General features: G+C 35.9%; 3 protein-coding genes across 7 annotated transcripts; 2 read left to right on the plus strand and 1 right to left on the minus strand.

The window, feature by feature from the left end:
* Positions 1-30,245: 30,245 nt before the first annotated feature.
* Positions 30,246-88,047, minus strand: AP3S1 (adaptor related protein complex 3 subunit sigma 1). 4 transcript variants are annotated; one of them, XM_016120891.2, is made up of 7 exons: positions 87,862-88,045; positions 70,675-70,766; positions 67,520-67,631; positions 50,894-50,965; positions 39,816-39,923; positions 36,742-36,782; positions 30,246-30,959 (listed from the first exon to the last, which is right to left on the minus strand). In XM_016120891.2, the coding sequence occupies exons 1-6, from the start codon at positions 87,928-87,930 to the stop codon at positions 36,747-36,749; spliced, it is 489 nt and encodes a 162-aa protein (XP_015976377.1). In that variant the 5' UTR covers positions 87,931-88,045; the 3' UTR covers positions 30,246-30,959; positions 36,742-36,746. The 4 variants fall into 4 exon arrangements, with proteins under 4 accessions (XP_015976377.1, XP_036081544.1, XP_015976375.1 ...); XM_036225651.1 differs by lacking the exon at positions 50,894-50,965 and having other exon boundaries at positions 87,862-88,047; XM_016120889.2 differs by lacking the exon at positions 36,742-36,782 and having other exon boundaries at positions 87,862-88,044.
* An 83-nt stretch (positions 88,048-88,130) lies between these two features.
* ATG12 (autophagy related 12) lies at positions 88,131-98,192 on the plus strand. 2 transcript variants are annotated; one of them, XM_016120892.2, is made up of 4 exons: positions 88,146-88,540; positions 91,893-92,029; positions 95,529-95,591; positions 96,305-98,192. In XM_016120892.2, exons 1-4 carry the CDS (start codon positions 88,378-88,380, stop codon positions 96,362-96,364), a joined length of 423 nt encoding a protein of 140 aa, XP_015976378.1. In that variant the 5' UTR covers positions 88,146-88,377; the 3' UTR covers positions 96,365-98,192. The 2 variants fall into 2 exon arrangements, with proteins under 2 accessions (XP_015976379.1, XP_015976378.1); XM_016120893.2 differs by lacking the exons at positions 91,893-92,029; positions 96,305-98,192 and having other exon boundaries at positions 88,131-88,540; positions 95,529-95,590.
* A 3,617-nt stretch (positions 98,193-101,809) lies between these two features.
* CDO1 (cysteine dioxygenase type 1) lies at positions 101,810-113,598 on the plus strand. Its single transcript, XM_036225829.1, is given in 8 exon segments — positions 101,810-102,243; positions 102,578-102,627; positions 102,629-102,733; positions 102,735-102,802; positions 105,231-105,308; positions 106,738-106,892; positions 111,816-111,985; positions 112,873-113,598. Coding segments are annotated over 8 exon segments (825 nt in total). The 5' UTR covers positions 101,810-102,074; the 3' UTR covers positions 112,903-113,598.
* Positions 113,599-144,179: the final 30,581 nt, after the last annotated feature.

A 144,179-nucleotide genomic window follows, 5' to 3' on the forward strand; every position in this document is an offset into this window, starting at 1 on the left:
GAAAGATTTTTATTTTCTTCACAGGGCTAAATGGCAGGTTATTGATAATATAATGTTGCTTTATTACAGAATTCTTGAATTCTGTCTATGATCGTAGGTCCTGGCTGGCTCATCTAAACGTCTATATTCCCCAACCCAGTTAGCCTGCCATCCTGCACTTAAGAGCTGCTCAACAATTTTTATAATAATTACAATTTGAGGTTTTCACCTTCACCACTCTACCAAATGTTCGAAATACAAAGACAGTTCGTACCATCAGCCTATACTCCCCACCCCCTAGCTCCAGGTATGTGCCCCTACAACTCTGTGCAGATATTTGGTTAACTTTTTGTGATTTTACATCCTCTATAAGATTGTTCTTGTTGAGTCTAAGATATTTATATTTGCGGAATGTTTCGAATGACTTCATCTTCTGTGTATGTGACGTTTTTGGCCCCCTTATTTCTTTTTTGCCTTTATTTAGGATAAAAATCAAAGGAAAACTAAAATCGATAATCAGTGAAGATAAAGGTGGTAAGCCCAGCCTAATGATCTGAAGATGCTCTTTAAATCAGATCACTGACCAGTCTCTACACGTCGTGTAAAACTTGGAAACATACACCTGTGTTAGATTGGGTCTGATATGAAAAACCCTATAATCATCCTGCTGCTTCAGTGACAAAAACTCACTTTTCTGTCTATTGAGGAATCAAATAAATCTGCATAGCAAGGAATGTTTCAGGATCTGAACCTGGCACTTTAAGTACATCGTCTTACTTAATACTCATAGTGATAAAGACACAGGCCCGGAAAAGCAAAAGTCACTTACCTAAAATTTGAAACCAGACCTTTCTGTTTACAAAGAGGAGGTTGAAAACTGATAAATTATAATGGCTTCAAATGTTTAATATCTCTATAAGTAGTATGTCCTGCATTTATCTATCTATCTATCATCTATCTATCTATCTATCTATCTATCTATCTATTTTCCTGCACTTAAGAACTACTTATTTATGAGGGTTAAACGCATTTGAATGATGAGTCATCACTCAATAATGCCTCTGGACAGTGGTGATCTCCTAACCCACGCCAGTAGTTTCATTGCATGACAGGTCTCACAGCTGAGAGTGGCCTCAACATAACCAGGTATAGCAGCTCCCTGCCACTCAAGGATGGAGAATCCTGAAAGTTGCCCTGGTTCTCTGCCTTGCCTTTCAAATATTTTAATATTGATCATCTCCCTTCACTTTAAAGACCATGCTCATTTAAAAGGAAATGTAGTCCATATGTTTCTGGTTCCTTTACACTTAAATCAGTAACAATACATTCTTTTGCAATAGCTACTATTTCTACAGATGTCCAAATGTCTTAGGAGACTTTTATTTTTTCATGAGAGCAGGAAGCTACATTCGGACAAGAATAATCGCCAAAAGGTTCACAACTTGAAAATTTAATCCCATAAGGTTTAAATTGTAAACTTGCCCACTCCTTCTTCTGAAAAGGCCCCAAAAAACAATAATAACAAGGATCTGGCAAGTATTAATACACAAACAGCTGGAAAAGGGGGTGGGGTGGAATGAGATGAGAAGACAATGACCAATGTGGATACCATTAGGAAGCCAGGCCAGGGCAGGGTCCCTTGACAAATCCAGAGGACACAGTGTCTTTGGAATCCTGATGTTCCTGTTGTGAAGTTAGAAATGACAGTAGCAGCCAGAGAACACATCAGGAACCATGACGGAATTCGTAGCTGGAAACAGAGACAGGACTTAGATCCATATTTTATATAAAACTGAAAATATGTGGCTAGGCCCAGAGGCTCCTAGTTGTTCAAATACCATATGAAAGGTTTCTACTTCTGGCGGGCTATGGCAGAATCTTGGTCTGGGATACAGGCAAAAGAGTATAGAAATCTAAGTTTTCCTCAGTGGATTAAACAATAACTTACTTGATGAGACCTATATTATGTAGTACTTACTATATGTTTATTTTGATCTTGATTTAGAAAAGACTAAGAATTTTCTTAGTTGTAATAAATATCAAAAAATGAAAATAAAATTTGATTAGCTTGAAAAAAACAAGAGTAAATAAATTGTTCTTCAAATTATTGAAATGTAAATATTTTCTATCATTAATTGTAGAGAATGGAGAACAAAGACTTAGTACAGTATGAAATTTAACCAGATGCACAGTCTCCTGAAGAAAAGTTAAAATTACACGATTCCTAGTTAAATGACTAGCTATGGAAGTAACAATTAAAGTGGCATTCTGGGGTTCCTTCATGATGTCGTGGGCCTCACAAAGACACGAGCAACATAGGATAACATGAAATTGTGTCTCATAGATATATTCCACATTGATTGGTATATCTCTGAGTCCCAGATTATTCACACATATATCTATGACAAGCGCTACTGCTAGCCTTTTTCTCAAGGAAAGATGTAATGTGAGGAATGGGAGCAAGGGCGTAGGGAGATGAGACCCAAGGAGACTCTAGGAACCAAAGAATACAGGAGGAGAAAAGATGTCTATTGTGGCCGGAGTGGGGCTTATCAATTTAATTGCTTAGGCACTTCGAAGCTATAGTCTTCAAATTCACCAGAGTAGAAGAAAGAGATTATGGCGGAGGCCCATCGGCTCTTAACTGCCTCAACCCAGAAGTGCCATATATACCCCCTACTCATAGTCTATTGGACAGAACTAGTCACATGACCTAACTTGACTGCAAAGGAGACTAGGAAGTGTAGGGAATTACATGACAGATGGTGAGCTGTAACTGTTTCTGCCACAAGCACCTAACTTGCTTGTGCTTATACTTTGACTTCCATCAGGTTTCTTTGGTCTAGTTTCTTGTTAATTCATAGTTAAGCTGGCAATCTCCCAACAATTCGTACAAAATGAATCAACAGTTAGTGCAGGACATGGAAGTAATTTCTGATACCGGAAATACACATACCACATCAGGCCTGAGCTACAATACGGGGCAAACAGGAAGCTTCTGTCAGTGTCCCTGCATCCTTTATGCTATGTCTGGATCAAGAAACATGGAAATTGAGAGGAGATGATTCCAACAGATACTCAATTCTCAATTACCTTTTCCATCTCTTTAAAGAAGGATAAATTATTTTTACTGGGAAAGAAGACTGACAATGAGGTTTCGAGTGCAACTTGATGAAGGAAGGAAGGAAGGAAGGAAGGAAGGAAGGAAGGAAGGAAGGAAGGAAGGAAGGAAGGAAGGAAGGAGAGAAGGAAGGAAGGATCGAAGGATCTATTAAGGAGGATGTGTGGGCAGGTGTGGATGTGAGAACGCTTAAGTGTGCCTGCATGTTCTGTGTGAGTTTTATTCATGGAAGGAGGTAGGCTGTGATGCTGCGCAGGGTATGCCCCCTGTGATGGCACCCCTCAGTGTCCAATGTGAGTAAATAGAGTTAGGGGTCATCAGGAAAAATGTTCTATTACTGCCTGTCACCTCATCCTCTACCACAGAAGCTTCCCACTACTCCCTAAGTCACTGTAATGCTAAATAGGGCCACCCTGAAAGAACAGAGATAGGGCAGAAAAGAAGGATATAGGGCTCTGTGCCTCTCACCTGGTCTAATAAATATGGGAGCCAGGGCAGTGGTAAGCAACATAGAGAGGCTCAATATAAAGGCTCAGAAGGCACCAACTATTGAACATAAATGCACCTATATCTAATTCTTGGATATAAGTGCTTTGTGCACTTAGTGGCAGAAATTTTTGTCCAGAGGTTCTATGACCCCAGATATGTTCATATGGTATTACCAACATGAATCAGAAATTTACTGCTGTCACTGACACCTCTGCCCCTGGAAGGGTTTCAGGTCTAGTTGCCTTGAGGCTAGTGATGGGATGGGTCAGGGATGGGATGTAGAAGACAAGTCGTAGATCCTTGAATGACTTAACTTTTTCAATTCATTATACATATTTGACACATGCTGGGCATGCAATATTATAAGCTGATTGTGGCAGGGGGGGTTCTCCAGAATCAGGTGCTAAGATGGAGTCTGTTTTGCAAGATGTTTATTAGGAATCAATGCCCGTGACAGGAAGGGGGTAAAGCAGGACCGGCAGAGGGAGAGTCAAACTGCAACATAGGCCAACCCAGTGGGGAGCTCTGGAATGAATACTGCCCTTCTGAGTTGCCCCAAAACAACTGTCTGGGACTTTACATTCCTGAAATAAATGACCAGCTCATGTTCAGTCACCAGATGCAGACCGCCCCAGGGTGGTCATGGCCTTGGGCAAAGGGATTCCTGCAAATGAGGCAGATCCTGAAGGAGCTGGCTGCTGGAGGCTGTCCCCTCGTTGCCCTTCCCACTGCCGGTCAGTAAATATTTCCTTGAAGAGGGATCTCCATGGTGCCTACTGGTGTCTATCTACCACAATGATGGCTTAGTCCAAACCAGGGAATAGGGAAAAGAGAAGAGAAGATAAAAAGATGTGAATAAGCAAGGAGTGAAGAAGCCAAAGCCACCTAGAGTGTGAAGTCAAATCCCACTCTCAGTCGGCGATTCCTTCCAGGCTTCACTCCAGTGACCAGCCCCATGGAGGCCCCAATGGCCTGCCAGGCCGTGCCTCTTTCAACTCAATTCTTCTTGGCCTGGGCCTCAACTTCCTCAAGGATGATGGGGCATGGGGTCACTCAGTGTCCACACTTGCACGATCCAGAGTGTGGGGGGTTACAGAGATGGGTAGTTAATGCCCTATTTGATGACCTGTTGACCAAAAGGAGGCAGAATATCAATTCTTCTTCCCTCTTCTCAGAAAACAGTCTTGTGAAACTGAGCGATCAGTTGTGCGGGTACGACACTGTCATGTGGATTCCTCCACTTCCCTATCTCAGACGTTTCTCCCACTCCTTCCCCGGGATTGCACTCTCTACTAAAGCTGCAGCACACAAGTTTCTGCCTTAGGCTCTGCTCTCTGAAGAACACAGGCTAAGCTTCTTAGGTTAGGGCAAAAATATCTCAGGATCAAAATCTTCCATGCGTCAAAACAGCCAGTCTTGTGCAAACGGGCGGGTGGTCCAGGACCTCGAGGCTGTTGCAGTGTAGAAAGAAACTCCCAACCAATCCCCCAACCATCATGGGGAAAATCTAGATTCTGATCTTGCCCCTTCCCCACATCCCTTTGTAATCAGAGCTTTAATGCATGCAAATTTGCCCTAATCCCTCGCCTTTCACTATGACCGAATAATTAAAAATTCAGGGAAGTACTTTTATCATTTTTTCCCCCAACTCAGAATGCTGAAACTATTGAGTATGCTTGTGTTTCTTAAGGTGGGGAACTTAAGGACTTAGAGAGCAAGAAATGCTTTTACGTCCTGAACATTCAATCTGGTATCTGGAGTTCAGAATAGAGACATTGTTCCCATAGTTGGAACATCTGGCCTCCAACACACCTACAAGAGCACTTTCAGATGTGCCTTTATGATGGATTCCTTGAGGCCATGGTGGAACTGGGCCAAATGAAAACTGAAGTGTATTATATCAAGCAATACGGTCTACAATTCCAAATAGATTATTCCCAGACCTATGGGATACACCAAATGGAGCCCTTGGTGATGGGGTTTATTTTCAAGTGTCACTCATAACTCAGCAGCTGATTTGCACATAAATATACAATAATAGAACTGAATCATCCGCTAGAGATTAAGTGTGTACTTTTCTCCCTCTTTAAGACACTGAAAACCATTACACCTGAGCGGGGACGTGTTGGGGTGGCTATCCTGGCAATATGGCTAGAGTCCCCTTCTGGGAAAAGAGAGCAGGATCAGCCTTTCAGTGTCCAAGGCCATTGCACTCCCAGAACCCACCAGAACACCTCCAGCTGCCATGAGCCCTTGAGTTACCTGGACACCTTGGGGTTGGTTAGAACATGATTCTACCTTGAGAGAGAACATGAGGAGCCCATACCCTAGAGATGAGCTGGGGCCCAAGAGACAGGTGGACAGGACTCATCAGGACAGCCTGAAGCTGTGATAATCTCTGTTAGCTCCTTGTCTCCTTTCCCCCAATCTCCACTATTAGAGAAACATATACTTCACCAAATAATTCAGCCTGTGGCTCAGAGGAAATAATAAGAGATCAAGAGACTTGTCAAAGCTTCAGGCTGTCGTTGCACTGAGGCAGAGGCTTGAGACAGCTGTCCGGATGTTTGCACTTAGATGTCGCCTTACTTTGGGCTCCACGTGCTCTCTCCTGTAGCCACAGCTTCTTTCAGTATTCTGTGAAGAGAGACCTTATTTTGAAAGCCTTGTTCCAAATGAATAGGAGAAATAAAACAAGAGAAGGATCAGCTTCATTCGAATTAAATGTCAGGGGCCGGGGCAGGGACAGAGTGTGAGAAAGAAAGATCACTGGGCTGAGAAAGAGGCCTCTTGAATCCTGTCCATCACATCTCAAGGAAAGACATCTGTGAGCCTAAATCTCTCAGAACCGTTAGCCTACATCAGAGATTTCTGAAAGTGTTTGTTGTAAAGCATAACACTATCAAAATAGAATTTTAAAAGAGAACTCCTGTTAAACTTAGAAAGGAAACAGTTGAAAACTATTGGTCTAAAAGATGGCTAAAGTCCCTGACTGAAAATGCCAAAGAGTATTTCCCCTCCTGTGCCCTGCACCTTCCCCACCTAAGGATGGATATCTTGTTTCCTAGACACCTGCAGCATAGCTCCAACCTCAGTGACTTTTAAAGTTGCAAAGTGACATTCAAATATTAAACTGTGGTTCTATTCTGATAGAAAAGAAGAAAGATAAAAATGCTGTGTGCGATACTTTGTGATAGTTAGTTGTAAATTGTAGCCACAATGGAAATAAACAGTGCTGATAAACAGGAGAAAATGTACTGAGATATCTTATCCTAATTGGCATATCCCGAATTTGCATAGCAGGAAATGGGAACCCTGCATGTAGCTCCATAGTTGAGATCTTTAGTTTGCTGAAAGTTTAGAGGTTTGCCAAGGTCTCCTGTGCTCTGTGAGATAGTTCCTCAGTCCCTTGCAGATCTTCTTTCTACCATGAGACACCTTCACTCCATCTTAGTTTATCCCAGCAAATCAAGGATTCAGAGACCCCCAAGGGTGGATGTCAAAGGTCTCTGGCCTCTAAGAACCCCCTTTAACATGCTGCCATTAGCTTTTGGAATTTGGTTTTCTTTAAGACACTGTGAGGGGTGGGGGAAGCGGTTGGGTAGATCCATTTGGTACACCCTCTTCCCCCGATTCACTAGCTGGTAAAATAAAAAGGTTTCTGGAATTGTAAGCATGTCGTGGGCTCAGAACCTCTAATATACTAATCTGTAACATTCCTAGTATTATCCCAATTGTGAAACAAAAAAGTTTTATATATAATTCTTGGGAAATTAGTCACTCTGTCAGCACTGAATGAACAACTTGAGAGCAAGGCAATATTCAAAATATTTACCGAGTACTACATCACGTGAATGGATAAATCACAATGCATAAGGAATTGGAGTGAATCCTAGAGACCTCCTATTGGACCAAGTGTAGACTTTTAGTTGGTAGGTAACATTATGGATGGAATTCCCTCCCCCTGCCCCACCCTGCACCCTATCCCCCCAAAAGTTAAAGTCCTAACTCCTGTTACCTCAGAATGTCATCTTATTTGGAAATCAGGTCACTGTAGATATAATTCGTTGAGATCACACTGGAGTAGGGTGGACCCCTAATCCAATTTGACTGGTACGCTTATAAAAAGGAGAAATTTGGACACAGCCACTCACACAGGGAGAACACCATGTGAACATGAAGGCAGGATCAGGGAGACATTGTGGACAAGCCAAAGACTGACCAAAGATTGTCGGCAAATGACCAGAAGCTGGGGAAGAGGCTCAAAATACATCCTTCCCTTAGTGCCTGCAGGAGATCATGACCCTGTTAACACCTCAACCTCAGGCTTCTAGCTTCCACGATTGTAAGACAATAAAGTTCTATCATATTAGTCACCCCATTTGTGGTACTTAAAAACAACAGTCCTAGCAAACTAATACGGACGGGGAGGAAGTCTGGAGTCCTGGGGTGCAGCCTAGGTGGCAGAGGCAGAACAACATTTGGAGGCTTGGGCAATGTCTATTTTCAAAGCATTTCAGTATTTTACCAACTAGTTTGGCCATACCGTTGTATACGAGCCGATTATCAGGCCTGACTAGAAGATGTTGGGCTTCTCACAACCTCTCATTTTCAGATATGTTTTAGAAGAGAGGAGAGAAATATATTTTCTGAAGAGTGAAAGAATGTAACTGCTTCAGTAGGGGTTCGGAGAGAATATTTTTACTTAGGGCTATTTTAGCTTCATGACTAACTCAAGCTCCATTTTATATTGTGCACCTACTACGAGCTGCTTAAGAGGCCTCAGCACTGACAGAGGAAACAGCAGCCTAAGACTCAATCTTTTATCTCCTAAGGTTTATAGTCTAGTTAGAAAGACAAGATTATGTCACTTGAAACAGAAGCTTATATAAAGCAACCAAAACTTAATTAAGTATAATACGATTTGTATAAGTTATTGTTATTATTAAGAATCAACTTGGATAACTAAACTTGAGTTAAAGATTCTATCAGTCCAGGAGCTCTTCTGTGAGGTAAATGGCCATGAAATGCTAAGGCTGACAGTTCACATCTGCCCTTCTGCTCCCCCTCCCCCATTCCAGTGTGCAAATCGCTCAGAACATCTGGATGTGAGCATCTCTCTCAGATTGTGGGCTCTTTCTAAAAGAATTGGAACAGATCCTTATACTTTCCACATATGATGTCAATGTTCTTCTCATGAGTTTTTTAAAAGTCTTGATCTTGACATTTTAATTCATTTTACATTTGGTTTCTATGAACCCCTTCCTGGCTGTAAAATGTTAGGGTGGTCAGTTTGTGTTTCATTAATTTCCCCTCAAGTCTGTTGAGATTTCTAGGTCCTTAGGGTATGTGGGTGTGGGCCAGACCCAGCTTTTCCAGCAGAAGCCAAGGTGTGGTTCCTCCTTTCTGAGGAAAGCAGGACTGACTGACAGGAAGAAGGAGGGAATGGGTGAGGCAGAAATAAACAACAACAGGACTTCCCAGAAGTGGCAAAATTTGCCAAGGAATATATTGGGACACAAGGACTACCAGGAACATGGTACATTTTTAGCCCCATTTATACCAGGAGAGAGCACAGCCTTAGCATTATCACCTCTGTACAAGAATGTGCATAAAATTGATAGGACGTGGACAAGTTCGAAGCTCCAACATCTGTGCCAGCTGTCTCTGGGCCCAGTCTGGGATCCCATGAAGCCAACTGGCAAATGTGTTATTTCCTCTAGTCAAAAACATAGCATCTTTAAAAATCGAAATTCACCTTGACTTTTCTCCCCTTTTCATTAATTGTTTTTGTTATTGGGCTTTGTTTTAATTCTAGTCAGGTTGTCTCTATAATTACTCCAAAACTTAAACTTGGACGCACACTCAGAAAGAAGAATGCTGCCACTGCAGATTCTGTGAGCCTGGAAGACAGGGGCTTTGGAAAGAGAACTGGGAACTAATTTTGAACATCTATTATTGAGAAATGAATCTAGATATTTTAAATACATTTGAATTTAATCTCCAGGAACCTCCTGTTGAGTCTGTCTGGACCCTTCCATTACCACAATTGCCCCCAGGAGGACCACTGGTGTGGTATAAGTAACACTCTACTTTTATCGTCCTACCCCAATCATCAACCCTTTACAAATAATCACCTTGACTTGCACATAGCTGCTTTGCTGTTATAAATAAAGAAATAAATTATTTTTCTCTTTCATTTTATTCCTAGTCTTAGAGTTGGTCTATTGGTTTTATAAATTCTCCAAGAACTTTGACAGCCTGTGGTTGTCTACAGCCCAATCCCTTCTCTATGGTGGAGCCTTCACAAGAGTGTGCTGACCATACCTAGGCTTTAACATTCTGCTTGCTAGTAAAATCTTAACATACTCCTCCTAAGATGACAAACAGTAGAGTTATGTTTAAACCCAGAATATATGATTTCCTGAAAACTACAAACCAGTAATCTAAATGAATTAAAGCATTAAGACACATACCCACCATATAATAGAAATCCAAAATGAAAGTCAATTGAAGAGTAAAGGATTTAGAAGAATTTTAATATTTTCTCCTTTTTAGTTCATTTGTTTTTGTTGGCTTGTTTGCTCGAAAATCTACATATGTGAACACTTGACTTGTTTTAGTAAGATGTTTTTTGGCTCTGGGCCTGATAGAGAAAAAAGTAGTGATGAGAAGAGAAATGGGGAGGAACATGAAGGTACCAGAAAATGGGAATGAGACTCAGACAATAATTTTTGTTGCTTGTCACTGGAATCTGATGATTTCTGAAAACTGTTACAACCTGTTTTATATGTTTACAGAGGAGCATCAGTTTCCAGGATAAATGAAGTTTCTTTCACAGCAGAGCTGGGGTCCATTTATTTGATGCTGGCGGTGCCTAGCACAGAGCACTGTACACAGAATACATTCCAGGAATGGGTATTTGCTAAATTTAGTTGAATTCCTAAAAGTTGAATGTGACGTCCATTTTTATAAGTTGAATTATACTTTAAAAATGTATGGGAAACACATTTAAACACATATGTAGTTGATCATTTTGTAAAATTAATATCCACCTCCTGATTTATCTGTTTGGTAAGCAGAATTTGGTTTACCAGATTTTCTTAAAACTGAGCACATCGATCCTCTGTTCTTTATTTGCAACATGAAGGGGTTGGACTCAGGAATTTTGGATATTTCTTCCAAAGTTAAACTTATAAGATTTTAGAACTGACCTCCAATTAACATTAAATTTTAGAAATTGAGGAGTTTGTCTACCTTTTCTGCTTTGAGGGATAGAGGGGAGAAATAGAGTGCTTCTTCTCAAGTTTTAATTTTAATTTATTCATAACCAACCATTATTGCAATGATACTTACTTGAAATAACAATTATTTGTGTTAAGCCAGATACTCCTCTCACATCAGGCAGGGCTCTACTATGGATTAAATGCATTGTTTGCTTTTAGATATGCTTTACTTCTTGACCACAAATGAATCGAGCTTCACTGGATTAAGATGGAACATTTGAGCATTCCTCCTCTCTGCAGTGGCTAACTGTAAAAGATGTTATGCATCTTAACAGCAAAATCACACAATCAAGGCCCTTCTCTCTTTTTTGTGGTTGTTCCCACAGGAAAATAATTAAGAACATCTTTTTATTAGTTTTTGGTTGTATAACTAACTGTATTTATGCAAATCCTTTCAGAATGAAACAGTATATTGGTTCCTACCATAACTAAAACATTATGGAGATAAAAAGGTCTTGATGGTTAGTACTTTTGTCTCCATTTCGTTTAAAAAACATAGTGACTTTAATACTTTGATAAAAATAACACAATTATTAAAAATAATTCAAGTAGTTTAGAAAGTCACCACAAATTCCACTAATCAGATACAGTAGTCCTTTAAATGTGCTGGACAGCATTATAGGCAACTCTCTATGTATGTAAACAGAGAGGCTTGATGGAAGAACAGGTTGGTATATGAATAGACAGAAAGAAGAAGGAAGGAAGGAAGGAAGGAAGGAAGGAAGGAAGGAAGGAAGGAAGGAAGGAAGGAAGGAAGGAGAAGGGAAGGAAGGGAAGGGAAAGAAAACTGTACTATAGGTCCTTTTGGATTTTTAACATGTGCTTTTAAATATTTTTAAATTTTAGAATAGTTTAAGATTCACAGAAAAGTTGTGAGGGTAGTGCAGAGAGTTCACTTATACCCTACATCCAGTTATTGCCACTGTTAATATCTTACATTAGTATGATAAATTTGTCAAAACTAATAAGCCAATACATTATTATTAACTAAAGTCCATATTTTATTTACATTTCCTTAGTTTTTTCCTGATGATCTTTCTCTGTCCCAGGATACCATCCAGGATACCACATTACATTAAGTCATCATTTCTCCTTAGGCTCATCTGTACTGTGACAGTGTCTCAGGTTTTTCTTGTTTTTTTGATGACTTTGGCAGTTTTGAGGAGTACGGGTCAGGAAACTTTAAGTTTGTCTGTTTTTCTCATGATTGGGGGTAGGGTCTTGAGAGGAAGACTGCAGAATTAAAGTGCCATTCTCACCACAACATATCCAGAGCATGTGCTAGCAACACGACTTATCCCTGATAGTGTTCAGCTTGGTGGCATAGCTGAAGCAGTGTTTGTCTCATTTCCCCATTCTTGTCCCCATTTCTGTACTGTACTCTTTGGATGGAAGTCGCTGTGCATAGCCCATTCGTAAGGAATAGGGTGTTATTCTCTATCAACTGAAGAATATAGTACCTACATAACTTATTTGAAATTATTTTGTACGGGAGATGTGTCTTTTATGTGTTTGTTTACTTAAGGGATAGGCAGTCATATTTTATCAATTTGAGAATATAGCACTTACATAAATTATTTGCAATTCTTTTTACAGGTAATTTTAATTTTATTTATTTATTTACTTATTCACTCATTGATTTGTGTCAGTATAGACTCAAAGATATTTATTTTATATTTTGGGTTATAATCCAATAGTATGTGATTTATTTTTGCTCAAATTGTTTCAACTTTGGCTTTGGAGCCCCTTTGACATATACCCATTGTCTTGTTTTTGGAGCACTTCCTTACTTTCTGGCACCACAAGATGCTCTGGGATCATCTCATATGTTCCCTGCCCTAGTCCAAGAATCAGACATTTCTCCAATGAGCTCTGTTTCCCTTTATTGAAAAATGGGATTTAGAATCCAAGACCTGGGTGCTGCATGTGCTCATTGCCTCTAGGGTATGGCGCGTCATTTTTTTTTTTTTTTTTTTTTTTCTTCTTCTAGACCCTCTCAGCTGACAGAATAAAGAAATATATGTATGTATACTAACCAGTATATGCACACATAACTATAAATATTTCTATATGCATCCATCTGTGTCTATATTAAGCTAATGTCTCCAGTTCTAATCTATTACCACATCTTTTGTAGATACTATGGAGAAGTATAAGCCAATTTAATTTTCCCTTCTACAAACTCACTTTTCCTAACAAGTTTGCTGATCTTTGAAATTCAGACTTCAAAAGGCCATATATTGAAGCTGATCATTTTGGTTGGACCCTGACTTCATGAGAGGAATAGAAGTATTCAGATAACAAAACTAGGAAGCCACCTTCTTCATAATTCCCAGGCTAAGCCCTATGGTGGTGGCCCCAATTCTGGGACAAGGAGTTCTCTTCAGCCTCTTCTATTGTACAGCTGGGGGAAAATCTTTCCCCAGGGCAGAGAACTCCAAGTAGGAATTTATAATTTTTTAAAAAATTACTTAATTTTTGTTTATGTCAAAATTCGTACATAGTAAAATGCACTGTCTGTGATGTATAGTTCCATGTTTTTTGACAAATGTGTTGATACGTATCTGCCATCGCAGTCATGACACAGAATAGTCCACTTACTGCCCCACCTCAAAGCCCTCCTGTTGCCCTTTGTCATTAACCCCTCCCCCATCTTTAATCTTTGTTAACCATTGACCTACTCCTCATCCATATAGTTTTATCTTCTCCAAAATGTCATAGAAGTGGAATCATGTAGCATGCAGCCTTTTGGGTCTGGCTTATTTCACTTAGCAAAAATACATTTGAGATTCTCCATGTTATTGCATAAAATCACTTAATTTTAACATTAATATCCATGTACTAAATCAGAATAATTTAGATTTTTGCTCCAGTCATTCCATTGAATGCCTGTATTAGTTTTCTATCACAGTATAACAAATTACCACAATATTCGGGACTTAAAATAACACTTATTACTTAACAATTTCCTTGGATCTAGAGTCTTGGCACGGCTTAGCTGAGTCCTCTGTTCAGGGTCTCACAAGACTACAATCAATGCGTCAGCCTGGGCTGCTATATCTTCTGAGGCTCATGAGTCTCTTCTAAGCCCACTGGTTATTCGCAGAACTCAGTTCCTTGTAGCTATAGGAGGTCCTTGTCCTGTCCACATTTGACTTTTGTGCAGTGAAACTGATATCAGATTTCTCACCTCTAGAACTGTAAGAGAATAAATTTGCATGTCTTAAGCCACTGAGTTTATGGTAATTTGTTACAGCAGCAATGAGAAACAAATACATTGCACATTAGGAGAGAAGTGTACGTGCAGGGGATATGTTAAAATAGAACAAGGATTCTCAAACTTCTTATATTTTTGGCCCTTTATAAGTAATACATTTTACATCAATATCTAATATGAGCGAGTATACACAGCTGTAAACAATCAAAAGTTTCGCAAGTCCATATTCCACAAACTGTACTCTGATATATTCTGTACTATTCATTCTATTCATTATTTCATTCTTTAGAAAATGCTGGTTAGGATCCACTAAATTGATTTCATAATCTTCTGAGTATCTTGAAAAATACTAGAGTTCAGGGAAGAAACTAGGCCCTAGGAAGGGTCGGTTGGGATCAATTGAGATGAACTTTAAACACCAGAATCTTAACAGCATGCGACAAATGCTTCTTAGTATCTCATAGGTGGTGCCAGTGCCACCACTGGCCTAAACACAATATAGCCAGTGCAAAGATTTTCCCCAGCACTCTGAATTCTGTATTTCAACAATTCTCAACTGAGCATGGTTTTGCAGCCCAGGGGACATTGGGCAATATCTGGAGACATTTTTGCTGTTACAGCTTGGAGGGAGGCTGCTACGGGCATCAAGTGGGTAGAGACCAGGGATCGTTCTACAATGCACAGGACAGCCCCAACAACAATGAGTTACCTAGCCCCAAATGTCAGTAGTGCCAACGTTGACAAACCAAGCTCTAGCTGCCTCTTCTGTTAGTCGGTTCTGTCCAGATTGACTGTCTTCATCTCTTTTTAAGCCCTTCTCCCAGCTTATCCTCCTTTACATGTCATATGGTCCAAAATTATTCTTTTCCTAAAAGAATACAGTCACAAGCTCTTGTGAATTAGGTTTGTGTTTTAATCCACTTAGGCTGCTGTAACAAATATCACAGACTGGGTAGCTTATAAACAACAGAAATTTATTTCTCACAGTTCTGGAGGCCGGAAGTCCAAGTCAGGGTGTCAGCGTGGTTGGTTGAGTGAGGGCCCTCTTCCAAGTCACAGACTTCTTGTATCCTCATATGGCAAAGAGGCAAGCAAGCTCCAGGAGCCTCTTTTATAAAAGCACTGATTCCACTCATGAGGGTTCCACGCTCAGGACCTAATCACTCTCAATAGCCCCATTTCCTAAGAACTTTACATTGGGGGTTAGAGTTCAACATATGAATTTTGGAGAGACACAAACATTCAGACCACAGCAGCTTGTGATAAGTGACAGCTGCATTTTTAAAAAAGTTTATTGGTAAATCTGAAAGCAGTAATTGGTGAAATGTGCAAGAGATCTTGGCACACAGTGGCTTATTCCAGACTGCTGCTCCCAATGAACTAAACCACCACACCTGCAAATTGTTTCAAACTTCTAAAACTGCAAAGCAGCTCAGCTAGTCATCTAAAATCTACTGCTTTAGGTTGTTAGGTTTTACTACAGTCATATTTAAAGTGCATTTGAAAATTTTTTGAGTGGGACACAGGTAGCACTGGCTCATTTAAAACTGAAAAGATAATGAATTCCACATTATAAAGCTGTTTAGGAGATTTTTTCACTCTAAAAATAATTTTACCAGTCCCTAATTCGACATGTTCCATTGTAGGGCACTAGAAAACAGCTTAAGGGTAGAAGGCATAGTCAGTAATCAGCTTTTGTTGTTTCTACAAACAACTGGTATAAAATAGACCATATGTTTAGGAAATGACATCTAATTAAAGCCAACATGGGACAACTTTCTAAGAGAGGCCCAGGCCACATTTCTAGGGTGAGCTCATTGGGGAAGGGGTGGATGGTGGTGCCCATGGAGGGAGTGGTGGTACTTAGTGTCAAAGAGTGGATTGTGAAAATAACCTATTTTAGCTTTCATATTTGAGGGGTCTTTGGGAAAAATATCCCATATATTGTTAATTCCAGAGTGGACAGTTTTATGGTTTGAGTATTATTGTCTCTTCTAGTTTAAAAGGAACATGAAAGCACCTATAAAAATAAACTCCAGGAAGTGGAATATACATTACAAAGAGGGTTTTAAACATAATAATTAGAATTCCTGCCTTCTGAAACTATGATAGCTTTACTGCAGAAAATACCCTGACCTTAATTTCTGTGTTGCAATGTGCAGCCCCTCCCAACCTCGGGTATGGGGGGAGGTTGGAGTAGTGGTGAGCAAAGGTCTTAGCAAACCAAAAATTTAGGAGTCTGAATAGTTAAGGAAGGTGTCTGAAACAGAATTTTCCAGAAGGGCAATGTTCCAAGCATGAACAAAACATTGACAGTTAAAAATATTCTTTACTAACTAGTCAAACTCTTTCTGTATTTGTATATATTTCCCTCTGGAACAAAGGCACATATATTTTTTTTTTTAACAGTGACCATTTCATTAAATGCTGACCTTGTGTTTGGCACTGTGCTCGGCACATTATATGGATTCGTTCATGCAGTCATCACAGTAGTTTTATGAAGTACCATTAGTATTCTTATACATGAGAAAACTGAGGCTTAGAGATATTGAGTATTTGGATTAACGAGGGACCAAACTAGGAATAGAAATCAGGCAATTTGATGCTAGAAGCCTTGCAAATAATCATCCTGGATCATACAGTGTATGGGGTTCTCTCAAGCACTGCCATGCATTTATTTTATAATAGACTCAAAGTGAAGGGAGCTGTAAAGGTATGGATAACTGAAATGGGAGAGGTCAGTGAGTTTCTTATTCCTTTCCCCAGTCCTATCAATTCTTTTTCTTAATTGAAATATATTTGATATATTACATTGTATACGTTTAAGGTGTACAGCATGTTGATAATGGTGTATAATCCTTTTGATATGTTCTTAAATTCAGTTTGCTAATATTTTATTGATATTTTTTTATCTCTATTTATCAGGGATATTGATCTATAGTTCTCTTTTCTTATAGTATCCCGATCTAGCTTTGGTATCTGGATAATTCTGGCCTCAGAGAATGTTTTTGGTGTTCCCAAAGTGAGAAGGATTATTATTAAATCTTTAAATTTTTTAGTAGAATTCATCAGTGAAGCCATCTGTTCATGGGGTTTTCTATGTTGAGAGGTTTTAGATAACTGATTCCATCTCTTTACTTGTTATTGATCTGTTCAAATTTTCTATTTCTTCCTGATTCCATTTTGGTAAGTTGTGTATTTCTAGGCATTACCTAGGCTGTCTAATTTCTTGGAATATAATTGTTCATAGTAGTCTCTTATGAACCTATGTATTTCTGTAGTATCAGTTGTAATGTCTCCTTTTTCATTTCAGGTTTTATTTATTTGAGTCTTTTTTTTATTATTATTATTGGTTCTAGCTAAAGGTTTGTCAATTTTGTTTATCTTTTAGAAAAACCAGCTAGCTCTTAATTTTGTTGATCTTTTCTGTTGTTTTTCATTTATTTCCATTCTGGTCTATATTATTTCCTTCCTTTTGCCAACTTTGGGCTTGCTCATTTTTTCCAGTTCCTTGAGTCGTAAAATTAGGTTGTTCATTTAGATCTTTCTAATTTCTTAATGTATACAATTATTGCTATAAACTTCTGTCTCACGACTGCTTTTGCAGCATCTCATAGGTTTTGCTATGTTGTGTTTCCATTTTGCTTGGTTCAAGGTATTTTGTTATTTCCCTTTTGATTTCCTCTTTGACCCATTGGTTGTTCGGAGTGTATTGTTTAGTTTCCTCATATTTTAGATTTTCTAGCTTTCCTCGTTATTGATTTCTAGTTTTATACCATTGTGGTAGGAAAAGTTAGTCAGTATGATTTCAATCTTCTAAAATTTGCTAAGACTTGTTTTTAGTCCTATCATATGATTTATTCTGGAGAATGTTCTGTGTGTGCTTTAGAAGAATGTGCTGTTGGAAGAAATGTTCTACGTATGTCTGTTAGGTCCATTTGATCGAAAGTATAATTTATTTCCAACGTTTTTGTTGATTTTCTGTCTAGATGCTCCATTGCTGAAAGTGGAGTATTGAAGTCCCTTACTATTATTGTACTGCCTATTTCTCCCTTTAGATCTGTTAATATTTGCTTAATATATTTAGATAATGAGTGTGTATATTTATGATTATTATATCTTCTTAGTGTATTGACCTCTTATCATTATATAATGACCCTCTTTGTCGCTTATCATTTTTGACTTAAGGTGTATTTTGTTTGATAGAAGTATGGCTACTACAGCTTACTTTTAGTTTCTATTTGCATGGAATATCTTTACCATCCCTTCATACTGAGGCTATGTATGTCCCTAAAGCTGAAGGGGGTCTCTTGTAGGTAACATATAGTTGGGTTTGTTTTATCCACCGAGCCACTCTGTGACTATCGATTGATGAACTCAATCTATTTACATTTAGAGTAATTATTGATATGAAAGGACTTATTACTACCATCTTATTGGTAGCTCTCTGGTTGTCTTATATTTCCATTGTTTTGTTTTCCCTTTGTTCATAAGATTGATTACCTTTCGAAATTGGTGATCCATTAGCTTTATAAACTTGGATATCTAAGTCTTTCCCCAGGTTTGGGAAGTTTTCAGCTATTATGTCTTTAAATAAACTCTTTGTCCCTTCTCCCTCTCTTCTCTTTCTGGAACCCCAATTATTCTAATATTTGCTTTTTCGACTGAGTCCCTAGATCACTCAGGCTTTCTTTGCTCTTTTTATTCTGTGTGTGTATTTGTGTTCGCTTCTGTTATTTCTAAACTCCTCTCCTCTAAGTCACTTATTCTATCTTCCATCTGCTCTATTCTACTTTAGATGTTCTCTATTGTATTCTTCATCTTATTCACTGAATTCTTTAGCTTCAGGATTTCTCTTTGGTTCCTTTATGATTTCTGTCTCTTTGGTAAAGAGTTCATTTTGTTCATGTGTTTTTTCCCCCTCCCCCTAATATCAGAATTATCTTTCTTCATTTTCTTGCAGTTCATTGAATTTATTCAACACAGCTATTCTAGATTCTTTACCAGCTAGATCACAGCATTCTATAGCTTTGACTTCGATTGTTGGAGAATTATTTATATCTTTTAGGAGTGACATATTTTCTTGATTTAACATGTTCTTTGTATTTTTGCGTTTCCATTTTCCATTTGAAGTGGCAGACACCTCTTTAAATCTTTATTGGGTGTCTTCAGATGGGGTAGTGATCCCTGGTGTTGCTGTATTTAGGGTTTCCTCAGCTTTTGAATGGATAGATCTGCTCCACTCTCTTGCTCCCTCTTGCGGCAGAATCCTTAAGCTTTTACATTTCTCTTGTTTTCATTACTCACTAGGCTGACCATGGGAATTTTTTTTTTTTTTTTTTTTTTTTTTTTTTGTCCAGGAGGTAACGCCATAGCTCCAGTGTGATTTCTTCCTTGCCTGCAGATCCTGATTCATTTTTCTGAGAGCACTGCCAGACCTGTTCTCGCCGAGGCTCTCATGAGCACTCGCGAGGATCTGCTGCAGAGTCAGAGAAGGTGTGGGTTTAGCACTCAGAGGTGAGGGGGGAGCCCACGGACCCAGTGGGGGAGATTCTCAAGTGAGATACTCCCGAAGGCTTGGAAGCGGTATTCCTGCTGAAGTCCTGATGTAGTTGGCAGGAACCATGTTCCTTTAATGTCCTTCGATATTCTTATCTGCTTCCTTTCCTCTCCACTCCCTCCTCCCCGGAATGGAAGTTCCACCTCAGTACTCTGGGTGCTGCTGGAGAGAAACAGGTTTCTCCAGCCATGACCCATACGCGCGACACATACAGCTTTCCACAACACCTGACGGCCCCACGCACTGTTGCAGGGAGGTGGGGGGTTTGTAGGGCTCTGGCAGTCCCCCGCTCCAGTATGTGCAAACTCTTATCCTTCCCACTCCAGTGGCACACTGAAATCTCCCTTCAGGCTGGCTGGACTTCTACATATTCTCTCCTGCCTATATCTGAACGTGGGGCAAGTTTACTACTGACTTCTTTGGATCCTCCGCCCTTACCAGGCCTGTCTGTCTATTTTTGAAAGCGCAGGTACGCAAGAATCCTCTTAGGTCCCTTAGCTTCGGTTGTTGGGTCCCACATCTCCCACCGAGGCACTATTGCCTGTGGATGTATATCTAATTAGTTGTTTTAAAAAGGGGGCAAAGAGAAACGTCTTACATCACCATGATGCTAACACCACTTCCTATCAATTCTTAGAGAGCAATCTATTAACAAAGGTAATTCTAACATAGAAATTATATTCTTCACGTTCTGTGATCTTACCTAGGTAGTAGCCGGGTAGTTACCTTCACCTCTTCTTCACCTGCAATAATTGGTTATTCTTCACTTTGATTCCCCTCTACACACATGATATATTTTAACATCTGGTTTTGGAGCCTGAGTGAGCTGTGTTGTCAGCACCTGGAACCCCAACAGCAGGGTCCTAATGGAATGTCTCCAAAACAGCACGATAGCTATTATTTTTGGTGCTCTAGAGACATTTTGTGTGTGTGTGTGTGTGTGTGTGTGTGTGTGTGCGTGCGCGCGCGCGCTAGACTTCAAGGAACTGTGGAGGAATGGAAGATGGAGACTTTCTTTTGCCAGTTGATTTTTTGATATGAAGAGCTTAAAATGACTGGAGAGCGGTCATTTTAATATGACTCTTGCTGAGACCCTGGAGGAAGCATTTCCTTTCTGGGAACCAAGAACTCTATACCCATACATCCTAGAGTCGTAAGGACAGGAGGCACAAACTCTCCTAGTAAGTCACTGGAGTGGTGTAAGTAGGGTCACAGCACCATATAATGGTTGCCGATTTAGGGTAAATGTTACATCCTGAGAATGTTGCTCCATCTTCTCAGGGTATCATCTTAAAACTGGTGTCTCAGGTGTAACTTTTTAAAAAAGCAGTCCATTGCTCCATCAGTCCGCCAGCTTCTGAGTTTGGCAGCAAATGACAGTATCAATTGATCTCATGGCTCTAATTCACTGTTGCACTTCGTTTGCTGTAAAGTGGATTCCTTGGGCCTTTGTGAGGCTATGTAGGATCCCAGGTAGGTCGATCAAATCTTTTGTAAGTGTTTGGATAGCAATGTCGGCTGTGGCAATGCAGCCAGAAAGAAAAGCTCATACCTAAACTATGTGTCAATTCTAGTCAGGAATAATTAACTCCCCTAAGATGGAAGGGGTCCAAATTTACTTGCCATCATGTGGCTGCTTGGTTTTCTCAAGGGAAGGTGCTTAACACTGGTCTGTTACTGGTAGATAGGACATTTAACACATGCAGTAGCTAAATCCACCTCAGCGAGTAGGAGCCCATGCTGTTGGGCTCACAGGTAGCCTCCATCCCTGGCTACTTCATTCAAGATTTCACTGCAGTGGTCAATAACAGAGGCACACTGACAATCTGTTAAGACTTTCTGTCTATTCAGTAGTGTCTTTTCTGTGATAGGCGATCTCTGATGAGTAACATATGATTGATTCAAAGCTCTTCACATTTTCATACTCATTCCTAAAAGTCTGTCCACATGCCTCTTCTCCAAACTTCCATGTCTCCAATCTTTCAATTTTTCTCCTTCCAGGTCTTTGCCTAACCAGCCAAGCCATTAACTATTGCCTATGAGTCCTCTATACCTATTGCTTATGAGTCCCTGGGCTACTTTTAACTTCACACAAAGTGGATGCCCATGTAGAGAAACCAAAGTTTTCCTCACCATTCTTTCCCTGGAGCTGAAGGAGATGTACTGGTCAACAGTAGATAATGACATTGGGGCCAAAACTTGTGCAGCTTATTTGTACCCTCTGGCTCCATTCTCTCCCATGTACCACTTGCATCTTACTAGATTGTTGCTGGGTCTGCCTAACCTTATGATTTTGTGAGTGACATATCCCAGTTCAGTTCTGGATATATGATCACTTCCACGATTAGATGCTTGTCTCAACCAGGGCCCAGAAGCACCCAAGGAACTATTTTTCAAATGGTATATAATTTTCCAATACAGGTAGCATGGTCTAGTTGCAGACTCATAAGGGGTCTATGCTGTAACTCTCCAACTGGGGCATGCCATAAACGCCACGCGGCACCTTCTTCCAGAACTGACAGCTCTATCTTAGGTCTGTCAGATAGTATGGCCCAAAAGAAAGGATCACTTGCACTGCAGCCTGGACCTATTGTAGATCCATTCTGTTCTGAACCTTACTCAAAGCTAGAAGCTAGCTATTTGTGTAAATGGGTAAACTTATACACAGGGAAATGAAAAATACCTAAGATTTTGAGGATTATTGGACACAGCCTCCAAGCTGACACCGATACCTAGGGGCTGAACACTGTCATGCCTTTTTGGCCCATCACAGTAGAAGCATACAGGGCTAGGTAATAAATTTAGTTTTGGCCCATGCATAGTTCATGATGAGTCCACTGGGTCCACAGATCCACCTAGTGGTCGTTTTCCTCTTCCCGGAATATGACTGTCACGGACACACTTATTGTTTGGGAAAAATTCCAAAGTGGTTTCTTAGTCTCTGAAATAAGTCCTACTGACTTTGCAAATGATAGCACATTCCATATTGCTTTGATAAATGGAGGAACCTCTGGGCTTTCTTGCCTTACACACTATGTTCACTCCAGCATGCACACTTCTCTGAGTTTGTTTTATGTTTTTTATTATTATTATTATTATTCTTTCTTCCTCTAGTCTGCCTTAGAAGTTCTGTTCTATTTCATTTAGATAGGCCAAGCTAAGTGGCTCGGGCTTTCTCCAGCTGTGTATCAGCACTGTCTCTCCAAGTCCCTGCCAGAATGTTAAACTTTTTATCATTGAAGAGTGCTTATATAAAAATTCTCTCTCACCCAACTTAATGTTCCATTCCCACTGACCCAGAACTCTCTCAACTCCTCCAGGTTTATTTTGACAAGGTTCTACAGCAACTTCCTTGGCCCATTTGTATTGTGTCTGGACCCTAGTTATTGGCTTGGTGGTCAGGTGAGGTGCATCCTGAGGAGGGTGCTTGTTATCCTGCAACGAAGAAGCTTCTGCATCCTCTTCAATCAACAAGGAGGAAGCGAGTTGAGTGGGAGCTTAACAGGAAGAAGTGGCTACTTCTGCAAGTCCATATCCAAGATTTTTGTCTGCATTAACCCAGACATCTTTATCCCAAGTCCCAAGGGTCCTATTTCTTTTGCAAACATGTCCCTGACCTTGGCTTAGCAGACATAATGGGGCTGGAATCCAACATTCTCTTGAGCTCTGCCAATCTTACATTTAAGTCCTGGCCCTGATCGTCAGCTTTTTCTGTCTTCCAGCTATAGAAGATGAGTCTTTTTATATGTTGTCAAGGAGGCCCTCTGGATTTATCTAGAACCTTTGATTGGTGATTAATCATCCTCAGCATTTCTCTGATGCATTGATTACCCACAACAACAGCCATCCAATTCCACATTTCGTAATTAATTGCCATTTCTCTTGAACTTCTCAAGTGTCTGAGACATTGTCCCTACCAGGGCACTCCTGGTATCCCATTCCAGTTCACTAACAGTGAAAGTTTCAACAGTTACATTGCTATGGCAAGCTACTGGGGATCCATGCTCCATCTGTCACCAGTAATAAGTCCTCCACTGCCAGCCTGGCAGTGGATAGTTAGTTCCAAAATCTCATTTTAGAATCTGCTTCCCCAGATCATTCTTGACTATAACTGTCTTAGATGGGCTTCCCGGAAAAACGGACTGAGATAAAGATTTGCATGCAAGACATTCACTGTGGTATGTCACTGGGACCAAAGCCTGTGACGTCCGAAGGAAGCAGGGTTGAAGCATAGGGAAGACTTATATTTTAATGCAGTCACAACAAATGCCTTGGATGAACCCATGGGTAGCACTGGAGCATGGATGGCCTTTCAGAGTTGCCTTGCCTTAGCCAAGGAGGCTGGGCTTTTATAAGTTGGAATGTAGGATGTCATTGGAGAAGTCATGACCTCAGATAAAACAGCTCTCTCCAGCTGATGGCAATTCTCAGAAGTAATTCGGCTGCGCGCTCTCAGCTACCAACACTGCCAGCAGCTGAGGGAATGAGTGCCCTGGTCCCTGAGAATGTACCCCAGAGGATCTACTACAGACTCCGAGGCAGTTTCTCCTTTACCCCACAATCCATACACACAGGCTCAGAATTGAAAAGTATCACCAATGCCAGGTTCGTAGAAAATATTTTTTTGGTGGGGGACAGGTCCTTTTATCTTTAGTGGTGTAAAGCAGTGGTCCCCGACATTTTTGAAACCAGGGACAAGTGCTCCTATGAGAATCTAATGTCTGATGACCTGAGGTGGAGCCGAGGAAGTGATACTAGAGCTGAGGAGTGGCTGCAAATACAGATGAAGCTTCGCTCGCCAGCTGTTCACCTCCTGCTGTGCAGCCCAGTTCCTAACAAGCCATGGACAGGTACCAGTCTGCGGCCTAGGGGCTGGGGATCCCTGGTGTAAAGTGTTTTAAAGTCATGTGAAATATTTCCTTTCTGAGTGATTATGCTACCAACTCACTGTTTAATTCATTTGCTTCGTTTTCAATTTTTAGGGGCTTTTAAATTTTTATTACTAATTATATAAAATCTTTACATGGTTCCAAAACAAGGTAGATCCCAAGTTTAGCTTTTATCCCTCTCATTACAGATGTATTTTAAAAAGTATATTTGGTTTATACTTCTATTTAAAAATATAAATACACACACATACTCATTCTCCCTTTTTCTTAATTGGTAGCATACTGTGATGGTTGCTTTTATGTGTTGACTTGACTGGGCCATGTGGGTGCCCAGACATTTGGTCAAGAATTCTGCGTGTTTCTGTGAGGGTATTTTTTGTAAATGAGATTAACATTTAAATCAGCAGACTTAGTAAAGCAGATTGCTCTCCCTAATGTGGGTGGGCTTCATGTCATCAGTTGAAGGGCCGCTAGACTAAAAAGCTGATTTCATTCCAGTCAGAGAATTCCTATTGCCTGACTGCCTTTGAACTGGAACATCAGCTTTTTCCTGCCTTCAAACTCAAACTGTTTTATAATAAATCTCTTATTTTATTTAAAAAATATCAGCATCACAATTTTAAGGTATTTATTACTAAGAATTGATCCATGTGATTATGGAGGTTAACAAGTACCAACATCTCCAGAGTGAATGGCAAAATGGAGACCGAAGAGAACTTAAGATGAAGTTCCAGTCTGAGTCCAAAGGCCTGAGAACCAGGAGAATTGATGGTATAGTTTCAGTCTGAAAGCTGGTAGGTTTGAGACCGAGGATGATCCAATGTTTCGGAAAGACAGTGGCCCACTTCAAAGACAGTTGGGCAGGAGGAATCCCCTCTTACTTGAATGACGGTCACTACTTTTAGTCTATCCAGGCCTTCAACTGATTGGATGAGGCCCAACCACATTAGGGAGAACAATCTGCTTTACCAAGTCTACTGATTTAAACATTAATCCATCTCTCTCTCTCTCACACGGTTCTGTTTCTCTAGAGAACTCTGGCAAACACACCATACATAGTATTTTCTATATTGCTTTTTTTTTTTTTTTTACTTAACAGTATATTATAGGGATCGATTTGTAGCAATATACAGAGACGCTTCTTATTCTGATAGCTCCACAGAATTCCATAGTGTGGATGTAACCTAGCTTTTCAACTAATTTCCTTCTGATGGACATTAGGGCCATTCCAGCCTTGCTATTACAACTAGTGTTGTAGTTACTACAATTTATTCGATCATTTCCTTACATTTAAGACATCTCCAGTTTTTTTGCTTTACAAAAAGTTGATACAATAAATACCTTTGTATATAAAGATGCCAAGGAATGCTATATGAATAGAGTCTCCAAAGTGGACCTCAGGGTATGTGATACACACGCACACACATAAAATTTTAATTTTTAAAAATTTTCACAGAACTTGGCATATTCATTTACAAAAATGTTTCAGTAAATGACATTCCCACCAGCAATATGTGACAATTCTCATTTCCCCACAACCTCTCCAGCATTGGATGTTCTCACTCTTCCAATTTCTGCTGATAGCTGAAAATAAAATCTGATTGTTCTTTTATCTTCCATTCCCTGACTACTAGTGAGGTAAATAAGCATCTTTACCTTTTTACTGGTCACTGAAATTTAGTTTTCTATGACTTCCTTATATCTATCTGTCTTTTGCACATTATTTGGTTATCTTTTCCTTACTAATTTGTGAGTTCTCAGTAAGTCGGAAACATCGACCCTCCTTTTCAAATTATACCACTTAGTTTGCAGATCCACTAAAAAAATCTTTTAAACTTTGTTATATACTTTTTAGTACAATAAAGCTCTTTCTTCTTGGGCATTCTACATTTGCCTTGTAATATCTTATAAGACAGTGCAGTAACCTTCTAAAAGCTACAATATCTAGTTCATTTACCCTAACATTCCATAGAAACGGCTATCTTTAAATATGATTATTTGAAAGAAGAGTCTCCTCCTCACCCCATTTTTTTTGTATTATACACTAAAGTTATATTCAGGTAAAAACTATTTCTATTAATATAAAGGTTAGAATTATATTAATAATCTTACTAATCAAGCTAAATTTGTAATTATTTAACCTTACATATATTTCCCAAATCTACTAATACGTGTTCTCTTAGAGACATCCTTCCCTGAACCCTCTATTTTCCTGTTTCAATCTAAATGCATTGTCCTACAGGCCTGTTGCAAAGCTATGGTTCTGAGATTCACCAACATCTTGTGAATTTCCTTCCTTTTTCTGCTGCGCTGCATCTATTGGTTCCTAGATCCCATGTTTTTTAATTACGTATTCCCTTATTTTGAAGTTGCACATCTTTCAGCAGCTTTCTAAATGGGAATGAGAAATACTTTTTTTTTTAGGCTTTGCATCTATGAAAACATTTTCATTATAACCTCACACATAACTGAAAATTTGACCAGACACAGAATTCTGGGTTTAAAATTATTTCTCTTCAGATCTTTGAAATCAGTTCTGTCTTTTGATTTTCGATCCTCTGTGACCTGTTTTTATCCCTCCCTCACCATAGATTTTAAGATGTAGGCCTTATCTCTGATGTTTTTTAATTATGCAACCAGGTACGTTGGTATAGGCCCTTTTATCATTCATTGCCAAATGCCCTATGGGTGCTTCAATCTGGGCACTCATATTCTTATGATCCATGTAATCTTTTTAAAAAGATGTTTTTAAAATAATTGTCTTCCTTACATTTATTTTGCTTTATTATTCCTGTTCTGAAATTCCTACTGGTCACATAGTTGATTACCTGGAGTGATCCTCCAACTCTTTTCTTTTCCATTTATTTTCTTTTCTACTTTCTGGGAATCCTCTCAACTTTCTCATCCATTCCTTTGTTGAATATTCAATTTTATAATATTTTAAAATATATCCAAGAGCTTCATCTTGTTCCCCAAATGTTCTCTTCTTGCTCCTATTCTTGATCTTTTCTTATTTTCCAAGGTGTCTTAGTATGGGTTCCCTGAAAGCAGAGTCTGTGAAAAAGGCTTATGCACAGGCAATTTTGAGGGGAATGTCATCCCAGGAAGGTAGGGACTAAAGGGAGGCAAAACAAACAAACAAACAAAAGGATGGAGGCAACTGGCTCTCAATCCCCTAGAGTTTCTGAGAAATCTTTTAAAAATATTCTCAGATCTCCTGTCTAAGATACAAAATGAAGAAGTACCTATTCCACTCACACGTGTGTTAATTTTCCACTACCAACAAATTGTGCATACAAGAATGTCAAAGGGTTCCTGCAACATTCCAACTGGGTTGGCAGAGAAGTCCAGGGCAGGGAACAGGAGTTTATAGCTAGGACCAAAAACACCGCAAGGTCTAACTGTAGTTGGGTGGAGCTGGTCCAAGACCATGAAGAATTGGTTACTGCAGCAGTGGCTAGAGTAAGTGCTGGGACCAAGAAGATTCTGAAGTGATACACAAGGGGTATTTGATATCCTGGGGCCAGTAATGACAACTTTACATTTTTAAAAGGTCTTTCCTATTAGTTTGATTATGCTGTTTGCATAGGTCTCTACCTTTCATATTAGCAACACTTAAGTGTTTGATGATCTGTGCCTGTCTGCTCATGTGTGAGGTCCTAAAAACCTGTCTGGGAAGGTCTATGTGCATGGGAGAGGCTTTTCAATAGGTGGAGGATGATACGGATATTCCATATCAATGGGGAAATTTAAAACATCATTTATTGTAGGACTTTTCTCTTGGGCTAATTTCCCTGTGGAATAGGCTAGACTCTCCTGCCGAGAATAGAGTGGAGTGGGGTATAAATCTGGATGCCAACAATCTGGCTGCTGTGGGGAAAAAGTGAGTTGAGGCCCCACCAATAAGAATGTGGTCTTTAGGGTAATTTCCTGGCTCCTAGTTCAATACCCCTGCCCTTAGCTGTGCTTGCACCTGTAATCCCCTGCAGGGGTGAATGAGAGGCAAGAGCAATTACTAAGGTTTGTGACGTAGTGAAAAGAATAGACTTCTAGGTATTTCTATTTTCAGTCCTACTAGTATCTTCACTCCTAAAATCTGTCAGGGTTTTCAGTGTAAATCCACATACTTCCACAGTTATTCTACTGCCAACTTAAATCTCAGCTTTCTCAGGTTTTCTCAGTTATATACCATTCATTCATAAGTTTTCCAGCTTCCAAAATTTTACAGCTGTTATCATCTGATTTTGTCCCTTTGGGTCTATATTATTTTTAAAAAGTTCCTTACTGTCACTTTAGTATGGTTTGAGAGAGCGCTAACATAAATGTGTTTAATAGCCTATATTTAACTGAAAATTTCTGCCCTGCTACTTCCCTAAATATTACAAAGTTTACAAAGTTATTTAATATCCTTTATTGTACCATCCATGAATAAACACTGAATGATTTTATAGCAAGGACCATTAAATAACTCACTCTCTCTTTTGCCCATTCTATTAGTTCCTTGATGTTTTTCAAACATCTCAAGCATGTCTTTTCATCTCTGGGCCTTGCCATTTGCTATTTCCTCTGTCTGGATTACTCTTGCTCCATGAATCGCCATGACTTCCTCCTTACTTCTTTCAGGTTTTCACTCAAATGTTACTTCATCAGAGATGTGCTCCCCTACTCACTCTATAAATCATAGAGGAGGGGGAAAAGAAAGAAAGAAGGGTGATTGGTTGTCTGGGCATTACATTTCATAAAATATAATGGGAAATGAAACCCTTTTGACTGTTTATTGAAGTTAAAGTATGATCTGGCCCAGAGGTTTCCTTAATTCTGGCACATCTAAACCAAACCAAAACAATCTTCCCATATTTTTTCCAAAAAAGCAAAGGAAAAAGAGAAAGGAGGAAAAATATTGCCAGGCACTCTGTGTGGAATGGTATATATGACTCCATGAGAGCAGGATTTATTAACTTAGCACAGTAATCATTTAAACATTTGTCAAATGACTGAAGACCAGGAATCACCCTGAATGTTCTGCTTTGCATAACCTTCCTCTAAGACTTGACCCATCGATGAACTGATGGACCTCCCAATAATCACAGACTGAATTTCCCGTTGCCTCAACAGAATGAGGCTTACAGCCAGATTAATTTTATTTAGAATAAAATGGCTTTTCTTATATCCCAGAGTCCTTGGAGTAAAATTTGTACATGCCACAAACTTAAGGGAATGTTTCAAAGAGATCATTTGGAAAGAAAGGACTAGATCCAAAAGAAAAATCTCAGTCGAATTAAAAGAGGAACCCTACTCATGGTTTACAAGATTTACAAAACCAAATAAAAAATGTGGGCCAATTATGAGAAATCAGAATATGAGAATGTTAGGACTTAAGAAAATAGTTTAGCTTTGACTTTTTGATGGAATAGTCGAGGGTAGCCCTTGTGGGCTTTGTGTTCAAAAGCAACTATTTGCTGAAATTATTTTTTATTATCTGAGCAAGAAGGGATCAGATGCAAGGTTTAAACCTATATATAAAAAACAGATTTTGAAATTTTTAGAAAAATATTTGTTATCTCCCACTCTAGATCTCAGTCTATACAATGTGCTATGAGATACACTACTCGATTGTGAAATAACTGAGCTTTAGAATAATTCAGTGAGTTTCTGATTATTAAAAATATATATATAAATTTAAAAAATCAACATTAACACCTGCTTAACAATGATAAAATATACTTTTATTTACTTTGTTGAATCAGAGGGTCATAAAAAAATTATTGCTAAAGTAGATATCAGGCAAACAGAAAGGTGCTTTAGAAGTCCAGTTACCTTGGAGTTTATTTAAACTAAGAGAAAAAAGTCATAATGTCTTCATGCAATACATACTTGATTCTTTAAATAACAACTGTGACATATAACAAAGAATTAAGGAATGCTGCACTGTGATCCATACAAAACACCGACATTTTGGGTTGTACATAATTTAAAGAAATGTCTCAAACACTTTTCAAAATACTGATGTAGCCAATATATAGACGCATGCCTTAGGTGGGCATAGGAATGCAGTTTAGAAAAAAAAGAATAAACCCACACTGGAAATAGTCAATTCCTTGAAAATCACTGAGCAAGAAAGCAACATTAAACCGCGATACTGATTTTACACAACTTCTATACAGTACCTTGACTTAAATCCAAGAGCAAAAGTTAAGACTCTCCTCCTCTATTTTTGGTAAACAACTGCATGGTAAACTTAGATGACTTTTCCCCCTGGATTTTACCTGGGAGTGGCCTTTTAAATTTTTTATTTAAAAGAGGGCAGGTTTGGCACTTTTATACTGATGTCACCAATGTTAATATTTCTTGGGATCTCAGGAAGATTCATATTCTTTACAGCTGATACAGCACGGGCTGGAGCTCCTGCTAAGCCAGCCTGTATACAGAAGCAAATAAAAGAAAAAGAAAATGTACAACTCAGATGTAGCTCATTAAAAAACACTAAAAATGGAAGACAATGATAAAAGATTTTCAAATAACAAGCTTAGACAAGATGGCAGTTTGAATTGGTATGGGATGGTTACTTTGAAATACTAATCTATAAAGAGAAAACAGTTGACACATTAAAAATATAGTGAATACATGCAATGATAACAATGTAAAGATTTAATACCAATTAAACTGTACTTAGATATTATATACAATATTCAAATGACAAAAGCTAGATCTTCACCTATATCTTGATTTAACTAACTATAAGCATAAAGTATAGTTTACATTAGTTTCCTTATTAAACATCTTTTGTAACAATCATGATATATTTTGGGGTTTTTGCTTTTAAAAATGGCATTTATTATTGATACATGCTGTGAAATAAAAACTAAAAGTAGTAGATCATGCTTGGTTTATTTTCTTTACTTAGGGCTAACTCCTTAAAATATTTCAAAACAAAAATTTTTTTAAATCATTTTTAAAACTGCAGAGGCTAAACTTCCAGGAAAGTTCTAAAACATTTTTTAAAATCAGGCTTTAAAGTAAAGCCTTAATCCAAAGAGAACCGTTTTGTCTAAAAATGAAACTGCAACAAGAGGATCAATCTAACTTTTGGTCATAAGTAAAAATATTAATGACTAAAAATATTTTGTCCTATCAGGTTGATTCAACAAATGCTTAGTTTATAAAATACAAATGTAAAGAATGGCATAAATGTGAAAGATAGTGTGTGTGTGTGTATATATATATATGTACAATTTCAAGTACCATTAGTGTACAATATTTGGCTTTCATATGAGTAGGAAAATTTATAATTTTGTGAAGTAATTTTGAAAGAAAATATACTTAAAAATAATGAATATATATAATTTTTTCTTAAACAGGTACATCAACAGTCTTTATAATTTAAGGTTTAATTTACACACCAATTAAATTTCATCAAATTTTATTCAGGCTATATAATAAAGGAAAGCCAACAAACACATCTCAGTTCAGTGGCATACATCATCTTGCACAAAAGCAGACAACAAAAAACAAATCTTCCATTTTGCTTAGATTACAAATATGAGACAATGTTTGTGTAATTAGAGACACTAGTTTTAAAGTCTGTTTTTGTAATTTTAGGGTCTTTTCTCTTCTGTAATCCTACCTCTTTTTTTAATTAAAAAAATAGTAATAATAAAGCTGTTACCTGAGAAAAATCTTGACTGATACAAAATAGGCCAGTGTAAACTATTTGCTGAATAAAGGATACAAACATTGTTAAGCAATGAAATAAAAGCCATGGATTATCAAGTCAGAATTGGAAATAAAAGAAAAATCAGTAAAATAGTATTCATAATACAGTCTGCATAGACAATGATAAGGGGTGATATGGATGAAATACTCCATACCCAATTATAGACTGAATAGGGCTGGGAATTCAATTTACGTAATTTAATAGGGGTTAGTTGTTTTTGATGTATAACTAAGAATTTGACCTCTATATTTATACCTACCTGAAGTAATGCAGTTTTTGTTATACCTCACTTCCTTCCCACTGCCCCAAAGATGGAGATACAAACAAATATTACTTAGGGTACCATGAATCATATTCAAAGGGGTCTTTAACTTGATCATTTCAAGTTCAATGTTTAGCTACCAAAATTCAGAATGGTTTAGGATCAAAAAAGAATTCAGGTCAAATACATCTTGTAGGCTCTCTTCCTTTAATCAGGAAGTATGTTGTCTGCCAAGGGAACAAAAATTATTTTACAAACTTAGACATCCTGGAGCTATTATTATCATTTTCCAGGAAGAAGAATTCTGTAATTTTTATAAATAACAAACCAATTTGCCACTATTTTTACTTTGAAATTTCTATACAGGGTACAAATGATGAGCAGACTATAAAAAGCATTGTTAAGATATTTGAATATAAATATTTTTAAAAAGCATGATTAGAGGATTTTATAATTAAGAGAAAAGGCAGGAATATATGTATGTGTATATTTTATTGGATGCTAGATTTATATTTACAGTTAAAAGTCTTTTTCAGTATTAAATTAAACGTAATTGTCAAGAAGTCTTCTTTTCCATGATATACTGTACCATGAACAGCTAGCTAAATCAAACTTAAGCAAAGAAAATGAGAATAAAAATTCATCCTGTTATATTCCATTAGATTAAGTTGTTTCTTTGAGCAAAGATGGTGTTGATTGTTGGCTGCTAATGAGAATACATAAAGTCAATATAACAACTGATTTAAATAGCATATATGTGCCAAGTTCTTATTATGTAAAACCAAAAGAAGTTTCTAAGTACAACAAACTACAATTCTTCTAAAACATAAGCAGCAAGCTATAGACATGCAAAAGATGGTAACTATTCAGAACACGCAAATGAATTAAGAGAATCAAATTATTTCTCAAGCATGTTCAATACTTTTGTGTAGAATGTCATGAATTTAAATGTTATGAATGTTAAAAATTGTAATTGTATGTCAATTAAGTTTTAATTAGCATTTTAAGAAATCAGATTCTACAGAATACAAAATGTAAAAAAAATATACTAGATGGACTGATATCGGTAACTAGATTTCTAAATGAGCTATCAATGTTTATATGTAAAAATTTACGGTTTAAAAAAAAAAACTTCACGTTACCAGGTAGTCAACACCTAAATTGCTTTAAAATCAATTTCATTTTCAGGCTTCCAAGACAGTGAAGTCTGAAACATTTTTATCAAAAGACAAAATGTAAAAAATAATTTACCATTAGGGAATTAGTTCGCTAACACAAAGTATAAAGTAATTTTCCTCTTAGTAAAGATTTTTTTTTCCAGTAAGATATACTAAAAGCGACAAGATAACACTCAAATTTTTGAACATTCAAATTTACAAAAATTAAGTTGACATGACTTGTTAGTAACAAATACAATTCAAAATGTAAAAATAAGATATTTCTGACAGTATGAAAGTTCTTAAAGATTTAAGATTACACAGTTGACACAAGCAGAAATAAAAAGAATGAACCCCTACTGGAGAAATAACTTGCTTCCATCTATGTTATCTCACTCGAGCACCACCATGGCAGGTAAACTGCAGCGACTCCACTAACGAAAACAAATATGTGAATCCAAAGCAGTTAAAGGTATGAGTTGGATGAAAGTATGATGTACAGTATATAAAAGAATGATCATGTTTTCTCTCCCATGAGATTAAATAAATTAACATAATTAAGAGAAAGAAAACAAAATGAAGTCTGCAAGTATACCAAAATGAGGCCAAACAGATAGAAGACTTATACAGACATACTCTCGAAAATTTCAAGCACTGGAATCACAAAGATAGTAATGGATGGATATGATTTGTTTTTTATTTTGTTTTTAAATTGCCAGACCCAAAAATAAACAAAATATGTGCAAGCAAAACTGAAAAAGCAGTATTACTAAAATATACTTCAAAAAAATCTGAAAGCTCCCTTTTCCTCATGCATAAACGATTTACTTTCTCGAAGGGAAAAGTAAAAAATCTAAATATTTCATCTTAGACATAAAATACCATCCTACCATCTTAAAATATTTTTTTCAAGCTTGAAATATAGCATAAGAAGATGGTAGGTTGGGAAAATTGGTACATACTAAAACCTTCACCCACCCTTCCTGCTGGAAGTTGCTATATGCACATTCATAATTTCGACCTAATAACAAAGTGAAAGAACATCAACATTAATAAACACAGTATTAAATGGTTTCAGACTCAAAATCATTAACAAAATAATGGCAGATTTTAAAAGCAGGTTTTGAACAAAATAGAAAATGTCAGTATTTTAATTTCTGAATGTAAGATGGAATAACTTTTAATCTGGGGAATTATGATAGGCTTGCTCTTTGCTTTTTTAAAGGCAGTGCTTTAATACTGCAATTATACACAGATTAGAAATGCTGATGATGATCCTCTGATGAGCAAGAAAATGGCATTTAAAAAAATTTTTAATCAAAATTAGTATATTTAAAAATTTTAAAACCTTCCACATTCTAGTCAATTTATATACTCTTCATTTATAGATTTCATTTCAAGCACAGAATTTGCCTGTGTGAAATAAATATAGCCAACTAATGCCATTCATGAATTTACTACAACTCATTTTGACCATTATGAGTGACCTCAAGGTCCTCACCATAATTTTGTAAACGAAATAACCATATGCATGTCAATATAGAGGGGCAGAACTAACTCACAAGATGACTATCCAACATCTATGTCATAGGCCCACTTTTCTTATTCTACACTGTTTGAAAATACATACTTGATTAAAAGAAAGCAAGCTAATTACTAGTTCTAGGTATGGAAGTTAAGAGACCCAAGTGGTTAATGGTTCTTTGCTAGAAAACAGCAATTTAACATAAATTAAAGAAAAACATAGAAATTGGCAGTAATTTGGATCAATGAAGTGAATGACATCATTACATATTTTGTATTCTAGGGATTAATATGGTTCCAGGGACCAAAAGTGGTACCCCCAGCTTCAAGATACAGGCCATAATCTTGGGATAAGAAAATTTAAAGCTACCTGTCTGTTGCTGCTTCTCAAAAACATCCAGAAAGTAATAATTTAGTGGTTTAAAATTAATACCAAATTCTCAGTGACATTTTCCTAATTAGTAAGATAGGTAATCCAGCTTGTTAAATTTATATTTTCTTTTTCCTCCATGGGACTCAATAAAGTATTTTTATTTTAAAATTTTTTAAACAGGGGCCTATAAACATTTTCATTTTTCCTGAAATGGCTTGTACAAAAAAGTGTTCATCACCATCTAAATGAAAATTTTTCAAAAGTAATTCAGTTAACTTATGGTATGAAAAATGCACAGGAAATACCAGAGAAAATTTAGTTTTGTAAAGCTAGAAGTCTATAAAAACATTTCTTATATTTGCCAATATGCTTTGCAAAAATATTCAAGGTTTACAATATTTTATTGAGACTTATTATGACATGTTTGGATGTCAGAAGGTTGCCATGGTGGAAATTCATTTTATTTTGGTCAATATATTTAATTCCATTTTTTAGAGTATTTAATTAAATTTCAGAAGATTTCTGATCTTGCTTTTTTGGGAGCATTTTGAATATGCACCTGTTAAACAAAACTTGTAAAAACAATTCTGTTAAGACTTTAGACCTGAAAACCATTCTGGGTGGAAAAAAGGTACTATTTAACATTCACTGTTCTAAGCTTTCACTGCTTCTCACTTTGTATGCAAAACTCTGAAGGTTTAGCTTTTGGTTTTTAAATTTACAGCTTCTAAAACCTAGCAGGCAATTTTATGTTAGAATTCTTAACTTATGAAGATGGAGGGAAAAAAATCTGTGAGAGTTAAATTAAGATTGGTTCTGCCATATAATGCTCAAAATAAACTCTAAATTTTAATATATAGATTGTCATTTCTACAAAATGTAATTTGTCTGTTAAATGACAATGTTTAAAAAAAAATTTAACTTTCCTTTTACAATGCAGGCAGACAAAACAGAACAAACATGACATCAATGATATACTAGTAAAATACACTAAGTCCAATAAAAGATGAAGAAACTACAAGGAGAAACTAGAATGGAAAATAGGCTACAGGGACTATATGGGTTCAGTAACACAAAGAATTTTTGAGTCTGGCCTAAATAATTAATTGCCTTTGACATCATTTTGCTTTCCCCTTTGTTAAAGTACAGTTTTCTCAAAGTCAGCAATACCTTGTCTACCTGTCCTGTCTGGGAGATTGAAAGATAAAGGTCTGTAAGAGAGAAGAACGGAAAGAGCTAGAAAGATCAGGATGTTCGGAAAAAAGAAGACTAACTTTTAAAAAGTAGTGACTAAATTCAGACCCATTTATGCATCTTAAAAATAACATAAAATACATAAAAACTATCAAGTCTCCCCAACCCCCACCCCTCTTACCTCCACCCCCCAGGGAGTCCTTTCATTCCTGGGTAGATTCTGGGTGCCTCTTACACTTCCCCCAAATCCCACCAACCCCCCCCAGCTTGAACCCTCCTTTTCCAAGATCCCAATGTTACAATAAACTGTTTCTCTAACAAAGCAGGATAGATGTAAAATACATTCAGAGCACATCTTTGCTGCCTCTCTCTTTAAAGATCTGGGTGATCTTTGCTTCGTCCTGTCTAGGTATTGAGAATTAAACTGATTTACTTTTGACTGTCACTGAAAATATACTACCTTTAACCCAAAATAATAAAACCTTTAATTTCTGACAAACTAAAGGCACCAAGATATTCACATTATTCTAAATATTACTTAAATTAATTTAAAAAATATGATAACCAGGTTTTGCCATCAATCATGATACTCTGAATTTTAATTCTTTTTTGTTAAGTTTTTGCTTACATAATAAATTTTAACTAAAGTTTAGTAAGAGTCAGCTTAATAAAGACTTATAATTTTCTTTTGAGAAATTCTGGATTATTCTGCAGTCATTTGTTTGGTAGATATAACCAATTTAAGAAACATGGAAGTGGAACCCATATGAAAACTTTTGATAATTCAGTGTCTGGAATAAAGCTGGTAGCATTCCAAATATACTTAAAATATATAAAAATTATTGAAAAGTTACAAAGTCAATGTTATTTTTCAACACGATTTCTTAAAATATGATCAGGACTTAATGCCTCACCTTGACTCAGTATCCTATTTTATAACTAAAGTATTAGGAGACATCACATATAGAGAAACACTTGATAAACATATAATGTTGTGGTTTATCCCCAATTGGATTTAAAACACACTTTCCTGTAAAGGAGAAACAGGAAAACTAATCTGGTAGCAAATAATAGCTGAAAATATGTTAAAAGATGATCAGTGAATGAAAAATAGAAGTATTTGCTAATATTCAAAACCATTATGAATAATATTGTTTCTGTAAATGGATTTTTAACTTATAGTTTCTTATAACTATTTCCATCAAAAATCTAAATTCTGCATTTTACTGCTCTTAACGGATTTAAAAGACTAGTCATTAACAAAGTCATACTGGACAATCAAAAAGCAAATATTCATTATGTAATTACTATAGGTCCGTCATGACTTCTGTCAATATTATATATAGCAAACTAAGGAGAAAATTTTTAAAAAGACACAAGAAGAAGAAATTACATACCTGCAAAAGTGAAATTTCCAGACAAGAAGTCGATATATTTTTACAAATGATTACAAAGAATTTATAAATTACTACATATCCATTCATTTTAGACTATTAATGGATTGTGTCACGGTCTCCTGACATTTAAAATCTATATCTACAGTTTTGTAACACAAAGTTTAACAGATTACAAAATTTTCAAATGATCATTTTACGACTTTAAAAAATATAGCTTAGAGTTTATAGTATATCTTGTACTATACTTTAAAATACATTGCAAACAAACCACACTAAATATTCTAAGTCCTTCTTCTTGTCCTAAAACAAAATTTTTTCTATTAATCTAGTTTATGTTTTCCCTTTTCAAAAACAAATATTTTAAAAATTGGTTATACAACAAGCAAAAGATATAGTTACCTAAAAGAGTCAATTTTAAGCTCTTTACTGTTATAAGCTTCTCCTTTGGGAAACCAGTAGGGATGGTAAATTGAGATAAGAAGAAATATAAGACTATTTAACTTTAAATAAAACATTGGTAAATGTTTTTATACAAAGTTTCAACTGTTTCTAATCCTCAGATTTCAGACTATTCATCATCCTGTTTTATTCATGTCAAATGAGCATAGCATTGTGTTAAACTGATCCTTTAAAGTGCCAACGAGATAATTCTTTAGAACTCACCTGTTGTAAATTGATGCTAGCATATTTTTAATATCTTGTTGGCTTTTATAGTAATACTGACATTATTACAACCAAACACCTGAACCTGTACTTATAATTATATTTTCCTAATCTGAGCTATGACTATAAATACCAAAGATAAGAGAATCCTCAAACGAGTATAATTTTGAATGAGATATCAAGACCAATCATCTTTCTAAACCTCTGCTATAGTAATAAACAACGAAAATATTGTGAACTTGAGTGGCTTACCTACAATACCCATTACTAACATTCAGCCTAGTATATGAGGGAAAAGTCATTAAAATTCTAGAGTAAGATTTTATGCTGGTTGGTTCTCATTCATCCAATCTAACAGCACAAAGTTAGCTATGTATTAACTAACCAAATCTTTCTCTTATAGAATACAATAAAAGTCATAAACACATGTATCACTGAATAAAATGTGACTTAGCAAACTTGTGAGTGACCTTTGGGAAAGATCTAGAATCAAAAGATTAAGGTACTGAATTTCCTTTTTCAATAAGTAATTGGGCTTGCTAAGCACCTATTATAACTTCCTCTTGAGAATTCCATTGCCTTGCATTTCCTTTTCCAGAAATAATTTTGTAATGCTAAATTTATATATCTTCAAAATATTAGTTCTAAGATTTCTTTGATAATTACTGACTAATGTTTTATCAAGCAAATATTGATTGCGTTTTTCAAATAATTAATTTCTTTTTTAAGCAATAGAATTTGTAATTGTGTTAATTATCCAAGGCAGTTACGACCATGGCTAAAAGAAGAAAGCACAAAACTATTTGGTGGATAGTAGCCACAGAACATTTAACATACTAAAATTTGTATATTCCATTTAAAAAAACCGAATAAGCATACCAGCTGTACCTAAAGGGTGATACTGAAGGACAAACAGTGAAAGCTACAAATCATGCATAATTTATGATCATGCTTACTATCTTCATTAACTAGAGCACCTTCCATTCTTACCTCAGATTTCTCCAGTTTATTTTGCGCATCAATTTGTGTAACAATCTCATTCATGTTGGTCTCCAATACCATTCCCCCCATCACCATTTCTGCAAGAATATTGTGAACCTAAAGGAAAAAATAATACACACCCATAATGCAAACTCACTACAAAAACACTCCATAATTCCAGTAATTTTTGTTTCAAATACTGCTGTGTCTATTTTATACGTATGAGCTGTAAAATAAAATAATTTGGAGTAAAGGCTCATAATCCACTTTCGTCACTACTGTGAAGCCGAAGGCAGTTGGTTATATAGCCTCTTTAAGTCTTAGTTTAATGGGCTGTAAAACAGAGATAATGATATGCTCAAGGTACTTAATGAAACTATGGCATTACTATAAGCTCTAGATTGAAAAAAAGTAAAAATTTCTTTTTATTGTAGATACTTTAATAATGCTTTTTCCTCACAGCCCTCTCTATATGAAATACTGAGATTTCTTTATATCATTGAATACATCTTAAAACTGAAAATAGCAACTTGCATCGGGGAGAAAAAATATATAACCCAGGTGTTTTCTCATATGGTATTTACTGAATCAAAAATCACCATTTCAAAGCTGAATTAAGTTTCACAGAATAGTATACTCTGCAATAATTTTTTTAAAATAATGTGGTGACATTAAGAATGGAAATTTTGAAATTAGATATAAATACTGACTCTGTTATTAGTTATTAGCTATATGACCTTCAGCAGTTACAAGACCTAAGTCTGTTACCTTATCTGTAAAATAGAGCTAGAAATAGTATAGGCATCTCATAGGATTATCATAAGAATAATTTATGTAAAGTACTTAGCATAGCACCTATAGGTATCATAATAATTGTTTTTAAACAAAAACTTATTTTAGTTAAATATGTAATTGTCTTTCATTCTTTTATAAAATTTTGTGCAAATGTATTCAAGATTTTAAAAATATCCTATCATTATTTACTAATTTTTCATTATGGCTAGATGAACAAACACCTCATGAACAAATTTTGAATAAAGACCTACAGAAATTTCCTAGCAAACACAATAAAACCAGAAGCCACAATTGTTTTTTAAAACTAGTGTTAAATATCATCACTTCTACTATCCTTTCTGTTACTACATACCATTTATTAAAAATATATTTTGATTCTGTACTTATAGTATCTGATTTAATTCTCACATTAATCTTTGTTAAAGCTGAGAGAATAAACCAGCTTACTCAAGACATATAAACTAATATGTGACAAACTAACAATTCAAACCTAAATCTGAGTGATCCAATCCAATTTCTTGTTTTCTTTTGTTAACGATAATAAATGAAATTTGTACAGCTAATTAATTTTAGTCATAATCTATGAAAATTCAATTAAACATCAAGAAGATAATTAGGTGATAAAATAAAATACCTTATAAAAGTTAATAAGTACTGCATGCAGGAAAAGTTCAGAAAGAAAGACCATGGATAGCTGACAGATTCATTAAAGCTTCTCTTTTAGCAGGAGAACTTCTCTTCTCTTCAAAACAAATTCTCATGAGAAAGCACAATTTGTAATGTTGATAAAAATGTCACAACTCCACACCCTTCCCCCATATTTTGCTGGGGCTTACTAGTGAGTTCATCCTTATATAAACTGTACCACTGCCTTTCCAAAAACTTCCCAGAACACAAGCACTAGAATAGTGGAAACCATAAACTTCAGTATCATAGAAGCATCTACCAAGTTTAGAGGTATCAAAACATGAGCAGCCTACAAATGCAGGTCATATCCATGAAATTCTAAGACTATATGTCAATTTAAGAGATGAGAACTACGGTGTACATTTGTCCTCAAAGTAAAAATAACTCCTATGAAAGCAAATTCAGAAATTCAGAAGAGACAGAAAATACAAATGAAGAGCCAATAAACTAAATCCTTAAAGAAGCATAATCTTGTTTATTATAAAGATAATAAATGACTAAAGACTGTATTCTTGGTGAGGAGGTACTATACCTTATGCAGAAATTCAAAGAGATAAACTATGGGAATGAAAAATATTAATTGAAAGGTTAATCCAATATTATCAAGGTTATGGTGTTCGAAGTAAGGTATGACACATGAGGAGGGGAAATTTAGCTTCTTCTGGACATAAACCATAACTTCTACTATCATTTTAATTTTTTTTAAACTTAATATAGGCAAATGATTAAAAGTTCAAGCCATAAAGAAACTATGTATGAACAATAATAGTGTCCACCACGCTTTGAGCCTGTTATTAGGTCCCTCTATGCAAAAATAATTAGTTAATTGCATCTTATATATCTTCCCAGAAATTTTTTATGCATGCTTATATGTGTGTGTGTGTGTATATAATTTACACAACTGAGATCACACTATATACATTATATTTCACAATTCTGCAAGAAAATAAAAAATGTGTTAAAAGTTAGAGGCAGGAGAGAATGAGGATGTGAATTAAGAAAATAATAAAAGATACTGGTGCCAGATATATGTATAAGAATAATCAATGATACTTTGTTGGTTAAAAATAAAGGCACAAAAATACAAAACTATAAAATTCACCAATCTATACTATTCATTATCACACTTCTAAAAAGGTGAGATGTACAGAACACTCAGAAATATAGATAATTAAATGAAACAATGAGTGAGGCAGAATATCTATAATATGGTCGCACTGAAGTTTACAAAAGAAAATTATACACATACACATACAAAAAGCTGCCATAAACTTGTATGTACGAGTTTTTGTGTGGATGTTTTTAGCTCTTTGGGTAAATAACAAGGAGCATGACTGCTGAATAGTGTGATAAGACTGTTTTGTTTTGTAATAAACCACCAAAGTATCTTCCAAAGTGGCTGTATCATTTTGCATTTCCACCAGCAATGAATGAGAGCTCCTGCTGCTTCACATCCTCACCAGCATTTGGTGTTGTCAGTGTTCTGGATTTTGGCCATTCTAATAGGTATGTAATGGTAACTAACTCATTATTGTTTTAATTTGCTGCAAATACTTTCTAATAGTATTTAACTAATAGGACTGGCAGAATAGTATGGAGAAAGAATGAAGACTTATCTTTCATTTTATAGGTTTTTCTTGTTTTGAAAATTTTTAACATATATTACTTTCTCTAAAAACTTGCTAAAAATAAGAGAGACTGTGCAGTAATTCAGAAGAACAATATTAAAGGCAGTAGCCATGCACAGATTAACTTATTTAAAAGGTAGCAAAAAGTTGTTGAATATTTGTTAATAGTGATAAGAAAACACAAGCAGCCACTTTTTAAGTATGTTTAAACAATACACATTCTATCTTATATATGTGCCAATGCAGAACCTAGAGACTTTTGCTTAAAACTACTCTAACATGTTTAAGATTAGGTGGTTTCTATTATTTTGTTATATTATATATAGTATACAATATATAATGTATATGTTATATTATATATATTATGTTATATAATATATAATATATATGTTATATAATATAAAATATATACCTTATACATTATATGCTACATATAATATATATCATAATGTACATTATGGGTACCTAATAAATATTAAATATACTTTTTTCTTCAAAACTGTTTATCTCAGTTATCTTAAAATTCAAAAGTTAAAGAACAAAGTGTTTAGTCATATTTAAGTTTTCACTGCCCCATCAATAAACTGTTTTTATTAAATATTTATATAGTGCTCACAGACAGCAGCATCCTGGTTTGAGTAAAGTCTGCATCAACACTGGAGAGTAGAATGAAGACTAAGTCAACACATTTCACTCTTTAACAATTACAAGTCCTCTACCAAGCTGAACCAAGCATCTAAAAAAGGGTAAATAAAAGAAAGGCAGTCAAATTATGTAGATTGCTTGCTATGGAATGGCACTTGTTTTTGAGCATAAGAGCTACTTTGCTATAATTTATGCTAGAAATGAGGTCATTTTCACCATTTTAAAATTTTACTATATTTATATCTGACTATAGGGGTGGGTCAAGTAAAATATGGCATATCCATTCTATTCAATAGTTAACTTAAGAATAAAACTGATATGGAAGGATCTAAAGATAGATGAAGTCAGTAAAGCAAAACATAGAACATAATGTGAAACAAAAACAAACTTCATCACTCACTGAACCAATGGAACCATCTTATCTTTGAAAATATGTAGATAAATGTCTGGAAGCCTATCTAGCCAAACTATTAGGAAAAATTACTTCAAGGAAGTAGTGTGGAATGGGGATGAGTGGTGTAAGGAGTGGTGAGTGGTATAAGGAGAATCTTCATATTTCTTAAGTTTTCTACTACTTAAAACTTTCACTTGACAATGTTATTAACCTTAAAAGTGTTTACTAAGGAAATAATCAGTTCAACAGTAATCTGGTTAATATTATCTTGAGAATGATACAGTTGAATCAGCTCTGATGCTAAAGAGTACTATCTCCCCACGAACTACTGTTTAATATATTATATAAAAAATTTGAAAGTATGATAATTTTGAAAATAATATTTAAATATTAATTAAATATAAATATAAGGAATTAGGAGTATATTTTGTTAGCCTATTAAAATTTTTAAGATAAAAATAGGAAGGGAAACTATGTAAGTAATATATTAATAAAGAAGACATATGTTAATTGCTAAAGAGAAGCAACAGGTACAGTAATTCAGGTAATAGATAAGAGTAAATCTATTTTGGTCCACAATGCGATTTTATATTTACATTGAATATGAATGTCTCAAAATCTGAAAATTCAAAGCATTCAAGTCTGACTGAAAGGCTAGAAAGCTGTTCTACTTTCTATTCTGTATTCTGGGCTGATTAAACAGAAATCTTTTTTAAAAGCTCCTTATAAATAAGTCAGAGCTGCTCAGTAATAGACCTTAGAATACTCCAACTCTATTTTCATCCTTCCTGGCTTGTATTTTAACACCATAATATTTTAGTTTTTTTGTTTTAACCTCACAAGTACTTTAACAGTTAATGTTCTTTTACCTTTACCCTTGAGTTTACTACTTTCTTTGCTCTTCTTCACCGTGTTCCTTCTTATATCTCAGGTTTAAGTACCCTCATAAGAATTTCCTTTAGTGAAGGCTTGCTGGTGGCAAATTCTCTCATTGTTTCTCTGATAATTCATTTATTTCACTCATATTCTTGAACGATATTATTGGTGATTTTAGAATTACAGTTTGGCAATTATTTTATTTCAACACAATGTCTTCTAACTTCTACAGTTACAGTTGAGAAATCAGTTTCCAAACTAACCATTGCTCCTGTGAAGGTAATGTGTCTTTTATTTCTGGATGATTTTAAGAACTCCTTTTCTACTATTAAATATTACCATCATTAGTCTAGATGTAGATTTCTTTTTATTTATTCTGCTTGTGCTTCTTTTATCTGTAGATTTGTATCTTATATCAATTATGAAAAATTCTCAGCCAGTTAGATACTTAGATATTGAATATGCCTCATTCCTTCTTTTCTTCTGGAAACTAAGAATAAATGTTCATTAGACCTTCTCACTCTCTCCTCCCTGATCTGTATTGAACTCTTTCATATTTTCAATCTTTCTTGTTTTTTATTCTTCTTTATGGACAATGTGTCCTATCTTTCCATTCAGCTATATCTAATCTACTTTTAAAACCATCCACTGAAAAATTTAATTTTGACATTTTTTCCTCTTCTATAAATTTCATTAAATTCTTTTCAAATTATATACTTATAAGAAAATACTTTACTCATTGCAATTTTTATCAGGATCATTTGACAACTTGCTGAGTTCAGATGGGCTAGAGGCTGATGTATCTGGGGCCAAGCTTTTGACCAGTCCTGGCAGGAAAGGGTGGCAAATAGCATGTCTGGGGATTAGCTTTTGAATGGCCCAGCCGGGAATTTGGTATAAAAAGGAAGGATTAAGCAACTGAGTAAATGCATCAAGAACAAAGGGAATAATAGGAATAAGAATAATCAAAATCATCTCTCAAGGGTTAGAGAAGCAAATTGCAAATATGAAAAAGCAGAAAGCTAGAATAATTTCTATAGTGTTACACTAGACTCTGAGGTATTTAAAACTAAATCCCAGCTTGGTTCACAAAGAACCAGGAGTAACTCACTCCTTTGGTAATGAGCATATATGGTGCGGAGATTGTCATTTCTAAACAGCATTGTTCATTAAAAGAAACAAGGGTTGCTTGGAGAAATAGCTGACTCAAGGGTGGAACAGAAAATATGTGATACTCTGTCCATAGAAAAGGCCTAAAAACAACAACCAGCCTCATAATTATAAGTACTCCCAGACTGTGGTTTCTATATACCATTTCTCACTAAAAAAGAATCCAGGCTCCAAAAAGGAACAGCTGATAACGTATCTTGAGCAAGAAATGGACAAAATAAGTCTGAAACAGCTATTGTGCAAGAACGCAAAGCAACTATCAAAGTCCATGAGCAAGAGGTAATGTCAAAAGGTCTCAAAAGACAATCTGAAGGGGTTCCCACTGGCCAAAGATGGGGCAATTTGAGGATCAAATTTAATAATATGAGCAGTGGCTTAAAACAAATTGATTATTTTAAAATTCGAGTCACAAGAATAGCAAAAATATTCAATGATCATTTTTGGTAGGTATTAGGAAATCAAATTGTTATGAAAACTGGTGAAGGAAAATAGAATTTATTGGGCCTTTCCTATATAAACTGTCTTTTAAACCCATCGTCTCTGTCTTTTAATGGATTATTTCAGTCAATTCACATTTAGTGTTTTAAATAATATGTCTACTTTAAATTGTTACTTTCTTCCTCCCACCCCATGCTGGTTGATATGATCAAATTTTATTTACATTTCCTCTTCTTTTAAATCAGAGATTCTGTTTATAATTTTTATTCATGATTACTATTCTCTTTGCTCTTTCAAACACATGACTTTATCACTATTAGTAAAACAAATATGAGGTCTTCCTACCATTGAGATGCCTTGTTTTCCCACTAAAATGCTCTAATTATCCCCTATTCTCCTTTACCCTCCATCAAATACGATAACCAATATACTTTTATAATACATGTTATAAGTACCCTTCAAAGTCTCTTGTCTTTTCCTTCATGTTTTCTCTCTTAATTTTTCAGTCCTGGGCTTTGAGATTATTTCCTGAACTATATTCTACCATCCTCTTCTTTTAAACCCCATATTTTGAAAAACATGTTTTGAAGGCCCAAGACTTTTCCAAATTGTATTTCCTTACCTGCTTTTTAATGATTTTTAAATTTCAGGTGTTCATCTATCTCCTCTAATAGTTCTCTTTCATGGAACATATATTCTAATTGTTCAAACTGTTCCTCATGTCTCTTGTTGATATGGCATTCTCTTTATTAGGTCACTGGTACTTAGGTCTGCTGAAATGCTCTTAATGGCTAGACTTTTTCAGTTGGTGAAAGGAAAAGGAGCCTCCCAATTCTATAGACTGTGGTTTAGGGACAGGCTGCCAAACTCCCCAAGAGGGACAGGGCTGGAGGAAACTACTCTGCTCTTAAGAATAGAAAAGACACTTAGGCCTCCAATCAGATCTCCCTTATCTTGATAATTTGGGGAAGGCAAGGGAGGAATGTAGGGAGGGGTGGACAGAACACATTCACACCTGTCAATGTCAAAGACATACATCCTTCAAACTAAGCTCTTCATAGAATCTTCGGCTATCTTATCTTTGCCCTGGGATTTGACACTGTGTTGCATGCAGGATTAGTAACAACCTGGGGCTGCCCAAGTAATGCCACAGTGTTCAGGAAATGGGCAGGTAACCCAGTTGAGCAAATAAAAAGACCTTTCCAGCAAACCCACAATGGACATGTAGTGTAAGAAAGAAATAAACCAAGTTACTAGTGTTTTATGGGTTATTATTAAAGCAGAACTTAGCTATAATAAAGAGTCTGACTCCATTTTTGATGTTTGACTGTAGACGTATTTCAAGGCCCACCTCTTCCCCTTCCACTTCTGTCCCACATCTGGACAAGCTGATATAGTCCAGGTGCTCCGTCCTTTGCACTGCGGAAAGTTCAAACAATGTAAGACCTGGCTCACATGTGGAAACCCTCATTCCAGGCCTACTCTCTAACCGCATAAAACCCCAAGCCAGCTGTTGTTCCTTGCCTTCCCCAGAAAACCTTATTATGTGAGTGACACATGTTTTCAGATCTTCAGTCTCTACTTTCAAACCAATTTTGAGTAGAGTGGGCTCTCCCACTGCTTCAGGATAACTACAATATTAGCCTATGTGACTGATGCAGAAATTAGTAAAGATCTGTAACAAGAAATTGTAACAATCACAGTTAAGAAAAAGACACTTTAGAGGTTGGGCAGCAGGCCACATGGAAATATATACTGAAGGCTAGCAAGTTAGTGATTCATGTTTGTAGTGGAAAAACACTTGGTAAAACTATCACCTGTGAAAACCTGGAAAGCAGATAATTTACCCATGAAAACTTTTCTCTCTAACATAAGAACTGATGATGTTCTAGATGGTGGCAGCTTTATTACCATGGATCCCAGAGTAACAACATGTGAAACATAATAAACATACTGCATGAATGAGAAATATTTTCATATTTGTTGCTACAGCATAAACTAGGTCATCCTCACTGATAACAAAAGGGATATTTTTCACAACTTCCTCCTTTCATCTACCCAGTTGTGATCCAAAAGCAGGCTGAGAGTTGTGTGCAAAACTCTGTATATCTGCCCCTAAAAAAATATGAGCTGAGCCATAGAAGATCCCTGAGTACTGGAAGGTCGAGGGCTGCTTGAAAGGTTGAAAAGAATTCTACTCTCACTGATGGGCTGAAAACAAGGTTAACATTGTTTTAGACAGAGAATGCAGGGACAAGAAATGTCTATTTGACTGGTCTCAGAGTCTTGGAATACTAAAGCTGTTAGTCTTATTGCACTGAAAAAAATTAAAACAAGAGCTTAGTCCAGAAAGAAAATACAAAGCTGATTTTGGCAGGTTTTAAAATAGCGACACACTGTCATGTGAAACGAACAGGCTATACTCACTACATACTGTATGATCCCATTTTTGTTTTTTTAAAAGACATTTTTGTACTTATATCTAGAAATATACATACTGCGAAGTGTTAGTGCTACTGTTAGGTTAATTAAACAAGGAGGCCATTAAACTTCGGCAGCCTATATAAGCAAACCAAAACCTAAGCCTATAAATGCCTAAGGTTAAGAAATCAAAACCTAAGGACAACCAATCATAAACAGCCAACTCCACTTTCCCAAATAATACAACTGCTTAAGCTACAGCCAATCAGATCATTTCCTTGCTTTGCTTCTTGCCTCTTCTCTGTAAAAGTCTTTTCCCTGGCTCCTGTCAATAGAGTGCTCCTAACCACTTCTGGTTTGGTGCTGCCCGATATTGATCAATTTGTGCTCAAATGAACTCTTAAAAGTTTTAACATACTTCAGTTTATCATTTACCAGCAGGCAATTTCTGAAATCGAGATGGCGTCTATTTATTTTCCTCTTTTCTGTATTTTCTAACTTTCTATTGTATGTTAATATAAAATAGAAGTTTTAAAAATACTGGATATCATGTATGGAAGTTGTATATGAGTAGAGCTTAATTTTCCTATTAAGGAAAAGTTTTATCCTCTAGAACTTTACTCTTACAGCAACATTTTATAATAGAATCCTCATGTATTTTTTAAATTGCTACATTTTTATATAAGGTAATGATTTTGGAGCAGTCATTTAAAAAATAGAGCTTTTAAAAATATTTTAATCATGTACCAAAACATAATTTTGAATACTGTGAATGCTAATTCCTAAAAGTAATGTATTTGTAAGTGTGAAAAGGGGTAAGATAAAGAAAAACAGCAGAAAACTAAAAATAGACTTAAAAATACCTAGTTTAAGTACTCTATCCAAGATGAGTTAATACATAAAATCAAATCACTTAGTAAATGAGAAGTATAATCAAAAGAATTGCCTAATGATAAATTTATCCTTTTGATGTTCACAATAAAATGCATTCCTGTGCTAAACTTGACTCTGGTAATGGTTACAGAACTATATATAGCTGCCCAAACTAAGTTTAATGTATGCTTAAAAGTGCTCAGCTTTAAATGCATGTAAATACTTCAATAAAGTTGATTTCTAAAAATCATATTTTTTGCAACAATTTTTGGCAACTTATTTTCAGACTATGTTATTCAATGGCTTAATCATTCAAAACAATCTGTTACACGACATAATACTGAAAAAAAATCTGTATACAGTAAAAGTAGAATCTTTTCCTTCTAAATTCCGTATCACCAATACTCAGTAACATCGGATAGAAAAACTCAGTCATCCTTCCTGTCTCTCACCTCCTCCTTTCAACAGGCTATCGGGGCCTGTCAATTCTATTTTCTTTCATCCCTAATACACTGCCTTAGTTCATTTCTTTCTGGTCTACTGCCAACAGACTCCTAATTGATTTCCCTGTCTTTAATCTCCCACCTACCAACTCAAACTCCAAAAAGCAGAAAAAAAGTCTTGCCCCAAAAATGCACAAGCAAAGCAATAACAACACCAATAAAAGCTTCTTTAAAAAAATTGCTTCAGACAAAGTCTAAAATCCAGGGCATCTAAGGCACTTCAAAATTAGGTCTCTTAATAAAACTACTCCCTCACAAGGAGCCTGTATTTTATATCTCTGACTATAGGGCCATCGTCTCCTTTTCTGTCTGTGAAATAGCTACTAATCCTTAAAGTTCCAGTTTAAATGTAACTTTTTCCATTTACACACTCCTTGGCAGAGGTGAGTGATTCAGCTGTGTTCCCATTAACACTCTGAACATACTGTTACTTGTCAATGCCACTGTTTCTTCCTCTAGATGTGAATACCTTTAGGACAGGGTCCGAAGCGTCGCTAAACACAGTATCTGGCTCATAGTAAACATAATTTATAAGCTGAATAATAAATTAATAAATAAAAATAGTATTATTCACCAAATCTGTTTTTACTTTGACAAATACATTAACATTTTTCTTAGATAAAATGTTTAAAAGATTTGATAATACAGAAAGAGTACCTTGTCTACATGGAAAATTAAATCCAGTTCACAGACATTTTCAAAACACTTGTCTAATGTTTCCACAAACACCTAAAGAAAAAAGACAAAAAGATTAAAAGCTTTTGAGAACTGTATAAGTTCATTCAAATCTATTATCTATAAGGCAAACAATTCTTAATTATGAACTAAACTTTTCTATTATCACATTTCTTTTTTAAATTAAAAAATTGTATTAAGTGCAAAAGGAGTAATTATAGACAATTATTCATGTAAAGTACTTTTCAATACAAAACAAAATAAACTTTGCTAAAAATAAGAACTAGAAATTTTGAGTATCATTACTTACAAAAGCACTGAAAAATACTCAAATCAAGCTCCCTATCCTCATGTGAGAAAAAAAAAGAAGAAAGCTTATTAGAAGTATTTATCAAGATAGATGGGCAAAGTCCAAGTCTCTACCATATCTAATATACCCAGTAATTTCTAATTAGCAAGTCAGTATAAAAGATCACTAAAAATTACTTATGGAAAGAATACAGACTTTGGAATCAGACTTACCTATGCTCAAACTCTAGCTTGAATATCCTGTATGACCTTGTTTGAGTGAGCAGGACTGGGTTGCTCAAACCCTACAATTCCCTAAAATGGCTTGTTTTCAGACTAGCCCCTGCCTAGCTCCTAGACTGAGTGAGCCCTTGGAAAGTTCTATCTGATAAGAGTCTTTTATACGCCTGTGGCCTTGGGCTACACTGTACCAGTCTGAGGAGACAGTTTATGCTACCAATGTGATTTATCGTGACCAACTCTTCTTCTCTGAGGTTCTGGAACTTAAGTAACCAAGTCAGTCATGCAGGGTCTACATGCCTATGTGACCGACCCTCAATAAAAATCCTGGACACTCAGGCTATGCTGGACTTTCTTGGTTGTGAACACTTTGCACATGTCATCATATATCATTTTGGGGGTCTTGTGTGATTCCAGTGGGAAGGAACATCTAGGAGCTGACACTTGGTTTCCTCCAGACTTCCCCCATGTGCCTTTCTTTGATGAATTTACTCTATATCCTTTCACTGTAATAAACCCTCACCATGAGCATCTGAGTCCTGTGAATCCTAGCAAATCATTCAGATGGTCTGGGGGACCTCAAAAATTAATCTCTTAAGTTCCACCTTGCATAGTTATCAATATCTATTCTATTCCTATTTCTATTACTACTATCCTTTCTCAATGGTAGCATTCACAGACAGAATGACCATATAATTTATTATCCAAACTGGGGGTATTAAGAACAAAAGAGAGCAACTACTAATTATTATAATAATACGATGTAATATTATCATAATATAATAACAGCCTGGAACGACAGATGTAAACCAAGATTCTTCCAAGCAAGATGAAATGTATGGTTACCCTATTCATAAGTGATCCTATATGACAAAGAGTAAAACCTAAACAGCAGGCTTCTTGTTATACTGCTCTGACTTTAGGCCAGTTTAAACAGATCCACAACCCGTTGCCAACCTAGCATCAATGAAGATGGGTAAGACAGGTGAAACAATGTAGATATGTAACTAGATGACTAAAATCAACATTGTCTTAGTCCAGGGGTAGGCAAACTTCTCTGCAAAGTGCCCGAAAGTAAGTAATCTTTTGTGACTGACTTCTTTATCATTATTTTTGTGAGATTCATTTATGTTATAACACAATATGATAGCTCATTCATTCTTGTTATACAGTATACCTTGCATTAATATGCCACAATGTATTTATCCATTCTACTGTTGACAGAAATTGGGTTGTTTCCAGAATGGGACTACTATAATAAGTACTGCTAAGAACATTCTTATACATGTATACCCATAATAAAATTCTGGGTCACTAGAAATTTTAATACATTGTAGCATATCAATGCAAGGAATACTGAGCAGCATATATTCAGCTTTGTAGACAGTGCCAAATAGATTACAAAGCAATTACAAAAATTTACACTCCAAATAACAACACATGAGAGTGCCCAGTTTCACATCCTTATTAGCATTTTATGTTGTCGATCTTTTAATTGTAACCATTCTTATGGGTTTGTGGTAATATGTCATTATAATATTAATTTGTATTTTCCTAATGGCTAATAAGACTGAGCACCATTTCATATTTATCAGCCTTTCTGATATCCTTTTTTATGATGTCTGTTTAAGAATTCTGCTCATTTATCTACTGGCTTGTCTTTTACTTATTTGACATATTCTAGATACAGCCCTGTATAGGTAAATAATATATTACAGATATCTTCTACTTTGTGGCTTACCTTTTCACTCTAGTAGTATTCTATTCTATAGAAGTTTTAAATTTCAATGTAGCCCAATTTATCAGCTTTTTTCCTTTATGGTTAACCTTTTTAATGTCTAACTTAAGACATCTTTGCTACAACAAGGTCAAGAAGATATTCTCCCCAAAAAACAAAAGCTTTATTGTTTTCTTTTTCATGTTTGGACTGAATCTATTTGGAATTTATTTGTGTGTATGGTGTTAGGTGGTCCTCCTAAATTTAAAATAATTATTAGAGTCTATTTTTTCATGCTTACTCTTTTCGGTTTCAGTGATTTGAATAATTATATACTGAAGCAATCCTATTTCAACCATGAGAACATGACTATCTTGGTGAGAATGCTGTTTAAATAGTTTCCCTTCATTTACTTATAAAAGACCAGTGGGAACTGCTGAATGTGCAGATTATGTTGGGCAAAGAAAAAATAAATTCTAGGTAGCATTATGTGTGGCACTGGTGAACTATGGAGTGGTAAAAAAAAAAAAAAAAAAAAAAGCTGCCTACAGAGGCAGTATGGTACAGTGGGTAAGGAAACCAGAAAGACCTGGCTTCAAACTCCTGCTATGCTTCTACCTACCTATGTGAGCCTGAACATCACTTAACTCCTCCAAATACCAGAACTATAAAATAGTGATAAAACTACCTACCTCTCTGGTTTATCTTAAAGAGTCAGGTAAATGACTGAGATAAAGGTTTCAGCAAAGTGCCCAAAACACATCTAATGGAAACTGTTATTGTTCCTCTGGCTGTTCAAAACATGTGATTATAAAATTAAAATAAAGAATTATAATTCTGCTGATAAGTGCTGATATAAAAGCAAGGTAACTACATGCTGAGGCTATCAAAACTTTGTGATTTGGTTGTTAACTTAGAAAAAAAATGTCAATATTTAAACCAGAACAGCACCACTTATGAAAAATGTGAATACTTTTTAAAAAGTACCCTGCAGCAAAATGTCATTATAATTACATGTTCTTAATTTAGGAAAAGAATTCCTAAAATATCATGCATTCAAATGCTAAGTTTGGTTTTAAAAAAAAACTTTCCATTATTTTTCTTTTGATTTATGCAAAAATGATTTAATATAATTAGATATCTAAAGCCCAAAGGTAGATACACTGTTTATCTATTACATGGACAAGGCCAATACAAAACTATCTACAAACTAAAGAAATTAAGAAAAACAAATTAATGGACCTTCGGGATTCTAGCCAGACCATCACTACCACCAATGACAAAAAATTAATAAAACTGCTGTTGCACTATATTTCAAGAGAAACTGGTAGCGAATGGTAAATAGCACCCTCTTGTGTTTCATTTTAAAAATTAGAGAGTTTCAAGTCATTTCAATATAATCATGCACTAAACATCTACTCATTAATCTCAAGGAATTCAAAAGCTAGTGGGAAAAAAATTACTTTTAATTTACTAAGATAACTGTATTTTAAATTTTCTTTCATTTTAATAATTACCTAGTTTTCTAAAAATAAATATAAAATAAATATAAAAAAAAGATATTCAGAAAAATGCCATTCACATGTAAACAGAATCTCCTTTCCCCATACTCTTCTATCAACAGAACTTTCTTGTATTTCATTTATCTTTAATTACAAATCTATAAATCCAGGCCATGAAGGATAAGAGGAATTTATTATGAAGCAACTTAGCAAGTAAGAGTATTTAAGGAGCACAACCTTTAGCATGTCTCTATTAATATTCCAATTTAGCCTCTAACTATGAAATCTGGGGCAAGTTAACTTTAAGCCTCAGTTTCTTCACTTGGGCATAAACATGGCACCTATACCAAAGAGTTGTTTCAGTGATTAAATGAATAAATATAAAGGGCTTAGAACAGTGTCTCACTGGAAATAGTATTCAACGTAATTAGCTAGTACTATAACACTATATACATATAGAGAAATAAAAATGGGTACTGGGTACAATAAAAATAGATGCCACAAAATATCCTTAAGCAATATCACTTATTTGGCAGACACCCCATCCTTCCCTAGCTTTAGAATTTCTAGGTTTGGGGACTTCTGTTAAATTTCAAGAGGAACTGACCCTACTGTTTCCAATCTATTTATAATATTAAACTGATATACTATAAGACAAGAAAAGTCTTAAACCCAAGAATAGGAGGAATAAACTTAAGAATACTGATAAAATGCCAAGAGATCTGTGAAAAAATTATTTTCTTAGTCAGCAGCAAGATGTTCTAGAGTTACTACTTTAGCTCAAACCAAGAAAACACCACTGAAAATGTACCAATAAAGCTAGAGAAGACAGACTGAACTTAAAATCAGATCAATTACCTTTGAAGATGAACTATGAGTGTAGCCTAGGTACATATTCCAATATGTACCATAGTATGTAATATTCAGAATCTTTAAAGTATGGTGTTTAAGGTACGTACACAGCACCTAATTTGGCATACAACTGGATCTGGGACTGGATTTCCACTAAACCTGACCTGGACACACTGATGTACCAATGATGACAATCTTAGTAAAAACAGACATTTATTATGCATTTGCTACAGGTATGTTACAGATACTAAACTCTCAATTTCAATATGAAGAAATTAAGAGTTGATGAAAAGACTGCCTTCTATTATTCATGTCATAATGATTCAGAAAGAGATCATCACATCAATAATTCTTTTTGTGTGATTTACTTCTCTTTTAAAAAGCTAGCATTTTTTGAGTATATACTATTATGGCATTGCTACTGTTCCAAGTGATTTAAATACATTATTTTATTTAATCCTTCACAATAATCCCATGGGTAGGTACTTTTATTATCAACTTTTGCAGAGAAGTAACCCAAAGCAAAATGTTAACTACCAACGTAGATAGGTAGTAGAGTCCTGACTTAAAATCCAGAAAGTCTTATTGCAGAACCTACATTCTTATTCACTGGGAAATAATCCGTTCAATAACAATAAAAAATAGCACTTCGTTTTTAATGTAGTAAGAAGTGGTTATTGTAAAAACTTGGAAAATACATAAAAGTATAAAGCGCAATTTTACTTTCCATACTACCACCCACATTAACACAGTACTATGAAAACAAAGACTACTTATACTACAGGAAATTTAATTACATTGTAGCCCCTCAATTAAAGTGACTTAATATGATTTGTATGTTAAATGTAGAAGTTTAAGGAAGAACTTAGGTTTTGAATTTGTAAGGCTAATATATAAAATATTAATTTAAAAATGAAAGTAGCCTCTGATTATCTCTTTCTTTGATCAAAACTTACTCATGAGAACATTTTAAAAAAATTTATATTGACATAAATTGTTAGAATTATCTTTAAACTTCCAAGCAAAAGTTATTTTTAAAAATAGTATTTGGCCTTGAAAGCTATTCTACCTATAATTGAACACGATACAACTGATATTTTGAGCAATGATTTAGACCAAAATAAGAATTTCAACTAATAAATAGAGAAGGCAGGATGGAAAAATCACCGTTTGGCAAATACCACAATAATAATTCTTTCAGGCAAGAATCAATAGATGTTAAAATTAATGACCAAAAATATATTTAGAAAAAGGATATTTATATAGTTTCAAAAATATTCCCCATACAAAACTTTTAAGCAAAAAGGGAAAATGGACGTTTATAGTAAACTGGACAGGCGTCACCCTAACCAAGGAATCAGAATAAATATCACAAGTAATGGGACAAAAATGACATCATGTACCTCCTGATACACTGAAAAGGACATAACATCGCTTCTGTAGTATTTTTGCCCAAAATATATATACACCAAATTTAATCATTAAGAAACATTAAACAAATCCAAACTGAGGAATATTCGACAAAATAACTGGCCAATACTCTTCAAAAGATCAAGATATGAAAGACGTGAATAAAAGACAAAAATGAAGAACTATTATAGAGTAAAGGAGACTTGGGACACATGAAAACTTAATGAAGTATGAGACACGAACTGAACTCTGAATGAAAAAAAATGATATTAATGGGACAACTGGCAAATTCTGTATAAGGTCTAAAGCTCAGAAAAAATTAACAGTATCGATGTTAATTTCCTGATTTTAATCACTGTCCTGTGGTTATACAGAAGATGTTAAATTTGGAGAATCAAGAAGACAGGGTAGGAAAAAAAATTGAAAAACACAGTTCAAAGTGCACTTTCCTCATCTAGATCTAATTCCTCCCTGAGAAAAGCAACTATTAACAGAACTAAAAGGAGAAACTGACAAAAACACAATTATAGTAGAGGACCTAAACACTCCATAGACAGCTATGGCTAGATAGTCCAAACAGAAAATCAATAAGGAAATATCAGCTTAAAAGACACATTACACCAAATGGACATAATTGACATTTACAGAGCCTTTCACCCCAAAACGGCGGTTTATACTTTCTTCTCTAGTGTATATGAAACATTCTCAAGGATAAACCACATGTTGGGACACAAAATTAGCCTCAACAAATTTAAGAAGACTGAAATTAAAGCAAGCATATCCTCTGATCATAGTGTTCTAAAACTGGAGATTAGCTCCAAACAGAAAGTGTGAAAACATACAGATATGTGGAGATTAAACAATATGCTACTAAAGAATGACTGGGTCAAAGAAGAAATAAAAGGAAAGACAAGAAAATTGGGGATGGATAAGGCTATGTGATTTGCTCAAAGGTATATAAGTATGAGATGGCAGAGCCAATATTCAAATCCATACTGTCTGACTCCAAATACCAATTTGACACTATGATGCCTTCCAAGAGGACTGCTGAGATGCCAACAGAACATGCAAATTAGAATAGAAGTATCACTAAATTTGACACCAGGATTTACCATCAAGAAGTAGCAACAAAATAACTGAAAAGTAAACTTTACATTTCCAATTATTGGAACTTAGACTTTTCAACAAGAAAGTAATATAGGAAAAGAATCTTAGGAATGCTGAATTGCTCTAGCAGTGTGTATTTTAAATTGTTCATAGAAAACCTTTTTTGATTCCCACATATATATAAGAAAAAAATATTATTAAAAACGAGAAGTTTACTACTCTGATAATATAGTATAGTATAGCAAGAACAATTTTCCTAAAACGATCCTGGGCATTCGCTCTGGACTGCCTGGAAGATAAGCCAATAGCGCCAGGATTCCCTCTTTCTCCAGCAGGAGGCACTGCACTAGAACTCATTTTTCCAGGAGATCGGGGGTTTATTCACCAACCTCCCTCTCAATAAAGAAAATGCAACCTCTCACAGTCCTCATGTGCTAGTCAACTGAGTTTCCCAGACAATTTTCAAAAACAGGTGGCACCTAAATCTACATAGCCTAAAGCTTAAGTAGTGTATATGTCATACTGCTGACAAGAGTGCTTTCAAGCCTACCCTTATAATAAGGTAGAACAATGATGTGGAATGGGATGGAGTGAAGCCTCCACTGGCACACCATTCTATGTTAAGGTAGTACCTATCTCAGCATAATTTCCTATGTGACAATGGGAATAGGAGATTTTTCCTCAAAGTATTCTTGGCTTACAAGTTTCCTCAATTAAGCCTATTTCTTATTACATTAACTCTATTACCATGTAGAGTTCATCCTAGACCATCATACACACAGAATTAAAAGATTCACAAATTCCTGTAAAAATGAAAAACATATAAAAGGACTAGTTTATCCAATTCAGTTTGTATACTAATAAAATCCTTTATATGCCTTCCTTATAAATATATGCTTTAATGACGATGTTAGCTAAAAACAATGACTCCTACATATCAGTAATTTAGCCACGAGCTTCACAGAAAACATTTTTTTCAAAACCTGCACCTACTCTATGAGTTGGTATTATTAGTATTACCCCATATTGCAGATGAGGAAAATAAGAGTCAAAGAGGTTAAATAACTTGCCCAAAGTTATATAGCTATGACAAAGCAGAGCCAGAATGATTTTAACTACTACTTGCTTGCTTTAATCCACTGATCTTTCTAACAACTTCACAGGTCTGTATACTGAAACAGTCAAATTTGACAGGTGAAAAAGCTCAAAATCTATAAAGATTAAATGATATGCTCAATCTCACACTAAATTAAATTAGCATCAGCAGCCATAACCAAATTCAAAAAGCTAGCCTAATACACGGTGCCATAGTAATTACAAATGCTATACATGGTACTCCAATTTATACATGTATTCTAATACGATGGTCAAAATTTATCTTTCTACACCTAAAAAAAAGTTTAGCTGTTGTCAATTTTTCCTAACTACAACTGAACAAGACTGATACTACTGTAATTGTTATATGTGGTGCAGAAAACAACAGAAAATAGAATTATCTAGTGAACTTTCATGCCCCATTATCAGCTTGGTGTAATAAATTAATTGAGGACAATATGACTGCTTATAAATAACTCAAACGACCAACATTAATATTTAATAAACTTCTATTCTCACTCTGTAAATATTTTAACATTCCCAATGAAGATAAGCTACAGCAGAAAGGACTCTAAGAAAAGCTATCAACTCTGAAATTTGTTTATATGGCAGTCAATATCACACTAAAATAGTACACACCAAAAACAAAAAAGGATCGCCTTTTTCCCTCAACTTACAAAGAATTAAACAAAGACACATAGAAAACAGAAGCTGATTCTTCAATTTAGTGACATAAGAAATTTACTAATAATGCCTTCTCTCAGATTTTACATAAGTCAAATTTGGGACAATGTATGAATTTACAAAAAATCTTTACATAAAAATAGATGCTTCTATGATCATTTAAATGGTATTGTTTCTAATGTTCAAAATACCAAAATTAAGCATATGTTTAGTAATTACATGTTGATGTTTATTAAAATTTCTTGATCCATTCTCTAAAGAACGTGCACAACCACGAGGTTTTGATCTGAACTCTTAGTTTATACTTTTCCGTGTTTGCTTTTTATATTACAATTGCCTTTCTCAAAACTAGAGGATGGACAAAACAAGAAATCAGTTCTAAATAAGCTCTAAAAAGCTGTTACATGAAACAAAAATAGAAACAATAAGTTACTCCTTTCCATCTTTGTTCACTCAACCAATGCTTTTACAAGTGACTGACTCATGCATGCTCAGCACTCCCTCTTAAGTATTAAATGATCTATGGTAATCACAGGGGAAAGACAGAAACCACAGAACTTCGAACATGTGGCAGAATTAGTCCCTGTAAGATAAATTATAGAACTTATCTTTTTTTTTTGACATGAATAGTTCGACATGTGTAACTCAATATAATCTTGCAAAAACAGTTCTAGCCTACATTAGCAATGGGAAGATAACACAATTCTCCTGAAATTCTCTTTTCTTTATTTTATATAGTATAGAGACAAATTTGAAATATCAAGAATCAACATTTGAATAGTCATAGCTAAAAAAATTTGCAAAACACAACAGTTTCTACTTTCCACAAACACATAACAGAGTTTACTTCAAATATGATAAAAGGATATTTGTCCTTTGGCAACTCTCTGTATGACTCCCTTCTGAGATATAACAACTATGCTCTCGTAACCATTAAGATGGGCCACAGCATCAAAATAATAATCAATGATGACAACTTAAAGCTCAGTACACAAATGTAAAATACTTCTGATTTGCCTCTTCTTAAACAAATTCACGTTTTCATTTTTAACTTATTTAATTAATTTCAAGTATACAATACATTGGTTAGACATCTATATAGTTCATACAATGTCTCAATTGCTCCTTCCCTCCCAATCCTCCACCTAGCCAACATATTAATGCTAACTGCATTCCCCATGCCATGCTCCCATCCCCATGAACATCCATCAGCTACTAATTTATACTTCTTTAACCCTTCACCCCTTTCTCCCAACCCTTCCCTCTTCCCATCACCAGACTGTTCTCTATATTGGTGAGTCTGCTTTAGATTACTTTGTTCTTTTTATTCCTTAGATTCCCCATATAAGTGAAATCACATAGTGTTTATCTTTGCCTTTCTAACTTAAATACCTTCTAGGTCCATCAAAGCAGTATCTTTTCCATCCCCTTCCTTTTATTGTGTGTGTGTCTTTTAATCTGAAGTGAGTCTCTTATAGGCAACATGTAGGGGTCTTGTTTTCCTTTCCATTCATCCGCTCTATCTTTTCGTTGGAGCACTTAATTCTTTTCCATTTAAGGTACTTATTGATAGGAATGTAGTTGCTAATATTCTTTATTCCTGTTTTTGAAACATGTTTTTTCTTCTTAAAGAAGTCCCTCCAACATTTCCTGTAATACCGACTTGGTGGTGATAAATTTCTTTAGCTTATTTTTGTCTGGAAAGCTTTTTATCTGTCCTTCAACTCAAAATGACAGTTTTGCTGGATAAAGTATTCTTGGTTGTAGATCCTGGGTCTTCATCATGTTGATTATTCTGTGCCAAGCCCTTCTGTCCTGCATAGCTTCTTTTGAGAAATCAGTTGCCAGTGTTCCCTTGTAGTTAACTATCTGCTTTTCTCTTGCTGCTTTTAAGATTCTTTCTTCATATTTAACCTTTGGCATTTTACTTATGATGTGTCTTGGTGTAGCCTCTTTGGATCCCTGCTTTTTGGGGTTTTCTGAGCTTCCTGGGATTGTATGTCTATTTCCTTCACCAGGTTAGGGAAGTTTTCCATTATTATTTCTTTAAATAGCTGTTCAACACCTTGTTTTCCTTCAGGAAGGCCGATGAGATGGATATTTTGACCTTTAATAGTGTCCCATATGCTCCTTAAATTATTTTTAAAGTCTTGGCATCTTTTTTCTTGCCATTCTAATTGTCTTTGGCTTTCCCGTCCTCTAGATAGGTAATTTGATCCTCTTCCTTCTTCACTTTATTTCTTTGTTTATTCCATTTAATATATTTCTCATCTCAGATAACATGTTCTTCATCTCAGACTGGTTCCCTTTTATAATTTCCATTTTCGTTTTTATGTTTTTTCTCTCTTTGTTGACGTTCTCATTGAATTTATCTACATTTCCCAAAAGTTCTTTGAGCATTTTTATAACCAGTGTTTTGAACTCTGCATCTGTTAGATTACTTGACTCCATTATTTCTGGATCTCTGTTCTGTTCTCTTAAATGGTTTCTGCTTCTCTGTCTTCCCATTTTGGCTGCCCTTCCATGTCCGTTTCTATGAACTAAGCAAAGCTCCTAAGTCTCCTGGTCGTATTGGTGTGGATTTGTGAAGTAGGTGTCTAGTGGTACAGTCCTGAGAGGGGTTCAAGCCTCTGCCCCTCCAGGGCCACCTGTTAAGATTCAGCAAGCAATCCATGGATGCTGTGCTTAGAGTTGCCTGAAAAGGCCACACTAGAAACCGAGGCCAGCTGCCTCCAGTGTGAGTCTAGGCACTTGGTGATCCACCTGGATGTGGTTTGGGTTGGCTTGGGTGGGGCTGCAAGTTGGGGGAGGCAGAGTTTCATGGAATCCTCTGGGAGGAGCGATGTCTGTTATCCAGTTCGTTCTCTCTCTCTCTGTCTCTGTCTGTCTCTCATTCTCTCTCTTTTTAATTAAGTTTATTGGGATAACATTGGTTAATACAATTATATAATTTTCAACTGTCCATTATAATTTGACATCTGTACATTCTATTGTGTGTTTACCACTCAAAGTCCAGTTTCCTTCAGCTACCATATATTTGATTCCCTTTACCCACTTCACCCTCCCCCTAACCCCTTATATTTGACTCCCTTTACCCCATCTACCTCTTCCCTCCTCCCCGACCCCCTACCCTCTTATAGTCCATGTCCGTGAGTCTCTGTTTGTTTGTCCTGTTTATCTGTTGCTTTTAGGTTTATATCCCACATATAAGTAATACCATGTGATTTTCAACATTCTCTGTCTGGCTTATTTTGCTTAGCATGATTATCTCGAGGTCCATCCATGTTGTCGCAAATGGCTGTATCCAATTTGATAACGTCTAGGCTATGGTGGCGCTGTGTCAGTGCACTGGTAGCAGGGAGAGCTCAACAGGGAACAATGGATACAGCCGGCACTTCTGTACTTAGAGAGTCTTGCCTCGGCCCTCCGACAGTGCCTCCCTGTAAATCCCTGGTGTCCCTGGAGTGCAGCTGAATTTGCACTTGTGCTCAGAGCGAGCAGATTCATCACTATGAAAGTCCAACTGTGGACTCAGTCCCTTAAAGAGGAGGCTACCGCTGTCGCTGCTGCTGCCGCAGCCTTCATCTCGCTCAGTCACTTGAGACAACACAACCCCGCATGCTCGCCCTGTCCTACCGTCTGCCGTTGCAGGGAGCTTTCTTAGATTTCTCCCTAGCTGTATGGCTTGTTCATCAAGATCCCAGGTGATTTTTTCCTTGCTGCTGCTCCTTGTTTCCATCACAATTTTGATTTGGTTGCCAGAGGGATGAACAGAGCCTCTATCACCTACACCATTTTTTTCTTTTTTGCACCTCCTATTTTAGTCTTTCTTAATTGTAATATTTCTCTTCAATAAAACAGACTAAATTTGAAACAGATTAGTTTTGTTTTTCCTCTTGTAACAATAGTAGTTACCTCAGGAAAATTAAAAAAACAGTTTTGGAATATAGTGTATATATCTACCATTCTCTTCAGCCATGGATAATTGAGAAATATAAAGTCCCACATTAAAAAATCATGTTCTAAAAAAAATACAAAGCTTCTTTGAAAAAATGGTATAATAAATTAACTACTACCTATATAGGATAAACCAAGAAATATAATAATGAATGAAAGTTAAAAGGCAATGCAATAGAGTTCTGATCAACTTTTAACTGTTACCAATACATATATATATGTAAAAGTTGGATTCTCTTTCTTCATTAGGGAAGCCTTTGGCAAAACAAAACACAGGAAAACTTAGCAGTGTTTCTCAAGTAGTTCCCAGGAGAAAAGTAAATATATATATATCTAAGGGATCTTGAAGCATATCCACCTCAAGCTCAAAAGTTCTTTGATCTCCTCTTACAGCTTTTAATATTACAAAAAAATTTCTATTCTACCTTATAATATATATGTTTACCTTAATATATTCATGTTTATATTAAAAGTGTCATGTCCTCACCGCCAATTAAGAAAAGCATACCAAGAATGTTTTTCATGATTACTTTGTAGTTTCATATGACTCAGATATCTAGCTCTTCCTCAAAGCCCAGAATTATGGATTCAGGAATAATCTGGCATATTGACAGCTCCACTAATCACTTGTTCTTTTCTCCTTTATTAATAATATTTTGGTACTTAAAGCCTTAATCTAAGCACTTCTAATATTTTTCAGTGCTGGTACATAAAATTATTACCAAACTTCTCTACTTTAATTAATTTCTCATTTCCTGTAGATTAGATCTCAAACCATGCCTCCTCCTCGCTGATTTCAAGCAAAGAAAACTTCCTTTTCATATGTAGCTTTCTCTAATCTACAACTTACCTACACTATATCTCTACAGTTTTGCACTATCCCAGGTCAAGGAAAGAAAATATATATTCAGAGCATTCCCTCATGGTAATTTTAATGCAATACAATTATTTGTAGCAACTACATTTTTTTATTGTCAGAGCTAATTTTTAAATTTTAATATAATATCATAACAAACAGAAAGTATGAAAACCTTAAGTATATATAGAGCTTAATGATTTTCACAAATTAAACATCTTAATGTAACCAGCACTAAGATTAAAAAAAAAAAAAAAACATAGCAACTACTATATTTTTCTAGCTAACTCTTCTTTCTAATTAACCTTTGGGTTTTGTTTCACTTATTTTATAAAGAATGTTAAATATCGGGCATTAAATACATTCATTCATTCAACAATTATCTTCTGAGGACCTACTATGTGCCAAGACCTTTCTACACACTAGAGATAAATCAGTGAACAAAATAAACAAAAAAATCCTGGCCCTAATAGAGCTTATGCCCTTGTAAGGCTAAATGACAATAAATAATATAAACGTAGTCAAATATATAGTATATTAAATGGTGATAGGTACTAAGAAAAAGAATAATAAAGCATGAAAGGGGTTAGAACATGTCAAAGAGAAGGGCCAGAGAATACCACACTGAGAAGGTGACATCTGGGACAAGAACTGAAAGAATTATGGAGCTAGCCATAGGAATATCAAATGGAAGAACAGTCTAGGTAGAAAGAATAGCAAGTACAAAGATTCTGAGGTAGAAGCATGCCTGGCATATCTGAGGACTAGCAAGGAGGCCAATGGGGATAGAGCAAAAGAAAAAGGAGTAGAAGACGAAGTAAGATAGGAGTAGGGTATGAGGAGGGGAGTCAAATCATGTGGTATCTTGTGCATCATTTGCAAGGTAGTTCACCTCTGAATGAGAAGGGAAGCCACTGAAGAGTTTGGAATAGAAGAGCATAAGATGCAATGTATTTCAATATCATCACTTTGGCTGTTACACTGAGAAAAGACTAGAGGGAAAAGACAGTGTAAGCAGGAATACCAGTCTGAAAACTACTTAAGGCAAGAGCTAGTAGTGGTTTAGGTCAAATTATTGGTAGTACAGAGAGTAATAAGTGGTCGGATTCTGTATATCCAGTAGGATTTGCCAAAGAGGAGGTAGGAAAGACTAGGAAACTGATATGAAGCCAACTACAGAAGCAGGATGAAAAACAGGCAAGTAAGGTATCCTAGAAGTCAAGTAAAGAAAATATTTCATGAAGAGAGTAATAATCTTTAATAAAGAAGGACTGATGAAAACCTTTGGCTCAGCAACTATAAAGCTGAAAACCTGATAGGAGTTCATGAATTTAAAGTGAGGTCAGTAAGTATGGCTGTTTTTTTTTTCTCTCTGAGTATGTTCAAATGTTTAAGTACATGGAAAGAACTGAGCATGTAGAAAGCTACGGTTATCATGACTGGCCATAGAATTTAAGCTGGCTAAGGAAAGTAAGACATGAGGAGGATCGGGGCAGTGATAAAACTGAGAGATTTATAAGAGTGAAGATGCCAATAGGTTCAAAGAATTGTTGGAGTAATAGAAATTGTGATATGAAAGACAAGAGGTAGTAGAGTGAAACTGTGAAATTGAAATGGTGAAAGAATTGAGCTGTGGAAAAACACGAGATCTAGAAATGAGCAGTGAGGTGGCGTAGAGAGGAAAATTCTCTGGGGAAGAGGAATTCCACATTTGAAGACACCAGTGTACTAGAAGAATTGTCCACAAGAACACTGAAATCACCAGGAATTACAACAGAAGTATTACAGGAATGAATGCAGTCAACAGTTCTCCCGGGGGTCTCCCGTTTCTGCACATAATGTGAGCAGAGTTACTAACTTTACCGTGGTCTATCTTTTAAAGCAAGCTTATATAGCAAACAGCTGTGGAAAATAGACTGTCTCCCTGCAAAGCAAAGGGTAGGTTTACCTACCCTTCCTCCTACACAAGGACAAACATGCTTAGTGCCCATTATGAAAGATTCCAATAACCTAAGCTTGGGTTTCCTCTCCTATAGTTCAATCCACTGTCTATGCAGGTATCACGTGCATTTTGGGAAGTGAGACTTGAAAACCAGTGTAAGCAAATGCTGTTACTTTGGCTACCACTTTTGCTGTTAGTAATAAAGTGTTTCGTTTCTGGCCCAGAAATCTCTCATCTTCTGCAAGCATCCATGAAACTGTGGTAGTTAACTTTTCAGCTTGCAAGTAGGGTAAAATCTCAGACCCTTGAAAGTTTTTGTTAAAAAACTTTTGACAAAATCTCTAATGAATGGGAGATGGGAATGAAAGATTACAGCAACAGGATGAGTGGTATAGTATGATAACGTAAGATAAAGTTTGGAGGTGTTTTAGAAGAGAGAATGATCTGGAAAAAGCAATGAGAAGCAAGAACACCTCCAGACTCAATAGTATGAAGAAACCGTGAAAGAAAACTGCTACCACTAGAGAGGGTTACAGTAATGTCATCAGGGAAACCAGATTTAACTTAGAGCAAAAAGGTGAAGGTAATATTAACAGAAGAGATGGAAGATAAAGAAGAATTTGCTAATGACTGACCTTGAGCTCCAGAGACATTATGAAAGAGTTTCAGGAGACAGAGAAAAGTAGGTTTTAGGGTCAGATCTGGATACGTATGGTAAAAGACCCATGAGCCTTGGGCTTCCTGTAGACTTACATGAACAGGAAAAAAAGGGGCATGAGGGAATTAGTTGTGATTAGTCTTAATCAGGTTAAATTAGTCTACACATTCTTACATCTCTCATCTTTCTTTTATCCACCCAATATCTATTATGAAACACTTTCTTACCAAACAAAACATCATTTTAGAAAATTTAGAATGTATGTTTTTAAAACTATATATGCCAAATTTGTTAACTTACTTGAATTAGATCTAAAATGCCAAGTTCACTTTCTGAAGAATCCACACAGAAGACAAAATATAACGTTGCATAATGTCTATAAATCAGTTTGTTGTCAGATCCTCCAATTAATCTATAGGACAAAACAAAACAATTGGAATGTTATATGAACAAAAAGAAAAATATTTTCATTAGCTCAAGCAAACTGAAAATTTGCTTTAAAACCTTTTATAAAATGAAAGGTAACATTTAATGGCATACATTCAAGTAAACTTGTATCAGAGTAAGTTTTATAAAATAAGAAGGTTGTTTTTACCAAAAATGTCAAGTAAAAGATGTTAGTGCTAAAAATTAATTCCTTCACTCATTAACCTCTCTACTGAATACCTACTATGCGCCAGGAGCTGATAGTGGGTAAGGAACAATAAACACACAAATATGTAAGAAAAAATTACCAGAGTAGAAGGTGCTATATAGAGAGAATCAAAATAGGATGATACCATATTGATGGATTCTAAAAATAATGAGCCTGCCATGAAAAAATTTAGAAAACAGCATTTCAGGCAAAGGTAACAACTAATAAAAAGGACATTTCATCAAGAAATACAGATGTTCAGGGAAGAGAAAGAAAGCCTGCAACAAAGAAAAATTAAGCAAACAATGAGATAAGAGAAGTTGGCAGAAATCAGATGAGAGGGCATTTGTAAGTGCTTACTAGATTCAACTTCACTGGTCACAGTGAGTTACACAGGTTAAGAATGATAAGTAACTAGAAAAAAAAAATGACATTTCTTCTTAAATTTGGACAGATTTCCCATTAAGATCTCCAAAAAAAATACATTTAGTTTTGGAATATAAATGGAAAAAAAAAAAAACTGAGCTAAAAGATACTCAGTTCTTTTATCAAATGTTTTTACTTATGTTGATTGAAAGTATAGCATTTTAAAAATAATTTAGAAATCATTGCAAACATCTTATATTTTGCTAAATATAGTTATTTTATAATTAAGTTTACAATAACTAGTTCACCTCAAAAGACCCTTTAACACTAACATAATATAAAATCAAGACTAAATGTAACCAAAGCTAATTGAACAATCAAATTAGACATGGGAAAAAACATCTATCACTTACTTACTCAGTAAAACTAACAATGAATTTACAAATTCTGTAGAAACAACTTCTTTACTTATACACTATCTAATAGCAAAAGGGGTAATAATATTTGACCAAAAAAATTTCTACTATGCAAGATATATTTCTAGAAAAAAAATATTCAATATAAAAATGTATGTGCACTTTAAAGATTCCCTGAGATTACTTTTATTGGCTGTGACTGCGATTGTTCCTTGAAGATAAAAAGAGCACAAACAGCAGGCTTCGCTTTACCCTAAATAAGCAATTTAGCGGTTATCTTAAATCTTTGTTTGGCTCTGCTTTAAAAGAAAACCAAATTTTTGAAACTTTCAAATGATTATTAATGTTATTAAAAGAAAGCAAATATATTAATGTGACAAGTTTGTATTTTTCATTTAAAAATAGAATTTCATCTTTAAACTACAGTTCAATACTGATCAATACTGACACAAACTCTCATATAGAATACAATACATTATATAAAACCACAGAATTTTAGAAATCCTCTCAGTCAAATTCCTCATTTTACAGAGGTGAAAACAGAGGTATAAGAATTTAAGTTACCTGATCGAGAAAATCAGAATGTTAGTGATAAAACTATGACTAAACTAGATGTGTAGCCTCATCCATGATGCAGAATTTGCTTTCTACTTTTTATAAGGTTAGAAAAGAATAATCACAAAGTGAAGCTATAATTTTTACTTCAAACAATGCCCTGGTTTGACCAATCAGGTTCTTGTATGTCTACCACATGCAGTACACACTGTGCTGTGTGATAAGTTTCCTACGAGATAAAAGATTAAGAGGTTGAGATGAGGGAAGTAATAGTTACTGCAAGGACAACTGAACTACAGAAGCTTAGAGAACTAAACTACAGAAGTTTATAGAAATAAGTACAATTAAAATATAAAAACAGAAAACAGGTATACCCAGCTCGACTATTAAATTGGAGATCTTGAGATAACAGCAAAATTCACAAATTATAAGTATATATTTATAAGTGTAACTTTAAGTGCAGCATGATATAACCTTTTATGGAATGAAAGTAAAATTTCTACATGATAATAAGTAATTTATGGTCAGGTAAGAATGACTTCTCTGCTATCCTATTTTTCATAATATGCGTCGTACACCTTAAAATACAGAAGTGTAGGTTTCTCTGACTAACCTGTGATTATTCATAATGGGGCTCAGTTAAAGTTCAGTTTTTGAATTGTCAATGAGGAAATATCTTATTAAGAAATTAATAATATAAACCTGGGGAGAACATTACAAAACCATTTGAAAGCAAACTGTTTTCATGGAACCCATTAATTTAAAAGTATTTATTTATAGTGGCTGGCAAGTTAACTATAAGTAACTCTTATTTAAAATAGAAAAACACATTAGCTGAATTCTAATCTATTTATATAGATATGCCTGTATATATACATGCACACACATAGACCTATATTTGAAAAGCAGACTTCAGACTTCTTTATAATAATAAAACAGAGGTCATTTAAAACTTTATGAACAGTTCTATTCACTCAAAGGAACTCTTTGTAGTCATTAAAAAGAAATAAGATTGTTCTAGATGTCTTTGTGTGCAAAGCTTTTCAAAATATTAAGTGAAAACAAGCAACATGCAAACTAGCATACATAGTTTGATTCCGTAAGTAAAATGTTTGAAGATCTTACTTTTACATGTTAGTCAATGTAAACTTAATTTTCTAGGTTACACAAGAAACTGTGAAGAAGGACTAAAGCTGGGAGAGGGAGACTCTTAGTTTACATTTTATACTTCCTTGTAATGTTTGAATTTTTGCTATAGAAATATATACCTTTATATAAAATAACTTTATAAAATTCTTAAAAAGAAAAAAGTTGCATATCTTTAAAAAATTCTTTAAGTAAGATTTATAGCTAACATAGGCAGCAATTAATTCGCTTGATCCAATTAATCAAACTTAGAAAACTTTTACGATAAACTGATTAAACATTATATATTTTAATCATATAAATAAAGATTAGAAATGTCTATGAAATGCTTTACTTACAATCCTCCTTCTAGGAAATTACAAACATTTTCATCTCTCTTAGATACCAAATGGAATGTCTCCCTGATGATTTGCTGTTGTGTATCTTCACTCTGAGAAAGAATAATTCATATATGTTAGGATCAAATTTATAGATTTAACAGCATTTCAAGAATTTTAAAAATAAAAGACAGTAATATCTTCTTGGAAAATTCATCTAAGAGAGAGTTCCTTGGAGAACTAACATTACATCTTACAGAAACAAACCCAACATTTTTTTAATGAAAAACAAAAGCAAAACAAAACTTTATAGTTTACAACTACAATATAACATTTCTAAGTTTCAAAAACCAATAAGAAACATTAGATGGATGAATTACAAACTCTAATAAAAGGGACACCAGATATTAACTAGTCAAAGCCCATTGCTTTTCAAATAAGTAAACTGAAACAGAGAAATAGTTATAAATAATTCATGTAGCTAATCTATATTTTAATGGAAGAAAGTTTGGAGCTTCCAATTAAGTAAGTTTAACTAAATGCAAACTGAGGTTAAGAATCCATCCATCTTATTTATTTTTGTATGTTATCAGAGTGGTGAATAAACTATGAAAGCTGTTTAAGTATGTACAAGGAAAAAAGAAAAAAGGAAAAAAGGTGTGTGGAGGGGGAACCCTGCTAATTAAAACCACAATGAAAACATTAAGTATCTATACTATGGATAAAGACATATAAATATGTCTAATAATATCAAGTACCAGCAAGAAAATGGAACAACAAAGCACTTCTATAATACTAGAAGAAGTGTAAATTGGTACAACCACTTCCAAAAACAGACCAGCATTACCTAGTAAAGCAGAACATGTGGGTACCCTAGGGCAATGATACACAACTTCTAGTTATACACTAGAGAAATTCAAAAAGATGTTTGCAAGAATGCTTACAGCAGCATTGTTTGCAACAGCTAAAAAGCAACAATATCAATGTCCATCAATGCTAGAATGCATAAATTGCAGTTTATTCCTAAATGGAATATTACGCAGCAATGAAAATGAATGGCTACAATAGATATGCTAATGATGATCTTAGAAACGTTGTTTTTAAGACCTTAGAAATGTTTAAATCAAGTCACAGAAGTCTATAAACATGATTCTATTGTTTTTAGTTGAAAAACATGTAAAACTTAACAATAAATTGTTTAAGGACAAAAAATACATGGCAAAACAAAAATAAAGGACAATTTTAAAAAGTCAAGATGGTGTTTAGAAAGTAGAGTAGAAACAGACTGAAATATAAGAGAGGTACAGAGAGATTCCAAAGGTATTGGTAATTTTTCTTTTTAAATGGGTAATGAATAGACAGTAGTTAGGGAATTATTTCTAATCTTACAGATATTTAATATATAAATTCTTTTATCTATTCAATATTTCATTACAAATTTGAAAAGGAGGGAGGGGGGAAAGCACTGTACAAGAGAGCTGCCCTCTTCCTTATGTTTGCTTGTCTCTACCATTTCCCTCTAGTCTTCATCTAGAGCTAAATGGTGTCACCTGGATGGCCTTACCTACACTTGCTGCTTCAACCATGTTAATTCTCCTATATCCCGAGAGCCTAAAAGAAGCCTACTACTGCAGACCCATCATTTTCTGCATTAGTGATAGATATTTCTAGCTTCCAAATATACATTTCTGCTTGTAGCTCATAAAGTTATATTAAAACTTACATGTTTAAGACTAAAAGCATCATGTTTTTTTTCTAAAACCTATCTTTTTTACTATAATCCTGGTTAACGGCATCACCATTTATCAAACTCTCAAGCCAGAAAAAATTTTTTAAGTGTTTTATTTTATTAATTTCAAGAATACAGTACACTGGGTAGACATTTATATAGTTTATGAAACAAGTCCCCCGATTACTCTATCACCCATCTGGCTCTACACAGATGCTGACTACATTCCCTATGTCATACTCCCTATCCCCATGACCATCTCTCAACTACTAATTTATACTTCTTTAGCCCTTCACTCCTTTCTCCCAGCCTCCCAAACTCTCTCGCCTTTGGCAGTCACCAGATTGCCCTCTGTATTTGCGAATCTGTGTTTGACTATTTTGTTTTTTGTTCCTTACATTCCACATATAAGTGTAAGTGAAATCATAAGGTATTTGTCTTTGTCTGACTTATTTCGCTCAGCACAATAACCTCTAGGTACATCCATATTGTTGCGATTGATAGGATTTCATTTTTTTTTTTTTTTATGGCTGAATAATACCTCATTGTATATATGAACCATGGGTCAAAAGGTAGATCCGGACAGTTTTAATTTTTTGAGGAAACTCCAGACTGTTTTCCATAGTGGGTATATCAATTTGCAATCCCACCAACACTGTATGAGGGTTCCTTTTTCTCCACATTGTCATCAGCACTTGTTCTTTGATTGATGACAGCCATTCTAACAGGTGTGAGAAGTTCTCATTATGATTTTAATTTGCATTTCTATGATGATTAGTGACCGTGAACATCTTTTCATATGTCTATTGGTCATCTGTATTTCCTCTTTGGAGAAATATCTGTTAAGGTCTTCTGCCCATTTTTTAACTGGATTGTTTTTTGTTGTTGAATTTTATGAGTTCTTTACATATTTTTGGATATTAATACCTTTGTCAATTGTATCATAAGTGGGTATCTTCTCCTATTCAGTAGGCTGTCTTTTCATTTTGTTGATCATTTCCTTTGCTGTGCAAAAACCTTTTAGTTTGATGTACTCCCATTTATTTTTTCTTTTGTTTCCCTTGTCTGAGCCGGTATGTCTGAAAATAAATTATTAATAGCAATATCAGAGGATTACTGCCTATATTTCCTTCTAGAAGTTTTATGGTTTGGGGTCTTACATTTAAGTTTTTAATCCATTTTGTCTATTCTTGTATATGGTGTAAGAGGGTGGTCTAGTTTTTTTTTTACCATGTATCCGTCCAATTTTCCCAGCACCATTTATTGAAGAGACTGTCTTTATCCCATTGTACATTCTTGCCTCCTTTGTCATAGAACAAGTGAGCACATGAGTGTGGATTTTTGGGCTCTTTATTCTGTTCAGTTGATCAACATATGTTTTTATGCCAGTACCATGCTGTTTTGATAACTGTAACCTTGTAGTATAGTTTGATAACAAGTAGTGTGATACCTCCAACTTTGTTCTTTCTCAAGATTACCGTGGCTATTTGGGGTCTTTCATGGTTTCATATAAATTTTAGGATTATCTGTTCTCTGAAAAATGCCATTGGTATTTTGATAGGGATTGCACTGAATCTACAGATTGCTTTGGGTAGTATGGCCATTTTAACGACGTCAGTTCTTCCAACCCATGAGCACGGTATATGCTTTCATTTATTTGTATCTTCTTCAATTTCTTTTTTTCGATGATTTATAATTTTCTGAGAACAGGTCTTTTACCTCCTTGGTTAATTTGATTCCTAAGTATTTTATTGTTTCTGATGCAATTGTAATTTGGATTGTTTTCTTAATTTCCCTTTCTGAAAGTTCATCATTTTTGTATAAAAATGTCAATGACTTCTGAATATCACTTTTAACCAAATCCTTGCTTAAAGATTAAATAATGTCCTCATTACCACTTTGTAGGCCATCCTGTAACTTTTCTGCCTCTCAGCTTCATATCACTTTTAAATTTAAAAGCTCCCAATTTGCAAACTGTTTCTTATATGCACAATAAACTCTTACTAAATACTATTGGTTCCCAGGTATTTTTTTGTTTTTGATGCAACTGTAAATGAGACTGTTTTTTTGATTCCTCTTTCTGAAAGTTTCATCATTGGTATATAAAAATGCAACCAACTTCTGAATATTAATTTTGTATCCTCCTACTTTACTCACACTGATTAGTTTTAACAGTTTTTGGTGGACTCTTTAGGGTTCTCTACATATAGTATCATACCATCTGCAAATAATGACAGTTTTACTTCTTCCTTTCCAATATGGATGCCTTTTATTTCACTTTCTTGTCTGATTGCTATACCTAGGAAAGCTAAAAATCTTGATGATTGCTTTTCGTTTACTTCCCATGTCCATTCAGTCTCTAAGTCCTGTTATTCTATTTCAGAAACAATAAAGCTGGATTCAAAGACATTATTTCAACTCATATTTGTATTCTTACCCAGAATACTATAAGAACCCCCTAAATGTTTACTCTGGACCTGTCTCTCTACTCCATCACATGTTACCAGAATTATTTCCTAAAAAAAAAAAAAGTACTTGTACTTCCCTTCTTAAAGACCTCCAGATTCCATCAATAAAATCCAAACTCCCTATCATGCCATAAAACACCCTCCAAAACCTACGAATGAAGTTTCATCATCATCTTCTCCCCTACACAATGTGCTCCAACCACAATGAACTTCTCATCATTCACCTCCTCACCCCATTCTCTAGCAGTATCCTTCCAAGCCTCAGCTCAAAATGATTAACTTCTGTGGTCTTTTTTTACTTTCCTACGAAATATTAGTTCCTTATTTTTAAGTGCTTTCTTGGTACTGTTTCTATTTCTATTATACACTTATAACAATGTGCTAAATTTCCTTTGTAGATATCTGAATTCTACCAGACTCTGAGCTCCTCCAGATATTCTCTGAATCCGAAATTCTCAACACCTGGCTGGCATAGATTAGCCAGTAAGTGTACTGAATAAATTAATTTGTAATGTAAAAGATGGGATCCACATTTCTTTATATCAGAAAAAAAATCTAGGTTATCTTCCACAAGAAAAAAAAAGGCAATGAAGTAAAGACGGTACCATATAATAGTTAAAAGTATGAGCCCTGTTCTAATGAAGATGGAAGATTAAACACACATCTACTTTTGTTGCCCTCTCACCCAGCTGACACAACAATAAAGGGTTTTTGTTTTGTTTTGCTTTTTTAAGGCATAAACCCATAAGGATAAAAAAAAAAAAAGTGGGACAGGATGACAAGGCAATAAAATTTGGAAAGTTGTTGAATGAGTGGTAAAGTCTTAAACTTCAGAAAATTTAATCCTAAATTGGTGACAGGAAAACCCAAGAACACAATTTTTATCACAAAATAGCCAAAGGTACAGGAATTGGTGCTTTTATGTACTTCTGGAAGTGAAGATACAGACTTTTCTTGGGAATGGCAGAAAGAATTTAGGGGAAGCCTATTTAAGAAGAAAGATCCCTAAATTCTCTCTGCCATCCCCAAGAAAAGTCTGTAAGGTCATTCCCAAGAGTAGATAAAACAGAGGGTCTTGGACAACAAGGGTACCATGGCAGGCAGAATAATGTCCCACAGAAGATAACAATATCCTAATCCCAGGAACCTTTGAATATATTCTCTTACACATAAAACGACTTTGTAGATGTGATTAAATTAATGACCTCGAGATAGAGATTCCCCCATATTATGAATGGACCTAATCTAATCACATGGCTCCTTAAAATCGAAGAATCTTTTCTGGGCTGTGGTCAGAGGGAGATGTGGCATGAGAAGTCAGAGAAATGATATGCAACTGGCTATGAAGATGGAGAAAGGGGGCCATAAACCAAGGAATGTGGGTGGCCTCTAAGAGCTGGAAAAGGCAAGGAAATGGATTCCCTCCTAGAGCCTCCAGAAAGAGACATAGATCTGCTGATACCTTGATTTTAGCCCAATAAAACCCATGTCTAACTTTGAACTCAAAGAACTACGTAAGTTTGTGTTGCTTTAAGCTACTAAGTTTGTGGACATTAGTTAGAGCAGCAGTAAAAACCAAATACAGGGACCATACTGAAAATAGCAGGGCTAAAAAAAATGTGCATATATCAGGTGCTGAAATCCCTAGTCCTTTTCCTCAACCAGTTTCCAGACGCCCTATAATCAGTTCTTCTTCACTTTCCAGACAGGAGCCTGGAATAAACTTATGGGAATTCTACCTAGATCTAAATATGACAATATTGGAGGTTCCAACTATGGCAGAAACTGTTATCTGTTCACCAAAAGCTAGTTTCTTTACCTCCCAGGCACACAATTCAACAATATTTTCCATTCTCCTTTGAATTTGAGGGGAGCCATAAAACAGTTCTGGCCAATGGACTGTAGTTCAGAGTTGGCACAACTGAAAGCCAATTATGTATTCAGTACCATCATGTTTGCAGTCTGATAATGGCCATGATGAGCGTACTTACAGCATATAGTAAACACTACAAACTAGAGCTTCTTCCTCCTAGTTAAGCCAGTTTTTAAAAATGTACCATCCAAGTCTCGTCCATAAAAATTCCTGCACAATTTTCCATGTTAGCTAGATGCAAAAGTTCCTTTGATGCTTTCTCAAGAATGATAAATGCCTACAAAGAAGGTTCTAGCTGATCGGGAACACCAATATTGGACTGTATGTGAGTGAGAAATAAATTTGTATCATTTTAAATCACTAAGATTTGGGAAATTATTGTTATAGCAATTGCAATTCTTACACTATCTAAACTGCCTAGCCTGATCATCTCAAGTAAAGCTCATACAGATGACCTCTAATCATGGATTCAGAGCTTTCAATTAGCTTTTAGTTTCCTACACTTAGACAGAAGCAGTCATCCAAGGATTACTGGACATCTGACATAAAAGCTATAGCAAAATTGGGGGGAAGAAGTAAGTCAGAGGAAACAAACAAGGTAGGAAAAAGAAAATAAAAAAATATATACTGTTAATACTAGAGAGGAAAGAAAGATAATGCAACTATGAAACAAGAACAGCATACTATAAAACAGTAACATTTGGAAATTAAAAAGAGGCTCATGGAAATGAAAACTATAAGGAGAAAATTTAAAACTCAGAAGACTGAAAAATAAGTTGAGAAAATTATCCAGAAAATAGAGCCAAAAAGCAAAAATATAGAAAACAGAAGAGAAAGGGTAAGAATAGAATAGTCCAAAGGAATGCTGAATAAAAGATTCAAAAGGAGAACACAAAAAACAGAAATTTTTCAAGCAGAGAAGACAAGAGTTTTCAGAATAAAAGGGCCTGCCAATTACCCATATCAAGACTCATAACAAGGGTCTGTAAAACTGCAAACCAGAGTATATATACTTTCTGGAAAGTTAAAACGGATCATATGAAAAATAATCAGAATTGCTACAGGTTTGACAGCAATACAGGAAACTAATATGTAACAGAACAATGCCATCAAACTGAGGATCAAAATTCAGGCTGATCAGATTTCCTAACACTAGTTTCATAACTGAAGTAAAAAAAAGATACATTTCAGTTGGTTACAATGCCTAGATTACATAAGTCTAAGGACGACTAGAGTTAAAATAGGCAACAACTTGCATTATTTTGAGATAAATTTGAATTATTTTAAATACTTCTTTAATGCAGTAATGAAAATTAAATTTTAAAAATTCAGTAACCCCGTAATAAAACTCTCTTTTCCCATGTTCCTTTCCTGCCTTATGTATATGTCATGAAAGACAACTTTAAACCCAAAACTTCCCTCTAATCCAACAGTCATTATCCTTATGACTCCCTCCTATGCACACTCAGGGAATTTTTTTCTTAAAAATTTACTTTCTGCTGTTAGAAGATTGAGGATTATCAAAATGAAAGAGAAACAGATCCTTTCTCTTAATACAATAAAAAGTAAGTATAAATATTTTAAACTTTAATTTAGTGTACTCTACCTTGCCTTTTTTATGTTTCAAAAAAGAAATAGATGTCTTTGTAAACAAAATTCAAGGGCAATCCCTAACATAAAAATATTACAAATAATATAGTATAAGAAGTAAAGTGGAACAAGGACTTTTAGCAGCAAGATTATCATCTTCAAAGAAAAATGACAAACATCTAGGAAGATCCATGAAAAATAGGCAGAATTCAGAAATGCAGAGAACATAGAGTGTAATGTTGCATGACATTTGAGGCAAAAAGAAAAATTTGGACAAAATCATGAAATCAGGAAAACAAGAAGCATATGAAGAATAATTAGTTTTTGCATAAAAGGAAGAGAAGTCTGCAAACTAAGCCTCAAAGCACTCCAACATTTAGAAATCATGAAAAAGAGAAGGCCTCAGCAAGGGAAATTTCATGTGTGACTTTTTTTTTTTTTTTTTTGCCAAGCCTCTTCCAAGCAGGAAGTATAGCTGGAGACTTGGTATATGTGGGTAGGCCTCACTTCGGCCTGAGTGCATAAAGAACAAGCAGCCAGGATGCGGCTACCCTTAAAAGCCAAAAGAGGGGAGAAACGGACACCTATGACAGAAACCATACTAGCACTTGCCTATTAAATTTCTTTAAAGAATCCTCTATTTCCCCTCACAGTGTATAAAAAGGTTTTTAAAATACTTAGTACAACAAAGAAGACAGTCAATAAATGGCAGCTATTGCACTCTAAAACCACTATCTACCATACTAAGATGTTTCCCTGTTTCAGAGGCAAAGACTCTATTACTTCATTTAAATAACAGAAGCTGAGAAGGTAAAAGACTGAGTTTGACATGTTTAAAGAGAGAATATCGACCACGGTAGCAACTAAAAAAGTCTAAGAACTTTTTTAAGAAGTTAAATTTTAGCGGAAAAAAGTTGGAGTAAGGTTCCAACACAATTCAGTGGGGAACAGAATAGTCTTTACAACAAATAGTGCTGAGAAAACTGGATGTCCATGTGCAAAAAAATAAAGTGAGGGCCATACCTCAAAACAAACAGTTTATAAAACTAACTCAAAATGGATCATAGACCTAAATGTAGTAACTAAAACCACAAAACTCTTGGAAGGAAATACCGGTTAGGTATTAATCTTTACAAGCTTGGATTAGACACAGCTTTCTTAGATGTAACACCATAAGCACAAGCAAAGAAAAAATAGATACAGGATGAAGTCAAAATTTAAAACCTTTGTTCTGCAAATGATATCAATAGGAAAGTGAAAACCCACAGAATGGGAGAAAATATTTGCAGATCATATATCTGATAAGGGATTTGCACCCAGAATTTATAAAGAACTCTTACAACTCAATAATAAAGAGACAAAAAAACCCAACTTAGAAATGAGCAAAGGCTTTGAATCAACTTTCCTTCAAAGAAAAGTAAATAGCCAATAATCACATAAAATGATCATCATTTGTTATTAAGAAAATACAAATCGAAATTACAGCATACTACTTGGCATCCACCAGGATGGCTAGAATCAAAAAGACAGACGACAGCAAGAGTTAATGAGACTATGTAGAAACTGGAATCCCATATACTGCAGATGAGAATGTAAAATGGTTGTAGCACTTTGGAAAAGTCTGGCAGCTCTTCAAACACTTAGAGTTACCATATGACCTAGCAACTCCACTACTAGAGGGAAATGAAAACAAATGTTCACATAAAAATTCATATGAATTCATATGAATGTTCATAGCAGCGTTACTAATAGTCAAAAAGTGGAAACAAACCAAATATCCATCAACTGACAGAGGGAAAAACAAAATGTGCTATATATCTATACAATGGAATATTTTTTGGCTGTAAAAGAAATGAAATATGGATACATGCTACAATAGGGATAAATCTTGAAAGTATTATGCTAAGTGAAAGAAGACAGTCACAAAAGATTGCATATTTCATAACTTCATTTATATGAAATGACTGGAATAGGCATATCTATAGACACAGAAAACAGATCAGTGGTTGCCAGTGGCTGGGGGGAGGGGGAATTGGGGAGCTATTAATGGGTACTAGATTTCATTTGTTTTGATGAAAATGTTCTAAACTTAGATTATGGTAATGGTTGCACAATTGTGAATACAATAAAAATCACTGACTTACACACTTTCAATGGGAAAATTTTATAGAATATGAATGATAGCTTAATAAATATTATTTTTTAAGATTTAGGTAATCCTTAAAAAAAAAAAGTTGTGGCAAGTTTAACAGCTATACTTTCTCCTAAAAGTGTCTCTTTATGGAAAAATCCTCTGACAGAATATAAGAGGACATTATATTTTGCAATAAGAAGTTCATTCCAAAAGAAGGCTCACATAATTAAGACACTGAAGGAAATACAAAGAGTAGCTGAGAACAATCTCTGGAATGTTTCCCAATTCCTTAGTTACATAACCTTCCAAATTTTCAACTGGAGAAGAGGAAAAAGTTCTAGAGATGGATGATGGTGATTTTGCACAACAATATGAATGTACGTATTGCTACAGAACTATACATTTAAAATGGTATTTTTTCTATTGTGTATATTTTATCACTGTAAAAAAATTATTTTAAACAATCATACTAAGATATATTAATGACAGGAAATAGCAAGATATGTATGTGGTGTGATGAACTGGCAATCTTCCCCACTTGACAGCATACAAGGATCAAAATAATCAATGGGTCCGGCACACTGACAAAGAGCCCTTTTCTCCTGGGCCAAAAAAGGGAATACTGACTGACAGCTGATAATTCCTGTAATTGCATCAGGTTCCAAGCAAAGTAGGAAAGATGTAAGCACTTTCCAGCACAATAATTGAGGTGTTCTAATAGGCTTCACATAAACTTTGCTCCTCTACAAATGCTTTACTTCTTAAGTTTTATTACTTCATAGGTGACTTAGACAATGGAACCAGCTTGATCTCTGGTGTCAGTATAGTAGCTGCACAGAATTGGAGCATTCCTACCTTTATTCATTGGGGTAGCATTCCTACTTTTTCAGAACCTAAGTTAAATAAGTGAAAAAGAAAACTGAGCAGAAGAAAGCATCATTGCCTCTCCTGCAGAGGCTAGAGGCATTGTTCAATTGTGCAAAATAGTAAGATTCAAGGAGAAAAATCTTCTTGCAGAAAGCGTATTCGGGATGATGTCATCAGACTGAAAGGTTTGAAGAAGAGGCTGAATGATTTGCATATAGGCCTGATCTGGCCCTGTTTTTTTCCTCCCACCTCATCACTTGACACTCTTCCCTACAATCTCTTAGTTTGCCTTCTCAAAACACCAAGTTTGGTACCATCTGAGGGATCTTACAACTCTTTCTGCCTGAAATATGCTCCCTTACCTCATTCAGGTCCTCAAAGAGCCTTTTCCTAATGATCTTATCTAATATAACCTCTCTTCCATCACTCTTTATCCCTTTATAGTTTCATTTCCCTTCATACATTAATCACAATCTTACACAGTTTATGTATTGCCTATGTCCTATTACTAGATGTAAACTCACAGGACAGGGATTACATCTATCTTACTCATCCCAATATCACCAGTACTTAAAGCAGGGCCGTACAAATACAAATAAATACTTGTTGAAGGTATATGAGAAGAGAGAAAAGGAGTCTAATGGACAGGTCAGGTAATATCCAAAAAGGCCACTCCTCCTTTCAAAGGACTGTCTTGGAGTCTCAAGAACTTAACACTTGTTAGCTAGAACGATGGCCTTTATTTCTCCTAGACTGCAATATCTTTTCTGAGTTGCCTGATCTTTCAGTAGAGAAAATTGTTTATCTACACTGCAGTTCAAAGGATTGTCAGCAGCAGTTAAGAAAGCCATAATCCACAAGTACAAAGAAGACTCCAAGTGCTAAAGACAAGAATGAATTCTGACTTTCCAACAAAAATTAGCAAAGATTTCCCTTCAGGATCAGAAAAAGGAAAGGCCCTGATACACTCAGGTTACATATGAGTTCAATTTTGTGAAAAAGAAAGACACGCACTGAGAGAAAAAATATACATAAATAATTCAAGTTCTATTAACATATTTTAATGTAATTTTAAACATTTTAACAATAGAGTAACCAGACATTAGCATATTTGGTTATCTTAAAGCCACAAATGTACAATAAATCTACCAACAGTTTGAATGTGTTCATTTGGTGTTATTAATGCCTGAAAGGTGTATGTTCTTTGTTGGGACATTCTGAAAGGAAAAATGAAGACTGGAGAAAATATAACTAAATGTTAATAGTTATCTGTGGATAGTGAAATCAAGGATGACCTTAGTGATCTTAATAATTAAATATTTTCCATGTAACCACAAAAAGAAACTTATCTAAAAATTAAAATAAATAATTTGACAATCAACAACTTTACTAAAGAAATATAAATATAGCTACCCTATACAAGGCCTTCCTCTGTTTAGAAAGATGGAGGAATGACCAATAACATTGTCCATTTTATAACCTTTTCCCTAAAACCAAAAATCTCTGTAATTTTGAGCATTTTATTTCCTCCTTTAATTTTCAATGGGTTTAATCTTAATTTTTTAAAAGTAAATCTTCAAGCATACTACCTACAAAAATTGTGATCATATTAGAATGGAATTTTTCAGTGATCCTTTAATATTAGCAATACCTTGAACTAAGATCTTTTGTGTGATATGTTCAGAACCGGGTATTTTCAGGAATCATCCCTGATATTAACAACTTCATAAGCAACCTAAAATTACAGAGAAGAAAAATTAATATCTATTCAAAAGAAAAAACATGAGCTAATACAAAGGGAATAATAGTGGACACTGGATTGCCTACCCAACATCTATTTCTCTCTTCTACCTTTCCAACAAAATGCCAATTTTGTTCATATTTCCATTCTCATCCTCAGCTCCAAGGATGGATCCTGATTAGAATAAGCTATTATTGGCCTTGGGTAGGATTAATCAGACTAAGAATGTAGGAACAGATCACTCTCTCCTTATGGACTAAATTGATTACCACTGATTTAAAGGAGGAAATCAGCTTTTGGATATAGAATGCAAAGCAGAGAAAGAGAAAAATATTGGATGTATGATAAAGTTACTGATTTGTTGAATCAAATATTTTTGTAATCTGTCTACTACTCTGCACTGCCTATTACGTATCCTAACAGTTTTTTAAAAAGAAATTTGAGTCAGGCTACATAAAACCTAATTTATGTATCCAAAATCATCCTAACTAACCAAATGTAAAGAAACCAAATCACTTGGAATTATATTAACAAAACAACTCAAATATTATGTGTTAATATAATATTTGTTAATACCGTAATTAATACTTAGAACTGCTGACAATTCTATCTTAATAAAAAAAGTTTAACTATCCCATCTTCCACATTGTCTTAACAGTCACTAAAAACAGACATCGATAAACAGCGGGGGGTCTTTCCTAAGGATTTTATCAAAGAAAAAAAAAAGGTATACATAGTTTCGATACTTTATATTTTTTATGTAAACAAATTAAAAAAAAAAAGCACAATTTTAGACTTCCTTCTAGGACCTGCATTTAGTTGACAAACAACTAAATAATCACATACAGTTTATAAAAAAATTGAGGCAACCAGTGTATATAACAGTTAGAACTCTTTGCTGTTTGCACATGTGTATGTGTATGTAAGCTTGCCCACAAGTCTACACACACACTTTTAAATTGGTGGAAGCAATTAAGATAACTCATATAAAAGAAAAACATTTTTCACTTTAGTAAAGTAATTCACCAAAAGATATGCCATGGTTCATTAATAACAAAGGAATCACAACCCAAGGTTGTGATTTTTTTTTTCTTCTTTGATGGTTATGTAAAAATAGATCTGCTTTAAAAAATGTAATTCTCGTTAGGCATTTATCATAATAAACAAATATTGCCAGGCAAATATTTAAAGACTATAGTTTGTTGTCAAGCCACTGTGGCTCAGCTTCACTTTAAGAGACGAATAAAGAAAATCATTTGAATTTGTGCGATCACAGGTCAAGGATATAGAAAACAAAAGAGGATGCATTCCGAGCCTACGCTTGTTTATTTTTATTTATTTATTTATTTTTTAAACTTATAGCACCTGGTATTATTCTTAGGTGGTCTCCCATCCAAGTACTAACCAGGCCCAACTCTGCTGAGCTTCCAAAATCAGACAAGATTGGGCGTGTTCAAGATGGCATGGCTGTAGACCTTATGCTTGAATTCTAAATGCTTGACTCTAGCAGAATGAGGCAAAAACTTTCACTTAGCAAAATAAGTGTGTGACTTCATACGTCACAATGAAATCTAAAAATTTATTACAGTAGAAAATGGAAATCTGCACGATTAAAAGGTAAAAATGAACACATAAATTGTTATATGAGGAAGGATGAATGGGGAATGGAAATCCAATGCAGTAGGGGAAGCTGGTTGGCAAATGGTAAAGCACTTTTCAAACTGCTCAGTGTTAAAACCATTGTTAACACTCAGCATTCTATCAGGATATGAAAGTGTTAATCCAACCACACCCTTAAAGATTGCTTAATAAATTAAAATCAAAACTGTCAATCTTATTGGACATATATTCCTTAGAGATTTCTCTCAGCTTAAAACTTAAGATAGCTGAAGTAACAGAATTCCATCATTACTTTTGTCCTAAAGGCATGGGTTCATAAACCTCTATTTAATGAAGGACTAAATTTTAAGAGAAGGAAACTTAGGAGGTCACTTCTAATCCAACCTCTATCCCAAACTAGGAGAGATTAATAAATATTTAGCAAAGATTTACTGAGATTATTTTTTATTCAAGAGTCAATGTTGTTTGCTGGGGGTGACACAAATAAATCTAAAACCTGACACCTTTCCCTCAAAAGAATCTGTAAGATGTCTCAAAGGAATTATAGGCTGTGAAACAGATTATATCATAACAAAGGTTAAGGTAAAATCATAAGAACCAAGAGGATTTTTTCAGCAAAAGGCTTCAGAGAATGTTTTAGTGATGTTTGAGTTAGGCCTGAATCAAGAGGTCAAATCTAGACATTTGGAAATGGAAGGAAAGGACATTCCAAGCAGTGAGAACTGAATAAACTCTGATGTCCTATTACAAACACACCCCATTTTCAACTACTCTTCCCTGACATATTCTGCTCTTGCCATGCCTGTTTTCTTGGTTTTCTTCAAACAGGGCAGGTTCTTCAAACAGGCATTTCCTCCTCAGGGCCTTTGTGTCTGCTGCTCCCTCACCTAGAATGATCTCCCTCCAGATATCTGCAAGGATGGCTTTCTTAACTCCTGCAAGTCTTTGCTACAATGTCATCTTCTCAGAGAAAACTTACCTTACACTCCCTATCACCCTTCCCTGATTTTTCCACAGCACTTATTACTATGTTAAATGCTATACATTCTACTTATTAGCTTTGTGTATTCTCTTGCCAAAAGAGCAGAAGTTATCTTCAGATTTTAAAAACTGCCTGCACATGGTAGGCATGAAATGATTATGTATGGACAAACTGACTGATGGAATAAATGAGTGAAAAAGATTTCTGCCCTCAAATAGGATATGGTCTAGTGGAGGAGATAGATAGATACATAAATACATACATCGATAGATAACCTTAAATTATTTCTGAATGACAAAAATAAACACAGAGTTGGCAAACCCAATTTACAAAAGATTAACATGCAGAAACAGCTTCTGGCATTTCCACTTCTGTTCTTTATACAGCTTTTAGCTCCCTGCTCCCAGTAACACTGTCACTTATGCAATGGCCAAAAATGACAACAGGGATACCACTGCTGCCAGAACTGCCTCTTCCCACTTTAACCTTCACTGCTACCTACTTAATAAAGGTTATGTTCCCACTGCTGGTCAAGAGAAAGATGTATTCCTGAACTTCCAGATTAAATTCTTTTTTTTTTTTTTTTTTTTTTTACAGATGGTTAAATTCAACTCCTGGAGTAGTTATACTGATATTATATATTAGCCAAGAAACCTACTATTTTGAAGATTGCTTAATTATTAAGTGTAGACATGGAAAAACAAATTTTGAATTATTTCATTATTGGAACATACTTTTCTATACTGCAAATGGATGGCACAGGCAAAATGGTTAAGAGAAAGTTCCTTCAATAAACGATAGCACTATATTTTAGGCAAATGAGTAACAACGTAAACTTAAGGGCTTTATTTTTTCACTGGGAAGGATCAACTAGAAATTTACCCTGGATTTAGGAATGACATAAAATTCTTAAATAGAACATAAGCATTTAAATTACATTAAAGCCAAACAGGAATAGTAGAAAAATATTCTTTATCACTAGCAAAAGCAAGTGATAAAGGAATAAGCTCAAGATTTCTCACTTCAACTAACACCTCCACAGAATATATTATCATTTTAGGCAAAGTGACATTTTCACATTTAGTTTTTAATGGCAGGAATGATTTCTATCTGGAATTAATCTCCATAAAAGTGTTAGCTTTGGCACGATTTCAATATTTAACTTAAAGTTCATTTATCGTTATAAGCAAAATGTCCCAATACTATGCAATAGTTATGTCTATACATTATCTTACCACTGAGAGCCCAATTTTGTTTTAACAGTGAATTTTGCCCTCAGATAGGCAAGTATGTGTACAACTCTCCCTCAATCTATAGCGTATCTTTATTGCCTTAAAATAACCTGCATTTTTAAACATTTACACTTCTAAAAGAGTTTTACAAAAATTACTATCCTCCATAAGTAGAAGAAAAACTATAAATAGGGCAAATTCCCTTATGTAGAAAAATGCCAACGAGCAGCTAAATTTGTAACTTCCACGGTTCTAACCGGTCAACTACAAACGTCGCCAGGTATTGCAGACGTAAATAATTTACAGCCACGAAGGTAAAAGCCCAATAAAAAATGTTAGGTTCTCACTTATCTTTTTCTTTAATTAGCAGACGCCTCAAAGTAAAACTGGGCAGTCAATCACGTATCGCAACCTTCAGGCGAGACTGTAGAGTGTGCAGTTATCAAAATGCAGGAAGCCAAAGTTCCTGCTTGATGAGAGGATTACAGAGAAAAACAGAAGCCTATCTGTCCGTAGGAGAAGAGAAAGCAGCCCGCCAGGAAAGACTGGGAGTCAGGGAGGTGGGGCTGCGAGACCGACTCGCTCCGCTCTGTCTTTTCTAAGAAGCTAACAGAAGCCGCGGGCGGCAGGAACGCAAGAGAGCCAGTGGGCTCACGGGCGCAGGTGGGCTGCGGTTGCCCGACAGGCAAGGGCCCGGGACCGGGAAGTCTCCAGGGCCTCGCCCGCGCTGCCGAGAAACCACCCAGGCAACAGACGCGCGGAGGAGCTGCCTAGGAAGAGCCACGTCGGAGGATGGGAGCGCGGCGAGAGGTGAGCACCTTGCTCACATCCAACCCGGAGGCTGACAGCCCGGGACCGCGAGGCGGCCGGGGCGCAAGAAGGGCCGCAGCGCGTCTGAGGGGGTCGCCCTGAGGGCGCTGCCTGCAGCCAACGACCCCCCCTCGCCCTGATTAGCGGCGGCGGAATACTCACGTAAGGCTGGTAGAACTTGGAGAGCCGCGGCTTCCCGTGGTTGTTGAAGATGAGGATCGCCTTGATCATGGCTGAGCCGGGCCGACCGGGTGGGCGCTGGGGGCCAGGGCGGGGGCGGGAGCGCGAGGCTCGCCACGGGATCTCGCCGGCGATCCTTCCCCACCCGCCCCCTCTCGCACGCGCGCGCGCGCCCCCGAGCCGCGGGGCGGGGCAGGGCCGGGGCGGGGCTGGCGCGAGGAAAGCGGAAACACTCCAGGTCGCTGCCCACTTGCCAGACGCGCGCCTGCGCAGTTAGCGGCGCGCGCGGCTTACCCCTCCGCATCCTTTCCAAGGCTCTTTGCTCTGCGAAAACTGTAGTTGCGGTATTAGAGGTCAGGGGTCTGCGACGTGTTCAACAGAGAGGGCTAGCCAGACTTCACTGTTGGGTTCGGTCCCCCTACTTCGGCACCTCCTTAGAGACGCTCCGCAGCGCAAAGCCCGCCCACTGCACACACTAAATCCCCACTTCCGAGCAAGATGGCTGAGGAGCCGGAGTCTGTCCTGCAGCTCCCGCCCTCAACTGCGGCTGACGGCGAAGGACCTACAGAGAGCTCCCCAGGAACAGCCACTCCAGAGCCCCCTTCTTCCGCGGCAGTCTCCCCGGGAACTGAGGAACCTGCCGGCGACACCAAGAAAAAAAGTAATTTTGAGAGCATTTTCTTTATGAGCAGAGACGGGAGGTTTAGATTGCCTCATTAGGGATGGCGGCAAATAAAGAAGCAAATTTAGTGGAAGGCTCGTCCTATATCTGGTTTTAGACCAGTCAGGAGAGAGGAAGTGTGCTTTTTGGCTTTCAAGACCTTCGAGTTGAGTGCTTTTTAAGAAAGCCATCTCTAGGCGCACCTTCGCACTGTGCTGCCCGGTACTGAAGACACTACAGTCTAATCTTTCAGTTGGCCACACCGCGAGCTCTTTGAAGGTGGGAGCTGAGTGGTATCTCATAGCTGCAAGTACTTAACACAGTAGCTATTTGAATAATGATTTAAGGAGATAGAAAAGGTCGGTGGCAAGACTAGGTTAGAATCCTTGCCTTCCGAATAGTTAGTTCGCTGTTTTGTATACCAATTACGTGTGAATTCACCCCTTGGGGGGTGGGGGGGAGGACTTGAAATTTTATCCAGCATGAAGAATGTTAGGGGAAAGCTAAAGGCATCGCCTTAAAAAATTTTTTTTAGAACCTCTGTAAGCGAATCATTTCATTGTTTGAACTAGCTGTCATCAACCCTTTATTGCTTGAGTATTAAATCACCATTGTAGAATACAAAAATTCCTAAATATACTTGTCTTAGAGCACTCTATGTAGAGTTGCCTATGAGAAAAGCAGCAAATCAACATCTACAGCTCTGAGAGGTTGACCCTGGGCCTCGAACAGGTTTTCTCAGTCCAGCCTTCTTGTATATATGGCATGTTTTCTGCTCAGCGATCTCATGGCCTTTCGTGGAACTTCATTTTCTTCTGCTATGGAGGATAATTGTCTCAATACTGTCCCCCTTTTAAGTCAGACTGCCTCTGCATTTGGGGGAAATCTGTCATTTCCAGATGATGCAGTAGTATAGAAACAAACCTTTGATTATAGATAACCACTAGAATCTTTCTTCAGAAGAATTCCATGAATTTTACAGATTTTTGTTTATTTTTTTTTCCATTTTACTGTAAACAGGAACAGACTTTCAAAGTGTTTTTGTTTTGTTTTGTTTTGTTTAAAGCTCTAACAGTCTTAATCAAAAGCTTACTACTTGACCCCGACAATAGCTTTGTAAAATAGTAGTTTAAAAATAATAGCCCTCAACCAAGATATAGCCTGAAGTTCTGTGGCATGTTTTCTTTGGTCTGCACAGTATATATTTTTTTAAACTATCACTTAAAAATTGGATTTTCATTTTCTGACTTCCATGAGCATTCGCGTTTGCCTCTGATATATAAAGCTTAGCTTCTAGCTATTGAATTTCTACCCTGAAACTGTCATCCTTTTTTGAGGACCTCTTTTGTTGAAACAAGCTTAACTATTTTACAAGCTCCACTTCTCGTTTAATCTGTAGAAGAAGAAATATTATTAAAGCGGACCGAAATCTGGTTCATAATTAAAATAAATGGTTCCTTCTCAAGCTTCTTGCCCTCCCAATTTTCTTCAGTAGTACAACTAATAATTTCTGTTTCGCTTTCTTGAAATGCTCAATTGCAACTGAAAGAACTGATAGCTCCAGGGGATTGAGGGAGCACAGAGGTGAGTTATTCAAAAATCCTCTCAGTTATATTCCAGTTCATCCCTATTCTGTAGATCAGTGGTACCAACCTTTTTGGCACCAGGGACCAGTGCTCTTATGAGAATCTAATGCCTGATTTGAGGTGGAGCTGAGGCAGTGATGCTAGTACTGGGGAGAGGCTGGAAATACAGATGAAGCTTCACTTGCTGGCCCACTGCTTACCTCCTGCTGTGTGGCCTGGTTCATAACAGGCCATGGACAGGTACCAGTCTGTGGCCCGGGGTTTGGGGAATCCTGACCTAGATAACTGAAGCTAGAATTATTACATGAAGATAGATAAACTTTAGCAGGAAGAATAACTGTGCATCATGTGTTCTAGGTGCTTTCAATTCCAAAAGTAAACTTAAGTAAATTGATCACAGTGGTCATTTCGGTCCCAATTTTTGATACCAAAGAATGGGACGAGGGATGTAATAGCCTAGAATTAACTTTAGGGGGCAGAAATACACTTTTGCTTTCAATATTGCTTTTGAGTGTAGATAATTTTTTTTTTTTTTTTTTAAAGCAAAGACTTCGATAGTTTGGGTTTGCATTTTTGTATTTTGGATCATAGAAACTTTTAATTTCTGTAACTGAAAACTTTGGCCCCTAGTTGTATTTTCTTTCTAATAATTTTTGTTTTCCTTTATTTAAAAGGTTATTGTAGGAAATAGTGCTTAACAAAAAGCACAAATAAAACCAAGTAATGTCACTAGTGAGAAATTGCATTTTGGTGCATATTTCACATTTATATGAATATGTGCTTTTGATGGTTTTAATGAAGTAAAGTCATGTGCTATTTTATATTTAGTACATTTTGATGACTTTTTCATACTGTTAAGTACACTTTTATAATATGTTTTCCTTAATGGCACCTTAATCTTAAGGTCCAATAGAGTTATGAGCTGATACTGTTCTCAATGTTTTATATGTATTAACTCATTTAATCCTCAGAACAGCCTTATGAAGTAGGTGCTATTATCCATATTTTACAAATGGAGAAACTGTGGCACAGAGAGATTAAAGAGCTATCCAAATATATATATATGTATACCTAGCAAGTGGCAGAGCTATGATTTTGAACCCAGGGATTTTAGAGTATGTGTCCTTTGCTGCATTATGTAAATTCTATTTAAGAATATAATGGCCTTTAACCAATTCCCTCTAAATAGCCTTGTTGGATATTTAGGTTTACCAGGGTTTTTTTTCTATAAAAATAAATGCTTCAACAAAGCTGAAATCCTAAGTGAATGTTTTTACATCTCATATTTTCTTATACTGGATTCCTAGAATAATTATTGAGTATTGAGTCAAAGCTTATCTCTCAGTATTGGTAATACCATGTTGATCTCAGGAAAGGGTGTACCATTTTGTATTCCCAACAGTAGTATCATCTACAGTATTATTATTCTAATCAGTACTAATTTGGTAGATAAAAAAGCCCTGACATTTTATATATTTTTTTCATATCTTTATTGACCATTTATATTTTTTCTTTTTGGAATTGCCTTTTATGTTAAAATGAATTTTAAAGATTCATTTCATAGGGAAACCTTTGTGAGACTGTAGACTTCAAAAAAACATGATGAAAAAGAACCTTACCATACATCTTGAACATACCTCCAGTATCATAAATACATAAACTACATGTAAATTAAAGGTTTAAGTTTTCTAAAATCTTTTATATTACATTCACTTTAGATGTTTTGGTATAATTGTCTGGGTTTTTTTTTTTTTTTCCTTTTACAGTTGACATCCTGCTAAAGGCTGTAGGAGACACCCCTATAATGAAAACAAAGAAGTGGGCTGTAGAGCGAACCCGAACTATCCAAGGACTCATTGACTTCATCAAAAAGTTTCTTAAACTTGTGGCCTCAGAACAGTTGGTATGAAACCAATGGTGAATATTTCCCTACAAAAATTCACAGTTGCTCCTAGGCAACAATGAATAACTGTTATATATAGAAATGTATATGGAGCCACACTTGTTACTTCAGTAATGTTCTTTTATTTCTTTTGTTGGTGGAATTTCTGTACTTTATTGAAGGATTCTCTGTGGAACCCTGAAAGTAAATGAATTTTAGAGTTCTTTTGTAATGTGAACTGATTTTTTGACCTACTGTATTGGTTGTTTTCCTCAAAAAGTCCCTGAATATAGAAAGATATATTACAGAACATTAATACAGAAAGTTTTGGGTTTTAAAATTTGTTTCAGTATTGTTGCTTCTTTCCCGTTCTTCTTGAGGTAGGCAATATATCTTTGCTATATGTTGTGGAAGAACTGTGATATATACTTATTTAATATTATAGTACACATTAAGCACTTTGTGGTGGCAGTTATAAGGATCAATATTTTAAATGCCACCAGTTTTTAACTTGGTATTTAACAACAGAAATTTAAGTATTTACATGTATTTGGATTGTTATTGCAAGTTATGTTAATATATCAGACACTTTTATCTACAGATCATAATCTTGATCAATATTAATACTGATTTGAGAGTTTAGCTGTAAGTGGCTCTCACAAAGAGAACATAAGTGCAAGAATAAGTACAAGATAGGTCAGTCACCAGAAGTTTTTGGGGTAAGAATAGTGTAGAGCCAGAGATGCCTCCAAAATTAATTGTTTAGGAAGAGTGTTGGGAATATTTGAGTTTTGCAGGTGATCATCTCCCTTTGTAATCAGAGTGAGAAAAGCATCTGTTTTATGAGGGCCATACAGAATTTAATTAAATGTCAGAAGATGGGCAAGAAGATCACAGTGTCATCCACATGCATATGGTAGCTAAAACCTCCAAGTCTAAGTGGGAAAGTCAGAGGAATGAAGATTTACACTTGAGAGAAATGAGCAGAAGCTATGTCTCTACTAAAGGTGCTTCATGAAGAGTTAGAGAAATAGGAAACCAGGGGAATACCAAGTAATTAAAGTATTAATTTAGAAATTTATAGGTAAAAGAAAAGATGAAATGATGCTATGTTCTATGTTAATGTTAGAGTCTTATCATTTTGTATTGCCTATATCCAGTAATCTGAAAGGACTTGATTAATATCAGCATTTGTTTGGTTGAACCATGTAAAATTGTCATTAGTCAACCATTTTAAACTATAAAAACAGCAATTGCATATGCTTCAACCTTTAACAAAAGTATCGGTCAAATCTCATACAGTGTTATTGAAAATAAAAATAACATTGCTAAAGACAATAAAAGCATGCCAGAAAAATGTGCTTACAAGATAGGTCAATAGCTATAACTTATTATTTCAAAACAAGCTAAAGGATTAAGAACATGATACAGGACATGAAAGAACAATATAAATCAGCATTAATAAAACAAATGAAGTGACAGGGCTCAGGAAAAGAATTATAAATAATATTTCAGAAATGAAGACTAAACTAGAAGGAACAAGAGCAAACAAACAGATAATGCCTTAAAAAATAGAAGGCAAAAAAAAGAATTTTTAAAATCAAAAAAGAAAGGTAAAAGATTTGAGAAAAAGTTACAAATACTGAATGTAAACAAAGGAGAGTGAACATATGAATAATAGTAGCCCCCGAAGAAGGCAAAAGAACAAATATTTAAAACTATAATTCAAGGGAAATTTCTTTTAAAAAACTTGAAACTACATATTGAAAAAATATACCAAGTACCTGAGAATAACAAGCATCAAAACATTCTGTTAAAATTATTGGACTCGAAATAAAAAGAAAAAAGTCCTTTGTATATCTAAGGAAAAAAAGAGGACCTGGCTTAGAAATAAAATTAGATTATCATCAAACTTAGACAGCAAAGATACAAGGAAAGAAAGTGTGAGATGAGGATTTTATATACAACAACTGACTTAATCAGGGCACAAACAGCAGTATACAAGAACTCAGAGAATACTATTCCCATGACACTTTCTGAAGAATCTAAGAAAGAGCCTTATAACATCCAAAATAGCCAGAGGGACAGCAACATAAAAACATGATTTAAAAACAAAATCATTATTCTTTAAAGTTAAAATAATTTAATCTTCCCAATTTCTAGCATTTAGCAAAAGATTGCGTTTTTTACTTCTATGGAATTTTAAGCTAGCTGAATTACCTTTTTTAAAAATTAAAGTCACCTCCAGTTGCCAACTCCTATTAAAAATCGTATTGAGTTCCTGTAGTTGTCTACTAAATTTACTCTTCAGTCCCCTCAACACTCAAACTATCTTTTCTTTTGCCTACAAAGTCTTAATTACTACTCCTTAGCTGGTTAAATGCCAGTTATTTCTCAGATATCTTCCAGGAGGTTTTCCCCGACCTTTTTGCTAGGCTAAACTAATACCACATCTCTGTGTACTATATACCTTGTCAGATGCACTGTTCTCATCTCTATTCTTATCTATGTGTCTACCTCTCCAGTAGATTGAAAAGTCATTGAGTGGATCTATCACGTTAATCTTCATAGTTCCTCGTGTAATTCCTACTAACGAATGCAAAAAATAAGAGCACAGATACACACAGACACAGTTCAGAGGTATGGTGGTGTGATACTGAGATACTGACTAGTTCCCAGAAAAGGAGCTTGGCAGGGCCACTCTCATCTCCTGGGGTATGTGCTTCTTCTGTCATGGCTCACTGCAAAACATACGCTGGAAATTATTTTCACTTTTAACATTTCTAAAAGCGAGAATCCTCTTCGAATTTTTTCAATTAGTGAAAACAGGTACTAATGTAGGTTTTTTGTAATACCAACTTTCAAAAGGCAGAAGATACCTATACTAGAAATGTTTTAGTAAAAACAAACTAAACTGAAACATTGAACAATGAATCCTTCAAAAAACAAGACTGTGAGGACATGAGGTTTCAATTATGTTACATTTTTTTCTATCATATTTGGCTACCAAAGATTTTATAGTAGTGGCACTCACCCTGGAGCACAGTACCTTTAAGAGTTTTCAAGGGTAGTAAAGGTCAAAACAGTTCCAGCCATGTATGTCATTTACCCAAGAAAAAACACAGACTATCTCAAATATTAGATTTCTTGATTTTAAGCTGTGTGTGTGAAATTTTGTTAGGAAAAATTTTGTCTTTAATGGGAAAATTTTAATTTAATTTCTTGAATATACCTTCAAAAGCTATATGTAAAAACAATATTTAAAAGTTGTTTAGTTATAATAACTTGAGAACCACAGTCCTCGGAGCAAACATTCTCTCTTTTTCCAGAGAAAAGACATGATTTTCATAAAGATCTAATTATTAGTTGACAGATTTATGAGAATTAGGAAAAGGAGTTTAGGGAAGCTTTCTTCAATTCTGAAGACAAATAATTTGAAATAGCTGGCTAAATGGAACCCAGAAAAAATGCAGATTAATCAGGATCCATTAATAATCATGTTTTTTTTTCTTTCTTGCAGTTTATTTATGTAAATCAGTCCTTTGCTCCTTCTCCCGACCAGGAAGTTGGAACTCTCTATGAGGTAAAACATTACTGCTTTATTTTCTTAATGAAATATACACATCTATGAATACTATGATTAATTCACGTTTTTATTTTAAGAGATTATTAATTCTCATCATTAAGAGATGCCAATCTGAATTGCCCATCAGGAAAAAGGAGATTACTTTCTTGTTCTCTGTTATCTCTCAATACCTTGAACATAGTTGGATCTCAATAAATTATACAGTGATTGAAGAATTAACGAATAATACAAACAGAAGATGACTTTGAAGTATATCCAGAAAGCAAGGTCTTCTTTTTTACCTAATTAGTTTTCTTCTGATTACATTGTTTATGTAATCAGTAATCCAGATTTGCCTCTAAGAAATTTAAAAGGAGACTACATAAGAATTTCTTTAAAAAGAAAAAAAGAATTTCCTTTTCAACATTCTTTTAATTTCATGACAGTAATCATTATGATATCTACACTAGCACCACTACTAGAAAACAGTATATGCATTATAGTTAGAGATCTTGAGAAAGGACGAGACTAAAATAAGCACATCCACAGATGTTTAAAGGACAGGTTTTATTAAACATTTATGATTACTGATATATGTCTGATAGCAACTTGCATCTCTTGAACGAAATAGCTTTATAGATAACTTATACATGTATGAGGATATTTATGCTACATAACATTTTTTCTTTCACCTAAGACTAACAGAAGTTTATTTCCTTTTTTTTCTGCAGTGTTTTGGCAGTGATGGCAAACTGGTCCTACATTACTGCAAATCTCAGGCATGGGGTTGAACTACAGAGAAAAAGATCTTGATAACTTAAAATGAGTCTTCACAAAGGAAACAACTCAGAAAAGTTTTGATTCTTGTGGCAAGAGACTTGTGGATACGACCTACTCAGCATGTTATCTACTATGACCCATGTTTGTGCATTTAAAAAATCCATAGAGTAGATGACTCAGAAATGTGAATAGCATTAATAGAGAAATCATCATGAGAGATTGACATTAGCTTATACACATTACTATGATTTGCTCCAGGGTATAGAAAAGGAGACTGATTGTACAAAGCTTAATTACCAATTCTCAAAATAACTGAAATTGTTTACCTTGTAGAATTAGCACTTTGCTGATTTTTTTTTCCCTACTGTAAAAGTCAGTTTAGTTTACTAAAGGATTCTTTTTGTGCTTATTCAGGGAAGTTCAGTTTATTTGAGGTATGGGATATGCCTGTTTTCATTTACATTTGTACCTACTGTGTTACCTTATGAAACAAAATGTCATTGACCTGCTGGCTGTATACCTTAAATAGTCCAGTAGAGGGCAGCCCAGCTAGCAGAAAGAGGCAGTTTGGTTTTACATCTTTGCCAAATGATAATGGAGGAAAAAAGCTGTTCCCAATAATTTGTAGCAAACATCTATCCTTGAGAGCATATATGTTGACACACTGGAAGACTACTTTAAAGTATATGCATGGTTTAGATTTAATGATTTTATTGAAAAACAAGAAATTTTACAAATTTTGGACAAATGAGTCATTTGATGTTTCTTGTTCCAATGGTTATAGCTGTGATGCTATTTTGTCTTATTTTTACAGTGTCCAAAGCACTCAAGTAAATGTGGCAACATATTTGAGTTTTTTTATGATGCATTTTCACTTTGAAAATGCTTCAAGAATAATTGAAGAATAGCCCCAAATTTTGTGTATTTCGTGCCATGACTAAAAGTACCATTTTTACAAATGCTATTAGACTGGTAGTTGCTTGAAATGAGATTTAACTTTTTTCTTCATTCCGTATTATATTTGTAATGCAGCATTAAAAAAAAAAACATTCCAATAAATTAAATGGAATGTTCAAACAGGATCTAAGGTGTGTATAATAATAATAAGTGTTTATTTTCAAAAGTAAGGGGAATGGTATGATTTAGTCAAAGGACTTTGAACTACACTTATGTCCCTTAATCCCAGAATGTACTTTATGGTTAATGATCTGCCATACATTAGCATTTGGGGATACTAAGGAACAATTCTGTTTACAGTAATGAAATCACTGTACAGGTTTCATTTTCTGTCCAAGAATGAACTCATAAGACCCCTTCTACCAATGTTCCCATGTAATTACAGCTAGTGGTTAGCATTGGAATAATACAGGTTGAACTGTGCAGATTTATCTTGTAAGAGTAGGTAAGAAATTTGTATATATGTTGAAACCTGGAAAGTGTAATTTCAAGTCAAATAGTTTCAATATGGAGAAAATCTATTTCTCTAGCTTTGTCCATTCACTTTACTGAAGGGTATGATATATTTATATGTGTATTTAACAGATAGCAAAAATGTGTTTTATATTTGCCACTAAGTTTTCAGTGATAAAATAAGAATATTTACTACCTCAATAATCAAAACTACTTGAGTTTGAATTTATGACATCATTTTAGTTATTCTTTTTTGATATAACTTACTAGTTTATTAAATTTAAGGTTAGTGAAATATGTATACCTTACTTATATTTTTCCCTGATAACCTTGAAGAATAATAGGGCTTTCAAACCATATTTATGATATTATCTCTTATCCTTTATTCAAATAATCATTCTTTGCTAACTTTGCAACATTTACTTGTAAGCGTGGATCCCATAAGTTATTGAGTGACTGGAACCTAAACAATTCACAAATTTTGTTGCAGATGTCTGGTTTAAACTTTTAATTGTAATTGAACTTGGGGGGGAACTGAACTCTCAGTTTATATTTTCCATGTTTGAGAAAATGTCAATAATGTCATGCTTTATCTTAACTATGCAAAGATGACCCACAGCACACAGAGTATATATAAGAATATTGTGCTTCCATCTTTGAAGGTATCTATGCCAAGGACTTCATAATGAGTTCCCCATATTTAGGCTATAAGGTAAGCTAATAATGTTTATCTGTAATCAAAATAAGATTGGATACTTACTGGAATCTGATTTTCTAGAAGTTTTAACACTGAAGGGACCTGAAATATCATCTAATCAGATTAGAAAACTGAAAAAGAAGTACAGACTATGCCTTCAATATATAGAAGGGGTTCCCAACTCCTGGGCCACAGACCAGTACCAGTCAGTGGCCTGTTACAAACTGGGGCCACACAGCAGGAGGTGAGCAGCAGGTAAGCAAGTGAAGTTTCATCTGTCTGCAGCCGCTCCCCAGCTGCTAGCATCACCCCTTCAGCTCTACCTCAGATCATCAGGCATTAGATTCTCAGGAACATCAGTTTCTGGTGCCACAATGTTGGGGACCACTGATAGCATTAGTCAACCGGTTTAGTTGTGTATAACCCAAAGTAGGAAAGTCTGTGGTGTTCAAGTGGTATGAAAATGAAAATCACCTTTCACGAAGCTTCTGCTTCTGGCACCAGGAAGTCAGCTACAGACCACATCATGGAAGGAAAAGTATTTGGAAAGCAATTCATGTTTATTCTAACAAGTAGTATTTCCCTACATTATTCAACCCACACTGCATTATTCACTATTCTCTGAAAGTGCCTTGTTTTTTCTATTTCTTACATCTGCTCATATAGTTCACTTCTGGAAGTGTACTTTCACCACTTGAAATCTTACCTCTACTAAATTTAGATTTTAACCCTTAAAGCTTTTCTGAATCAAGGAAGAGATACTCTCTCCCTCATAAGAATACTTATGGTGCACTACCACTATTATAGCACTCCTTCATAGTACCTTACAAGCACTGTGTTCAACACCTTTCATGATTGTAATGCTCCTGAAGATAGATCATTTTTTGGTTTATTTGGTACCTACACACATTTAGTACATTTCCTTACACTTACGTATTGAGTAAATGAAATGAAGTGTGGCTTTCAGTACATGATTAAACTTTGAAAAGCAGCAATAAAGGACATTTGTGTATAGTAAGTAGTCTTACCCCCTTATCTCTGGAGGATATGTTCCAAGACCTCTAGTGGATGCCTGAAACCATGGATGGTACTGATCTCTGTAGGTCAGTGGTCCCAAACTTTTTGGCATCAGGGACTGGTGCTCCTATGAGGGTCTAATGCCTGATCTAGTGTGAAGCTGAGGCGGTGATGCTGGTACTGGGGAGCGGCTGCAAATACAGATGAAGCTACTCTGGCCCATGTCACTATCTGCTGTGTGACCTGGTTCCAACAGGCCGCTGCCAGTACTGGTCTACGTCCCAGAGGTAGGGGACCCCTACTATAGATAGTATGTTTTCCCTATACATACACACCTATGGTAAAGTTGAATATATAAATTAGATAGAGTAAGCAATTTAACAATAATAGAGTAGAACAATTATAACAATAGATTGTAATAAAAGTTATGTGAATGTTGACTCATATACTCTCACCCTTGTGAGATTATATAATACATGATGATATGGCTTCCAATATCAGACCAAAGGCTGAAGCCCTTACATTGACCTACAAGGTTTTGTATGATTGACAATGCTCCTTTGCACACCCTGCTACCCACATTAATGTTCATCTGTATTGTTATTCAAAAACTAAGCTTGCTCCCATCCCAAGGCTTTTGCACTTACACTGTTTCTTCTACCAGTAAACTTCTCCCAGAAAACTCAGTAACATCCTTCAGTCCCTTATCAAAGATCACTTCATCAAGAAAGTGTTCCCCTGAACTCCCTCTTAAAATAGCAACTCACCACCCTCCATCCTCCTCTCCATGCTTTAGTTTTCCTCCATTGTAAATTGTCCATTTCTCCATGTACAATGTATGTGATATTTGTGTTTTTACCCATGCATGGCACCCGCCCACCCCCACATTAGAACTTAAGACCTCTGAGAACAGAGACTGAGTTATGGGCAGTGATTAGCATATAGTACATACTTTTAAAAATGTGTTGAATGGGTGAATAGGTGCATATTTCCAGACTTCTAATAATTCTAGTTCCAGTCTCTGGATATCTACTCCACATCAATATCTGTCTTAAAATGTGTAAATTTTTGCTTTGGGCAATGCAGAATGCAGTAGAGCTCCTACCTCTTTGGATCTAGGTATTCTACTTATGTTAATAGAGCCTCAACTTGCAAACACATCACAAAAGGTTGGCTTGTGACCTGCTTTTTACCCAAAGTCTTTTCAACAATGGTGATTGAGCTGTCATTTTTACTTCCTAACAATGCTGTTAGGATACATACAATGTAATCAGTTTAACCAGCGATATTTAAAATAAGACTTCATGTTGCACAAGTAAATGTTAAGTACATACATTACATACACACACATACATATATACATACATTCATTGAAGCAAGTCTAAAAAAAAGTCTTCCAGAAGTATAGACCTTAATAACTGAATCCAAACTTGGATTTATTCTGTCACATTTTTCATATTTTCATTCGTACTTTGCATTGTTCTCCAAGTGTACTAAGTGCTACCCACAACATAGAAATGTTTCTTTACATATATTACCAGTAGGCTTCTTCAAGCACACGCCTAGCAATGAAGGATTTAGATAGCCTAATTAGAACCTTTTAAATTACTACATTGGGAGATAAAAAAAAAAAAAATTTTCTTCACCATGAATTGAAACATCAGGTCTTTGCACTAAATATTTTTTAGGAAATGTTTCATTTTAATATCAAAGAGATGCATGGCCTTCCATCGTTTTACTAGTTTTGCTAGAGACCCGAGTTCCCTTTGTCAAAATGTGCTTTTTAAAGTTTTTTCCTTTTTTTTTTTTTTTAATGGAAGACTGCGACTTATTTTTACCAACCCTGGGGCATATTATCTACAGTTTCAATCTACAAACACAGTAGCTCTCCATCTTGGGAGTAGAATCCATCATTCTCAACCTTCTCATGCTCTCCACAATTCCTCAGCTCTATTTGAAAGAGAGGGTCCCCATTCTTCTGCGTCCAACCCTGTCTTCTCCCGACCCCTGCGGTCTGCGTCCCAGTGTCACAAATCGCTACCGCAGAAAGGGACTTCAGGCAGGGGTGGCGCGGGAGAGGTAGGGGTGGGCAGCCAAAATGTGCCCTGTTAACGTAGGGGAGAGATTGCGCGAAGCGAGGCCGTCGCGAGTGCTGAGACTAGGAGGAGAAGGGCTCCCAAGGGTCCTACAGTGCTCAGAAGGCTGGCGCCAAGAGCATGGGCTTTGCCCGCACGTTCTCGCCGCCTTCGCCACCTTCTTCAGGTCGCACCCCGCCTCTCTCCACCCTCGGAGGGCCGTTGGTACATTCCTGCTGACTCCGAGAGCTTAAAAAGGACCGGGAGGCTAAACCCTGTAGACTAGGTCCTGATTTGTATGTGTAGTGTGTCGTTCGTGAGGCCAGGCGCGCCACGCTGCCCTGGAGGCGTCTCTTGCTATCTTGCTATAGATTCTTAAAGCCGTTGTTCTCAATCGTTTTGGGGGTTTTGTGTGTATAGCTATCTAGCCGGCAGCCAGGGTCCCTCGTCCCCGGTTCCTGGGCTCGCTCAGCTCCTTAGCCGAAGCCCAGCGGTGAGAAAGGCGCGTCGCCACCTCAAGGGATGGAGCAGACCGAGGTGCTGAAGCCACGGACCCTGGCTGATCTGATTCGCATCCTGTACCAGCTCTTCGCCGGCGAGGAGGTCAACGTGGAGGAGGTGCAGGCCGTCATGGAAGCCTACGAGAGCGACCCTGCCGAGTGGGCAGCGTACGCCAAGTACGACCAGTACAGGTGAGCGCGCTCTAGCCCTGCCCGCCGAGGATCTTGGGCGCGGGCCTCACAACCCAGCGGTGCAGACTCTCAGCGGAGTAGCGGGCGTGAGGGGATGGGTGGGGGGCTCGCTCCAGGAGAGCGCGGGCACGCGCAGCGCCCGCCGCCCCACGCTCCCAGCACCCCCGGGCCTTTGCCGCACTCCAGTGCTGCGCCTCCTCCCCGGACCGCGGAACTCGCCTTCCGAGCCTTGGACCGAATGTGGATCCTGCGGGGCTCGACCTCCGGGGCGGGGGCGCGGCTGACCCCGCACCGCTACAGTTTTTTATTCTCTCCTCACGCGTCAACCGCTCGGCTTCCAAGCCTCCACTCCTCCTTCCCTGGCCCTCGGGTGCAATGCCCTCAGGCTCTCCCGACCTGCAGCGCGGGGGAACCGACTGGCACGGCTGACGGACAGTGCTCCGGGGAGAGCTACTCCAGCAATTCCGACAAAGGGGTAACAATGGAGGATACAGTTCCCCGACGCCGATTCTCCATCACTTCACCCTCGGTCGCCTGCGACCAGGCACCCGCCCTCAGGCTTTTTTTTTTTTTTTTTTTGCGTCTTGGGTTGTCAACTACTCTTTTTCAGTTTGTGGTGCCCCCTCTCCCAAACCAGTTTAACTTCCCGGTCTGAGGTTTTATTTAAACCCACTATCAGGTTCGCGAATTAAACGACTGCCTCTCCTTCAGCTCCCAGCCAATATGCTTTCTCTTACCCGTATTTCTGAGGATGGAATGTAAATTGAAATGCTATTTCCCAGCTGTGCTGAAGTGAGATGCCCCAGGAGGCCAGGTCCTTTGCAGCCCCGGCTTGGTGATTAAGTAAAAATGAATCTCTACCAATCTTTTGGGGTCAGAAGTAAAATTTAATCACCCTAAAGGGTGAAAAGGTTTTTTTCCAAAGGGCAGCCAGCACTTTCGTCTCTTAGGTTAGTTGGGTTGAGAGTAGGGAGAGGGGTATAATTCAAAGAGAAGAATTAGGAAAGATGAAGTTTTCCCTGAGAGCAATTTCCGTTAGTCATTTCACCAAACACATAAAGCGCGATCAGTAAAGCTTTGCCAGCAAAAGCTTCAACTGTATTTTAGGATTTGAAATGAAAACGCAAAGCCTACTTTAAGGATCCCATTTTTCGTTTGCAAGTGGTTCTAGGAAGTTCCCTTGGTTTCTATCAACTCAGTTCATGGTTTCTTCTGTGGCTGCCAATATAGCTATCAGTCTAGTTTTTACTTTTGCCATTAGCTCCACATAATTGAGGGCTTGTTATGGGCCAGGTATTCTTGCAGTCACATTACACAGCTATGAACACAGCCCTAAGAGATAGTTATCATTCTTAGTCCTGTTTTACAGGTGAGGAATGGTAGACACTAAAATGGTTGGCTTACCTGCATAAGGTCATACTTTCATCAAGTAGCGGCTCCAGGATTCAAATTAGCATTATTGTTCTAGAGCCCATATTCTAAACTACTACTAAACTTTTTGAGACGTATGGTGCATAATAGTTTTCTTCTGCCTAGAGATATTATTGACCAAGTGAAATTAATTAACCAGAGTAGGCTGTAAGGGCTCTTAATCTTTAAAAAAGGGCATCTCCAGGAAGGGGCCTCGAATTCATCTTGATTGACAAGATCTAAACTATTTGAAATGCAACCATTTGGATTGAGCTCTTCCACAGGTATCAGGTATAGCTCATTAAGATAATGGATGCAGTCCTAGTTTGGCAGTTTGGGGAGGAGAGGGGAGAGGGAGAACAGAGCAGAAAGGAATTTGATAGTGTTTTTTGCATGTAATATGTGAAGGATTCTGATCTCTAACCTTGGAAAGGCCAGTGCAGAAGAACCAAGAAAGTATGTGTTCCAGTGTGATCCAGAATGAATTCTCTAGAAGAAGCTAGAGGGATGACTCTAAGACTGGTGGAGGAAGAAAAGTAGTATTCTGGTTATAGGAACTGAATTTAAAGGCCATGAGCATGGCCCCTTGCTAGGTCATAAAGGGCTACAGAGTGAGGATGACTGACATTTAAAAAGCACTTTCTAATCAACTTCAGTGATCCTGCTCTGCCAGCACCTGGCCTCTTGCCTGGGGGAGGAAAGGGGAGAAAAGGACATGTAGGCCATAAGTGAACAGATGACCATGTGAATAAATACTCAAAAAATGGGGTCAAGATTGCTTTTCTTAAAAGTGATGGTCTAAATGAATGTCATAATTATCAGACCTTGCTAATTAGATAATGTCATACCTCTTTGATCCATAGAAACTTTAAAGTTGATTTTTTTTTTTTCTGATGGTGTGGTTATGGTTGTTTTGGTTCAAGAATTTTTTGTTTGTTTGTTTGGCTAATTACTGTTTTTTCATCATTGTTAAAGGTTCAGAGTGTTAGTTACTTCCCTAATGTAGTCTTCTATGTTCTGGTACTTGGGTCAACCCCCACCCTATTTGTGGAGGACTTTTCAGTAGGGATACTTTAGAACGTGGTTTGTATCTGAGTTATAGTGAACTAAGAATTCTAGAACAGCTATTTGATAAAACTTTGTTTCTCAAGTTCTGGTTAAACTACTTGGAAGGAAAGGACAAGACAAAACAATAGCGGTATTCTTGCCTTAGTGTACTAATGCACTTTGCAAATATCTTCTGAGAGAAACTTATTTTTTTTTATCAGTTTGAGACAGTCACATGGAGAATCAAAGAATTTTTTTTTTTTTTTGCTTTTTCTCCTGTTAGCTTTTCCATGCCATTAATTAAACCTGAGCAGCTGTAGATGCTGTGATTTAAAATACAAAAATGTCCAAAATGAACTGGAAAAAAATATTTTTCATTTGTGCTGGATTTCTAAAGAACACCACTTTCAAAGTTGCTTGGAGGTAGAAATAGTAACATCTGTAAATGAATGGTACTTTGCGACACACTTATTTTCCCTAATGCTTGTTTCATCAACCAGATTTAAACTTCTGAATACATTCTTTTTAGGTACACCCGAAATCTTGTGGATCAAGGAAATGGAAAATTTAATCTAATGATTCTATGTTGGGGTGAAGGACATGGCAGGTAATACAACTATTTATTCATAGATAGTTATTATTTAGCATATCTATTCCAACATATGAAATGTACAGTGTCAGGCTGGCCACAAGTCTTCAGAGCACTAACAAATATCATTTTATAATTATTTTTTCATAATATTACTTAATCCCAAACAAAAAAAAAATCTCATGGGAATTAGCATACGTCATGTACATTAAAACTAGCCCCCCAAATAAGAAGTAAACGAGGTAGTAACCAGTTTAACTTAACTCCAAACTTTTATGGAATTGTTCTAAAACTCGACCTTTGTGGTGACCTTTTGAAGTACGTAAACAATTATGGGACCAAGGACCAAAGCATCCAGATTTGGAGCTAGAAAAGCAGTTCACAAATTTCTGTCTACTTAGGGTAAGGCAGCTTAAACTAATATCAGTTTTTTGAAATTTGGTTCCTTAATTGTCCTTAGTTTAAACATTTGCTAGCACTATTATCAATTGAATATTGTTATCTCTTTAAACATATCCTTCTCAGTCTTTTGAGAATGGTGAAAACAATAATGCAGACCCATTTTTGATCAGAGAAAGGAATCATGAATTTACAAGCCTTTGGAAAGTTAGGTCTATAGAGTATGTTTGAAAGTAGATTATATGTCAAGAGTAGGACTAGGCTCTATGGATTTAGGAAACACATTCTTATGGTACATATATGGGTTAATAGAATTCAACATATTAAATACCAAAAACGTACATGGTTTTATATACTTTCATCAACCCAACTGCTAATCTTAAATACTATTTACTCTTAAGATTATACGAATAAATTCTTAAATTCAATTTACTTGTTTTCTCCCATTCATACTTGGAGGTAATCACAGGTAGGATACTCTGAATCTACAAAGTATTAACATTATGTATATACATTACTATATAATTTTATGGTGGTAATGCGTATATATACGTTTTGTCCTCCAAAGGAAGGAGAAAAGAGAAAAGTCCTGGGAAAAAACATTAAATGTTAAGTGACCTTCTCAGTGTGACTCAATTATTATAGATGATTATTTTTGTCCTTTTTAGAATTTCTCCAATGTAGTTTTATAATTATGTTTTAGCCCAGCTTAACTGAGTTATTAAAAGCTACATTTTGGAGTAGATAAAAGGGTTTCTGGTTTTATGTTTCTCTTATCAAAGTAGTATTACAAGGTTTATAAAAATTAACTGTTCTTTAGTAGGGGTTATTCATGGAAACTATACCCCTTATATGCATCGATATGGAAGATATTTTTTTACTTTGCCCTGAACAATGTTAAATTACAAATTGATTACATTTAAAAATCTAGCTAAAATGGATTTTGTTCTGTTGACAACATGCAGCTATAAGCTCTGGGCTGACTGTTGCTGCAGGTCTGGGTATTGGACCATCTACTGAGTTCAATTGTCATTTTGTGTATATATAGCAGTATCCATGATCATACCAACTCCCACTGCTTTCTGAAGATGCTGCAGGGAAATCTAAAGGAGACATTATTTGCCTGGCCTGACAAAAAGTCCAACGAGATGATCAAGAAGTCTGAAAGAACCTTGAGAGAAAACCAGTGTGCCTACATCAATGGTAACATCTAATACCTTTTGCTAAGGGCAAGTGGGAAAAACCTTGAACTCCCTTCTGAAGTACTGGTTACTTACACATGTGCAGTAGAACTTGGATCATGGAGTCATGATTTCAAATACTTGGGAAATGATCCAAAAGCAGTGTGTCTTGCTTTTTAAAGTTTACATATGAATTGGAATTACTTATTGAAAACATATGCAAATAAATTAGTGTCCACTGAAAAGTCACTTACCTGCCAACTCTTAGGACAGTTAGAATTGAATATGATTTTACATATGTAGAGTCTTTTAATAGAGAAGACCAAGTTGGAAAAATTAGTCTTTTTATTAGAAAATGTAAATAAATGTAGTTAAGAGTGCTAACTTATTCATGTTTTTCTAAAATGCATACAACATACTTAAAAGAATATTTTCAAGGGAAACTACAAAGCACATTGTTTAGCAGTGATTTACAGATTTCTCACTAAGAATTTATTCTTTCCCCTAAATGTGATATGAGAAAGCCACATGCTTCTTAGAAGAGGCAGTGATTAACATCTGTATTCCTGAAGGGGAGAATAACTTTCCAAAGAGCTCGTGAAAGCTTATATGAGATCATTTGTTCCCATTTACAGATGAGATTCCAACACATAGGAAGATCAAATAACTTGTCCATGTCACTCAACTTTTAAGTAGCAGCCAGGATTTGCACCCAAACAATTTTATTCCAAAGGCCATGCTCTTAATTGGGATGCCATCCCACTTCCTTAAAATAAAATGTTACAGAAATTTTCCTGGCAAACCAGGTTCTCTCTTCTTTAAAGACTAGCACTGATTTTTCTACTGGGCCTAAATTCGATCATTAGTTTAAGAATGCAAGCCATTTAAAAGGTTAGATTGTATAATGGTCCCCTTTTATCAGTGGGAGATAAGTTCCAAGACCCCCAGTGGGTAACTGAAACGACAGATAGTACTGGACCCTATAAATGCTATGTTGTTTTCTATACATATATATATATGATAAAGTTTCATTTATAAGTTAGGTACAATAAGAGATTAAAAGCAATGATTAATGATAAAATAGAACAATTACAACAATATACTGTAATAAGAGTTAGTAAATCTGGTCTTCTCTCTCTCTCAAAATATCACCTGATAACTGATCTGACAACCAGGATAGCTACTAAGTGACTAAAGGTCAGGGAGCCTATACAGCAGGCTGGACAAAGCGGTAACTCACGTCTGGTTGAGACAGAACCAGAGTGGGAGATTTTATTGTGCTACTCAGAACAGCACAGAATTAAAATTTATGAATTGTTTATTTCTGGATTTTTCTATTTAATTTTTTCAGATCATAGTTGACCACAGGCAACAAACTGTAGAAAGTAAAACTGCAGATAAGGAGGGACTACTTATGGGAAGTTTTGTCTGCCCATTCACATAACGCAAGATGTTAGTTTGTCACAAGAAACTCTTATTTGAGGGTTGTTATATGTATATGAGGCACACCAAATTTTCAAGACCAAGTTCGTTGCCCGTCTAACACAATAATGCAAAAAGCCTTTCAGAATAATTTCTTTCAGCTAGTCACAGAGTCTTCGTGAAACTAGAATAGATCTTAAAGAATAGGTAAGCTATTTTCAAGAGTCTTCAATACAAAAGACTATAGAAGCCAAGTAGATAAGGTAAATGAGGGGTGTAGGCTAGGAATAAGTCTGTGGGAACTGATGTGGGCAAGGCATAGGACACCAGTGGGCACCCAGCTCCAGTGAGATCATCCTGATGTCCCAAAGAAGTGGGAAATTCTAATTTTTATGGAAAGTTTGCCAATCAGTAAAATATTGGGTGGGATAACTCAATATTTCTAAAGGCTAATTACCCACATAATCAAAAAGTCACAAATTTATAATCTTTGATTTTTACAGATGCAAGAGTAGGAGTGCAGATGGATAGTGATCAATGGGAAGGATGTTTCAAATAAAGGGAAGAGCATGAGTGAAGGCACAATCACTGCAAAGAATGAAAACTAATAAGGAGTGGTCCACCTGGAGGGAAGAAGGAAGAATGGGCTTGGACAGGAGTAGTGGAAGAGTAAAGTGAGATCAGGGGCTGGGCCTCCAAGACCAGCTTAAAGTAAGATCTCGCTTTGGTCAGCAGAATTTCATTTGGGACTATATTCATCAGTTTGGTAGCAGTGTACAACATAGGGTGGAGGAAAGGGAAAATTGGGCCAAGGAAAGCAAGTTACCTATTGCAATAGGCAAAAGGTAGATGTGGCCAGGACCATATTAGCATCCATAAGTATTACCAAGTTCAATATTACTATGATATGACAGAGGGTACACCATGGGGATAAAGGAAAGGAGACAAAGATCAAAAATAATAGCAACAACGCTGGAATTATTAATAGTTGGGATCAGGCACGAACCTCGGGGTCTTCTCTAAAAAGTGAATACCTAATTTTTTGTGGGGTCTTATAATTGGAGAAATTTGTGTAAGAGCAGTCAGTTCTTAAGAATGTTGAACTTCTGTTTAAAATCATGCTTAAGTCAGTATATTACAAAAGCAGTAAGCTATAGAATCAAGAGTTTAAAGATCTGAGAATTAGGCCCCATTTTCAAAAGTGAAGAAAACTGAAGATCCTAGAGGTTGTGAGTTGTTTAAATGTAATATAGCTAGGTAGTCCAGCTGAGAGTAGAACCTAAGTCTTCTACTTCTAGCAAGCTCATGGAGCTAGATCATAAAACATAAGGCCAAATTAGGTGCCTAAATTAATTACACTAATTATACTGGATTTTCTTCCTTGATTATTCCTGAAACTCTCTCTTAACTACAAATTTCTTCCCAGAATAATTTTTAAAAATCATGTATTTTGTCATTGTGTCTTTATTTTGATCTCTTGAAAACATCTCTAGGGCCTTTTGACCTGCTTCGGTGTAGATTGGTTGATCTCTAGACCAGGGCTCGTCTGTCATCTTGGGGTCCTGTCACATCATCCAAGTTTTCCCTTTGGAATCTCCTTCTGCTGATCCCTTGTTTCCTGATTTCATGTCTGCTTTGTTCTTGGTCCATGCTCTTGTTTTGGTGGAACGTATCTTCCAATGGCTCTATGAGAAAGATTTCAGGAAAAGAAATTTTTCGAGACCTCATATACCTAAAAGTCTCTATATTCAACCTTTGCAACATGATTGATAATGGTAATCATCATCTCTCAGAATCCCTTGTCTTTAGTGTCCAGTCTCCTAGAAAGCCTGGTGCCATTCTGATTCTTGTATCTTTCTATGAAACTGCTTTTCTTTCTAGAAACTTTTGAGATCTTCTCTTTTGATGTCTTTTCTCTGCCCCCAGTATTATAGTGAAATATCTTATTTTATGACTCATTCATTGTCCTGGGTACTCAGTGGGTTCTTTCAATCTAGAAATTCATGTCCTTTTATTCAAGAAAATATTTTTAAGTTATTTCTTTGACTTTTTTTGCTCTGTTTCTGAAACTTCTCTTGCTCAGATATTAAACCTCCTCAACTATTCCTCTGATTTCTTTGATCTTTCCTATTTTCTTTGTTCTTCGAGTCTTCCTGAGCTTCCTCAGTTTTCTTCCAGTTTTTATTTCTATTATCCTTTTTTTATTTGTAAAGCTCTTTTTATTCTCATATAGTATTGTCTCATCTCTGAGGATATTAAGGGTAAGTTTTTTTTAAAGTCTTCCGAAAAAGTATGTCTATTTCTAGTTGCTTTTTTTCAGATTGCAATGGCTTCTGTGTTTAGTACCATAGGCTTTACTCAAATGTCTGATGGCCTTGGCTGTGTGCTAATATTTAAAAACCAGGGACAAAAAAAGTTAATTCGTAGCTCTGAAAACTGGACTTCAGTCTAGGGTAATCTGGCAGAGCTTTTTCCTTGAGGAAGAACTGACAGTAATATCTTCAGGGCTTTGTTTTGGGATCAGATTGCCTGAGAAGCCACTTCCCATCTCCTTCCTGGAGAAAAAATTCCTGTTTGGCAGCGTTCTGACAGTTGGTGAAGAAAGCGGGGATCTTCCCATTAAACTTGTAAATGTTGATTTCCTTCACCTGTTTTTCACCTGTCCTGAGTTCATTTGTTATACTCTTCCCAGAGAATAGATCTCAGATTTCTGCCAGAGGGAACAAAAGGGAGAAGTGGTAAAGGGATTTGAGACTACTTAAATAGGCTTTCAACCTATTCTTTTATTTTTAGCCCCATCTTTATTCTTATTTCCAGAAATACCCATGCTGCCAATTCCTGAGCTGTTGGGAAGTTTCAAGATAAAAATCAGATTTTTTCTTGGCTGTTCCCACACATAACTGAAGATTTAGCTTTCTCTCCTCTACAAAGCTATCCATCTTTGGTTAGCCCTTAAACAACATGGGTTTGAACTGTATGGGTCCACTTATACTTTTTTTTTCAATGAATTCCTATACTGTTTTCCATTCAAGGTTGAGAGTCTGCAGATGTAGAGTGCCAGCTGTATGCATTGATGTACACCATTTTATACAGGGGACTTAAGCATCCTTTTGTATCCCCAAGGGTCCTGGAACCAATTCTTCCCACAGATATTGGGGGATAACTTAAGGTTCTGGGGAGTCAAAAGTTACATGTGGATTTTTGACTGCAGGGGATGGAAGCTGGTACCCTTAACCTCTGAGTTATTCAAGAGTTTACTTTCAACCTTTTAAATTTTTATTAGTGTTTTCTATTTTCCCATTTCTTTGTATATTGATGCTTTTTTACTTGTTTAACTACAATTGTAGGGGGCTTTCAGGAAAGAGCAGAGTACACGTGTCTCACTATCGTTAACTGGAAGTTCGATTCTAATTTCCGTTAATTCCATATATAGCCAATTGATTTAAAATCTTAAGTGATTGACAAAATTTTTACCTACAGCCATCATCTAATCCTTTATCTGTTCTTCTTGGACATTATTCAGATTCCATTGGCTTACATCGAGTGGAGAATGTTAGCCACACAGAACCCGCTGTGAGCCTTCACTTGTACAGTCCACCTTTTGATTCATGCCATGCCTTTGATCAAAGAACAGGACATAAAAACAAAGTCACCATGACATTCTATAGCAAATTTGGAATCAGGACTTCATTTGTAAGTATAATTTCTCTCTCCTAGGTTTAAGTGCTTTGTGGATTGGCAACATTATACTGTATGCATTGGTTTTTTTGTTCTGTATTTTATTTGAATATTTTAAGTATTCTTGAAATTTAGATGAATCTTAACTTAGTTGAAAGGCTCCTTATATCCTGATTCTTTCCTTTAACTTTGGAGAATATATTTTCAATTTCTACTAAAAAAAACTTAGATGCAAAGAATTATTTATTGAGATGATTCAAAATGTGTGCTCATTTCTAAAGAAAATGTTTTCATTTGTTAGAGATATAAGCACGAAACCTGTATTATTTGATATAACTTCTGCTATGACTTAATATTCATAGGTCTGATTTGTTGGGACAACACACAAATTACTTGCATAGTTAAGCTTTGCAAAGTTTGAGACCCTATTCCAATGATACAAATAAAGAAACTTTCCTGTTTTGATTGCCTAATTGCTTTTTCTTTCAGTAGTGATGCTATTCAGACCTCAAATAACTGAGAGTAGACTGTAATAACATGTTCCTCCTTGAGGAACAAATGTTTCCACCTAAAAATAATAAGGCAACCAGTAGTAATACAGTATGAAAATCTTCTACCTCTGGCGAAATAAATTGGCTATTTAGGGGAATGTAAAGACTGAAAACAATCTTCATGAATCTTTGAGAGAAGCTCGGGCAGAATTTTCTCAAGTGATTGCCCTGCTCTGTTTTCTGCATTTCAATCCCTAAGAGCTACTCTTATCGCAGGAACAAAACAACAGTACTCCATTGTCATAGCTGAGTTTTCATGTGCAGATAAGAAATCAGGACTACTTAGAACAAGCCGAAAGGTCTGGTATGAAAATCCTTACACAGTCTTTTTTTCTCTCTCTTTTTTTATAGACAACTTCAGGATCACTGGAAAACAACTAAAGAGCGCCAAACCCTCTGAGGTTTTACTTTAAGGTCTGCTGAAGTTTTGCCTTGGACAGGAAGGCCTCTGACCATTTACTGTTCAGTAATACACTTTACAAAGCCAATATTTAGATCTCCTGTAAGGCACATGGTAATTACAAGGCATTAAGTATGCCAGTAGTGCTCTGAGCTACTGCAGAAGAAAAATCCCACTAAGAAAAAAAAGCCTTGTGATTTTAAAGGCCATATCAAATGCTCTCCTGGTTTAATCCTCATTGGAACCATACTGGAATGTCAGTGAAGGTTTTTATAGCTTCCGGAAACACGTTGGTCTCTGAACTATAATTAGCAATAAATAAAAACAAGAACATCATATGCCTGCCTTGTTACTTGGATAACAAAATGTAGATGTCTTTAGTATACTTCGTATGTTCTTAATATTTGAAGAGAAGTTTTTTGATTCTGAATTTTATTTTTTCAATCTTATTTTAAAAATTCCTATTCTATAAGTAAGTAATAGGGTTTTATAGATAGAAAAACAAGGTACTTTGACGTTTGGTAATGATATGAAGAGCAGAGGATTCAGAAAAGTACCTGTATACAACATACCAAAAACATAAACTCATGTGTAGTGTGTCCAGTGGCCATAGTCAAAGACTTTGTAATACTCCCAAAATTCCCAAATAATTTTAATAAAACTGGATTTGAACACAATTTGAAATTGTCTTTCTGTTTAACTTGATAAGAATTTCATAAAATTCATAGTTTCTTAGATTTAGGTGTACTACCAAAAGTACTGTGAAATCTGATTTTATAATGTACGACTATGTATGATAAGGCCAAAAAATGTATTCAAAAGCAGTTTGTCTTTTGGGGCTTTACATATGTTCACTAATTGGCTGGAGATACCAACCAGAGGGGCTAAATGCAGACGTAACCAATTTTGCCTGAAAATTGTGTCTTGGCCTATACAGGCATACCTTCCTTTATTGTACTTCACTTTATTGCACTTCCCAGATGTCTTGATTTTTACAAGTTGAAAGCAAGCCTCTTTACTAGGAAAAATGTTAAAATATTACAACGCACTTTATAGCAGTCATCTGGAACCCAACCTGCAGTGTCTCCAAGTTATGCCTGCCTGTATTTAAATGTAAATTGTTTTCCAACATTTAAAAACTGGAGAGTTCATAGAGGGAGGGATATGTGGATTTCTGCTTCTTAAAAAGTTTGAAGTACGTAGCAACTCTGGACATGCATTGCATTTTCATTGATGTCAGTTAGCAAGGCTAGGGTTTGTCCCTTAGATGGGGCCACCTCTCCAATCTATGGTGGACCCCTACTTGCTTGTTTCCCTTATTTATATAACCTGCAAAGCACACATATGCATTTGAGTTTGCTCCCTCCAATTGAAGCAATTTTCTTAGGAATATTCGTCATAATCTTGGAATTTATTACCTCTAGAAATTTACAAAGTCCTTTGATGATAGTTCGATGTGGGTCATTGGTTGCATTTATATATCTCAGAATTTATATCTTTACATCTTTGCTTCCTCTCATCCTGGAGAAAGACATTAACATTTATTGTTTACTATGTATTAGGTATATAAGTTGTTTAGATGTACTAACAATTTTGTGAGTAAAACTTCCTTATAAATTAGATATTGTGTTGGTTTTCTATTGCCGCTGTAACACATTATCACAAACTTAGTGGCTTAAAGGAACACAAAATTTATTTTCCTAAGCTTCAAACATTAGAAGTCAAACAGTTTCATGGCATTAAAATCAACATGTCAACAGAGCTGCATTTCTTTCTGTAACTTCTGGGCAGGATCTGTTTTACTGGGTTTTCTTTTAGAGACTGCCAGCATTCCTTGGTGGTATCCTCTTCTTCCATCTTCAAAGCCAGCAATAGCAGCAACAGCAGGCTTAATCCTTCTAAGGACTCTTGACCTACTCTCTCCTTTTGTATTTTGAAGGGATCAAGTGATGAGATAAAATCTCCGTCACTAGGTTGTACCCTTAATCCTATTTGTAAAGTCTCTTTTGCCAAGTTAGGTAACATTCATAGGTTCTGGGAATTCGGATGTGGACCTCTGGGAGGTCACATTCTGCCTATCACAGTTCTCCCTCTTGTTCCCAATGAGCCATGTCCCTCCCACGTATAAAGTAGATTCACCCCCCGCCCCCAAGATCTCCATAGTCTCATCCCATCACAATGTCAAATGAAATTACAAAAAAAAACTCATCTAAATCTCATCAACTCAAGATCCAAATATCATTTAAATTAGGTATGGATAAGGCTGTGTCATAATCCACCTTGGGAAATAGTTCTTTCCCATATTTACACCTATTAAGCAAGTTTAGAAACCTGCCAAAAGTTATCCAGCCAAGAAATTACAGAGCTAAGTTTTGATTTCAAGCAACCTTGCTTTAAAACTCATTCTCTTTATACTCAAGCCTTTTGGGGTAATAGAAACCTGGGCCACTTCTAATTTTTGTGTTTGCTATTTTTGATCAACAAAATTATTGTATTGTTATCTGTTTAATATGTGTGGTATATTTAAATGTTAAATAATACATTTAACACACACAAATTGGGAAATAACCTGTGTGTGACAAGTAATGCCCAAATTTGAATTTGAGGATCCTTGTGCATGTGAGGCCCAACCTAAGTAGACACTCTGGCGGTCCTGGCTCTCCTAGCCACCCTGCCCACCCTGATCCCTGTGATTAGCTCTGTTGTCCACTGCAGATGAGAATGTTCAAGGAGTTGCAGACATGCTTCTCCTTTAGCAGCTCAGTGCTTGCTTGGGTTGATGAGGTGTATCCACACGTGGCAAGGCAGTGAAGCCATCAAGGGCCCAGAAGAATTACATAAGAGAGAGAAGGAACATGGAAGGCTGGAATCATGCTGGTGGCTAAAGGTGGATTGGATGTAAAAGGAGGAAGGCAAGGACCGGAGTCTAGAAGAGGAGGGGAAATGAGCCCCGTGTGTGAGGAGACAGTGAAACGCAAGGCTGGTGGTGGGCCCACGCACCACCTTACCACTCAGTAATTCCCATTTACCTACAGCATGAGCTTCTCTACTTGATGTTCCCTCTGCCTGGAATGCCCTGTTCCAAGCCCTTTTCATGGCTGGTTCTTTTTGCCCTTCAGATGTCAGCTTAAATGCCTTCTTTTCAGAAAGGAATTCATTGGCCACCCTATCTAAAAGTACAATCGCCAGGTACTCTTCATTCAATTTCACTGACGCACTTATGGTTACCTGAAAAGTGCCCATTTCTTTTTTCACTCTTTTATCATCTAAATCCTACTAGTAGGATGCAAAGCCCATGAGGGGTAGAGATAATGTTTAATTTACTGCTGTATCCTGAGCACTTATATCATACTTGACACACAGGAGGTACTCTACAAATATTTATAAAGTGAATGGAAAAACCCTCAGTCTCCTTACATAAGAACTGTATTAAACCCTTGATGTTACGGTCTCTTCTATGTGCCACCAAATCAGATGTGTCACATTATTTTTATTAAGTACAGAAATTCTAAGGATTATTTTTTTAAGCCAGAGACTTCTTTATTAAGGCCCATGTCAGAGGTCTTCTTTTGTTGTGGGTTTGTTCACCAGGTTCTTAGACAAACTAGTTGATGGTTGATGAATGAAAGGCATTTATGTGTGTTTCATGGGAAGGGATAGCATTAATCACCCCATTTAGCAATAGTGCTTAGCTGGTTTTTTTTTTCTGACTCACAGACCACTTTGAAATTCTCTGAATGCTAAAGAACTTCTCTCCGAAAAGGCCAGCATACAACAAATATGCATACAAATTCATGAAAGATTTCAGGACCCTCTGAAGACACCGAGAAGCCTCAGATAAAGAACTCTGTCACATGTGAGTCAAGGCATGTGGGGAGTGATGGATATTTCACTTCATTTTCTGAGACAGGAGGGCATTATTAGCAAGCTGGGAGACTAGTTAACCTTTAAAAGTTACAAGATTTCTAGGAAACACCAGAGGCTGGTGCTACTTTGTCCAAGGCATGTCCACACATTTCACGAGATCTGTTTTCCTCTGTTTCTAAAGACATTTCAGACATTTCAGAAAAAAAAAAAAAATCCATTTCAACTTTATTTATCCAGACGGTAGATGCTTTCTTTAAAATGCGTATGTGGGATGGTGAAATAAGCCAAACAGAGAAAGACAAAGTGCCTAGAATAGGCCAATTCATAGAAACAGAAAATAGACTAGAGATTACTAGGAACTGAGGGGAGAGAGGAAGAGGAGTTATTGTTTGATGGCTACAGAGTCTCTTTTGAGGATGATGAAAATGATTTGGGTATAGATAGTGGGGGTGGGTCGACAGCAATGTGAATGTATTTGATGCCACCAAATTGTACATTTATGAATGGTTAAAATGATAAACAATATTTTCATTTTCCCACCATAAAATAGTTGTTTCTAAAAAAAAAAAAATGTATGTGGGAGAAAATGTGTGTGTGTGTGTGTGTGTGCGCACGCACACACACACATGCGTTGGAATAGTTAAGACATATTGTAATAGAAAATATAAACAATATAAAAGGCACATGGTGAAAAATTTTCTCTCCATTCCTCTCTCCAGGTATGTTCCTCTCTGGAGTAACCTATATTACCAGTTTTTTTTGTGTTACCTCATTTATTTTTTCCTTTTGTTCATAGAGAAGGTGGTACATCCTAAAGTACGTGTTGTGCACTTCTAAGGAAACCTTCCCATATCAACACAGTTTCTGCATTCTTTTGTGCTGCTGGCTGCATGGTATTCCATTGTATGAACATGCCACAGTTTAGTTCGCCAGTCCTCTATTGTGGTTTCTGGACCTTTACATTTGCAAACGAAATTCTACAACGAATAGCCATGTACGTAAAGTCATTTCACAAATATCAGTTGATTATTTCCTTGTTACAAAACAACCAAGGTAACTCAGTCCCAGGAAATGAAGTTACAAGAGAATGTCATGGCAAGCTGCCCTGGCTGAAGAGTACCCCTTCTGTGCAGAATCTGTCACTTGATGTCAATGCTTTTCAATTTAGGCACTTTCACTATGCTCATTGGTCAAGTGAGTTCATGTGAAGCCTCCAGCTCTGTCAGAAGCTTGACACTCACAGAGATTACTTATTACAAGCAAGAAAGCCCAGGGAAAGCCCACACATTTGTGAGGAAACTAATGATCTAGTCATGGTCGATTTAGAATTCTGCCTATGCTCAGTAGAAGAGTTGATGCATTACTGATATTTGTTTTTATCACTGAGCTTTTTGAGTAGTTGGAGAAGATGTAACAGTGTTATGTTCTATTTGAAAACATACCTCCCAGGTTGCTTAATGAGGGGAATTTTTTTCTTTTTTAGTAATTCACAAAGACATAAAGTAACTTGACACACTGAGATCTACTGAATGGGTTTGAGCACTAGTTTAAACCTAAGTCAGTCTTCTGAGAGACATCCTTATAACAAGCTCAAGGAAATGGTCATCTGCTTAAAATATTTATATCTATATATCCATATGTGATATGTTCAATGTTTACCTAAAAGTACAACCAGAAAATGTTCTTGCATGTGAGGAATAGAAATATTCTAGAACTACATAGTAATCTAATGCACCTGAAGTTCAGCCTTGGATGCCAAGAGCCCTCCTAGGTATGTCATAGCAAGAAGAAAAATCGTTATTATAATAATAGATCCTTGTGATGCACCCTTCAGTGAAAGCTGTATGATTATAACGTGTTTATGCTGAATTCATTTAACTCATATAGAATGTTATAGAATCAAGAAGATGAAATGTATTCGAGTGAATATTTAGCCCAACAAGTCTTTTGAGAAATGAAGAAATGAAGACAGGTGACGTTAAGGTTAACTGACATACCTTAGCAAGGTGCAGGTTCAGATAGCCCCATAGGAGCTGATATTTATGAATTTTGCAAGTTGATTGATAGGTTAAAATTGGCCTTAGTTGGGAGTATTTATGCTGTGGAAATCTATCAGTGCCACAAACCAGGGTAGTTCTCTTGTTCCGGAGAGCCTATTGATAAACATTTACCAGCATACCTTTGTAGCTGAGGCTAATCAGCCAATTCAAGATAAAGACAAGGTTTGCCTAGACTCTAAACATACGTTTTTATCCTTTAATTCTTATTGGACTTTAAATTTTTAAATCACTTTTGCATGTATAGATATATGCTATCATCACTTCAGAGAAATCCTTTAAGACAGAGGTATTATTTCTCCCTACCTCATTTCAGAGATTAGGACATTTAGTTACATGTAGATCAACTATTTTACCCAAGGACACACAAGTAGGTAATGGAAAAACCAAAAGAGATGTTGCTTCTGCCCAGGACACATTGTACCTTTGGCAAAAGCAAAAAACTATTAAGCAGAGACAGAAAGTCAACAATGTGACCAACTCAATGGTGACCCTATGGCTTTCCTGTCTGAAATCTGTCAACTGGTTCCTGACTTCATAGTTAATAAAAATAACAAAATAAAAAACTCATGAGGTACTCGGGCTGGATGGCACAGAGAAGAGTCTTATTTTTCCTGAGTGAATTCAATTAATTATTATGTCATGACAGAAGTTAAGACTGGGCTGTGTTTTTATTTGTACTTATTTGTCAGAGCACAGGTTATAAACTTTGAGACTATGTTCATAGTTATAACCTATGGCACCAGACCAAAACGTTTTGGTTAGGACTCACTATTGCAAGTGACAATGTGACCCAAACTGACTTGAGCAAAACAAGCTCATGTAACTGTAAAGTTCAGGGGATGCCCAGACAAGGGTGGAGTGAGAGGTTCAAACAGCTTTATAGGACTCAATCTCTACCTTTCTTGACTCTAAAGTCCCCCCTCGTGGTGGTAACATGATTTCCAATATCTCCAGGCTTACAACTTCAATTTCAATTCTGGCAGAAAAAGGAATTATCTCTTCATGGTCTTTCCATAGAAGTTAAGGAGTTTAACTATACGGAGCTCTGGTTGCACTACACTTACTATGGCCAGCGCGGTATGATTTCTGCCTTGGACTGAGTCATGTGTTTGCTTCTGGATCAGGGGTAGAACCAGTTCCCCCTGGTGTAGGGGACAAGATCTCTGAAGAAAATTGGAATTCTCTTATGAGAAGGAAGGGGAGATGATGCTAGGCAGACAAAATCAACAGATTTCTACTACAGAGGAGCTCAATAGCTCAATTAATGAACAAAGAAATGAATCAAAGATCATATCGACAAAATCATCATCACCTGATAATACTAATTCAAACAATTCATGGGTAGTTATTATTCTTTCTTTTACTGGTGAAACTTATAAAACACTCCCATCACTCCAAAAACAGAGGATTTCATAGACAGATTCATGGGTGTGCCCCCAAGGAAACTGCTAATATCCAAATAACCTCTATCAGTCCGAACCCATGTCAAAAATTCTTCCACCAGAATTACCACTCAGTGTAACAGGAGGCAAGTGGGCTTTTCCCGTTGTCCCAGAATCTAGCTAAATCCTAAGGTTGAAAATAAAAGGAGTTAAATATTCTCATCCCAAAGAGAACAAAGTCACTAAGAGTTTGGAGTATGATATTTCCTTTCAATGTTTATTAGGAGCTAGTAGACTTGCTTTCCTAGTGGCAACCCTACCCCTTTACCCGTCCCCAGCCTGTATAAAATAAAGCCGAGGCATTGGGGTCTGCATTGCCATTGGAGTTACTCAATTCTCTCTTCTAATATTTATTTCTAAATCTATATGACTGCACTATGTCTGTTAGAACCACTTTCCAGCTCCTACCATGACCATATCTCGTGTCTCCTGCCTCCCTCCATCTCCCAACGGATTCATCCTTCCCCTCCCCAATGGAGCCAGATTTTCCATTCAGATCTTAGGCCTCCCTGAGCTTTGGCCAAATAACACTTTCCTACTTTACTAGCTTTGTTCTGTTTTTCTTTATTTGTCTATTTGTTTGTTTTGCATAAAATATACTCTGTCCCAGCACCCTGCCTTCTGAGGGTAATAGCAACTCCTCTGAAGACCCAGATCAAATAGCAATCCTTTGAGACATTTCCCCAGTGGGAGGAGATCTCTTAGCATTTGGGCTTCCATAGAATTTCATTTTAACTTTCTTGTAGCACTTGCCACATTCTGCTCCAGGTTTCAGGAATTTACCACCAAATAACAGATACCTCAGGTGCTGGGCAGCCTCTAAGACAGTTCATTCAATGGGCTACAGCTAATTCTTATTGTATTGAGTTGTAGCAAAACAATGTTTTTTGAATACTAAGTTGTATCTTCTTTTTTTTTTTTTTTTTTTTTTTTTTGCTACTTTAAAGAAATTAGAAAGAATACTGGCCATGGCCTTTGAGATTTAGTTATTTGTTTTTTCTGATTGCCTTTTCCTCACTCTTTCCAGGCGCTAAAGAAATAGCTTCAGAACAATCCTCCCTTCCTCTCCCTGCTCTTCCCCCCCAAAAAAGCTTAAACTGATTAAAGAGATTTGTGTAGGTGTTCAGGAGTTGAGTAGGATGGAAAGGCAGATTCCTAGATGGCTTTGCAGATGGAAGCTGAATGAAGAAGGACATGGCTTCTTTTAAGGATCTGTGCTCTATTCCATGAGAGTATTTTGAAAAGAGTGGATTTATGGTACACCTAAGAAGGCTGGACTCTGAGACCTAGTGCCTCTAGACTTGGAATAAAGCAAAATCTTTCCAAGGACCATGCAAATTTAAGCAATAAACCTATCAGTGATTACAAGGTGAACTGAAGACTAGAGGTATTTACTTTCTCAGCATTTCATTAACTTCCTAAATTCTTGTGTAATCCTAGGAAGGGAAAGAACTCCTTCCAATAAAAACTGAAATTGAATTTTCCACCAGCCTGGTAGGGTATTGGCTAAGAATTGGAATTGATTTAATTCACAGAGGAATAAAATAATATGGCTTCCTATGTTGGATCAGATCCTGGCTGCTGTGAACTGAATCCTGGGTCAAAAGGGATTTTTTTTCCAACCTTAGTTCAGATTCATAAACTTGTATTTCACTGGACCCCAGGGCTTAAATCTGTTGAGAACACCTGGGTTTCTAACTCAAAAAAGGTCCAAATCATGAGCAAGAGAGCACAAATAGTGTAAGAACAGAGGATGATGTCATCAGGGAATCAGGGGAGCCCTGCAGGCTCTGTTGCTGAGAGATGCGCTTTACCTCCTTCTGCAAAAGTGCACTTCTGCATTATGGCAGCTTATAAAATAGTAGTTCTTGGTCCCCATCAAGCAACAGACACTTACCAGAGGTTCAAAATGTATATCCTTTAATGTGGGTTAAACATAGAAGCCTTCAAATCTTTGTCCAATAGAAGATAAAATAAATGTTATTGATGCCTTGATATTTTTAGAAACTTTGATGACATTTAAAAATCGAAGAAATAACATGATTTAAAAACTGCGAACACTTTGAGAGTTTACTTATGCGAAAGACTATTCTCTTCGTTCTTGGAAGATTTTCAGAGTCTTTTAATAACATCGATGACACAAGGAATCAAGGGGCTCCCACCCCTTTGCTTTTTGGAAAACTGGATTGCTATCATTTAACTCAACACAGATGTTGATATATATATAAGCAAAATGCTTTGGGTGACCATATGAATTGAATTTATGTCTCTGCAGACTTTGTTGTTACTTTGGAATAAATGGATCTTGTCTCTCTGTAGATGGTATGTACGGCCAAGCAGGGGGCCACAGGACACTGGTTGCAGAGACCTATAGGAGAGACAAGACAGCCTTGCAGTCACCCCACTCCACAGGAGACATGGCAGAAAGGAACTGGCTTGGCTAGGAGTAACCCTGAAGGCATTCCTCCCTCAGTGTTGTTCAAGACAGAATGGCCCATCTTCAGCAGGGTACTGCTGTTGGACTGTTTTCTGTTTTGAGTGTTCTGCTGGAGCCAGGGGCCAGATCACCTCCAGAGATTGGGGGTGGGGGAGGGGATAGGGCAGGCTTTCTCAGAGGGGAGTGTCTATGTTCTCTCAGTCATTCTGGGATGAAGCAGATTCTGGCTGAGGGAAGGACAAGATGGGCCCGTAGACCAGAAGGGAGTGAATATTCCTCTTCTTACCCAGCGGAAAGGTGTAAAATGTGGAGTGAGTTTGATCATTTTTGAAGCGGGGCAGGGCTGCTTCCTCCAGGTGGAGGAGGCTGGAGGCAGCCTTTTAAAGGACCTCAGAGCAGGTCTGAATTTGGGGTCTCAGAGAAGCCACATCTAGAAATACTATGAGGCTCTGTACTACATACAGTCCATTTCACTGTGCCCAAACCCTCAGTGATGTCTTGTTCATTTTTACTCAGTTTTGGGGGTGCTGTGAGGGATCAAGGGAAGGTTTGGATGGACCTGTAAAGGGACCATAGTATCCTCTCCCTGAGGCCAGATTTGAGGACACAGTGATGGGCCCAAAGACTGATAATCTCCAAGAATTATTATCAGCAGCATTTGGCTAGGCAGCAAGAAAGAACAAAGGGGACTTTTTGCACCCTCGTAAGACAGCATCTTACATGTTCTTAAAAATACCTAGTGGTTGCTTTGCAAAGACCAGGGTCCAAAAATCATAGCAGTGGGGTCTGAAAGCTTCATCATAAGGATATATAATAGAAATGTGATGATATAAGGTTACAGTTGCAGGCTGAGAAAGTTACTTGGACTTATTACATGGGCATCATCTCCAGGTGAAATTGCCAGGCAGGCCATGAGGCCAAGCAGCTCTCATTCTGTGTCCCCCACATCCCACCTTTCCATGAGACACTTCCGCTGCCATTTCTGCTGCCACCCGGCCTGGCTCCAGGGAATGCCACTTCCTCTCCCAAGCAAGGATAAAGATAAGCAACTTAAATCTCTTGAGCATGGTGTAATTGCAACACTAAAAAAAGTTAACTCATACTAAAATAAATAAATTTTAAATTTTACCTCAAAAAAGATCTGTAAAAAAATATTGAATTCTAATTTATTATAAATAGGCTGAATTGTTTATAGGGTTCTAATTTTTGTAATTTTTCATAATAAAATGCTGGCAAAAGTCCATTATTAATAAAATAGTACGGACAATGTGAAATTTTCCAATATGCAGATCCAGATCCTACAATAACTCCACTCTACTGCTGGGGCAATTTCACGGCCATCACCCCTGAAGTCCTTTTTTATACTCTCCAGCTGGTCTCCATGGGCCAAGTGCCATCATATTCTTACAACAGTTGTGTCCCGAATACCTTATTCTTTTTTATTCCAGTCATCCATCTTGGTGCCCACCCTCACCCCTTCCTCATTTCCATACTGAAGGACAGACTCTCTTCAGAGCTGGTTAACACTCCAGAGTAGACTGATAAGAATGGCTAAATAGACCCACAAGATTATAAGCAGTCATGTAATTGTAGTATATTCCTACAATAGAAATTATACAAATTTATTAAGATGGAGACAATTTGGTTTATACCTTGTCACTCTGTATGGCATATTATTTTTTCAAAAATGGCTACAGCAATATATCTGGACCCACATGCTCTTCCAGGACCTATTCTTATTTCTCCTCCCAAAACCTGGGTGGGTTTGCGATCACCTCAATTAGTAGAAGGTGGCAGAAGTAATGCTATGTGATTTTCAAGGCTAGACGGCCACTTTCTACCTGCTCTCAGTCTCTCTCTGCCTCTCTCTGTCTCTCCACCTCTGTCTTTTTTTTCTCTCTCTGTTTTGCTCTCGCTCTCTCGCTCTCGCTCTTGCTTTATCTCCATGCTCACTTTTCATTCTTGGAACCCAGCTGCCATGCTTCAAGGAAGTCCAAACCAGCGCAAACAGAGAGACCACATAAAGAAGCCCATGAGAACAGAAATTGAAGCCCTGAGCCAACAGCCAGCATAAACCTCCAGCTATGTGAGTGAATGAGCTTTCAGATATCAAAGAACAAAGAAAAAACATTCTCTCTGTGTCCTATTGAATTCATGGCCATTATAATCATGAACATAACAAATGTTTGCTTTACATCATTATATTTTGGGATGATTTATTACCCAGTCATAATAACTAGAATATGTTGGGAGATTGGAGATGCAGTTATCAACTGAAACCCTGTTCACAGTATTCATGAAATTTACATTCCTCTATTTCTGAGATATCTTTCATAGATGCACACACTATGGGAGTTTCAGGTGGACTGAGTTTGGGACAAGTTGGGAGGTATTCTTAGGAGTCAAGCATATAGACTTGAAAATGTCACCTTCGTTACTAATAATGTTGATTGGCAAATATGGCTTCAGAGCTGTGGCCAAGTGGGTTTGCTAATGACTCACTCCTCAATTAGACATCCTCACCTATACACTGGCTCACCTGGGTGACGCCAGGCCTGCTCCTCAACCCTCTATACAACTACACACCTTTCCCTAGGAAAAAGACCCTTGCTGCAAGGCAGGGAACAGTCTCTAATGGTGAGAAAGGGACTAAGTGCTCAGTTCCTCTTCCCAGACTTACTCATCAGATCACTCTGTCCGCCTCCCAGTAGAATGAGTGCTAGGGGAAGACACCAACAGCATTAGTGAGACCGAGCAACTTTCACACAGAAACATGAATGTCATACTCTCACCATGTTATTAGTAAATATTTACTATGTTCCTTTAATTTTTTTCTATTTTAGCCTTGTCTCAAGCAAAAATTTCCATGAAATGAGGGGTTTGATTTGCTAATTATATATATTTCTAATATCCATTAAAATAAGTACTCAACTATAAAAATTGTCCATGTACCATTTAAAATAATTTCCCATATATTAGTGGACATATACCACACTTGGGAAGATAATGCTGTGACATAGGTCACACCACAAAATAAGTAAGTTCCAACTCAGGCAAATATAGTATTCAATGTTTGCTCAAAGGCAAACATGAGACATAGAAATTAATATTAAATTTAAAAAATTAGAGATTACATTTTACTATTTTTTTCAACAGTGTGAATCCTTAGGGATAATGGTAATGCAAGATTCATGAAGCAGGAACTAGAAATTATATGACATTATAATGGAGTCTCCTGATTCTTCCCATAATTCCAGCGTTGTGGGTATAATTCAGAATGATTCCATGTCGTTCTAGATTCTAAACCTTAGCGCATTTCCCAAATGCCATGCTATAAGCCTTTGAGGCAATGTATATATATACAATAGATAATATATATTATATTATATTATATACATATTATATATTATATTATTATATTATAATTTTATATTATATTATATATATTATATAAAATGTAATATATATGATCTTACTCGTGCTTTCCTTTTGTGGCAACAGCTTCCTGGAGCGTAGTCTTGGAACTATAGCAGGGTGGTGGTTAGAGTGTTCTTGGTTGCTAATAGTGGTCTGTTAGATCGTTTCTATGTGACTTAAATATAAATTTGAAAGACAAAGCATCACCTTTCACCCTGAGACCCCAGACTGAAATGTCCTTCTCATTTGGTTCTTCTACACCATACTGATTCATTGCAGCTGCTTCTCCAAAACTCTTCCTTCAAAAAGAAAAGGAAGGTGAGCTCTGGGAGCCAGCTGTGCCACAGAAAAAAAGAAGCAGCGTCAGCAGGTGCAAGAAAGTGCCCCGTTCTACCACTGGCTGTCCTTACCAAGAAGAGCCTACTCAACTGAAAGTTAGATAATTGTTTCTCAGAAGATACTGTCAAAGAAAGAGCCGAAATGGTTACAGAAGCTTGTCCAGCTGAAGCAACTGTGAAAACAGAAAATTACCTTTGAAATTGGGGCCACCGTGCCTCTCTCCAAAATTACCAAAGGTATTATTAAAAGTCAAAAACCAAGTAGCAGCAGTTACAAGAGGCTGTATGCAGTTGGCACATTATGTGCTGCACGGTCCTGCCTTGGTGTAAAGGCAGCTATGTGGCAGGGATGGATTATGCAGTAATCAAGCATAAGAGTCAACTGGGGAAACTTGTTTTAAAATGTTGTCTCCAGGATCCAACCCTAAAAAGTCCTATTCTTGAGTCTGGTGTGAAAACCAGAAATCTGCACTTGTAATAACTTTCCCCAGGGTCCCGGGCATTCCGATACAGGGGGTCTAGACAACACACTTGAATAAACACCAGTCTTATTACTATTATTACATATGCCTAAACTATTAGTAACTAGCCTGAATTTTAGTCTGTTTCTTCTTTGACTCTGTTTTCCAGCCTATGCCAATCACAGATCTATTCTAGGAGGAACCAAAAGAACAGTCAGCCAAGAGACTCGGGTTCTGACCTTGCTTTGTTACTAGCTTGTGCTATAATATTGGGCTTCCAACTTCATTAGACCTTGGTTTCCTAATCTTGCAATTAAAGGAAGTTTTTTATACTGAACTGCACAGAACCCTAGGGTTCCTGGATTTCCCCAGACTCAAATATTTAATGAGAAGTGAAGGATAGACTAAGAAATCAGAGATTAAGGTCCCCCCACCCCCAAATCCCAACTCCTTCACCAACCAATGCAGCTTAGCTTGGAAATTTTATTTTATATATTGGAATTCCAATAATCATTTTGTTTGGGCAGGGAGAAAACCTCACTGCTGATTTTTTTTTTTTTTTAATCCAAAGGATTTAAAGAGGTCTTTAAGGAGTCCCTTTAATCTCTAGTGTCTGATTCCCTGGATGGAATCCCTGGCACAAGTCCTTCTTGTGGGATTTTCTGCCCCTTCCAATGCCCAATATATAGAGGCCAGTTTTATTCAGCTGGAGAGAAAGGATTCACTTCTGGGAAACATGTCATACTAAGATCCAGAGGTATGAGTTGGTGACATGGGCATTGTGACAATCAGCGTTTACCAGAGGGTCCACTCAAGAGTCATTTAAGCCTAATTATCAGAGAAGGAAAATGTCCCCATTTGCCATCTCTCAGTCTCCCCCAGAGTTACTAATTCCCCTCCGTGTTACCCACTTACAGTGATATCTCTGATGACAGACTGTCCAGAGAACATCCAGAACATTTAAAAGGTACAGTTCCACTCTGAAAGGCATGATATCATCTTAAGGCAAGATAAGAGAATCCGTAAGTTCTTTCTGTTTGAAGACAGTGTGCTATTACCTGAGCAGGCAGGCCCTGGGACTGGGTGGGAACCAAGGGAGATCTTTCAGGTTGGGCAGCAGTGGCTGCTGTGTTCAGTCATGGTAATCAACTAAAGAGGAAGAGTGAGGAACCCGCAACTTGACAGGAGCAGACAAAGTTTTTCCTTTGGCCAAAGGGATTGAGGTACTGAAGGGATTAATGACATTCATTAATTGAAGAGTCTGGAGGTATCCTTTCCATTCTTGTATATAAATAAGAAAGTATAGTTCACAGAAATACCTACTATCTCTGGTCATACAGGAAGACACAACTCAAACCTGCTCAAGGCTGCCACATCAAATACGTTCTCTACAAAACATAGCCTGAGAGCCGCAAGCACTAACCTAACCCTTGTCTAACTTGTCCCCACAGACACTCTAGTCATTTCCTGGCCAGTAGGAAATATATCATGATAGGCGGCCCCTTAATTGGCTATTCAGATTGTCACCAATAAGAAAAAAAGGAAAGCTACCATATATAAACTATGCTGGTATATAATTCTTTCTTTATCTATAATTCAATAAACTGCCCAAATTTCAGGGAGCCCTATTAGGAAACTAAACTTCGGGGTTAAATAAGTTGCAGAAAGAAATTCTGCTTTTGTGAAACCCAATATAATGAATGAATTCATTTCTTCATCTATTCGACAGACATCTATTGGGTTAATGTTTAGGTGCCAGAACTCATGTGAGGAATTGCAGTGAAACCAAATAGAACACAGCCCCCACCCTGCACAGGAGTGTATAACACACACACACACACACACACACACACACACACACACACACGAGATAAATATCAAACTAATAAGAATAATGATAAATGTCATGAAAGATATAAACCAAGAACTGTGGAAATTGAGAATGGTGAGCTCTTATTCCTAAAGGATAGGTAGAATATTTATAGGTAGACATGGAGGATAGTATTTTGTAGAGAGAAGGAAATTCTCACAATAGCCAAGGCTCACAACCTTCTGTGTCACATACATTTAAGGAGGCTTCACTATTTAGGAAAATTGTGAATCCAGTTTGACTAGAGGGCAGGATTGATGTGGAAGGCTGAGAAAAAAGCAAAGGGTAAAGAATGAAGACTGTGGGCTCAATTCTGGAAGCAGTGAAGAGTGATCCAAGTAGAATATAGCTAGTCCTCAAATAAACATTGTTTCTTTCAATGTCATTTCATTATAATGTTGATGAGATGCCATAGGCTCTTAACTTTTGTTTAATCAATTAGCCTATGGTAAAATTGGTTTCGTTATACATCATTTAGCTTAAAGTCACAGAACCTTCCACTGTGTTAAGTGAGGGCTTATCATAGTTATCTGATGAGAACTGAACTTTAGGAAATTTTACCTTGGTTCTTTGTGTAAGATAGTTCGCGGGAAGGAGAGGAATGAGACAGGAGAGCCATTTTTGAGGCCCCTGCAAGAGTCTTTACAGGGAGATCTGGACTAAGAGTCAGCAGAGGAAATGGACTAGAGGAGCCATTGTCAAGGCCATATCCACAGGACTTGGTCATGGATTGGCTGGAGGGAGCAAGTGATCAAAGATGACTCTGAAATCTCCACCAGGCTTCAGGGAAGAGTGATCTAATGTATTTAACACAATCAGAAAGAAACATATCTTGGGAAGATAAAATTAATTTTGATTTTGGGTGGTTTCATAGCAAGATAGAATATGTGAACTGATCAGCTTTACATTCTCTTACCAAACCAAATTACACTGCTATCAGTAGAACATAGCCTGAAGGGAAACATAAGTGAGAAGAAAAACTAAAGCAGCCAATAAAAGGATGAAAGACTCTATAGAAACAGCTTATTCTGTGTTCATTACTGAGGTAAAGTGGAAATTCACTTAGTTTATTTTTCCACTCCATTAATAACTTTATTTTTTCAAATTTATTGAGGAATAATTGACAAATAAAATCATACTATATTTAAAATGTACAATGCGATGATTTGATAGACACCGTGAAAGAATTTCCATCATTGAGTTAATTAACACATCCATCATCTCACATATTTATCTTCTTGGGGCAGCAGAGAGACACTTGAGTTCTACTCAGCAAATTTCAATGATATTATCTAGTATAAGCAACTATAGTCACCATGTTATACATTAGATCCTCAGACATTATTCATCTTATAACTGAAAGTTTGTACCCTTTTACCAGCCTCTCCCTATTTCTCCTACTCCTGAGTCCCTGGCTATTACCATTCTACTCTCTGTTTTTATGAGTTTGACTGTTTTTAAGAATTCCTCATATAAGCAGATTTACTTAATTTATTTGGATAAATAGATTGTTATGTAGTAGATATGACTCTAATCCTCAGGTACACAATGAGAAGAACTGTCACATTGGTTTCTTTCAGAAAAAAAAAATCTCCCATAGAAATCATTAAAGGTGGTTTTAATGCTGCATGAAAACCTAGTTCTACTTATTTTGCTATGCTTTATTTTGTCCAAGATATAAACTTGTCTGCACATGTTAATTCAGCCCTTGTTTGCAAGAATTCAAGTTGGTTATTTTTTATCCTTCTACAGTATTTCAAGATCAATGTAATTAATCTACTTTTGAGTCTGATGCGTGCTTTCTTTATATCAGATATTGACAGGAATTTCTAGTGGTGTTAACTGGGAGAAAATAATTTGTTTTTAATTTAAAAGTTTCACTTTTAGTCTGAGAAGGTCAAACTCGAATTCAATTTTTTAAACTTTAAAATCCAAAATGGTTGGAAACAGAACTCTTGTTCATGATTTTTACATTTTTTTTCAGACTAGTAGTAAAATGATCTCTTTTTACTTTCTTTACTCTATCCTCAGTTCACGAACTATAAAGAAACTGAATTCATCTAAAGTGAATTCATCTAAAGATATTTCAAAGATTCAAATAAACAGAAGTTCAAAAATCCAGTTCGGTCTACCTTCAGGCAATAGGTTAAATTCCAGTAAAGTCCTAGGTCTCACCGTTAAGAGGGTGGTTTCGCAATTACAGAGCAAAGTCAGGTAGAGAAGAGCTTAAACAGGGGTCGGAGCATTGAAACCAAGACCCCTAGCTAATCAGCTGAACCCAGCTGGCCCCTGGATTCCAGAGCATCTAGCAGGCTGAGGTAATCCCAAGAGAAAATAAGAACAATAATAAAAGTGAAAAATTGCTACTGTAGCATAGCTACTTATGCCAGGTACTGCTCTGCATATTCACATATTTTTTTATAACCTGGTAAGGGTGTGTTTGTAGTCTCATTTTGCAGATAAAGATATCAAAGGCTTAAAGCAAGCTGAAAAGTGGCAGACTTCTGATTGAGACCAAGTTCTGTCTGACTCCAAGTTTTGTGCTCTGTGCACAAGGGTTGCTGCTCTGCCTCTCCAACGGATTTTTCTCACACTTGAGCAGGAGGCCAGATAAGTATCCTGGCTTTAGGCTGAGCTGGTTCAGATGCTGAGAGCCAACAAACTAAACCCTTGGGCATAAAACTGAGACTCTTTTCAAATTCCCCTGGCAAGTGGCTGTTATTTTAGAAGTTCTTACTTACTTTTCCATTCTACTGGAAGTTATTTTCTAATTTCTACTAATTACAATAAAATAGATATTTTTCTACTGTTTTATAAAAACAAGATACTAAGGGATATTATTGCCCTTCTACTCATCCTCATAATATTTTTGCTTCCTCTCTCTCTAAATGACAGCATTAGAATGCTATTACTTTCCTTAGGTTCCACCGTCCCTCAATTCCTATTTGCTGAGATATTTTGGTACTTTTAGTTCTAAACTAGTTCTTTTAGTTCTTTTGCCACATGTCTTCAAATCCTTCAGTTTTTGAGACTTCTTATTTGACACTTACATTACAAAATCCCAATCTTTATACCAGTATTTATTTAGATTTAAAGATGTGTGCTCATCACTCTTATATCTTCCCTTCGGCTTCCCTTATTAAAAATTTATTTTTCATTTACAGTTGACATTCAGCATTAATTTCAGTTTCTTGAGCTTCCCTTAGCTAGAAATCTTTCTAACTGTTTTCCTCAGCAGAGATACATGTGAGAAATATGATATAAATCATCGATATTTCTCAATAGGTTTCTTTTTACTCTGGGAGGTGAATGGCATCTCGGCTTAGCGTAGGCTTTTTAGATTGCATTCCTTTCTTTCAATGCCCTGTAGATATTATTCCACTGTCTTCTGGCTTCCATTGTTGCAGTTGAGTAATGGTCTGATATCAGTCTGATACTTTGTCTTTTGTCACGAAGTACTGAAGATTTCTCTTTATCCTTGCAATTTAGAAAAGTTGCCAGAGTATGTCTAGGAGTAGATATATTATTTGTTTTTCTAATCTTGCTTGGAACTCAATAAACCTTTTCAAGGTGATGACTTCAATCTTCCTTTAAACCAGAACTTTTGTTCTATATTTTGAGGTATTTCTTTCACCTGATTATCACATCATTAATTGGATTCTCAATTTCATCTTTCCTCTTTTTCCATTTTTTTTACTGTATTATTTAGCTTCAAAACAATGCTTTTTAGGCCCAGAAAGTTGTGTGTGTGTGTGTGTGTGTGTGTGTGTGCGTGCGCATGCGCACACACTATAATAGACTCTCCTTGAGTAAGTGCTTATTTTTTATTACTAAATTTGTCTTCTGTCTCCTCTAGTAATTACTACAGTAGAAGTTAACCCAATTCTGAGTATTCTGCTTGTTCTTTATTCTTTTTCTGGCTGTTGGGTTGCCTAAGACTATTTCTTTGTCTATTCTTGTCTCCTTCTGCCCCTGAGGTTTAGTCAATAGAGATGTGTTAAGTAAAGTGATACTGCAGACACAGTGGTCTCTGCTGTGGTGGGCCTTTGATGGGCAAGCAGGCAAGAACTTCCTAGTCTCATTCTTCTCACTGGTAAAGACTGATGTTGCTCAGGGAAAGAGAGAGGATGTGCCACTATTCAGCTGTGGGGCCCCTGGTGTTCAGCAGTTTTTCCTGGACCACATGGAAGCAGATTGGCAGTCTGTTCTCTCAGGTGTCTATAGATTTCCTCAAGGCAAACTCTCTGTTTCTCAGAATTTGATCTGATTTCCAACAAAGGTGCCAAAACGATTCAATAGGAAAAGAATAATCTTTTCAACAAACGGTCCTGGACAACTGGATAGCCACACATGAAAGAATGACATTGAATGCTTGCTTACCTTATATAATATATAAAAATTAACTCAAAATGGATCAAAAACTTGAATGTAAGAGCCAAAACTATAAAGCTCTTACAAGAAAACAGGGGTAAGTCTGTAGTACCTTGGATTTGACAATGGACTGTTGGATATAACACCAAAAGCACATGAAATAGATTTCAAAGAAATACATAAATTGGATTTTACCAAAATTAAAAATTTTTGTGCCTCTAGGGACACTATCAAGAAAGTGAAACTATAACACATAGAGTAAGAGAAAATTTTCAAATCATATATTTGATAAGAGACTTGAATCTGGAAAATATAAAAGACAAATAATTTAAAAAATGAGTAAATGAACCGAATAGACATTTCTCCAAAGATACATAAATGACTAGTAAACATGAAAAGATGCTATTTATCATTAGTCATCAGGGAAGTGCAAATCAAAACTGTAGTGAGATCCCACCTTATACCCACTAGGAAGGCTAGAATCAAAGTCAGGTAATAACAAGTGCTGACAAGGATGTGAAGAACTTCGAATTCTTATACACGAGAGGTACGAATGTAAAATGGAACAGCCACTTGGGAAAACAATCTGGTTTCCATTTGACACAGTGTTCCACTACTAAGGAACACCTAAGTGGAAATAACTGATATGTCCATCAGCTGATGGATGGATAAACAAAATGTGATATATCCATACAATGGAATATTATTTGACCATAAAAAGGAATAAAGTACTAATACTTGCTAAAACATGAATGACCTTGAAAATATTATGCTAAGTGAAAGAGTCTAGTTCCAAAAGACCACATATTATATGACTCCAGGATTTATATAAAATGTCCAGGATTGGCAAATATGTAGAGACAGAAAGTAAACTAGCAGTGTGTAGTAGTGGGGAAATGGTGAGGGGGCATAAGGGACAAAAATAAACAGCTAAAGAGTTTCTTTTTATGGTGGTGAAAATGCTCTAAAATTCAGTATGGTTATGGTTGCATATATCTCTGAATATAGTGAAACCATTGAATTTCACACTTTAAATGGGTGGACTGTTGGTATGCTTGTTATCTTTCACTAAAGCTATTATAAAAATTGCTATTATGAAAAAATAATATTGCTTGATAATGATATTTCATAAAAGATTAAAATAATACCAGGGCAAGCGATGCTCCCAAGTCTTATAAAGTGGACAAAATTATAATATACATATTGCTATATAAAATGCCACAATTTATTTTAAACTATAAATATAAAATATAAAACTCTATTGAAACTTAAATTTGACTTAAATATAAGGTTACAGGTTTAGCAAATAAAAACACAGGATGCCCAGTTAAATTTTATTTATTTCTGTTTATGCACATATATACATTTAGATAAATATAAAATATTCCACAGGACATACTCTACTTTAAAAGTATTTGTGTTTTATCTGAAATAAAACATAACTATCTGAATTACATACCACTTCCTTAAATTTTATTTCTTTGATCACTTGACTCTCCTAATGGTTTCTTATTTTGCCAAATTTGTTTATTAAGTTTCTTGTGGTTATAGTCAGTCTCTATTTCATTTTTATTGTAACATATCATCTACAGTGGTCACATTCAACTTATTTCATTCTTTTGTCAATTTAACATTCATCAATGAAAAAAACATGGTCAATATTAGCATTAAAAGCCACTATATTAAACATATACTGGCATAAAGCTAAAATTTTGATAATTTCTTTTCAAATTTCATTTGTTAAAAGCATATACAATCTTTCGTGGCATAATTCATTTTCCTGTTGTTGAAACTATGTCTTGATCAATAGCTTTTAAAAATCCTGTCCCTTTTTATTTTCTTCTTCATTGATACACATGATTCCACTATCTTATGCTAGGAGAATATTTAATAAAATCCAGTAAAAGAGAATAAAATTCTTCAGAGGTTAATATCGATTTTAAAATACTTATAACAAGTGCCATAATAATTATTTACTTCAAGTTGGAATTTCTTTCCTGTTCCAAAGTACCGTTGCCCCTTTTAAGAACAGCCTTTATAATGAAAAGAATAAATTCTTTATCAATTCTTTCTTTAATGCATTCAACAAGTTCCTTTACACAGTGAAGTACTTCAAACATTGTTTGCTAGCAATTTGTATAATCCTTTGCTAAAGTGACGGAAGACTATGAACAAGAAAAAGGTCACCTTCACTTAACAGATTATTAAAACTCAACAAGAATTTGGTGGTCCTTTTCTTTGTAATCGAAGTGTGATTTCAAACTTTAAGTGATAAAGCAAGGATTCCTTCAAATGTATTTGCTAAAGAGAGCTAGTAGATTTTTTGAGACAATTGAATAATGCCAACAAAATCACACACAAAAAAATTTAATAGCTCAGTACAAACAGTATAGCATTGCTAGTATAAGTGCTGAAGTAAGAGAGCAATTTCATAACAATGTCACAACGGTGTCAACAGAAAGAACATTATATATTATTTGGGCAGCATTATGCAGGATATGGGCAGGACAGCCAACACTTCCTATGGAATTACCCATATTTTGCTTTAACTTTGAATAAACTTTTTCTGCACCTTTATGTAAACATCTACGTGGTCTAAATCAAAAGCAATATGATTTATCTCATTTAACTAGTAGCTCAAAAAGAGAGTTCTTGCTAAAATTTACTAATGTTTTCAAAGTCTCATCTGAAAGGAATTTTACTCACAACAGCCTTGTAAGCAAGCCTTTTTCACAAGAAAAATATTGCACAAGCAAAAAGAAAAATTTTTTTTCAGACTGAATACCTGCCTCTGTGCTTGTGATACAAAAAGGCTGTGCTGCAGTTCGACTTTGATAACCTGTAGTAGTAAATGCAGCCATTACATGTTTCATTATTGCTGTAGATTTCGTCCTGGTATTTGAATATTTGCTTGCAGTTTGGGAGTTGGAAAATACTTCTGGTAGCAATAAATTTAAATAGTCATTCAAGCTGAAAGACTGGTGATGATCCATAATGTGGAAGGCTATTGCAACTTCCACCATGATTATTTTCATCTTCATCTAAATATCTCTTACTCAAAAAAATTTGTTATCGTAGCATTTTCTTTGGTACTAATTGAGGAAATCATACATCTTTTATGCTCTGCTGTTCGTATATGCTAACTTACATCTAATAATTTTTATATTGAAATAACAATTACATATTACACAAAAAGTGTCAGAAAGACTTTTTTCCCATTTAATAAGTGTCCATTGTTCATAAATTCATCACAAAACCTACTCTTGTGTTTTGGTATTTGGGGTTTCAAATACACACACACAAAAATGATCGATGTGCTATGATCGATCGCTGCAAAATTTGAGATTGAATTTGATACCCTTATGGCCATGTCAGTGCCACCAGTCGTTCACAAATCCGAACTCATAACAAACTGTAAATAGGGGTTGAAAAGTTGCAAGGTTGACAACTAACAATAAATTGAACTCAATGTCTGATGCAAAAAAAGGTAAACTTTCTGTTTGCCTGCAAGGGAGATCAATACTTTCAAGGCAGTTTCTATAAGCAAAAACATAGTTGATGTTATATAGATTTGAGAAGCTTATTGTTCAGGATCTGGTGGACCTTCAGAAGCAGGAGTGTATAAAGATTGAGAGACTTTCAGATGTATTAGTTCAGTCACTGGAAAGAAAGCTGCTGTTGACCAGCTGACAGTGACCTCCAGGAGCATGGCTACTGGAGTTAGGCACTTGCTGATTGGCTATTGATAAGAAGCAGGGGCTGTCACAGACTGTTGTCTTTCAGGACTAAAGTTCATCACTGATTGGTTTTCTGAAGCTCAGGGCTGTTACTGATTTGCTCACTTTTAGAAGCTTAGAGAGAGTCTGTTTACTGGCTAGTTTCCAGAAGCAGGGCCACAGAAATGAGGCCATTGCTGTTGGCTGATTTTCAGAGCACGCATGTTGATACAAAGTTATTTTGGATTAACAAGTGCTTATTTGTTCACAACTTGGGAATTTGGCCAAAAAATATTCTTTTTTCTTTCTTGAGTATGAATAAAAAAACTTTTAATTTTCAGTTCCCTCTTCTCTCAGCCAAATCTGCAGGATAGGCAATAAGAGATTACCCAGATGTTTGTGGAGGTATGGTTCTCAGCTCCTGTTTCCATTTTAGTGATACAAGCACCAATCACTGGCAGAAAAACAGCTCTGATGGGTTTTTTAAATTTCTTTTAAAAAGCTGAACATAGGGCATTTAAAATGTTCTGACAAAGTAAAAAACGGGAAACAAGATAACAATTAAATACAGGATGTGTCCTATATAGACAGAATGCCTGGTAATCCTACCTCAATATAATATTCTAGCTATAACAAGCATTAAACATTTTACATAACAGTAAAAAGATTTGCTTTCTAAAAATTTAAAGTTTTTTAAAAGATCATTTGAATAACCTAGGTTTTTTAAAAAAATATATCAAATTAAATTGAACTCATGCTTATTTTTCTCTCTTTCATTTCGTCTCCCCAAACCATATGGAGATATTTAAGATCTATTCTGTTAAAAGAGGTGCTTAGTTTTTCTTTTGGTAGTAATTTCCCACTAAAAAGTTCTTTAAATAGTCTGAGTCTGCATTAACTCTTTTGCTTTTGCTTTCCTGTTTGCTTTATTCAAAGCTATGATTCTACCTTCTCTCTATGAGATCAATAAATATCACCAGGAAAGTCATTTAGGACTAGTGTTGCCTTTTTAAAACAACAAATAGAGAATTTCCTATTTCTTTACAAGTTTCTTACAATGATTATGCAGATCAGAAAGAACAAGCATTTTTAAAGGGGTTTCAAGACATCTCTTATAGATCTCTTAGTAGTGATCATGTCATAATAACAATAGTGATACAAGTGCTTTATTTTACACTATATGTAAATTCTTTACCATCAAAGTTATTGTTTAAAGGAAACCTTTTATAAATAACTTTATAAAACCCTAACTGTAGTTTCAGGAACCTGCAAGCCCATTCAACAACTGCAGGGGAGTAGAGAGAGGCCATAGTTATTAATTAGGGCATCCTGCGCAGAGCAGCTGGGCAGGTCAGCCCCTCTCCTTTTTCTTATCACACAAAGCAGTGACAGCAGCTCTTCTGCCATCCACAACAGACCCTGGGGATGAATGGCATAGCAGGGCCCCACATAGCTGTTGACTTGTGAGAGGAAGAGGAGACTTCTCATGCAGAAGACACCTATTGAAATATTTTCTCCTGGTCACGTGTCCTGCCCCACCTCACAATCTCTGGAGACAGGTTGTAGTAAATGGAAACCAGATCCACAGACATGTATACACAGACCCATAGATACAAAGATAAGCATACAACTAAGAATCACTATTTGAGGAATATTGTGAAAGAGGCACCAACCTCAACAACAACAAAAACAACACTTGAAGAAACAGAGTTAATAAAATGAATAGAAAAAACTCCAAAATAGTTATAATTAATATCCATGTGTGACAAAAGAGCAACATAGATATAAATTTACATATAAAAATATAGGTGATTTAAAAAAATTCTTAGAAATTTAAATTTTGAGCAGAGAAAAATTTTGTTAAAAGCTCGGTAAATATGCCTAATAGAAGAATGGACAAAATCAAAGATTAAATATTAAATAAGAAGATCTAATTGAAGAATTTGCTTATAACCTAGCACAGTCCGGAAGTTCTGATGTTCATCTCAGAGGAGGGATAGTGAGAGGGACACGAGGGAGCAGTGGGAGATGGAGGGAAGCTCTAAAAAATAAAGTCTTTAAAAAGATTTAAGTGAAGAATTGATTAACATAAAATAACAATAAAATAGCTCTTTAGAAAATATTAATAAACATTAACACATTTTATGTACTTACTCATAGACTTCATTTTATTGTAACACAACATATTTTTCTTCTCACTTAAATAGACCAGTGAGTCAAATGACCAGATTCATATGGGAGTAACATATTATTATCTAACAATAAACCATTTTGGATAGATATGAGTGATTGTGTCAAATTGTGCCTCTATGACTTGTTGGCAGACATTGAAATCTAAATATATGTAGAGAATGCTTTATCTACATGGGAAAATATATAGATTCGATGAAATGATAATTATGTGTTTTGTGAGAACAGATTCAAGAGCCTTGAGTGCTTACAAATGAAAAAGTTATTCTAATGGTTTTCCCTTTTGTGGTGATTATCTTCATCCTGTATTTCTATTTGATGAGTTCTATATATTCTTCTTCCTAAAGTTTTTCCTCTTTTTTTTCAGGATTTCTTGCCAACATTCATTATTGAAACAGTTCATTTCACTCTTTATAGTCTTCGACTAGGCCTGCCTTCTAATATCTTATTCTCATTTTTTCTATAGTTTCTCAGTATTCTTACCAACTGTTCAGTAATTTTTTGATACATTAAAACTTTCAGATCTCTGATTAAGTAAAACCATTAGAAAAAAATAGTTTGTATAAACATTTTAATGTATTGAATTTAGTTTAGTTCAATATAGGTGATGAGTTTAACATTATTTGTTTCAGAAACTCAAAGCTTAATGTATAAAGATTAAGAAAATTAATAAATTATCAGAAATGTAATTTTTACACATATTATAACACACCACCTCTCAGTAATAGCATTTATAAGTTGACAGGCATAGTTTTCATATTATTGATGATATATTCACATTTATTGGATAAAATGGTCAGATAAAATGAGGCCCAGCTATTCCTTGGGGGAAAATAAAGTTTTATTTGTTTGCTTTGTTTTTGCTTTCTAACAAGCTAGCAAATGAGGGAGAGTTAGGAGAAAACTTTAAAAAGAATTCAACTGCGGAACAGCTAATAAAGAAAAAAGAAAAAAATGTAGAAATAAGTATGGGACTTAACTACATATATGAAAATTACATATTATGAGAGTATTAAATATAATTCAATGACCCAGTATTTCTTTATAGAAAACAGTAAAATGGTAGAAAAATAGAAAAATCTGAATACCAGTATCTGTTGGAAAATTTTAAAAATAGCCAAACATTTTTCCACTTAAGTGTCACCAAGACACATTATTCTGTGGGCAAATTACCCCGAACATTCAAGGAACAGATAATTCAAGCTATGTTGGCAAGTACATGGAGTAAGAGGTATTCTCTTATCCTTTTGGTAAGAGTTCAAACTGATTCAGGCTTTGTTTTTTGTTTTGTCTAGGGATTTTGGGCTGAATCTATTAACGTGATTGAGTGATGAGAATGGGGTGTGAAGGAAACAAAGGAATGGACTGACTCACAGGTTTCTAGCCTAAACAACAAGAAGGATGATGATGGCAGTGGCAGAAATGGGAGAGCCAATGGGGTAAATATACTGATATTTCTAGAACCTGATGTGCAAGCTTTGATGGCTATTTGGTAAATGATGAATAAAATGGTGCATTTAATGAATGACACCTTCAGCTCCTTCTAGAAAAAAAATTTTTTTCACTGTCATAGCATAAAGTAAATATACCATTAGTGGGTTGCAGAAAGGCTTTGGATGACTTTAAGGGAATTTCAGATATGCAGTAGTCTCCCCTTTTACTATGGTTTTGCTTTCTAAGGTTTCACTTACCCACGATCAACCATGGCTTGCAAATATTAAATGGAAAATTCCAGAAGTAAACACCTTATTCTTTGTTTAATTTTTATTTTCATTTATTTATTTTTATTTCATTTATTGCTTTATGCCTACAGCATCTGGTCTTCCTAGATGGTCTCCCATCCAAGTACTAACCAGGCCCAACCTGCTTAGGTTCCAAGATCACACAGGGTCAGGCGTGTTTAAGATAGCATGGCCATATATTCACTTTACAAGTTTTAAATTGTGCACTGATCTGAGCAGCACAGTAAAATCTTGTACATTCCCACTCTGTCCCACCCTGGACGTGAATTATTCCTTCATCCAGCGTTTCCCAGCTGCATGTGCTCCACACCCATTAGTCAGTTACCATCTTGGTTACCAGATCCATTGCCTCAGTGTCTCACTGCTTGTGTTCAAGTAACCCTTATTTTACTTAATAATGGCCCTAAGAGCGCAAGAGTAGTGATGCTGGCAATTTAGTTCAGCCAAGGAGAAGCTGTAAAGTGCTTCCTTTAAAAAGGTAAAAGTTTTTAATTTAATAAAGAAAGAAAAAAATGCGTACTGAGTTGCTAAGATCTACATATGGTAAGAATAAATCTTCCATCCTTGAAATTATGAAGGAAAAAGAAATTTCTGCTATTTTTAACCTGACAATACAACAGGACAATATTAGCCAAACACTATGTCACAATGTCTACTACATCATTCACCTCACTTCCTCTCATCATGTAGACATTAAATCATCTTACATCATTGAAAGAAGGTCAAGTACAGTACAGTAAGATATTTTAAAAGAGACAGAGACCATACTTACATAACTTTTATTATATTATATTATTTAAATATTCTATTGTATTATTAGTTATTGTTGTTAATCTCTTACTATGTTTAATTTACAAATTTAACTTTATCAAGGATATATATGTATAGGGAAAAAAACATAATATTTTTAGGGTTCTGCACTATCTGTGGTTTCAGGCATCCACTGGGGGTCTTAAAATGTATGCCCCATGGATAAGAGAGGACTATTGTAGTGAAATCCAGCAGACAGGAAAATTTCACATGCCACATGCTACGAAGAATACACGTTCTTGGTACAATAACCACAGAATGTGCCTACATGTATCACAAGGAAAGGGTCTCCCTTTTCTTGGTGTCTCTATTTTAGAACAGGTATTTGCTTCCACTTCAAATTTTAAGATGTCATCTCACCAAATATATTTCAGTTTTTCAAAATACCCAAGCTATCTTTTTTCTCTAGAATAATTTTTGTCAAACAATCCACCATGGATTATTATTAACTGGGGGGGAGAGGAACTATAGTGTTAAAAATTGCACATTCCTAAATCCCAATTGAAACTTAATGCATCAACAACTTGGGGGATGGAAGCTCAGAATCAGCATTTTCAATGTCTCCTAAATGATTCTTAAGCCTATGCACTAAAAGTTGAGGACCACTGCTATAGGAATATGAAAATATATACATTTATGGAATAAAAACTCAAAACATAGCTCAATTTAATTTTTTTGTTTGTTTGTTTGTTTGTTTAAAATATAAATTTATGGCTCTTGAAACTAGCAGTTCTCAAAGTATGGCCTACAGAAACCCAAGGATCCCTAAAACATTTTCATGGAGTCCATATATCAAAACTACTTTTTTTTTTTTTTTATAATTCTAAGATGTCATTTGTCTTTTTTATACTCATTTTCTCATGGATTTGCAGTGGAGTTTTCCAGAGCAGTATCACAACAATTGCAGACGCAAATAGGAAGATCTAGCTTTCTTCTGTTAAGCTAGATATTCAATAAATTCTTAAACATGTAAAACAACACCACTCTTTTCATTTTATATATTTTGTTTTAAGCGATGTAATTATTTTTTATAAAAATTATATTTATGTTAACATGTAAGCATCTTTTATTGTTATTTTTAAATAAATTCATATTTTTAAATTACTTAGTTTTAATTTATAATGTCAATAGATATAATTCATATATCAGTAGATATAATTCACACAAACAAAAGCTGTTTGAGATGTTCAGTAAACTGAAAGACAGTAAAATTGTTCTGAGCCAAAAAGTTTGAGAATTATTATCCTGAATTTATTTTTCTTCTATAAAAGAATCCTAGGAAATCCCAATGGAAACTCTCTCCTGGTCCTAGATCCACTGTGCATTCTGAATCCTTGTGATTTATGGCCAACCAAGTGCTTGACCAGGTGAACGAATATACTGTTGGGACTTGGTGAAGCCTTTTGTCTATTCAAGAGTAAACGGCGATGGTTTCCATGAAGGCTATGTAAGAAACTAGAAAAACAAGCTCTGAGAATTTCACTCATGTCGCCAAGTTTAGGCAACACTGAAAAAGGAACAGATGGGACATTATTAAAATAAAGGTGTTTTAGGCATGCAAAATATGAGACACTAAAAACAACATTGTTTCCAAACAAAGTATTGTTGGAGTTAAGATTTCTATTTCTTGCTCTCTATTTGATCTTGGGCAAATCAAACGTCCCTGAGCCTCAATTTTTTCATCTGGGATTGGAATCTGATATTTTTTTTTCTGTCTTTCTTTCTTTTCTTTTCTTTTTTTTTTTCTTTTTCTTTTCTTTCAACAAATATTTATTAAACATCTCCCTGGCTTTACACACATTATGTACTGAAGATATAGAGGTAAATAATGATCTACTGTCTGACTCCAAATATTCACAGACTATGAGGAAGAAAAGTATACTTAAATTATTTAAGTTACTCTAAAATATCTCCCCATGTCAAAACTTTTAATCTCATTATCTGCTAAGTATTTCTTCATAGCGATTGTCATCAGATGATGTATTATATATTTGTGTATTTATTTTGAGGGAAAGGGGATTTATTATCTATCCTCCTCACATATAAATTTCTGGAGGATAGAGACTTTGTCATGTTGATTAATGTTTCTCCTGGCATATAATTGACATTCAGTAACTATTTTGTTGAATGAATAAAAGAAAAGGGGGAGGAGGTAATACATATATGAAAGAAAGAAAGAGAAACAAAAAAATAAAGAGAAAGAGAAAACACAGGAAAACAAATTAATATATTTATTGAAATAAGAAGAATGAGTTGAAGTTAGGTGAAGTATTGGAGAGACAGAAAAAGTATTCCAGGCGGAGGAAAGAGCATGTACCAAGACTTAAAAGTGTAGAATAAGATCGAATCACAATTTGTTCAGTATAGACAGCTGAAATGTGTGATCTATAGAGCAGGGGAAGGCTATAAAATGGGCAGCTCTAACAGTCTATGAATATATGACGAAATGAATAACTTTGTGCTGTAGGAATTCAGAGCTAATTACTCCAAGATGTGCTTCTGTAGTATGTGGATTCTCTTGATCTAAGGGCAACTTT

This window comes from Rousettus aegyptiacus, unplaced genomic scaffold (assembly GCF_014176215.1).
Source record: "Rousettus aegyptiacus isolate mRouAeg1 unplaced genomic scaffold, mRouAeg1.p scaffold_m13_p_8, whole genome shotgun sequence".
Taxonomy (NCBI): Eukaryota; Metazoa; Chordata; class Mammalia; order Chiroptera; family Pteropodidae; genus Rousettus; species Rousettus aegyptiacus.

Coding starts and splice junctions, on each gene's coding strand:
- ATG12 (XM_016120892.2), top strand. CDS start 88,378: ATGGCTGAGGAGCCGGAGTCTGTCCTGCAGCTCCCGCCCTCAACTGCG. Junction 88,541..91,892: donor CGGCGACACCAAGAAAAAAA/GTAATTTTGAGA, acceptor TTCCTTTTACAG/TTGACATCCTGCTAAAGGCT. Junction 95,592..96,304: donor AAGTTGGAACTCTCTATGAG/GTAAAACATTAC, acceptor TTTTTTCTGCAG/TGTTTTGGCAGTGATGGCAA.
- AP3S1 (XM_016120889.2), bottom strand. CDS start 87,930: ATGATCAAGGCGATCCTCATCTTCAACAACCACGGGAAGCCGCGGCTC. Junction 39,924..50,893: donor TAATTTTCCATGTAGACAAG/GTACTCTTTCTG, acceptor TTTTTCCTTTAG/GTTCACAATATTCTTGCAGA. Junction 30,960..39,815: donor ATAAACTGGAGAAATCTGAG/GTAAGAATGGAA, acceptor TTCTGTATACAG/GCTGGCTTAGCAGGAGCTCC.